Source organism: Larus michahellis, chromosome 13, assembly GCF_964199755.1.
Source record: "Larus michahellis chromosome 13, bLarMic1.1, whole genome shotgun sequence".
In the NCBI taxonomy this organism is placed as follows: domain Eukaryota; kingdom Metazoa; phylum Chordata; class Aves; order Charadriiformes; family Laridae; genus Larus; species Larus michahellis.
Genome location: NC_133908.1, coordinates 17123960 through 17237643, shown reverse-complemented (window position 1 = coordinate 17237643; position 113684 = coordinate 17123960). Strand labels below are relative to the sequence as shown.

Here is a 113684-nt window from a genome sequence, read left to right as displayed (position 1 = left end):
GCCGCGGCCCGTACGGTTCCCTCCCGCCCTTCCTCAGGGCTGGGGCGGCGGTGCCGGGCGTGATGCCCCCCTCAGAGCTGCGAGGCTCCCGCCGTGGGTGAGGGGAAAGGCAAGGGGCTCCGCGGCGCCGCCCCGCCCCCTGGCTGTGGCCCTTGGTGGGCACTGAAGGCCGGGAGCAGACCCGCTCCTCCTGCCTGCCGGCCCGCGGCCTGGCCACAGGGGAGCAGGGGCAGTTGTGGCCTTTGACAGTCATGGTCCCCAGCTGGGTGCAGAAGCGCCAGGGCAGCCACCACGTCTCAGTGACCCCTGTGAACAAGGGACCCGTGAAGACTTAAAACCAGAAGGCAGATTAAAACAATTCCAAATATATTACAATTTAAAACCTTGTTATTTTTACTTAACCTCATACATTTTTAATACATTAAACTGGGAATTACCAAAACTGGGTTAGGTGTCCAAAGGAATCGTAGGCATGACTGCTGGACACCTTGGTTCCGACCGGCGCGCAATCGCAGGCTGCAGCCATGGGGACGCCTTTGCCGTGTGTGGGGGACCTGAAGGTCCGCAGCTGGACTGAGGAAACCCAGTCCCTGAACAGCCCACTGAACAGGTGGGAGGAGGTGCTGGGACTGAGGTGCTGCCAAAGCCCTACCGCCCAGGAAATCTAGGATCTCTAGCTCTCCCCGGAGGACTCACGATTGGGGTTAGGCACCAAGGTCTGTTCTCTCGAAAGCAAGCAAAAGTGGAGCTGAGGTGGAGACAACTTTTCTTTACATGGTCTCAAAAGCCATTTGAGTGTGTGAGCCGATGCAGGCAGGATGCAGCAACAACCATAAAACCACGGATCAAAGACGAAGAACAAATTTAATCGTGATACCTCATGGATCGGGGAATCTCTGAAGCAGCACCCTAGCAGGGACACGCAAGCAGGGGACACAGGCACCGTGGAGCAAGAGAGAGTCCTTATTAGCAAGAGAGTCCTTGTTAGTGAGAGTGAGAGCGCACAGACTCCCTGTTCTCGGCCGTATTTCAAGGGTTCAAGCAGGCATAGTTTTCCCACTGTGATTTGATCACTGTGCTTTGGGCAGGATTCTTAAGCAGCTAGATAAGGTGTTCCTGAGTCCATCACAGACTTACGTTATCTAAGTGCAGATGTTCTACTAGCAAGCACATAAGACTGAACAACAATTAGTGTAATATATGTTTCCCAGCACCCCAGGTGCGAGTCACTTGAGCATATTTACAACCCTCCTCACCGATCTTCCATTACTTTCCCACAAGTAGCATCTACTCCATAGGTTTGTTAGTAGCAGCTTGTTTACAGTGGGTTAGCTATATCAATTTTTAAATGAGGGCAAGGCAACAGTGCTGCAGAGGCAGGACCATTGGTGGGATGTCAGGACATGATCTGTAACCAGCCCATTTTGGTATAATGAACTTGTTTCGTGTTTTCCTTTGTCAACTGCTCTCCTTCACAGTTACTTTATGGATGCTAATTATTTATAGCCTGAGCTCCAATTGCTAGCTTTGGCTTTCTAATGTATAGCTAACTAGCTTTGTTTTAAAAAAACGAGCCACAGACTTTCATCATTTATTTCACAAATGAAGTAGGACCTCTTAAGTAATGTACATCATTATAGGATATATATTTTTTTATAATTTATATTTTAAAGAAAATTGTGACAGAGGAAAGAAACAACAGTTCTGTCTCTGAGATATTTTTATTAGCAAGAATTACAAATGCACGAAAACCACTGGGTACTGTGTGCAGTCACTCTCAGTAGTCTGCCACTAAACTGCTGACACGAACGAGAGAGATCACTGGCAAGGAAATCAAGGCTCTTTTAAAGTATAATTAAAATTAAAGGTCTGTTATATTTCTTCAATCCAGTGTTAATAATATAATGCTTCATGCCCACTCCCAGCTGGCCAGATCCTAATTACAACATTCCATAATTTCTGTAGTAAAAAAAGCATCTCACTTTATGTTAAAGTGCTTTGCCACACTTTTGTCTCCTGATGTCTTTCTCATTTGTACCTTCTTTAAGCTGCTCTGTGTTTAAATATCTCTTCTTTTTAACACCTGGCTTTGCTGCTGACAAGGGTTAGTTTCTTCGCAAGCATGATCGGTTCTAAGAGCTAGCTGATAGCGTTTGAAATTTTGACACAATCAAAAAAGTGGGAAAAGCATTTTGCCATCGTTTCTCAGCAACTAGCTGAGCTTCTGTAGCTAAAGAAACTGACCTCTGTACAGTCAGCCACGTGCATGGATGTTTTAACTGCGTCTTTTAACCGTGTTTTCTATATTTAGTTTGGGATCTCTCAATGGAGAGGCACTACTGGCCTTATTTAAGGTATTTCTCCTACAGTCTATAGTCTATTAAAAGGAAATGTAGGGGGTCTCAAGTCTCTAATTGCTTGCTGTGCTAGTACCCTTCTGACTAGCTAACTGCTACTCTCTTTCTCCTTTACAAAAGGCAGAGCTACAGCACTTAGCAGGTGAGAAGGGTGTAATCCCTAGCAATCCTTTAACAATGCAAGTGGAAAAGCTCCTGGTAAGTGTTTATTTTTTCAGAAGTTGCTGTCCTCCAGATGTTTGGTTTTCTGGCTCCTTCTATGGGTGGCAGCCTGGTGCTCTTTTTCAGTATTTGAGAACTGCCCTAAGAAGTGCTGCATTTTTGCCTTGGAGGGGCTGTTATTTACATGGAAAAATGTTATATGTATTGTGCATGTTCCTAGTCGTCTTCTCACAGAATCAGCCAACGAAGTGCCACTGGAAAAGCAATGTGCATTTCTCTTAAGTGTTCCTCTTGGAGTCTTGGAACTGAACAACATCAGTTCAAATTATCGTTTAACTACAAAAGTGTTCCATTTGCAAATGTTTGGCCACTTTACTATTTTGATTAAAAAAAAAAGGCACTAGCACATATTCTGGCCTATATGAGAGAGCATCCACGTACTGACAGCGGGAGACCTGCCTGAGTGTGAACAAGTAAAGCTCCAGGTTGCCGCTGACAACTACAAACTGCCATAGGTCTGATGTGCGTGGCACAGCACTGAACACAGAATGCTTGATCCGCATCTGTTCCCAGCTGTATGCTAACTGGCACTGTCTGAGTGTCACCGTTTTGCCTAACAGATAAACGCAAACCTTACAAATGCTGTATCAGTGGTCACAGCATGAAGATGTGGTGCAGCAAAGACAGAGCATCACGACAACTCCAGAAGTTCTGATTTTGTCTCTCACAGAGAAAATTGACATTTCGTGCATCTCAAGGCCCTCACTGACTGCCCTATTTCTTCAGGATCCAGTTTGAAATTGTACGCCCTGTTTTTCGAACCACACCCTCGCTCCTTGGACTTCTTTCCAGCTTGTCTCCTGGAGACGGCGCAGCCCTCCCCTTTCCTCCCATCTGTCTCCTCTCTTCTTCCAACAGGCTCCTCACTGCTGAGTCAAGAACTGTCTCCTCTCCTCGTCTTCCATCCAGAACTGACTCCTTGCGCATGTCCTGCAATCATTCTCCATTTTAGTGCAAACTTCCATTCAAATAATGTTCTTCTCCTGTGGAATTCAGTTCTCCTTTTCCCATCTGTTCTTCTTACTGAATGCACAACTCTGGGTCATATGAAGCAGTCTGAGGCTCTGGATGAGTTTCTTCTGTGGTTTTTCTAAGTCATTGCACAAGCTCCTGAGAGCAGACAGGTAAAAATTGTAAATGTAATGTTTTTGAAGAAATTACTTGAAATGTAAAGATTCTGTTGCAGAGTTGTTTAATATGTAACTGTTTAATGTTTAAATTCCCTCTAGTTCATTCTCTGGCAGGAGAATATTGTTGTACACATAGCATTTAAAGGAAATCGCCTGTTATGGTGGATTTAACTCCTGACATGTTTTTGATAAAGGTCACTTTATGAATTTAGTTTGGTCTGTGAAACCCCATCCTGCATTCCCTGTGCATGGGAAGCTCTGCTGGAGATGATAGATTCTGATAGCGTTTAATGTCAAAATGAACAGAAGTGTCTAGAGGCAGTAGCAGTGCAGGCTGCAGGTCTTTAGATTCCCCACAGAGCTAATGCCATGATACGTAGTTTACTTGTAACTTGCAAACAATATGCCTGTCTTTCCTCCCAGAAGCCTTTCCATTTAAAGAAGCCATTTCTGTTTGTGCAGTGCGCTGACATTCATGTTCTGTGTGCATTCATATAGTCGTTTGCTTCTTCTGTGGACACTGGTGTTCTCCGAGGTTTGCAGCACAGATGCTGAATTACTTTCACAGCAATATATTAGCTGAAATTGCAACTCTTCCAGACCAACCTTGGAAAAACAGAGGTCTACTGGTCAGTGACGCAAAGCCGAATAAAAGGCATGGGAGTCAACGTTTGTCTTCAAAATCATGACAGATGGGTCAGGGCTGCTTGCTACGTCAGCCTTTTTAGAAGCTGAATTCCTCCAGAATGTTTTCTCTGGCAGTTCATCCGTCAAGTGGATAGAGGGTGAACCTGTGCTTTGAAAACAGAACTAATGGAAAGAAATGAGATAGCTAATATAAATCAAGTGTGCACCTATTGCTAATTTCACTAGTTGTGGAATGTAAGGAAACCAAGCTACGCTTATAAATAGACCATGTAAAATCTTAGCCTAAATGGTCTGAATGGTTAGATACCATTTAGGAGCATAACTAGTAAGTGTGCATAAATAGCATGCAAGAATAAAAGGCTGTAAAGGACCTGAAGTGGTCTTCAGTCTCCTCGTTATTTCTTCTGTCCTATGGCAAGACTGAATGAACCAATGTTTTCTAGTTGCAGATTAACAGGGTGATTTGGGAAATGCTGAATATATTGACTGTTAGGGCCTTTTAGTTATTTCCTTTGAAATAGACCCTTGACAGGAAAACCTCAGTGCTCATTTTCTTAACATTATTATACTATCCAGGAAATAGAATAAAGCCAAGAAGAGCGGAAACCCCGTTAGGTTTTAAAGTGTAGTAATAAACCATGCAGATGGTAAACAGACTTTTAATTTTCTATAGGGCCTTTACAATATATTTCCCCTTCTCTTAATCCTGGAAAGAAGCACTCTCTAAATTCACAAGCCATGAATTCCCCCCATCCCCAGAAGGAGACAAGTCTTTTATGATTATGCTTTCCCTATGTTTGCCCATTTCCTTTTCCCCACCATAGTAAGTTTTAAGACCATTGGCCAAATTCATCCGTGTGTGATGAGAGGAATAAGCTCAAAGATAGTAGATTTCTGCAAGTTTCATGAAAATAGGCAGCCAGAGAGTGGAGAGAGACTTTTATTTAGAAGGAATGGCTGAAGCAGGGGTTCAGCCCTTATTAGCAAATCTATGAAGCAGTCAACCCAAATCATGGGAAAAAAAAATATTTGACCAAGGCCTACACCTTCTTGAATTAGTTGTTTTGTTCATTAAGTATTTTTGTTTCCTTTCTTTATGCCCAAATTCCTGCTTTTGTCTGAATCTGTACCTCTATCGGCATTAACTTTAAAGATAGGTTCAGAAATCCCCTCTTTAAAACACCATTATTTCCTGAACTGTGTTCTCCCCTTCAAAACCAGGTTTTTATTAGACTATGTAATGCTATTTTGTGTAACACACAGGCCCTAGGTTTAGTTTGGTTGTTTTTTGGTTTTGGGGGGTTTTTTTGTCAGCTTGTAGGATTTCAGGAAGCTGAAGATAAAAGTCACCCTAATTTTCTTACGCACCCTTGGCTCCCTCTCTCTTGACTTGTTTGTGGAACAGGTTTTAATGGAAGTTCTCTGCATTTCATGTTTCTTAATAACATATATAACCTGAATGTAACAGACTGGCTGTTCTGGAACTTCAGTCTTAACTGGAATTTTCAAGGCATAAACACAGCACAAAGGTGTTTCCTGGAGAGGTTCAACAACCATGCATGTTTGCTACCTTTTAGATTTTTGAGAAAATAACAAGCAAGACGGCTGAGCTAGCATAAAATGTAGGTAAGCACAGGCTTACATTCTCAAAGTCCTCGTAACGAAATGTCAAAAAATTCCTACCAATGCTAGCAGAAGCACTATATAAGCACTTCTGCTACCCTGTCACTAGAATGAGTTTAAATGATGCAAGATTAAGACAGCTGTGCCCCTTTATGCCAGTACTTGCAGTGTAATTGATCCTACTTGTATGAGGGATGTTAAATAAAGGGAGAAAACCTCTTGTGCAGAGGCAGCCTTAACAAGCACCAGAGGGAATTTACAATCCTAGCCTTTTAGAGTATAGGTAATCTGTTTGGAAATACCTGTCTTTTAGAAAGATCTTCGTGACTTTAAAGAGTATTTGGTACTTCCTACTTTTCTAAAGGCCTGAGACGTGCCCTGCAAGATAAAAATGTGACATCAATTTTTGGCAAACTGTGCTGTTCCAGATACGTAGAGTGTCCTCAGCAAACACAAAAATGAAAGGGAAGCATACAATGTGCAAGTTAAACCGTTTATTTAGCATTTTGTCGTTGCATTTCTTTGCAGATTTTTGGTTCTCATCATGGAAAAATGAGATCTAATAAAGTATTAATTTCAAAAAGAATGTGTGGAGGTCCAGTTACGCAGAAGCTTTTAGTTGCCTCCCTCTTTCTGCACCACGCAATATTGCATTCAGGAAGCAAAGGAATGATTTCTAGTCCCAGTGTCAGAGTTTTCCCTCTTCCATCCTAACTCTCCACAAGTCATTTGCTCCCACTCAACCAGAGCCTAGTGTAAACATATTTAAAATTCTGGATCAAGTAAGGCTCTGTAGCCAGAGCACATCAGATGTGGCTTGTCTTTGTGTGTTTCTATCCATTTCTATTTCATGAAGACTGAAACATAACTGTTAAGAATAATGAGCAGCTTTTCTTCTGTTTCTTTGGTTATGCTGGAAGAGGAGAACTAAAGAACTGAAAGAAATAAGTTTAGTGTTGAGAAATAACCACTTTCATGGGCCTTCCCAAAGGTCCTTAAGTATCTGCATGTTTCTCTTGTAGTTTAGAATGTGACACAGACAGCACATGATGTGTTGCCTGATGCAAGAACTATGTTCAGTTAATGCACATTGCCAAGTTTGCGTCTGCAAACAGAAGCTTGATTTGCTATGTCTGGGCTGAGACTGATCATACTCATTCGCAAAGCAAGCAAACAAACGGCTGCATAAATGTCTGGTAGAATACAGGAAACTGTCTTGAGCTTTTTGATCAATTATTCCAAAACAAAGATAGTAAAGTATAGGCCATAGCATTAAACCACAGCCTGAATCCGTCCTCATTTGTAATGTAAACATTTTGGAATGGTCTGTCACTTCCCAGTCCACCCACTCTTGTCAAAAAATGATGCAGTTGGATTTGCTGGTGGTACCAAGAGTCTGTTAAGCGATCGGCATGGTCCCTCTGGTTAGTCAGGGCTTCCTGATTTATTTCACTGGTGTGTTAGCTCCTCAGCTGTTGGATTACGAAGCAACAAGGCAGCATTTATTATACTGCTTATCTCAGATATCGCTTCCTCTCTATTCATCTCCATTCATAGTTACATATGACATGCAGTATTATTTTCAGCTATATTTGGCTTGCATGTAATCCAACTTTCCAGCTCCTCGCTGTATTATGTAAATGCGACAGCAGGGAGAAGCAGCCTCGTGTCCCTTTGTGCCAGGAGGATATGCTGAACATCAACGTGGACATGTTCCTGAAGACCAAACTGTTTTCTGGAAGTCTGCTCCCAGATTTCATAACCCATCTGTTTTCTGTAGAATGCAGTTATTTAAAGCAACAAAGTTCACTTCAGAGACATTGTACAGTGGCTGCTGTTTATGTTGATATTTCTGATGAGGCTCAATATTGTCTATTTTCCATTATATCTCAACACTGCCTTTAATAGCCTCTTTCCACCAGATTTACGTATTATCCCTCCCGGCTGTTCACACACAGACTTCCCTTCATATGGCAATCTTCCAGTCACTCCATACTACAGACAGAGGTACTAAAACAGCAAAGCAGTCGATAAGAGTCAAAATAAAGCTATGTTATGTTTTACTACATGGCCTACAGATGACTGAACAATTAAAGAACAGAGCATTCGAGACTGTCATCGGAAGTTCTCTTCCTTTTCTTATGACTGCTCATTTTAAGTACTTCCCGGCAGGTAGGTAACAAGGTTGTAGAGGCTTAACAAGTGTCTCTTCAAATGTTATCTAATTCCATTATTTAGCACTAACCCAAGGAAGGATAAGTCAGAATTAATGATTCTCTGAAATACCAGATGAAAATTGTTCTTACAGAACTGGCTTGATAACCCTGACACTTGAGACACCTGGATAAGCAGAGACATTCCCTGGAGATCCACACAATACACCTACATGTGCCTAACTGCAAAGGTACAAGGAAGCTTAATGGTTTTAATGTGACCCTCAACATAAATATGTGCCTATTTCTTAAGTACATTCTTCAATTAAGACTCTTAACTTCTTGGCTTTTAATGTACCCAAACCCCACTGCTCTGTCATTGCCCCAAGCGACTGGTGTCCAGTGATAGCAGCAACGTGCTGCTGTGTCCCTTGGCGAAGAGATGCATTGATTGTGTTCTTTGTCTTACCTGGCTTGGGCACAGGGGAAGCCCTCTGGCTCCCGGCGCACCGTGTGTCAGCTTGAGTGGGGAATGAGGCCTCCATATTGCATTTCAAACACTGATTAGTAAAGCAGGCAATTGAAAAAAGTGTTTATTTAGCTTAAGGAGATTGTGGAAAGGGAAATGGCTCCAAAAATTCAAAGCTAGAAATGCTAGAGCAGTCAGGTACATCAGATTCCTAAGAACGAGCGTCCTTCCCACCACCTTCAGCTGCAAGGGTGACAGTCCGAGCACACCATCTTTCTCACACACTGCGCCAGACAAGCAGCTGAAATGCAACTCAACAAAAAAACATTCAAAAGGGTCAAGAACAAGGATTCAGGCAATAAAACAAACACCTGGAGATGGAAAAAAATCCTTCACCATTTTTCCTCCCACATTTTGGAATCATTGTGCCAGGAAATTATTAAATCACACAAATTTCAATAATGAACGCATTACTTGGATGGCACAGGAAATTGCTGAAGGATATGCCTAAGGAAAATAAAAACTTTTCAAAGTCAGTAGTGATGAAAGATCAGATGGAGGAGCTGGACTACAACTTATACGGACTTCTGCAAACAGTACTGGTATGGGAGGATATTCCCCTGATTAAATACAAGTGAGCATTAAGAGGAAGTGCGTGCATAAAAAGCAGAGGAATCTCTGTTTAATATTTTCTGCTGTAATTCAGCACAGAGGTCCCCGTGATATTTTTGCTCAACTGGGAAGACTCTGCCACCTAATTAGAAGAGGGAGAAAGCATACCCGCTAAAGCACTTCTGTATCTAGAAGGCCGTTTTTACGTCTTTTTGAGAACAAGGCTCCTTTTGCTGTGCCACAAATGCCAGTTCGTAGCACACTAGAGCTGTTTTCTGGCTTAACAAGGTTGGTGCATTGATAACAGGATCCCGACAAGATAGTTTTCTCACCTGCACTTTGCTTAATGTTGCAGTTCAGTTTTAGTTCCTTAGATCTCGCTAAACACATACCAACAAAAATTAACCTATCACCAAATTATTCCAACTGTGTCATTTAGGAAAGAACATCCTTCTCTCCATATCGTGATACAGTACGTTCTAGTTAATATTTTCTATCATCTGGCTCAGCACAACTGAACACGGAGTACATGGAGGAGAGGCGAGAGGTGGCAGCCGGCAGACTGGCCGCGGCAGAGCAGGCTGCAGCATCATCCCTGACGGTGCTCGCGTTGCCATTCGGAGCACTCGTGGCGAGGTGGGGAGAATCCCAAAGGCGGGGACTGAGGACTAGCACCCACAAATGCTGCTAGCTCCTATCTATACTATATTACTGCATGCAGCTTTGGGAATAAAAATAAATGCCATAAATGTCAACAGTCTATAACACAGCAATGTACGATGAAGCAGATAAAATGACTCGCAGGTCTCCCCTGCAGTGTTGTTAACAGCTTCAGTATTTTCAGGGCAGAAGGCTGCAGAACGTTGAATCTGGAATTGTCGCAGTCTCCATAAAATTCCTGCCTTTTAAGAGTTCTTGGCTTTCCACAAAAGTCCAGTTACAAGTCCTTGGACATTCAGTCCTGGTCATCCTGCATGCATTACTGCAGTGGGAAAAATACAGGCTGATGCTGCCGCTCCCTTGCAAAGCTTTCTCCACGGGCATGTGGAGGCAATCGGGTTTTAGCCTTTGCTTTCTTACATGACAATTCTGTAACCTTACTATTTACATCATACCGCTGGATTTCTTGGCTGCCTCTCTGCCCTGACTTCAATCAAAGGAGGAAGGAACATTCTGTCATCATCATCCAAGAGGACCAGTGGGCAGAGATGTAAACAGATTGGCCAATCCAGACACAAGGCAATGGTGAAAATAAGGCAATAAAGTTAAGACTATAAAGACCTGACATTCCAAGTGTTAGTATGCAGTAACTTAGTACTGGCATTACTGTGGATCTTACTGGAAGCCATGAGCAGAGCGCATCACTCCCCTTTTCAGTTGCTTCACCCAAGGGAATTCCTGCAGGAATTTTTGTCAAAGGCCCCCCAAACACGCTAGCCAGCGTAAACACCATCCAGCCAACAAACATGACATGGAAAGAAACACTGGGGTTGCACAGAAATTCTAAGAGAAATCTGGGGATCAAAACTTAGGGCAAGCAAGTCAGATTTTAGTAGAACTCAGAACTACATAATCTGAACTCAATTAGGACTGACAAATTAATGCACTTACGAGAGCATATTGAAGAAAAGCTCCTCTGTTAACTATTTCTTTCCCATACGATGAAGAGTGGGTGAATTTAAAGGAAAAGCAAGGAAGAAATTGGGAAAGACATAGGAAATTGTGCAGAGAGACAAAGCAAACTGATTAATAACTTGATTTAATGTAGAGAGAGACGAGAGGTCAGGAATAAACAGCCTAGACTTTACCTATTTTACAAAATATGTTAACGGCAGTAAGAAATTTTCTTGAGTAAAACCAAAGGAAAATAATTCAACTGTATAATTTTCCTCAACAGCTCTAACATGCCTGTTCTTAAATTTATAAACCTTTTGGGCAATCTCCCACTCTCTAGGGCTGTCAGCACCCGACATACACATTCAAACTGTAGCGTTTTCTTTCTGCACTAGCTAAGGGTTAATACATACAGTATGGCCTTGGTGGCACGCTTCATTCTCTCGCTGCCCTAGCTGACCCTGAAGGCTGCGAGACACTGGAGCTGGGCAAAGGCTGCTTCTTCCAAGCAACAAATTCTAACGGCTTTTCAGAGGGCTGATCTGCAGGCAGAGCTCGCTGCTGGCAAATGACTGCTATCCATTAACAGAAAGAACAGATTTACAATTAACGTGGAGGGAAAAAGAAGGATCATCTGAAACAAAGATGTCAAGGAGGTCTGTCGTTTTCCCTGAAATTTCCACAGCTCAAGCTGAAAGCCCATTTTCTAGAAGGTTCTGCCTCACCAACAGCAAAGTCACAGTCCATCTAGACTTTTTATAGCCGAGGCAGGGCTCCAAAGTCACTGTATTTAGAAAACCCTGCCTGGCATTCAGGGATCTTCCCGATTCAGCAGTCTGTCTGCTCTGGGGGCACCTCCCAGCTTTCTTTCAAGTGAGCCCTGCTGAGCCTCCGGTCCTGGCCCCAATGCAGTTGTTCCTCATATTTTCCCATTTCAGGAACATGTAATATATTTATTTGGAAGCAAACCAACCAACCAGCCACCTACCAAAACAAAAAATTGCAGATCTCCCTCCTAAAATCAAACCTCTTTTCAGAAGCAGGGAAAAGGGAGAGAGGCTGGCAGGAGCACGGGGGCCCTGCTCTGCCAGGTTTTACATACTTGAACCAGCAACTTTTACCTCTCCTTCCCTCTTCCGCTTCCCAGAAAGGCAGGGACTGACTTGTATCAAGGAAGTCCTTGAGAAAACACAAAAGAGTTGAAGTGCCTGACCAGCCATAAACAAGCAGACCGGTGGGAAATACTTACCCATCTAAGACTCAGAAACCCATTCACCATGCAACCAGAGCCAGGTAACAATATTCCTAGCGGAGTCCTAGCAGAGATCCTGGATCCACTGCACTGCTCCATTCTCTGACAAATTCCACTGTGCTCTTCGCCCTATTTTGATTTTTCTATACGCAACAACAAAGTGCAGAGATGGAACAGCTCTCAGTTCCCATTTGTTGAAGAACTCCTAGCACAAAGGCAGCAAAACAAAGTTATCTGAATCTTAAAAAAACCCTGTCAATCTCTCTCTAGCATATTCAGTTTCCCTTTTCAGAGCTTCTGTAATACCACTTCTGAATCTCTGCTTTATGGTATCAAACAAAATGAAACTCTACTACAAAAAAAAAAAATTCAGAAGCCAAGTTCCTCCCTTCATATACAGATAAGAACCTAACTGAGGGTCGGGATGTTCTGAAGTTTTCTGCCGTCACCCAGTTTGGGACCACAAGGGAGTACTACATACCTGTTGGTTTTAAGTTTTCAAGATGGTATTTTTTTTTTTGCCTTATGCCTGTTCTGCCTGCTTTGTTCACACATACAGCCAGTCTATGCTATTCCTGATAATACTAAGCGCTATAGCAAGATTACTTTTCAAGCAACATCTTGAATTATTTTATCAGCACAATTTAGAGTTTTGCAAAAAGAAATGACTGTTTGCATTGCTCTCTTAGGATCTAGCAGAATCTACTCAAGAGTCAAGTAGAAATGCAATACCTCTTTTTATTCTCAGAAAAGAAAACTCACCAGCTGCAAACTTATCTCCATTCTGGCACAAACTTTACAGAGTAGGTCCAGCATTTTAACAGATCTTATTGTGGGAAAGATGTGTCAATTAAATTGTAATCAAAGAATTTTGGGAAATAAATGCAAAAACTCTCCATTAACAATAAGCACCTTTATTGACCCTCTTACCATTCAACATTCATTTCATTCAGTCTCCTAAATCGCTGAACTACAGTCCAGTTTAGCATTAGAATAAAAGAAAAAGATGTGTCCCATTTGATTGGTATAAAACATGTTATGCCACAGTGGCATAGAATTAAAGTACTGTTTAAAAAGCCATAGACACAGATAATCACTACCTGTGATTCTGAGAATTAAGCCCCATATATTTCAAATTCAAAATGAACACATATCCTCCATATGATGTTATGCTTATAAAAATGCCTACAAAAATCTGTTTGTTCAGAAGGCTGAGTGGTTGGAAAGTATCTTCTATTTCACCATTTAACAAATGACATCACTTCACAAAAACTACGAGGCAGCAAAATATTTCAGATAAATTCCACACATTAAAAAAAAACCAACCTGACACAATATAGTGTCCCAACAATTTCAGTAGGCCAATAGAGTTCAGCACAGCAACAAATCTTTGTAGTACACACTAAAATTCAGCTATGCATCATGTGTTACAAATATTTAATTCAATGCTCAGGAGGTTTAAAAATCAAATACACCTAGGAATCTAGTAGTCAGATACTGGTTATTCACACTTTTTTTTTTTCCTTGCTGCTTTTAGAGTGTCTTCTCATATCTATGTTATGAAGGGTATGCTACTTCCCAGCGTTTAAAAACCTCTTCAAAATTTATTAGCAAACTTTTTAAGAAGCAAGAAAAATCACCTTCTAGAAAGAAGACTTCAATACTTTTTTATTAAACTTCTACTCAAGCCAACAGGAATAAAACTAACTAGAGTTATTTTGCTGCAAGGACACCAGTTTCTTTGCTAACATGAGTATTTATGCAAAATGATTTAACTTATCAAAGTATGCTTCAGTGCAAATTAAATTTCTTCTGAAAGTCCTATACCCTACACAAGGTTCAATGAAGAAATAAAGCTCTAGCTCAGGAAACAGTAAGAAAAGCTACTGAAGCAAGTCCTTCATAACACATGCAAAATGACATTCCCTGGAAAGGCAAAAATCATGTGGGTTTTTTCCCTTTAAATTTCCCCTTTCTGCAGGATGGAAAGGTATTCTAACACGCAAAAAAAAAAATCACCACTGTTACAAAAGTGTTGTGTCCTCATGTCAGTTAGACTTCAGTTATCAGCATAAAGCATCTCTATGAAAGCTGAGAAAGGGAATTCAGTTTGTAGCAGAAATTCATTTATACCCATGCACAATCTTTTTTTTCTTCCCCCCCCACAAAAGAAATCCAATGTGGGAAGTGATTCTTTAGAACAAGGCCATTAAAAAAACCAAACCAAAAACAATAAATAGAGCAGGAAAGCCTAAGCAAAGACATATGTTACTGAGACAGCAAATGGGATTGTTAGAGGAGATGAGAAGTTAGACCTCTGCATAACATCCACGTGGCTGGGATCCTGGTTTTCTAGTCTGCCTGGATCATGAGGTTCTCAAAGCAGAAAGAGGGATTTATTTTTTTTATTCCTCTTCCCTGTGTGTGTTTTTAAGGGCAAAGATATCAAGGATATAGTAAACATTTGATTAGGCAAATACAACTAAACAGTTGACCAAAAACTTGAGTTTCTTTTGTGAAATAGTTTAGGCTAAAAAAATGGAATAGCTTACATCAGAAAGGCAACACACTTCATGCTTAAATCAACAAATTTTTTTGTTTAGATTCGAGCTCTACATTTATTACATGTAACACAACTAGATCCTCCAGCTACATTTTTCCTCCATTAGCCATAACTTAGTGGAGAAAGCCTCAGCATACACCCTAGTTACCAGAGTCTTACTTTGGAAAAAATTTAGCTGTGAAATAGCTGCATACAGGTGAAGGCAGCCTTCACACTAAAAGAAGTATTATTAATTACTATGCATTTTTTGGTATTCTGTTCTGGAGAGAATTTATACATCCTTTCTAAGATGAAAGTGTTTCTGTTAGCCAGCATTGGGATAAGAAAAAAATACAAGTCTTCTCACCCTTTTTATTAAAAAGAGAAAGTCAAATAAGAAACTAAACCAGGTATAATTAAAATTTCAATCTTCCTTCGTTAAGGTACTTAACATTTTGAAAACTAATGATTGCATCATTTAGTAAATAAATGTATCAACTATCTTGAGACATCAAATCATATCATTCATAAATATTCTAACAGTAAGAGAGAATTAGTCATGGTACACACCCAAAAAGTTAGATGATACATTGATATTAATAAGGTTTTTATGGTTCCAGATGAGCGTAAGTGGCACAAAGTGAAAATTAAACAGCAATTAAAGGTACTCAATAGCTCTTGCCTGCAAAACGTGGTTTGTTGTTTTTTTTTTTTTTTTTTTTTTTTTTTTTTTAGGGACTGACATCAATGACATCAGTAATGTAAGGGGAAACAGAGGCTCACCTTAAAGTTAATTCACAACTCTACTTTGGTAGTAATCCCAGCAATACTTTTTTTCCATAATACTATGTCCAAGAAGCATCTTTTTAGCGCTTTATTCGTCTACACGTGAACTTTCAGGAGACACGGTAAAACAGGAAAGGCTCAAGTTTTCTTTTATCTGCTTAACAACTGGGTGCACTTTGTAGCAAGTGAGCTCAACCTAACAAATCCCTTGGAAAAAAGGGGAGGGTATGAATGTGGTGTTCAAGAAGGATACAGGCTCGATAGCCCTAAACACCAAGGTCTTCCTTTAATTCACAAGATAATGTGGCACCAGCTCAAAAAAGTAACTCTCTCTTCTTAGCCACTGACTGTCATTTGTGGTAGCGAGTGTTGCAATACCGACACAGGTCCCTTGACCCCTCCAAACTGAAATAACTTACTTGTTTTCAAGACAGACAGCAAGCTCTCACTGTCATGTCCTCAGGCTGGAACAGAATTATTTTATCTACAGTGATACTTACAACAGAATAAAACAAATTGGAAGGCCCAACTTGTATCTGGAAGACTCAAAAAACGTTTCTGAGCTTCTCTTCATTTGCAGGAACTTTTCATACCTGCTAAGCCAATACAGAAGTATGTGAACCATAGCCGAGTTTCTTAAAAACAGTCATATTAGCTAGGAAAACAGCATCTGCTCAATCCCTAAGCACATTTGAAAGAAATGTTAAACTAAAGAATGATCTCCTATGATCTGTTTGTGCAATATTAGACCGTGAAATGGAAACTATTTTTCAAATAACCACCTAACTGAATAAGCTGAGAAAGAGCAGAAAATAAAAAAAAAAAAAACACAGATGGTGACAATTTCTACAAAAGAATCTTTAAGAGCACATATGTTTAAGTCCTGATTTTGTTACACAAACTTTTTGGGTCACTGTCAATCAATATTTCTTGCAGAACATAAGATACCTTTAGAAATCTTTACTGAAAATAAAGGTGATGGCATTTAGTGATCTAAACATAAAAGATGTTAGATCTTTTAGATGGTTCCACCATCTAAAAAAAGTCATCACAGGAAAGGTAACACGCACAGAATATTATCATTACTGCATGACACCCTTGATACTTTACAACTTCCATAAAACAGTTTGTTCCTTAAGCCCCAGAAATGCCAGAGAACAGTCACTTTGAATTATTTTTACAGCTGGAAATTGGCATTTTTTCATAATTTAAAATAGCTGTAGGTAAACAGAATTAGTAACGTTCATTCTGAACAAAGCAGCACATTCTGTTCCCCTGCCCCCTCCCCAAAACAGAGGCAAAGTGCAGTTACTTTTCTCATCACAGCTCCCAGGCCAAGGACACCAAAGCTTTGTAGATTGCAAATTCCTCCACACACATGACGCACAGTTATACAATTGAGCAGGGTATCCAGCACAAAAGCATTTACCAATTGCTGGGAGTTTTCACTCAACATGCATTTTTCCTGTGTACGTTAAGAAGGAATTTAAGGTATTATGCTGCATTTAAGATTATGCAATTTTAATGACAACAAAATCAATAACATATCAGAAAAAAAGAGAAACAGATATTGTCCAAGATATTTTTTTTTTTTTTTTTTTTTAAGAGATCAGTTAAGACACCCAGGAAGAAGTGATGCTGGACAAAATCTAAAAGTTCTTTAAAGTTGTCGGACTTTTTTATCAGTGCTTTTAATATTGACGTCCAGTGTCTCTACTTTTTTTGTTAGGCGATCCAGCATATCATCTTGCTCATCTATTTCTGTCTGCAGACCAAGAGCTAGGTTTTTCAGACGACTCAACCCAGAAGACATCTCATCTGTCAATGAAGAGAGGCACCATAAGTAAAGCAGTATAAAGCATACTGTTTAAATGGACACTATCAGGATTCCCTCTTCTCCAAAAATGTTTGAGTGTGTTAGTTACAACTGCTCAAGTCTGAGTGTTCTTAAACAGTGGAAGCACTGATACTTTAACACTTCTACTACATTACTACCAGAAATAATCACTTCTTTCTTTTTTCCATTACAAGTTAACTACAAATGTTTAAAACCAAATTTGATCTTTACAAAATGACATACTCTGTAATGTATTTTTTTTAAATGTGTTTTATAGAAAATTGGGTACATCTTTTCTCACCTCAGTATACACAACATGCTCACTACCTCAACGGTTTTTCTTTAAACTTCATGCAGATACCGTCAATACACTGAAGATTTAAGCAGCAAGTTATTCAACATAGGTGGAAAAATCCCATTTTCTGATTTTCTAATTTGGCTACAAGGAAACTATTTTATTGCATGATTGATCAGTATAAATGATTCTGAAGCTAGTAAGTTTTGCACGGCTTAGGAGTAGAACAACTGTGCTTCCACTAATTCTTAATGCTTCATTATTTCTCTTTGATCTGTCCCTTTCTGATTTCTTTCCAATCTCTTCTTTCTAGGTCAGCTAAACACTGACACATGTAAGGGAAGAGGCACTTTGTATATATGCTACAGAACAAGGAAGAGAAAGTCAGCTGAATGGTTTTGGGAAGTAATAAAAGAAATGCAGCAAATTCACAAATTAAATATTTAATGCCTTTTGATTCTTTTATTTTCTGCAGAACATGTTTATTTCAAAAGCTGCGCACAGTTGCAAATCCTTTGGATCCAAACTGATGTACAATTTAATATCAGAGTTTAACAGCCAGGTCGGTAAGCTGAATGCATCTTTCAGTGTAAGTGGTAAGCTTTAGAAAGAGAGTAGTAAGTATCCATACCGGTATAATCTGGATGTCAATGTGAAGCAGTATTTCCTTATTAATATTACTAGTACCTGCCTAATAAGATTTTTCAGAATGGATGGATAAATCTGCTTGTCCCAGTGATATTCCACTCAATTTACAGGATGATTCAAAGAAACATTTTCACATCCCGAGTGCAAGTGTTATGGGATACTTCAGCGCCATTTCCTCACTCAAATGACAGAGATTTGCTAGCATATTCACATTTGGTAACAGTGTTCTTCCTAGTGTCACTATATGATCTACGAGCACTTGTGCTTTTGGTCTGGATTTTTTTTCCCCCTGGTTTCTTTACTCAGGGACAGTTCAAAATCTAACTATTTCAAAAGCATAAGCACGTTACAGAACAGTGGAAGTATTGATGCTAGTAGCAGATCAGTTTCCACAGTAGATTGAATACTATTCCAGGCATCCTAGCCTGTTTGTTTCCAACTGATTTAGTATGAGATGCATTTCTAACGCAGATTTGTTATTAATATTTGCAAGTAGTTGACCCACAGATATCCAACAGCATTCTACCATTCAAATAACATATGCTTCAATCAAACTCTGGATTCTGACATGTAGATAGTTTTGAAATGCAGAATACAAACCAATGATTTTTTTTATTATTATTATCAAATTTCACATGTGAACTAAATGAAAAAGTGTTTGTTGGCAATGCATTACTTAGTAATTTTCTCTGGCTTAAGAGACAAAAATCGAAAATGGTATTACATCTAACAGCTTCAATTTTTGCACTCACCTAAGTTGTTATCAATTTTCTGGTGGTAAGCTCGCAGGTGTTGGTTCTTTGGATAGGAATCCCTTTGCACTGAAGAAACTAACTCTGCTTTGCTGAAATCATTGTCTGTCAAGAGTATGAAATGCAGAATATTATATAATTAAAAAGCTAGCAAGAAGAGTCTTTAGTATTTTAGAAGGGCTATTAAAAATTAATCTGACCACAGCTGCCATGTAATCACATAACCTGTTGGCAGGAGTATAAAAACTAGTCCAACACCACTATCTATAGGGCACCCCTCAAGATGAACAGTTAATTAAGCCACAATTATTCTCTTTTGGGCTGCCTTTTGTAGTTCTACTAGGTAGTTAAAAGAAAAAAGGAAAAAAAAAAAACCCAACAAAACCCAGCCACTCAACCAACAAAGCAGGCCAGTTGGTAACTTCTACCAGCAGTTACTGTTCCCCAGGTCAAGCCACCAGTTAGTTATTTCTGCCCTCTATTGGACAGACTTTTAATATTATGTGGAGTGGAATGGAGATTAACATTACCAAAAAACATTTAGCTACTTAGAGAACTACAACTATAAAGACACCCTGCTGCTTTTTCACTCCTACTAAACTACATAATTGAAACTCACTTTAAGAAGGAACAGTTACTTTGTACATAAAAGTCACACAGAAGTTAATGCACTGGGAGAAGGTACGCTGTACAGAGAACATACGCTGTATGCTTCCTTGCGTGAATCAAGTAATGACACCAGTATGATTATACTCCATGTTTGAAATAACAAGGAAAGCATATCTGAAAACTATGACAAATGATGCTTAAAAAGGATAAGCTCTGAATGTATAAGTTAACATTTTGGCAAACATAGGACAAGGCTGCCCTCACATTGTGTGGGTTCTTGGCTATAGTCTCCTCTGTGCAAACATAAGCACTGTACGCTTTTAAACTCTTTAGTGGATATAACATAAATCCGCCACAGGAAGGGCTAAATAAAAGCTGTATCCAAGTGAAAAAAAAAAATAATCATGTCTTCAGTATAAAGAGTTTTAGGGGAAACAATTCCCTAGAATTCAAAGACATGAACACTGGGATACAAATCTCCAGACGTTAAGCAGCAACATAAATCAGCAGTTGGGCAGGCTGAAGGGTCTCTGCCTTCGCCGCTGTGCAAGTTCACCCCGTGATGATGACAGACATTCAGTGTGAAACAAAGTTAACAAACCTGAGTTATCCAGCTTCCTTAAATTTGGATGACTCTCCTGGTATTTTGACTCTTGCTCTTTACTAGACATCATTGCTTCTTTTAATCTAGTAATAAAGAGAAAAAAAAGAAAACATTCCTATGGACCACAGGCCTCATTCTGAATCTGTTAAACAAGAACAGGTGACAAATTTATAGAAGACAACCAAATTTGTTAGACCTGATCCAAAATGCTCCTTTAAAATGAGCTATTAGCATTTGCCTTCAGTGAAAGTGGAGCCGGTTGCTTTAGTGCTGAAAACAGTGTATGGAAACTTTGATATCAAAACCAAAACTGTATCTTCCATCTTGGAGACAACCTGTTCCTTTCCTCTAGTGGAGGATGGAGGGGGAAGGGAAAGAATAAATCAGTCCATGCAGCATTACCAGGCTTTACATAAATCTCTCAGCTGAAGAAAGGCAAGTACTGTAAACCACAGTAATTTCACAGCAATTAATTTTTATCTACAGCTTGTAATAGAAGGTAGAAAAATACACATAATATTTAACTGGAAGCATGTCAATGCTACAAATCAGGATTTCCTGATAAGATTGAAGTAAGCATGGTAATTCAGAAGACTCCGAAGAATTATTTGTGTGATTTTGTGTAATTGTTGGAATTAATTTCCCACAAATACAAAGTCATTCTTACCACCTCAAATATAAATAAAAATATTTTTTCTCAGAGTTAAAGGGAAAAGGGAGCTAGACACCATCTCAGGAGTTTACTTGAGAGAATCAACAGATCTTTTAAATTCTGATTTTCTGATGATGTTTCAGAGATGTTGTGGGAGATAAGTCCCAAGTAAAACATTTATGTTACTTACCTACTGTTAGCATAATATTCAGGGGTTCCATTCTGCTCTGGCTTGCTCTCTGGAGGTTTGGCTTTGAAGTAGTTTACCAAGCCCCCCCAAACACTCTTAATGCTATTTATGTGCCTTTGACTAGTCTTCAAGTCCTGGTCCATTTTATCTACCATCTGTTCTGTGCGCTTCAGGGCCTCTCCTTGACGTACAAGCTCCTAACAGATATTGACAAAAAAAGAGAATATAGTAAAGCCAAGATAAACTGAAACATCAAACACATGACGCTCTAAAGAGAAATAACAGAGTTCCTTCAGCCGTGTAAATTATTTCTAAAGGCATACAGCTTTTTCACTCACACCTCTTCCTCCAGGGCACTTCAGTCAAGAGTTGCTAGTCAGCCATAGCACTAATCAGCTATAAAAACCTGATCACTACACAATGCCAGGTTCCTGACACCTACTACAAACAGCATCCAGGAATTTTCTGTATTGGCCTTTTGTCATGTTGACATTTGTATCTCTTCCTGATGGAACAAGCATGGCACCAGATGGGTGATGTAGTGAAAATGCAAAGGTTTATGGCACAGAAACGAGCAAGCAGAACTATTTCTAGTTGTAAATGACACCTTCATTGGGAACGGAAGCTACTTTCACATTACTGGGATGATCCTGATAATTTAGAAACAGAATAAACAAAGAAAATAAATGCAAATAGAATTTTTTCATACTGCAAGAATAATATTTTAGCAAATATTAACAGTGCAGTATTTAGAAATTTTGATATATACAGTTATGTTATTTTCTAATTCAGCAGCACAAACACAATTCCAAAGTAATCCAAAGATTAATTCTGTCAGAAAAGTTGCCTGCAGCTAACACTACTGCAAAACAAAGCACTTCTGTTCGTATTCTCTCTAAACGTTGGGGAATTCTAGCTGAATTTTTTTTTTTTTTTTTGCCCTCAATAAAGCAGCAAACAGATACAAGTTCTACTACGAGTCCCGTGTTAAGCCTAAATTCTTGATTCCTCATTTGTGTTTTTCTGGACAAACAAATCACGAGCCCGCAAGTCTGCAGATGTGCCACTGCGAATCCCCTTCAGCATAAGCACCTCCTGCAGCTTCGATGCTCTTGGGGTAACTGAGGCAATCGCATTACCAACATTCAAGGAAACACCCCATTAGCAAGTGACACAATGGACAAGACCTTTATGAGCGATGTCTCTGAGTATAAACTCTACTCTGAAACAAGGCCTGAAGAATGAAGGAAATGAATAATCAAGATGAAGCGAGCACATCACAAACAAGTAACAGGGCACGCTCTTCACTTAATCAAAAGAACTGCTGAAAACTTTTTAGTCAGATAAGAATAGGTACAAATGCCATTAATAAGACTTGGTCAGAATTGTCAAGAGCCGCTAAAAACACAGCCAAGTCCAACTCTCAGTATTATACAGAGAGCGTCTAACTGGCATTTTTTAATTCGAACTCTCTCCCCAGAAAATCAGTCCACAGTAACAGAGACGGATATGTCGTCTCTGAAGCATTGACTCTAAAAAGATGTTTCGGGAGACTTTCGGGGAGAAGAAAGGCAAACCAGCCTCCCAGCCGGCGGTTTCGGCCGGAGAGGCCCCGGCGGCCCTCCGCCGCCCGCGCGACCCACCTCGGACGCCGCGACCCCGACCCGCTCCGACTCGTAGAGGAGCGAGAGAGAGCGGGCGGTGCTGTCGGCGGCGGCGGCGGAGCGGCGCAGCACCTCCTGCTGTAGGTACCGCTGCCGCCCGCCGCTGGCCGCCTCCCCACCGCCCCGCACCACCGCCGCCGCCTCCTCGTCGTCGTCGTCCACGGCGAAAGGGTTGTAGCTCCTCGGGAGGGCCGACATGGTTGGCAGAGGAAGCGGCCGCAGCGAGCGCCCCAGGGAGGCGGCGCGCTCAGCCCCTCGCTCCTCACGGTAGCCTAGCCTGGCCTGGCCTAGCCTGGCCTAGCCTGGCCTAGCCTGGCCTAGCCTGGCCTGGCCTGGGCCGGGCCGGGCCCCCACCCCACTCCGCTCCTTCCGTCCACAGGCCGCCGCCGCGCGCCGGACGGAAGTACCGGGCGCTGCTGAGGAGAAACAGCTGCTGGGAAGGACCACTGCGAGGGGGGGGAAAGAGGGGTGGCCTAGGCGCGTCCACTTGTAGAGCGGGCCCGGGGGGGCGGGCGGCGCGGCAGTGCGGGGCGGGGCAGGGCAGGCGCCGGTAGTGAAGCTGCTACAGGCGCTGCCATCTTTGTGGTGTGGGTGTTGTTCCGTGAGGCCGCAGGAGGTGGCGGTATCGCGAGAGATCGGCCAGCCGTCGCGCGAGCGGCCCCCTGCAGTCCCGCACAACATGGCGGCCGCGGCGGTTGCGGCGGCGGCAGCGGCTGCGGCCACGGCGGCGGCGGCAGCGACCACCCCGGCGGCGGCGGCGGGTCCCTCGGCGGTCTCGGGGCGGGGGAGCAGCGCAGGCACGGCGCGCGGCTTCTACTTCAACACGGTGCTGTCCCTGGCGCGGTCGCTGGCGGTGCAGAGCCCGGCGCCGCTGGAGAAGGTGGGGAGAGGCTGCGCGCGCGAGGGGTGGCGGGGGTGTCGCGTGCGGGAGCCGCGTGTGCGCGGGGCGGGGGGCGTCACGCGAGCGCGGTCTGCGCGGAGGGTGGGCGCCGCGGCGGCGCTGGGGCCCGGCCCTGCCTGTGGGGAGTTGTCCCCGCCGCCTGGGAGTGAGGAGGCCGGTCGCGGTCCTCTGGGCGGGGGGGGGAGCGGCGTCGGGGCCGTTTCGCTGGGGCCCGTCGTGTCTGGGAAGCGGGTGGGTTTACGCCCCGACAGCGCCGTGGGAGGCCGTGCCCGGGGGATGCCGCCCTCCTCCCGTGGCACGGGGGCTGCCGGGCGCTCGCCCGGCCCGTCGCGGCCCGCGAATACCAGGGCGTCCGCAGAGCAGCCCCAGGAGCGCGGGCCCTCGCGGCGGCGGCGCGTCTCGCGGGGTGTGGAACAGGGTCTTGAAGGCGTCATTAGTCTCAGCCTAATTAGGGCTGGTTGCTTTACTCTATGCATCTGGTTAAATGCAAGTGATGCAGTCCGCTGAAGGTAAAAACTCCCGGCTTGAGACAAACCTCTGCTGGATGCGAAAGCGGAGCGCGGGTGGTTCGGCGGGGAGGGGAGGGGGGGCGCAGCCTGGGCTGCGGAGGCGGCTTCTCTGGGCACGAAGTGAATGAACTTCTGCATTACTCATGCAATAATGAAAGAAAAATGACTAAATTGTTGAAAAGCACAGCACTGCACTGATGAAAATTCTGGTGCGTGGCTTGTTCCTGGCCAGCTGTTGCAGACTTCATTTCTTAGTTCATTTCTTATTCTGGAAATGTAATATTGGTCTGACAGCCAACTGTGAATAATTTTTTTAAGCCTTGCTGTTCGTTCACTAATATTCTGGGGTGTAATATTCTGGGGTGGTGGGTTTTGTTTGTTTTGGGGTGGGTTTTTTTTTGTGGTTTGAGCGACTACAGTAGGAGTTAAATGATATTAGCAGTTGTCCTGGTTTGAGTTTCAGTGGCCAGTCCGGCCCCAACCATGGCAGCAGTTCATATCTAGCTAAAGTTATTCGCTCGTGTTATTGCAGCCATTAACCTGGTGTGGGACGCATGCATCAGAAGTTATTTTCCAAAGTTCATATTTCCTCTGCTTTATTTTATATTGAGCAAGAGGATTATTTGTCTTGTGTTCAGGCCTTGTAATTATGAGGTCTGGCAGTTTAAGGACCATAATCCTAAATTCTATTGAGCATCCAGTAAATTCTTCTAATACTCTAGGGAAATAGTTTCTTGGTTTAGAAGTTTCAAGGCGGGGTGTTTACAGAGTTATCTAAGTAGGAAGTAACTTGACGTGCAAACATAGGTCATTCAAACATAGGTATTTATTATGACAGTCATTTTTAGGTAATATTTATTAACGTCAAGGAGACTTATAGAAAGACAATGTGCTTGTTGCATTTTCCCTTCCCTAACAGTTTCATAGGAAAACAAAGCATTTGGGAGATTTGGTAGTTTCTTTAGATGTGTGGTCACTGGTTATGGAGTGAAGTAATAGGTAAGTAGTGTGAAAATAATGTTCTGGTAACTTAATCTGTTTATTTGAGCAAAAGTCTTACTCAGCTAGGTAACAGTTTATTCTTCAGTGGTGTATATGAGGAAGGCATTGGTGCAGCTGTAACCTACCTGTTTTTTGTTTACATGAATTTAGTAAATATACATGCCTGCTGCATATTTCTTGCACATCCAAAATGTCCAAAGAATTAGTGGAAGGAAGGCTTTGTTGTACCAGGGATGCAGGAATGAGCTCTGTAAATGTGATGCTCTGGAAAGTTTCAGAAATTCTCTTGAGATATGAAAAAACTGCCAACCAAACAGCTTGATCAAGTGTTGAAGAAAAGTTTTAGATCTACCTGTGTTGTGGTAAAAATGTTTGACATCTGCGTGATATTTTTCTGTCTTTTTCTAGTCTCTGTCATTCATCATTCTTTCCTAGCCCTTTGATGCTCTCATTAAGGTTGATGACTAAAAGAGGGTAGTGTGGCCATCTGTCTTCCAGGAGATGGTAAGACTACTGTCCACTTCAAACACAGGAGGTCTGAATGGGCTTTGAAAACCACAGCCTGCCGTCTCGTTTCTCTGCCGTGAAAATATTTACAATTGTATTAGCGCGCCGCAGGCCTGTTTCTTGGTGTGCTCTAGGGCATGGACCTGATGGCGAGCTCTGCTCTGTAAAGTGAAGCTGGGAGCTATTTGCATTGCTTTCCTGAAGTCTACTGGGGGATTTTGGAAAGACAATTTTAACACACGTACCGTTGTTCCCTTGGATTCTTTTGACACTTTCAGTCTTGTTCCACTGTTCTTTTGCTCTGCTGTTTTTCAGGTACAAAAACTCCTCTGTATGTGTCCAGTGGATTTCCATGGGATTTTCCAGTTAGATGAACGTCGCAGAGATGCTGTTATTGCTTTAGGAATCTTTCTAATTGAATCTGACCTTCAGGTATTTTTCCCACTTAGGCTAGCTCTATTTAACTTGAAAGATTTTGGATTAGTCAAATGTAGTTGTTCAGTGAATGAAAAGTTGGTATTTACTATCAAAATAAATAAAATTAAAGATCAGAGATAACAGATGGATGCAGGCAGGAGAGCAAAAGGAAATAAGGGCAGTACTGATGAGTGTGATAAGACAGTAGTCATGGCACTGCCACAGCCGAACTGCTGTCCCATTTTTCGGTCATCATAGCTTAAGGAGAGGAAGGAAAGGCTATTCAGGAGGGTTTGCTCAAATCATATGTGTCATCGCGTGTTCTTCCTCACATGCTTCTGAATGACAGGTATGTTCCAGCATACTCCCAAACATCAGGTTTGAAGTAGGCCTTTTCATGCCTGGCACTAGCCACGATAAAAAGACAAACAGTGCAGAGAGGCTACATCGTATGCTTACATCCCTTTTGGGCTGTCAGCCTGTTTATGACAAGCTGGTTCTCTTCCCTTCAAACTCTGGGCGTGGTACTCCTTTGTGTAGAGGAAAGGAAGGATATATGGAGTCTTAGGTCCAAAGTCATTAGACCTCACTTTAAGTCATTTAATGTTGCTAGGTTTGCATCAGACCCAAGTTTCCTCTTTAGTGTCTATTTACCATAATATAGCTGCCATGCATACTATTGTTGTCCTTTTTGCATTTTTAATGGTATGAAGTTTAAATAAGGCAGCTGTATTTATGTTTCTTAGCATTGTTATGATGTTTGAAAAGCCAGCAGTTAGTATTAATTAATCCAACTGTATGAGGAAGGAAAGTGATATCCTTTGATTTGCAGATTAGAAAGCTGAAGCGTTACACAGATGTGTGAAGTGACTTGTGCATAAGGCCATGGGATGGATCACGTGTACTGAATTGGGACTGGCACTGAATTTCTAGCTGCCTTAACATTATTTTGTGACCTTGCTGTAAACTAATAAATTGTTTGGGGTCCATTACTGTTCTAGAACTTTTTTTTCCAACTTTTATGGAGAATGAACTGTTGCCTAGAATTAAAAGATTGGATTTATATCACTGAATTGGTTTACTTTAATTTGCCTGTGTTTAAATAAATTTTGCAATATTCAAAAAGCCTGTGTAGTGATTACTAGAAGCGTGTTTTGTGTGTTGTTAATATGTAGTCTTTCCGTATCTCAAAAATAACGTGAGATGATGCAGTTCAGCTTTTCTTCTCCATTTTAAATAGAATATTTTCCTCTTCAGCACAAAGATCATGTGGTTCCTTACCTCCTCCGACTTCTGAAGGGTCTTCCCAAAGTCCAATGGATAGAAGAAAGCAATGCACGGAAAGGCAGAGGTGATGTTTGGGTTTTTTGATCATTCTTGTGGAATGACAGCCAGGAAATAGGAATAACAAAGGTTATTCAGGACATGGTACAAGGGGATGTGATAGGTCCTGCTAGGTTCTTAGCTCCTGACTCAACAGCCTTTCATATTGATTTTCTTTAGAAGCAAAGAGGAAGTTGAATAGCTCCCAGCTTTCATTATGGACTGCTTTGTGATAAATTGCACTTTCCAAACAATTCTATGCTCAATATATTTGGTTACTAAATTGGAGGCGATCATGTAGTAGTTAGAGCAGAAGAGCAGAACCCGAGATTTGTACGCTCTACTTTCAGCTTTGGTGCTTGGTTGCTATTTAAGCTACTTCATTTCTTGCTCCCTTAATACCTTTTAATATAAGAATACTTTTTTCACAAGGGTTCACAAGGGGTATTATAATATTTTTTTCAATTACTTGAAAGCCTGGAAGAGTTTTTAATTATTGAAGTTATTCTTTTAACATTTTATGCTGAAATTATGATGATTAGAGTGTACTTCTAAATTTTGTATGTAATACTGTATTTTTCTACAGTCTATTTCAGAACATGACATGGAAATCCCTTATGTCTTCTTGCTTGATTATTATTTGTTCTTTCTGCATTGATTCTCTCTAACAATGTCTAACTGGCCTATTTTCTGTCTGTTACTTTGCAGGCTTGCTTCCAGTTGCAGAAAACTTCAGCTTCTGCTTGGTAACGTTGTTATCAGACGTTGCTTACAGAGATGCATTTCTCAGAGAGCAGGTAAAGTTTATTTTAAGTTTGTGCTGATGTAGTACCCGATTCTCCAGTGTTGCAGTACTGACAAATGTCTAGAGAAAAGTACACCACAGCTGCTTTCTTTCTTGCAAAAGGATTGATTGCTTTAACATCTGTACTGTTGCATTATTTCACTTGTACTAATTACTAATCAGGTACCTGGAAGATATTCATAAGTCTGCTGTTACTTCCAAGCGTCAAAGGATGCCCCTCGCTAAGGCCAGAGTTTTAGACTTCAGGTTTTGATACTGAAATTAGGACTGCTGCAGTTTTATTCTGCTAGTAAACACCATCTGACTGCAGACTTTACGGAAGAAGCTGTGTAAGCTGAGTGAGGGCAATATACTTTTTTAGTCACATAGTATTAAGAAATTTTGTTTACAGAGGTGCTTACAGTAATATTTGCAGGTTTCATTGGTGTTGTAGTGATCTAGTGTAAGAAAATAATATCTCTTTAACAAAAGGTTGGGGTTTTTTATGTCTGTTTTGATTACTTCAGATTTTGGATGCAATTCTGCAAGTAATGCAGTTCCTGTTGGGAATGTGCCAGACTCCACAAATGCATGATAAAGGTACTATTAAAATAACTCTTTATATTGTTGCTATACTTGTAACTCCCATCCTCTGAACTTCTCTTGTGTTTTCTAATTATCAGGATTAAGCCTGAAAAGTGAGCAGCTTTTTCTTTTGAGTTCTCTTAGCACATATTTATTCGTTTGTTGCTGACTGGTAAATACAGAAGCAACTGTATTAATTTGCAGTACCTTCATGGTTTTTCCTCTATTTGCACAAATAAGTCTTTCAAAGCACATTAGGCTGAAACAGTTTAGTAAAGTGGTAGCAAAACCGTGAAGAGGAAGTTCTGAGTTATTGTTAATATACTGTTATATGTGTTTTTCTTCTCCAGAATATTTATGCAAGTATGCAGTACCCTGCCTGATAGGAATTTCTCGAGCCTTTGGTCGCTACAGCAATTCAGAGGAGGCTCTCCTTTCAAAGCTTTTTCCAAAAATTCCCCCACATTCCCTGAGAGTTCCAGAAGAGCTTGAAGGAATTCGCCGGCGATCCTTTAATGATTTCAGATCAATTCTTCCCAGTTCTCTACTCACTGTTTGCCAAGAAGGAACACTAAAGAGAAAGGCTAGCAGTGTGTCTAGCATCTCGCAGGTTTGTATGACTTGCTCTGTGTTGGAGTCAGCGCTTAGATGATCTTGTGGTCTTGGTGGAGTTAAGACCACTGGATATGAACGCAGTCTATTAACACATTATTTGACCAGATACAGAAATCTTTATTTTGGTTCTGCAGCTGAGTTTCAAAATAATTTTGTAGTTCCTGAGTTACAGAAGAATCAGTGTCAGTTAAACCAGTAACTGTACTAGTAAGTCTTTACAAGGAACAATTGGCAAATCCTGTTCCTTGTGTTATTGTTGTGAAAAAGCATTGTATTGTATATCTGTGAATTTGGGAAGCTGGCACTTAATGGCTAAAGTTTTTCGAAGTGCTGAGGATACGTGAGCTCACACTGATTTCACCAGGAGCTATGGATGTTCGTTGTCTTAGGGGAAGAATGGATTCAGATATCCTGATTTTGAAACCACAGATTGTTATTAGCAATGTTTCATACAGTACAGGAGTCATCATTCTGGTATCTTCCCTTTAGTCAAAAGCACTGAACTAGCCTTTTTTAACTTCCCATTTTTGGTTGGAATTGAGCTGTTAAACGTGACAATATGTAGTTCCTGTTAGTTTTCCTTGAAGCTGTGTTTCGTTATAAAGTGTATGAACCATTCTCTGGAAGGTTTTTCAAGTTTTATAAACAGTTTTTAGATTATGGCTTTTGTGTGATGTTTCAGGTTAGTCCCGAACGTGGAATTCCCCCTCCCAGCTCTCCTGGAGGATCTGCAATTCATTATTTCGAAGGTAAATTATTTTGCAAAGGAACAGGGTATAATTTGGGGGGTTTGTTGCTATTTATAAAAAATTGAAAACCAAAATAATTTTGACCCTTTTCACTGCCCTCTAGAATGCTTATAGTAATTCTCTGATACATGCCTCTGGAGACACTCAAAACCCGCCTGGACGCATTCCTGTGTAACCTGCTCTAGATGACCCAGCTCTGGCAGGGGGTTGGACTAGATGATCTCCAGAGGTCCCTTCCAACCCTATGATTCTATGATGCCTGCTAGGATTCTGAAAAGTTTTGAGCTATAAAGACAGTAGGAAATTATTAACACCAATGGTTTCCAGGCTCAGTTGTTTCTGGCAGGCTTCTGAGAGACATGATTTCTTTGCTGCTAGGCTATGCCTGGTACTGAAGAGCTTAATTCAACTAGGCCAAAAATATTTCAGGAGATTAGGCTGAGTAACTTTGAGAAACAAATGTTAATATTGTGTTTCACTAGACAACTACATTGTTGGACTAGGGTCTGGAATTTTGAGACTTTTTTTTGGCACATTATATAATCTCAAACAACTGCTCCATTTGAAGAAAACGTGATGTGAGTCATTGTGTAAGACCTAGTAATTTGTTGATGCGAGAAATAATAAAGGAGGCACTGAAGTCAAGTGCTCACTGATGTGTATTAATTACTGTATCATAATGTCAATAATGTGAAAAATTTTCATGAACTAATATACAAACTCTTAACCACTGAGGTGTAGTAGAACTCTAGCTGTAAGTTCTATGTCAAAGCAAGTCTTAAAAATAAACTCTTTCATGGATCAAGTGTGGAGAACAAGCTCTGCATCCAAGGTGTTTTGGTGTCTCTGGTTTTGTCTGTCGCGTTGAGGTTTTTAACAGTTTGGGCATTCTCTGTTTCTGGGTCATTCTCCTCTCTTGAGCCCTTGCTTTAATTTCTTCCACATTACTGTTCTTTTTCCTTCACATTACTATTTGTAGAGGCATCTGTCTTTCTCAGTCACATCATGGGATTTCAGGGTAATTCAAATATCATTCTTAAGTTGCCAAGTAGAAAGAGACCTGTTTGTCTTCTGCCTACCCTGTTGAACTAACCTATACTTCTTCAATTTTATAGTCTTCATGTTTTGAATTTAAAAAAAAAATAAAAAATCTGCCGGTTAGAGAGAGGCTATAGTTGTAGAACAAAAATAATCTTAACTAGAGCTATAGGTGGGTAGTAGATAACTTTGTAAAAATTTTGGAATAATTTTAATTGTTTCTATAGCAGAATTATGATTATTCTAATCACGATTTTATTTTCAATACTAACTTCTGCCAGGTATTTCAGATACAGGCAGCCCTTGTATTATTTCTGATAATGTAGTTTGTCAAAGTCTTAGTTGCTGAAGAAGATGAGTGATGACCTTGTTTCTATTCTGGCCAAGGTTAATGGTTTAGAACACTGGACTGAAAATATTTTTTTTTGTTGTTGTCAGTAAACAGTGTTGCTTGAAAGCCTATTAGTCACAGGAACATGACTTTAGCACAGGCAGCTGAGTACTTTAAAAAGGAGGAGATGTAATTTCTAAAGTGGAAACAGTGCCAAAAGCAGTATGCTTAGCAAGTTGTTGGTGTAATGGAGTACTTGAATCTGAAAAATAATTTGATTTCTCTTTGCCTTCAAACTGCAGTAGTGAATTGGTGCCTCTTCTAAGATGAAAGCTGTGCCATGGGTTCATTTGATCTAATATAGGGGAAAACCTTGCAAGATAGTTTTGTCTTAATCTGTTCTTTGCACCTCTATGCTTTTGAACAAAATGGCATTTACAGATGTTTTCAGATAAATGTACACCAGTAGTATGGGAAGACTTCTTGTCAGCAGTGTCTCTGACATGAATACGAGTCATTTAAATTAATTTTTACATTAATGGACAAGCGTATTTTTTTTAACATAGTTTTCTGTCTTGATTTACTAGTAGATTAGCTGAAACGCACCTCTTGATAGCCTGCAAGTTAAAGACTGTACCTGTGTTGGAAATAACTCATTAGTAGTGACTAAATATTACCATTAAACAGAGTTTACATAGCCTCTCTCCCCCCCAAATTTCTATTATTTTTTTCTGATCAGGTTCATATCTTCCTGATGGGAGCGCACTGGATCCTGATTATTACTTCTCCACTATCAGCTCCAGCTTTTCAGTTTCTCCTCTCTTCAATGGCATTAACAATAAAGAGTTTAACATCCCACTGGAAATGCTTCGTCAGCTGTTGAACATGGTATGTGGTGGGTTCTCGTGAAGATGGCAGTGAGATTACATTCTATTCGTGGTAGAAATAGATGCAGTTTAAGCTTTTGGAATTGCAAATAAAAAGACAGTGTTTGCGTCTCAAGATTTATGTGATGTTATTTTTATGGCATTTAATGTCATGCTTCAATAGTATTCCTAAAAAGCTCTCATATGAACGATGAAGAATTTTCTGTGCATGGGCAAAATTATATTGTCTTCCTACCGAGAGTAATCAACAGGAAACATCCTTTTTTAAATTTTTTTTTTTTCCTCTATAGGTAAAACAGATTGTTGGGGATTCTCTGCTAAAGACCTTAGATGCAGTTGTAGCTGAAGTGTCAGAGGTATGTTTTTAAATTCGTTTTCTGACTTCTATGACTCAAGCCATTCAAGCCATTTCTAATGACTTGAATGACTTTCTCTAATGACTTTTTTTAACAACACTGTTAGAGAGAACATATATGTACTCTTCAAATTGAAAGAGTGACTGTGTCTTATGCACCGTCTATACTTTTGATAAAAGTAGAGGGGGAAAGCTGTGAGGTTACTTCTGGTACCTGCTTTAAATGCTAGTTTACATTGCAGAGGAGAACAATTATGTGACTGGAATAAAAAGATTTGTTTAGCCATACAATGGAAAATACTTGATTTTGAATCTAGCAGGTTGCTTCTTTTCTCTTTCAGATGGGTGCTAATACAGAGCTCTATTATAAAACTTTCAGTGACCCTCTTTATCTTGCTCAATTTAAAATGCTGAGAGACACATTATACTATATGAAAGGTATAGTATTTGTATTTTTTTAAATTTATCCTTCGTTATGGTTAGGATCAAAAGCATTGATTATGGGACTGGAGCACCTCCCTTATGAGGAAAGACTGAAAGAGCTGGGACTCTTTAGCCTGGAGAAGAGAAGGTTGAGGGGGGACCTGATTAATGTTTACAAGTATCTTAAGGGTGGGTTTAAGGAGGACGGAGCCAGGCTCTTTTCAATGGTTCCCAGTGACAGGACAAGGGGCAATGGGCACAAGCTAGAACATAGGAAGTTCCGTCCAAATACACGGAAAAACTTCTTTACAGTGAGGGTGACAGAGCACTGGAACAGGCTGCCCAGGGAGGTTGTGGAGTCCCCTTCTCTGGAGATTTTCAAGACCCGCCTGGATGCAGCCCTGAGGGATGTGCTTTAGGTAAGCCTGCTCTAGCAGGGGAGTTGGACTAGATGATCTCTAGAGGTCCCTTCCAACTCTGAAGATTCCGTGATTCCGTGATTGTCTGCATTGTATGGAGTGCTTGAACATAGGGGTTTGCATTTTCACTGGGAGGAATACAGAGAAATTGTCTGAGCAGCCAGGGATCGGGTTAGGAAAGCAAAAGCCCAGACAGAGTTAAATCTGGCCAGGGTACATCAAGGGCAACAAGAAAAGCTTCTGTAGGTAAGTCAGTCACAAAAGGAAGACTAGGGAAAATACGGGCCCTCTCAGGAAGGAAATGGGAGACCTGGTCACCTGGCACATGGACAAGGCTGAGGTACTGAACGAATTTTTTGCCTCGGTCTTTACTGGCAACGGCTCTAACCACACTGCCCAAGTCCCAGAAGACAAAGGCTGGACAAAGGGAGAATGAGGATCTGCCCGCTGTAGGATAAGACCAGGTTTGAGATCATATGAGGAACCTGGAGGAGCACAAGTCCATGGGACCTGGTGAGATTCATTAGCGGGTCCTGAGGGAACTGGTGGATGAAGTTGCTAAGCCAATATCCGTCATATTTGAGAAGTTGTGGAAGTCTGGTGAAGTTCCCACTGACTGGAAAACGGGAAACATAACCCCTATTTTAAAAAGCAAAAAAAAAAAAAAAAGGAAGACCCAGGGAACTACAGGCTGGTCAGTCTCATGTCTGTGTTCAGGAAGATCATGGAGCAGATCCTCCTGAAAACTCTGCTAAGGCACATGGAAAATAAGGAGGTGATTGGTGACAGCCAGCATGGCTTCCTTAAGGGCAAATTGTGCCTTACAAATTTGGTGGCCTTCTACAATGGTGTTACAGCAGTGGTGGATAAGGGGAGAGCAACGGACATCATCTGCCTGGACTTGTGCAAGGCATTTGACACTGTCCTGCACAACATCCTTGTCTCTAAATGGGAGAACCACTCAGTGGATGAGGAATTGGCTGGATGGCTGCATTCAAAGAGTTGCAGTCAATGGCTCGATGTCCAAGTGGTGAGCAGTGACGAGTCGGTACTGGGACCAGAGGTGTTTAACATCTTTGTTGGTGAGATGGACAGTGGGACTGAGTGCACCCAGTTGAATTTGCTGATGACACCAAGCTGTGTGGTGCGGTTGGCACACTGGAGGGGAGGGATGCCATCCAGAGGGACCTTGACAGGCTTGAGAAGTGGGCCTGTGTGAACCTCATGAAGTTCAACAAGGCCAAGTGCAGGGTCCTGCACAGGGGTTGGGGCAATCCCAAGGTGAATGGATGGACAGCAGCCCTGAGCACAAGATGTTGGGGGTGTTGGTGGATGAGAAGCTCAACATGAGCTAGCAATGTGCGCTGGCAGCCCAGAAAGCCAACTGCATCTTGGGCTGCATCCCCAGCAGCATGGCCAGCAGGGCGAGGGAGGGGATTCTGCACCTTTACTTTGCTCTGTGAGACACCACACCCCCCCTAGTGCTGCCCCCAGCTCTGGGGGCACCAACATCAGAAGGACACGGACCTGTTGGAGTGTGTCCAGAGGAGGCCATGGAGATGCAGCGAGGGGTGAAGGACAGGCTGAGAGTCTCTGCTGTGAGGACAGGCTGAGAGAGTTGGGGGTGTTCAGCCTGGAGAAGAGAAGGTTCCAGGGAGACCTTTATAGTGTTCTTTACTTAAAGGGGGCCTACAGGAAAGATGGGGATGGGACTTTTGATCAGGGAGTGGAGTGATAGGGTGAGGGGTTAACAGTTTTAAACTGAGATGGGAGATTTAGACTAGGTATTAGAAAGAAATTCTTTATTCTGAGGGTGGTGAGGCACCGAAACAGGCTGCCCAGAGAAGCTGTGGCTGCCCCATCCCTGGAGGGGTTCAAGGCCAGGCTGGATGGGGGTTTGAGCAACCTGGTCTGGTGGGAGGTGTCCCTGCCCAGGGCAGGGGGTTGGAACTAGATGATCTTTAAGGTCCCTTCCAACTTGATCCATTCTGTGATTTCCGGGAACTCCACATATGCTGTAAAATTTGTATTTTGGAATGTTTCCGTATAAAAAAGGTGCTATGGAAATAGAAAAAAAATATTTTGAGCACCAATAAAAGGATTAATAGACATATTTCAATTGTCTGCATACTGGTGGCCTTTGCTATGAAATTTATCTTTTAGGTAGGGCATAAAGTTTATGAAATCTGTAACATAGCAATGAATTTTATATATGCTGTCCTTTTGATACACTGACTCCCATCATTCGAGTATGCTGTTTCCTTTTATTTCTTTAGACCTTCCCAACTCATTTGTGAAGGAAATCCATGATTTTGTGCTAGAGCAATTCAACAGCAGTCAATCAGAACTTCAGAAAATTCTTCATGATGTGGATCGACTGCATAATGAACTGAGTCCTTTAAAACTGCGTTGTCAGGCTAATGCTGCCTGTGTGGATCTCATGGTGTGGGCTGTGAAAGATGAGCAAGGTGAAGAAAGCTCCTCAGTGTCTGGAATGTCTGTGTTTTTTTTTTTCTTTTAAGTTGTGGAAAAACTTGTAAGTTATTTAAGAGTAGATAATGCTCAGAGAAACATAAAATAAATTCCAGTGGAATACTCTTTGCTATTAGAATACAAGAGTAAAACTTCCATCAAAAAGTTGTCAAATTAGTTGGCTAGGTAGTTAGACGTCTTCATAGAAATGGAAACAGAAACATCCTATTGGCTTATCTACAAGAGATGATATAATTGCTGCATTACAGGCAGCTGCTTATTTTCTAGTTTATTTTATGTTTTTAGTTATTGCTTTTAGTGTCTTAAATGTTTCTCAGTCATTCTTTTAAAGAAAATGTTTTTACTTCATTGTTAACAGGATTGGGAAGCTCTCTCTCATTTTTTCTCAGTTTTCTTTCTTCTTGTATAATTCTTACACATCCTCTGAGTCCGTGAAGGGATTTTTTCCTTTGGACCTTGCAATACTTAATTTCTGACAAATGCGAAGTACGCTCAAAATCAACTTTTAGTTCTGTAATTCTTTTAATCATGGTGTTTGACATTGGTGCAGATACTAAGTTTCCAAAACTGTTTTTGCAGAAGCAGCACTAAACCCCTTTGAGTAATTGTAGTATGAGAAGAGTGAAGATGATATATTTTCTGTGTTGTTTCAGAAATTCCAGTAAGCATTGGGTTGTGCGTGGCCTAATAACAAATCTGATAAACATAAATTTTTCTGTTTGATTTTTTCGGTTAAGGTGCAGAAAACCTGTGCATCAAGTTATCGGAGAAGCTGCAGTCAAAAACCTCAAGCAAAGTCATCATCGCTCACTTGCCACTGCTAATTTGCTGTTTGCAGGTCTGTCTTTACAGTATTTGACATTACTATATCAGTAAGTGAGAGTTTGGGGAGTTTCACAGTTTGCTAGAAGAACACTTTTTATCTGCTGTTTGTATTATTTTTCCATCAATGTATTCTACGTTTGGATTTTAGAGGTCTCGTGTGGAAACTAGAACTGCAGTAGAGTAGTGCTTTCAGAATTTTCTTAGCTCAACTGCTTGTTGAAGAATAATATTCATGAGGGTTTTTTAACCAGTATTTAGCTTCTGAAATATTTAGCTTCTTTCTCCATTATATAAACAATTAATACTGTTACTGGCAGATCACTGAGCTTTAAGACTGAGGCTTAGTTATTGTAATTTTTATGTCATCTTATTGTACACTTACGCATAGTCTTACAAATACGGTGTTTTCCACCACATAGTAAATAATCAGGATTCTCTAAATGTTGGAACTTGTCCAGTAACTTTATTTTTAGAGAGTGCAGGTCATTTTATGTAACTCCCTATGAAATCACCCAGGAAGAAAACAGCAAGGCTTGATTGGCATGCAGCACTCTAGGATAACCTAAAAGAATCAGAAACTTGAAATGTCTAAACCTTCTGCTAAAAATTGAATCTCTTAGAACTATGTATGGTTTGTGTTGGTTTGTGGTTTTTTTTGTATTGACCTGAAGTTGCAAGCTTACAGTTGGCTATGTTCCTTTTTTTTTTTTTATTGTTTTTTTAGGGGCTAGGTCGTTTGTGTGAGAGGTTCCCTGTTGTGGTTCATTCTGTCAATCCATCCTTGAGAGATTTTCTTGTGATACCGTCCCCAGTGCTTGTGAAACTTTACAAGTATCATAGCCAGTATCACACAGGTAAACGAAAAAAGGCCATGTTCCAAAGGATATGCGAGTGATTGTTTTCCAACTTGTATGGCTTTTTGATGCGTTTGAATATTTTGTGGTGATACAGCTGTAGGGGGAAATGGAGATGCATTTATGATAGTTTTAAATTTCTTGTTCTTTGGAGCTGAAGAGGATGAATGATTGCAAATCAAATTGTGTATCTAAGGGCAAGCAGTATATAGAACTACATTTTATCCTAGCAGCAATATTGCTGTGCCTCTTCTGTTGAAACCAAGATAATCTTATCTCAAGCGTCTTTGTCCTTAGTGAAATCACTGACAACTGTAGTGTGATACTGCAGTACTAAGGGTTGTATTGTGCGTGCCAACATATTCATTCAAGTCATAGCAGTTTGCTTAGGGCTTTGTCCACATGGGCCTTCAGAAACCTCCAAGGACGGAGATTCTACAGCCTGAGACAGTGCATAATTAATCTCATAGTGTGGTGGGAAAATAATCACATATCCAGTTGGAACCTTCCTTGTTTCAAGTTACGGCTGTTGTGTCTCGTTCTCCCACGAAGCCTGCTTCTGTCTTCTCAGTAACCTGTTTTACACTTTGGAAGGCAACTGTTGTGTTTACCCAAAGCTGCTGCTTCTCCAGGCTGAACAAGGTCATGTTCCTCGGACTCTCCTTACAGGCCCTATGCTCCAGCCCTGTGACCATCTTGGTGGCATTTGGCAGGTTTTTTGTTGTTGTTTTTAAATTGTAATATCAAATTATGATTTCCAAAAATAAAATGTTACATTTAAATCACTTGCTAATGCAAAAGCAGTATCATAACGCTAACGAAAAACAGGTAACAGAACAGAAATTGACTAAATTTAGGAATAATTATTTAGGAATAGGTAAATGCAGTAATACCTTGCATAGCTAGTGACAACACATGTACTTCTGGAATTCTTCAGCACAACTCTCCGAGCTGTAAATAGGCTGTTTTGCCCTCACTGGGTATTGCTCTGCCCGTATGCTCTTATCTTGCGGATAAAAAGCTATTTCAAATGTTTTTGGTTTCCATACTCTGTGTTCTTAGTAGGTGGTAATGACATCAAGATTAGCGTAACCAACGAGCATTCAGAGTCTACGCTAAATGTGATGCCTGGCAAGAAAAGTCAACCATCCATGTATGAGCAGCTGCGTGACATTGCCATAGACAACATCTGCAGGTAAGAGAGAGACTTGCACCACGTTGGAATACGTCTCCCTAGCAGAAGAGTATTATGGCCATTTAGAAGGTGCTGCTCTGTGCTGCTATAAAGGCTTTTTGCCTTTTTTGATCGTGACTTCATTTTTCTTCAGACATCTCTTGGGTTCTGTCTATGTCCTAATTGTAAAATAATTCAGTCTCATTGTTTTGCTTTCCACATGCATAGTTCATGCTAGTCATCATTTTGATACTCAGCAGGGTTTTTATCTTCTGCTTAGATTATCATGTGGAGTGAGCCTCCTGTAACAGGAGGATTGTCACGCCCTCAAATGTGGGCAGTGTAGTGGTTATTCTTCCCTTTTAGACAGCTACTGAGAGCTGTAGGGAAGACAAATATTGGTGACTGGAGACGAGGGATTGAATTTTCTAAAGCAGTGCATTCTGAATTTACCTTATTGCCTATCCCCAGTCTTTACTGTTGATGGAGAAAGCAGCACTAGAAACTCAGCTCATTTTTTTAAAAATACATCTGCAGCATTCCTAGGCAGTCAGTTCTTATACTTCAGTATAAACATTTTTCCCTTACGCCTGGTGTGTATTTACAGTAGTAAAAAGTGAAATGTTTAATTCGTACTTTTTTTCTTTTCCCCCCCGTCCTCTGGCTGTTCATTGTTATTCCAGGTGCTTGAAAGCTGGCTTGACTATAGATTCAGTGATTGTTGAGGCCTTTCTTGCCAGTTTATCTAACCGTCTGTACATCTCTCAAGAGAGTGATAAGTAAGTTGTTAGTCATCAAACCAATTTTTCCTTCACTCAGTAAACCTGAAGCTTATTCTAAGATATAACTATGGTCAACATTGTTTTAGAATTAAGTGTCTCTGAGGTTAGTGAGCTCGTATGGAGGGTCAAAATCTTCCCATGCAAATTATTGCAGAGCTGAGCCCTTGTTTTCATGCTGAGATGTACGGATTCATTTTTATCTGATTGAATCAGCAAATCTTTGGTGAGTATTAGCCATTTTTGAGTCCTGGATTGAGTGATACTCTCTCTGCTGTATCCTTCAGGCTTCAGGTGTCTTTTATGGCTAGACAGAGCTTGTCACTTAAGGCATTTGACTTGCTTCACTTTTAAGAGACTCACCAACCAAGAAACTTCCAAGGGGAAATCCTATAGTGGCTGGTCTGACTGTCATGTCTTAATGTTTTGCAGATCACTTTTACCTCTTTTCATTGTTGTTTCTAGAGCAGTTTGTTCATGGATTAGTGTGGGTTTCTTGAATACTGTGTTTGTGGGTTTTTTCTGTTTTTTATTTTGAAAACCAGCTTGTGCGAGTATATCTCTAATGTTAATATTTGGAGTAGATGGGTATATAGATTGGCAATATTAAAGCTGTTAGTGATGTTTAAATTTAGTATATGAACTGTTTCTTACATGAAATGTAACCATGCTTGGAGGTCTTGATAGTTGGTGAACAGTTATATGTATGGTTTTGGGGTTTTTTTTGTTTGTTTTTTGTAACAGGGAAGCTCATTTGATTCCTGACCACACAATTCGTGCTCTAGGGCACATTGCAGTGGCGCTGAGGGACACCCCAAAAATGATGGAACCCATCCTACAGATCTTACAGCAGAAGTTTTGCCAGCCACCTTCTCATCTTGATGTACTCATCATTGATCAGCTAGGCTGCTTGGTCATCACTGGAAACGTAAGGAAAGAACAGGCCAAGAGAGTGCCAGTTTATGATCCCTTTCCTTTAGTTAAAAGGAAATGTAGTTTAGAAACTGCATTTGCAGATTTTTAAGATTTTTCTTTTCTTCACCACAGGTATGTGCTTGTACAATCCTCATGTCTCTGTGCCATCAGAAAACAAAAGCTGTCCCTGTCAAGAACATTAGTCCTCACAGAAAATAATTGAAGTTTTTTCTTTTAAAAACAAACTATAAAAAACACCAAACACAGTGTTTTCAAAAGTTAAGAAGTTCATAAACACTTGGTCTATGTCCCAAATAGGTGCACAGTATCTTTTTTTTTTGTATCAGTAATCAACTTTCAAAGTCTTGTAGCTCCGTACATTTAAAAGTATAGTTTGCCTTATTCAGTCATACAGGGATTAACTGACTTACCTTTTCTGAAAGTAATTTTTGCCTCTGAGCGAGCAATTAATTGCCAGAACTCGGAAGTCTGAAAAAAAGTTTTCCATCAGGAAGGTGGAGCTAAAGAACTTAACAAATTCTGTAAAATTTGAGCAGTTAAAAACACTAGTGAGAGCACTTCCACTGTGTGCTTTGTGGAAGCTGAAGTCGTTCCTCAGGCTGTGACTAGATACTTATCTGAAAAACTTTGTAATGCTTAGCGTATTTTACAGGGTTGCTCTTTAGAGAGATTGTATTCAATAAGCTCTACTTAGTGATTTGTTTTGGTTGTTTTTTTTTTTACAGCAATATATTTACCAGGAGGTGTGGAATCTGTTTCAGCAAATCAGTGTTAAAGCAAGCTCAGTTGTTTACTCTGCTACAAAAGACTATAAGGATCATGGATACAGGTAACACTTAGCCGTGTCCCTTAAATGCATGAACACTGTATCAAATAACCTTTATGCTACATCAGGGATTTTCACTTTTTCCTGCTAAAGGTTTTATAATAAGGCTATAAGTAGTACTGTTTTTTTTTTCCTTTGATGTTAAAAAGTAATATATTAGTTTAAAAAATAGTAGTACTTCATAATGTAGAGATTCTAGAAATGTGTTTTACTACGCATAATATCGATTTCTTTTTTTTTTTTTTCCTTTGTAAGGAGTTAATGTTTGTAAATTATAATTGACATTGAGGACTTACGTTATCTGTACCTAGAGTAATTAATGTCTTAGCCTAGAAAAGCTAATGAAGTTCCATTGGGTGTTGTGTGTGTTTTGTTTTGGGGGTTTGTGTTTTTGTTGTTTTTTTTTTAAATGTGGTCTCAGTACTTGTTAGGGATTAAATGCAAACCATTAGCAATTTGATTCTTAGTATGTAAGTATGCATTGTAGTCCCTGTTATAATTAAAGATTATCACTAACTTTGTTGATAGTTGGGGTAGGCTGGATATCTTTTAAGGTAGTATGTGAGTAACTGAGAGGACCGTTCCTGTCAGTATGTTTAAACATATTGTCTGACCCAGCCCAATCTCAGCTTTAATAACTGATACTAGTTCTGATTCTTGTGCTCAAGAGCTTTCCCAATCCAGAAACGGAGATCTTTGCTGCTTTTTGTCTGTAGCCATGTCTGCTACAGAAAAGTCATTTCCTTTTGGCCATGACAGCATCATAAATGAAATGGCTTCCAGAGGCAAAGCATACAAATAGTTTTTCACTTAAACACTGATTGCATTTCAATTATCAGTAAAGTGATGTGCTATTCATAAAAAAACATAACCACCTCCCCTCCCCGCCCACCCCCCAAAAAAAACCACCTCTGAGTGAAAAAAACGCCAGCAGCCTTGTTGCAAGAGTTCATAGAATCATTTGGGTTGGAAGGGACAAGTAAAAGTCATCTAGTCCAACCCCCCTGTCATAAGCAGGGACATTTTCAACTAGACCAGGTTGCTCAGAGCCCCGTCCAACCTGGCCTGGGATGTTTCCAGGGATGGGGCATCTGCCACCCCTCTGGGTAACCTGGCCCAGTGTCTCACCACCCTCAGCATAAAACATTTCTTCCTTATATCTAGTCTAAATCTTCCCTCTTTTAGTTTAAAACGACTAATCCTTGTCCTGTTGCAGCAGGCCCTACTAAAAAGTTTGTCCCCATCTTTCCTGTAGGTCCCCTTTAGGTACTTGGAAGGGGCTCTGAGGTCTCCCTTCTCCAGGCTGAACACCTCCCAACTGTCTCAGCCTGTCCTCACAGCAGAGGGGCACCAGCATGTCTGTGGCCACCTCTGGCCTCGCTCCAACAGGCCCATGTCCTTCTGATGTTGGTGCCCCCAGAACTGGAGGCAGCACTGCAGGGGGGGTTCTCTCAAGAGCAGAGTAGAGGTGCAGAATCCCCTCCCTCGCCCTGCTGGCCACACTGCTGGGGATGCGGCCTAGGGTGTGGTTGGCTTTCTGGGCTGCCAGCACACATTGACGGTTCATGTCCAGCTTTTCACCCACTGGTACCCCCAAGTCCTTCTTGGCAGGGCTACCCTCCATCCCTTCCATCCCCCAGCCAGTATGGATACCAGGGATTGCCCCAACCCCTGTGCAGGACCCTGCACTTTGCCTTGTTGAACACCATGAGGTTCACACCGTTCCACTTCTCAGTCCTGTCAAGGTCCCTCTGGATGGTATCTTGTCCCTCCGGTAGGTCAGCCACGCCACTCAGCTTGGTGTTGTCCACAAACTTGCTGAGGGCACACTTGATCTCACTGTCAATGTCATTGATGAAGATAACTGAACAGTATCGGTCCCAATACGGACCCCTATCTCTCAGCATTATGAAGAAAGCACTGAAAATATAAAATTTTGAGGAACTGCTTGTTCATAACCGTTCTTTCTTCTCAGACACTGTTCTTTAGCAGTCATTAATGCCCTAGCTAACATCGCTGCTAACATTCAAGGAGAACACCTTGTGGATGAACTACTGATGAACTTGCTGGAACTGTTTGTTCAGCTTGGGCTAGAAGGAAAGAGAGCTAGTGAGAGAGCAAGTGAAAAAGGACCAGCACTAAAGGTCAGATATTCACTGTTTTTTAATTTTATTCAGCTGTGCATTTATATGGATGGCACTACTAAACATACTCTTCTGTATGTTTTTTAACCAAAACGACACCTTTACACACACACAATAAAAAATCACCCTTTGTTAAACCTAAGAATGTTTTCTGGTCATGGAATATGAATGCAGGTCCATAATCCCTTTCAAACACCTAACTAATCTGTGTATAGTATCTGAGATAAAGCACTGGTATATTCATCTGAGCCTGATTTTGTCTGAGACTGAGTAAACTGTTTGGAGTCCTAGAGGCAAAGCTGTAAAGAGGAACGCTGACTACTTAACGGCTCTTACTAATTCTTAAAGTGTCTTTAGATTGTGACAGAATTCTAATTTTAGCGGTGTTATAGGATTATAGGAAAACTTAGGTTGGAAGGGACCTCAGGAAGTCATCTAGTCGAACCTTGCTGTTTTCTTCCTGGGTGATTTCATAGGGAGTTACATAAAATGACCTGCACTCTCTAAAAGTTACTGGACAAATTCCAACATTTAGAGAATCCTGATTATTTACTATGTGGTGGAAAACACCACATTTGTAAGACTATGCGTAAGTGCACAATAAGATGACATAAAAATTACAATAACTTTTTTTTTTTTTAACTTTCCCCAGGATCCAAGTTGATGCAGGCCTATCTGTCTAGGCTTATAAGGGAAACAGTGCAGTGAAATGAAAAATACAGATTTAATTAAAATCTGATGATTTTTAGGGTTGCTTTATTTGGAGAGCAAGTTTATTCAAAAAGCTTGCCTAAGAAAGATGAGACTTGTCTCTTAGATGAATTTGTATGGTAGGAATACTTTGCAGAAGAGTCTATTTGAGTGGTTTTGCTTTAAAATAGAGTTTTTTTTAAATGCAATGTTCAATTGCGATTTGTAAAATTTAACACATACTGCCCTTTAAAAGTTTATGAGGAGGTTTGGAAGATGAATGTCTCTAAATGCTAACTGAATTTTTGCAGGAGCAGTTTATACGCAGTTACTTCAGAATTCTCTGCTTTTCTTCGTATGTGAAGACTTTCACCTCGCTTCATATTAGCTTTTCTCCCCATTCCAATTAAGTATCCAGAGTACTCGATGTGCCTTCTATTTAAGAAGAAGCAAACAAAAATCTCAGCCTTTCCCACAATACCTTCTTCTCATCTTTGCTCTAAAATATACTCATGGACAAGCTGTTAACCTTGACTTTTGTTCTTGAGGTGTATATTAGTGTTTGAAAAGCAAAATGTAGTTGCTTTCTACTCAGAAAAAATGAGAGCCTTAGGCCAGTTATGTTCCTCCCTGGTGTTCAAATGCTGTAACCTCTTGGCATCCATGCACTGCCTTAGGGTAACTTGTAAAAATTCAGGGTGTTTGATAGTGATTTTATATACAAAAAATACAGTTGCCTGCTTTAATAATTCAAATGTGTTCATACTGGAAAATTAAGGTTTTCTTGGAGATGTGGTTTGACAGATGTTCCCTGCTTTTTAGGGCAGATAGGTAACACTTCCTTTTCAAATAGGTACATTTTCCTAGTAGTGAGGGGAACAATGTGTTTTTTGGTTTTTAACCTCTTTTTCACCCCTCCTGTGCATGCTATATTTTAATAGTACCAAGTTCTTTCTTTGTCCTTTTATGGGATGGGTGAGCTCTTGGTAAATCCCTCTGAAATGAATCTGTTTGCTTTGAACATAGACTGCATTTCATCAGGGATGCCAACTCTTCTTTTAAAAGGGAACTAGGACATGTCTAGAATCTGCTTTTCATGAAGTTTATGGTGGAAAATTTCTCCCCATAGGTTTCATAGATTCTTTTAACCACAGATAATCAAGCTGAAATGGTGAAAAATGTATTGTAAATGTTGCTCTAAAATGACACTTCTAAATTAGTTTCCACCTTCCTCCTTTCAGGGCCATTTTCCCACTGTTTCAGTTTTGGAATCACTATGGGAGACAGACTGCTCCAGTGACTTAAAGCTGCCTGCAAACAGAAAAATGTGTGATTTATTTAACATGGATTTGAGCTAGGAGGCAGTGTTTCTTTATTGTGAAGATACTGATAGCAGTTTTCACTAGAACACTTTTTACTCAGTGTAAAGTGAAAATTATGAAAGGTATTCAGACGGGGTTATTTCATTTTCAAGAAGAGTTAAAGTAGGTAAAACGCTGCACGTGCTGTGCTCCCAAACAAAAGCAAATTTTTTCTTTGATAGTTGTCAGATAGTTTGCCTGTGACCTCTGCTTCTCAGCGTACCTTTTCATGGACTTAAATTTGCTCATTAACCATTAGAATGCTTCTGTGGCTTATTTGTTCTGTTTTAAACTAGATCTTTCAACCATGCAAATGTGGCTTCTGTGAGGGTCTCTGTACCTGGTCTCTCTTGCAGTTGTTGGATGTCAGAGTAGACATGGTATCAATGAATATTTCCCCCTCTTTAGCTCAAGGCATAATATCTGACTTCCAAATATAGAATACTGTGCTGAAAGGGGCGAACATTCTTTCTATGAGGGACATCCCACCTGAAACACGTTGTTGAAAGACTCCTGGGTGTCCCAGTCCTTTGGATTTCTGGGGTACTCTCTTGGCCAACTTGTGCGCATCTATGCTAGATACAGAGCTGTAATGGGCAATGTATGCTGTGATTTGCATTGACAGTAGGAATCTTTGCTGCTTGAAATATGTCCTCTAGCTGGTATTTTAGAAATGCTTTTGTAGATGTTGCGATAAATTCCTTTTTCTTTTCCAGGCCTCCAGTAGTGCAGGGAATCTGGGTGTGCTTATTCCTGTTATTGCTGTGGTGAGTATCCAATGGTTGGGTTGTTGCAAACAGAATAATTTTCTCACATATGCCAAATGTAGGTGCTATTTCATGGTAAATGGTTTGATTAACAACTAGTGCAGAAGTCAGCATCCAAGAGAAATATAGTAGTATTGTAAAATGATATTTCTTGCGCTAAGAGGGGGGAAAATATTTGTTTAATAATGACATATCTCTTAAAAATAATTAATCTTTTGTGACTGAGAGTTAGATTGTTGCTAATCATGAATTCGAGAGATTCATGAGCTAAATAATACCACAGCGGATGTTTCTTTGAATAGTGTTTGGTGTGCAATTTAATAAACAGCACGTATGTGTGGCCTAAGGAGAAGAGTGAAAAACAAATGTTAATAGAAACAGAGTTAAAAATAAATCTTAGTTTGGCAGCACAGTGAATCCTGCTTCTTAAAAGGAAAAAAAAAAATCATTTAGAAAGGAGGGAGGAAGGGGAGGAAGTGTCTTGTGTCTTCTGAAACTAGAATTGGCTGTCGTGCTTGAAAGCATTTTAGGAAAAGTGCAAGGACACTGAGGTCCATTCCAGACTCATTTATTTTGATGTATATCTGTGTTTGGTCTCGGATGACAACCTTTTCTGGGAGGAAAAGATATTTTTTTTTAACAAAGTATAACTAAACCAGGACACTAATTCAGTCAAAAATTCAGTGCAACCATTCTAGATCTCCAGCGGAAAATTTGGTATGTCCAAGCTGGGTTTCCAAGTCAGTAGGACTAGTTGCCTAACTGCTGCAGCTTCTACAAAAAATGTCTAAAAGATCCATAGACAAACTTAAACTTACTGGAGAACAAAAAACCATCATGTCAGTTTCTCCCCTCCTGAAGCTGAATTCTTCTGTGGAACTTTTCCTGCACAGCTAGTGGGACAGAAGGGGAAAATGTATTACATACTTGCAGTAGGCATGCCTGCTTGCAAGTTGCTCATACTGCACATCTATTAACAAGCAGAAAAAAAATCATTCATTTCATACTCTGCCCTCACAAACCTCTTTACTGAAGCTTTTCAAAGAGAAGAGCCTAAAATTAGCACTGGTTAAAGATCAAAGAACTGTTCGTTTCCTCCCCCTGTCTCTTCCAGCAGTTTCCATCATAAGTTACTCCGTAATTCACCAGCGATCACAGGGGCCAGACCCTGGCTTTACAGAAATGTGTTTATAAGTGTCTTGGATGGCTGTTATTCAATAGGTGCTCAGTTTTTGCATGAACTAGCTAGTCCTGTCTTGAGAGATATGGTCTAGTGGGTAGTGTCTTTCATCTGTCAGTAGTGCCAGCACTGATTTCAGTGAAAGCAAGATCATTCCTTGCATATTGAGAAAAGATTAGTGCCTATTAGAGGCTTAATGTAAAAGTTATGAAAATACTTTTCTGTTTCAGATTTTTATTGATGATATATTTGTTCTGAATAGCTGGTGATAACTGCATTTTTCTTAACCAGTGTGACCTTTAAATGGAGTCAGATAGTGCCAGAATCTGAAGCAAGAGTTAATGGTTACATTATGGTTGTTGAAGCAAATATTTGACTTTCTTGCACAATGTATGAAGATCATGAGTTTTGAGCAGTAGCTGATTTGCTTTTCTACTTGAGCTCTTTCCCTTGAATAATTACCGTTACTTAGGTCTCAAAACCCCTGCATTTCAGGTGCTCCAGCTCATTTAATCGTTGATAAACTAATTAAATCCAGGGCCTGAATATTTAGTCTTTTGAATATGCTTGTCTTCTTGAATGTAGATGAAACAATAAAACATTTCTCTGAATGTTAGTGATTTGTTGTGAACCTTCAGTATTGAAAACTCTCCCCCACGTGGTGGGCTTACAAGGAAGCACAATGTGAGACAGGACTAGAGAAACACCTGAGCTTCCTGTTCGATATCAGCTTTTCATCATCCTTCGTCATCTAATACTGATATTTCACTGGCTGTCATGTTAAAAAGTTTTGTGTGGGGGGCAAAAAAACGTAGTAGATGCAAAATTAGAAATGGCAGTATGTAAAAGCCAAATGAAATCAAGAAGTTAAACTTAATACTGGAAAACACCTTTTTAAGAGAATTCAGAATCCTTAAAATAATTTGTCAGTTTTTAGCTTAATTTGCATATTTTTGCTAACATAAGACAAATTTTTACTATGAATGTATTTAGAAGGATACAATATTTGATACAGCAAATAATAATAAAAATACCCTCAGTAGATTGTGAGGCACATTTTTTTTAAAAGGTATGATGCAAAGGAAAGTATGCAAAGGTGAGTATTTTCATTGGCTTTAATAATTTGAACGTAAGATGCAACTCTATTCCTTCTATGGGGTAGGTAGTAATATACTACAGAGTGCAGGTAAATTTTCACTTTTTCAAATGTGAAAAAGACTTTTGTACAGCATTCATGTTGTTACCAGAATGATTCAGAAAGTTTATAGTCTTAAGGTTGACTCGAAAGGTGTTGTCTGTTGAATCAAGTATGGAGAGTGTATTTGAATTATTCACAAATGTTGTGATTGCTATAAATCACACTATTTTGCAGAGAGGATTAGGTGATATTGAGGCCATGAAAAGAGCATTTTACTATCTGCTTTCACTCTAAAAGGTATTCTAAGACTCTTTATATAATTTACCTGGTTGGCCTAATTCTAATACCATCTGTACTTGTGAAGATGAGAGAACTGTATTAAAACCATACAAGTTAGGTTGGGGAAAAGTAGTGGATCCATTAGTGTTTCATTCCTCTTATTTGGTACACTGGTCCATAAGTTCGTGGTGAATGTTAAAGTCTGCTGAATGTTAAATGACGCAAGCAAGTGAAAGGATGTAGACACCTACTCTTTTTCAAGTTAGATTATCTAAAATACCTAGGACAGACTTCGGCTTCTAAGACTGGTCAGGTATTCAGGGTTTCCTTATTCCTATTTATTATAAATAGGCATCCTAGCACAAATTTAGAGCTAAACTTCAAGAATCTATACAGTCTAAATATTTTATTGATTACATTTTATACACTGAAGTAGAACACAAAGCATACGTTACTTTGTGATTATTTTTTTAATACACTTGCATCGATACATGGCACTAACCATTTTAAATTGCAGTCAAATCATCGAGTGCTGTGAGTCCTTTCATGTGAAACTACCTGTAGGTAATATATTTTCTTTTGATACCAGTGGCTTTTGTATTAGCTAATACGACAATAAAATTTCCTTTATGATAACTGGTATATTAATGTGTAATTATACATCCCTTGTATAACAGCGTGTTGGAGGTCTTCGCTGCTTTTAAGACTTGGCTGGGTTGACAACTCGACCCATGAACAGAAGGCAGCTGGTACGATGTTCATAGATCATAAACAAAAAGGGGCGGTCGACAACAAAGCGAATCTGAGTAGAGAGAGGCATGAACCCGACATTGGTTACTGCTCCAGCCTCTGTGCCCTCCTCATTCACAGTTATTGTGCCTTGATGATTGAACTGTTTAAACAAACAAAAAAGGGAAAACAAACAAAAAAGAAATTGAGGATCTTGAATGTATACTCAAATGATGTGCTCACAGCCTTCCCCCCCCTCCATGGGGCCTCACACGGCTCCCTGCTAACACTCTTGCTGGTAACTCCTGTGCAGCTGCGATCCTTTGGTTTGTGAATTAGCCTGTTCCTGACTGACCGCAACGCTTTTAGTGCCTTTGATATCTGATTAATCATTTTCCCCATTATATGAATAGACAAGACCCACGTCCTTCCTATGTCCTCAAGGGAAGATGAGAAATACTGTTATTTTAGATTACTGTGTAATTATTTTAACGGTGTTGCCATGTTTTCAGGTGATATAATCTAATCAGAAAGGAAGTGAAAAGAGGAGTAAATACCCTGTCAATGATGATTTTCTCATCCGATATGCCAGAGTAGTTGCCTTTTTCATTGAACAGTTCTTCTATTCCCATGGGTGTCAGATAACCAATCAAGTTATAACTCTTCTCCAGCTTAAATTTAGGCAGAACCACTTCTCTTGTCCTAGAAAAAATGAAAATAAAAATGAAAAATCATTGAGGCACGACTGCTATGCTTTACATATCTGTTGTGGTTTGGTTTTTTTTCTGTCTTCATCAAGCGGGACACAGAAATATACAGGACTGTTTACTGTACTTTTACTTTCAGAACTTGTGCATCATTACTTTTAAGCTCTGTTTTAAAAAATGAATGCCCCACCAAAACTTTTAGTTTGTCAATTTAATATTTCACTTATGATTTACATTATTTATGTGTGTAAGTTGTATAGCTTTGAGCAGTTCAGTATGTGGTTGGTTATGCTTGTAATAAATGTTGAACGGTCAGATTTTTCTGGAGTACTAAATTGGAGATTGTCACTTACTGTATACAGTAGAAATAGGTTGGCTTCCTGAATAGCACATCAAATCAACTCTTTTTATCTTTTTATCAAGTCTGAAGACAGATACCACCCAGTCTGTCATCTTGCACAAGGGATGCTCTATAATTTCTTCTGTCCCATAATTGTGATGTCCATTGTGGATTACTGAATGTATGCCTTTGCACGATAGATATGTTGAAATGCATAGTGCATACAGGCTGCTTTCGATATCATAGAGATTGTTCTGCATAAATAACCTGTTATTATCATACTCCTGTTTTTCCTCCTTGTTGTAACCTTTATCAGTAAGAAACTTTTCTTTAAATCTACAACATTAAATACTTAATCGAAAGAATTTTGGAACTCCAGTAGAATTTTCCAACTCAATCATCCTTGATTTCTTGATGGCATTTAAATTTTGAGACACCACTGGTCTTTATTTTTGACTCAATAAATCCATCTTTTTGGTGGTTTTGTTTAGGTTTAATGTTATAATCAGAATAACCTGGTCTAGTGGAAGGTGTCCCTGGCCATGGCAGGGGTGTTGGGACTAGATGATCTTTAAGGTCCCTTCCAACCCAAACCATTCTATGATTCTATGAAAATACAGTATGTTATCTTCTGTGCTCTTTACTTACCCTTGCCAGTCTCATCAAGAAAATACATTAAGACTTTAACAGTATGTACTTTGCAGCACATACCTGTTAGTCATGCTCTTCTGCCATTTTTCCACCACTTGTGGTGTTATTTGCTTTTCTAGCGCTTTCATGCCAGAGAGTTTGTGTGGAAGTACAATCAGCATGCTGATGTTCCCCACAAATGGGAGCTGGATCACACCGCAATCTAGGTCGGGGTCTGCGGCAGCTAGGAAGTTCCCTTTAGTCTGCATCATAGGAACCTTTATTGTTTGCTTCTCGTTCAGTCGGAAACTCCTCTTCGTTGTCATTTCCACTGGAAATTTATTCTCCCAAGTTCCTGTTAATACAATGTAGAAGACAGATAAAAAAACACAAGATCCGTGTTTAATAAAATATTCCCAGAATAACAGTTTACATTAAGTTTTCATTGGTATGAATTGGAAATTACTGGAGGAGATTGTTGATTTCAAATAAGCCTGAATAAGAATCCCAGAATGGTTTAGGTTGGAAGACAAGCTTTAAGGGGACTAAGAAATTCCTGGCTTGCTTTCTAACTTAACGTTTGTCTGATTTGAATGTTCTGAATTACAAAAGCAGGTCAGCACAAACTGGTGATTTGAAAGGGCTTGGTGTGTATTTTTTTCTCTACAAGGAACCTAGATTTTACAAAGTTCAAACAGGCAAAATATTTGACAGGGTTTGCACATAGCGAAGCAACCGACACAGCTTTTTCTGAGAGATCTGATACTTGAAACCAGGCTGTTAAAAGCACCAGAAACATCAAGCTAAGTAATGGCTGTTTTCGTTTTGCATATAAGGTATTATGCTGAAGGCATTACCTTGACTTAGTTCATTCAAGTTAGTTAACTTCCTGTGTTAAGACATCTGGAAGAGTTTGGGTATTGACTGCTTAATTCTGTGACCCAGTTGTATGTGATTTCAGCACACCTACGCGAGCCTGTCACTAACAGGTTTGTGCCTAAAGAATACATTTCAACGTATTTTGCAGCACAGAAAACTTTGACATCAGGGTTTGAATCTTTTTATGTGAAGATTCTTTGGGTATCCCAAATATTTATTGACTGTGTAAAAGAAGGCGCTTTTCTTTAAGCGGTCTTCCTATTGATCTCTTCAGAAATGAGGGGCTCTAGAAAAAAGATTATTTTTTTCGTAATGGGCAGACAAAGCTAGAATTTTATAGTGGAGATAGGATTACTGGTATTTCCTGTTAAAACTCTGGATTTTATGTGACTGTTGGCATGCAAGTACCTGGGGAGTGTGGCTGTAACTGTGTGGAAAGACTACAAATTTAACCTTAATCAGTAACCTTTTTTTAAAAGGTTGCAAGTGATTCTGAGATCCTTAATCTGACTTTGCCACATTGACTGTGAAGTAACAAAAAAAGCCTTAAGTCCAACTTTAATGCTCATAGTTTCTTCATACATCAGGCTGATGGGGAGCAGTTTGAGAAGTGATCAGACTGCGGTTAATATTCTGAAGGGAATGGGATATAAAATGGATTATGCTGTTCCCAAACAAATTGTCTCACTTCTCAGGAAAAAACCAACATCTGTCTGTTCTTCAAGGAGCAGAACTCACAGGTGTAGGATTCAAACTAGCTAAAGACGGGAAGTTGCTGTGGGTCAGGGGAGCTTCAGCAGCACTGTCGTTACCTGAGGAATGGGAGACATTTATCAGTTCTTCCTGGAAAAAGAGGAGCTGAGGAACTTTTTTCTTGAATTCACTTTTGCAGATGTGTTTGTCTTGGGGTAAAATACACTGTTCTCCAGCAGGAGCCATGTGGTTTTCTGGGATCAGCTGAAACCAGTTGGTACTTTGACTTCTGTGACTTCCTGTTTTGAACCTTCCCACCAAGATGTCTTATTGGATCCATCTGTGGTGGCAGATGATGTTGTCTCCAGTGATTGACTTATCTCTTGCATTTGTGACTAGAATCTCATAGAACCTCAATTTTGTATCTGTCAAAATTTGTCAGTTATCAAAAGCTGCCGTGATCTACCATGACTAAAGTAACCATCTCCTACTTGATAGGAAGCTCAAAAATGATTGTTCAGACCTCTGCAGAATGGAGGGTAGATCTCAGTTGGAGGTAGACTGGACACCTATGCAAGATAAAACTTGCTTCTTACCAACGTGAATAGTTTCCAATAGTTTCTTGATGGTATTTAACATAAAAGGAACTTGAGACTTCATGGTGTTTGGCAAGTATCCCATTACTCAGTATTGCTTGTACTGAGCATCTCTGTGTACCTGAGAATACTCATACGTTTCTTAGCTCTGAGGGCTTAACAGAGCTTGTCTGCAATGGTACAGACAGTGTGAATATTGTAAATGGAAAGATGTGGACAGAAGTTAGCATGTCTAGAAGGACTGGTGGGGAAACTAGGAAATCCAGGAGCAGAACTTGCTTTGTAAAAGTTCAGTTCCATTCAAAATAGAAATACCAGGAGACTGTCACTATAAGACGAAAGAATGGGAGATAGCAATATAGTCTTCAGCAGACAGCACCAAGACAATTTGGACTAACAGGACTCCATGGGGAGAAGAAAAAGCCAAAAGTATTTTTGGTCGTGATGACTAAGATATCCAGTACTAAAGCTGTTTAATTTTTGGTGGTGTTTTTGTTATTTTGAGGTAGCACAAGTATTTATAACTTCAGAGTAAAACAAAAAGGTATTTAATATTTGACCAAATTGTGAAAAAAATAATTTATCTGTTTCACTTTGCATAGCCCTTTTCTTAGGGTGGTCTGAAGGTCATTAAAGCCATCTATTTAATATGATATGATCACCAGAGATGTACTTAAAGATACAAGTAGGTCCCTTTTGGATGGTGCTTCAGAATAGGGGATTAGTGACTGCTTCAGGTCTTTTAAAAGAGACAAGTGGCATTATTGAAGGAAGTAATGCTTTGCAAGTGCGTGGGGAAAGGTACGTTTCATGAACTTACAGGAATGTTGTTCCTAGAAGTTCCTATAATCACATGCTGAGAAGGCAGATATAAGAGAGCCCTTGAGCATTTGTTTCCTGGAATCAGGGACATAATCAGAAGAAAGAAACTCCTTTATAACTTATGGAAAGGAGTATGTTGTACTTCTGGACACTGTTGCCCTTTTGTGCTAATCTGCCTTTCCTTATCAGTGTTTTAAGCCACCTTCATCTGATTTTCATCTTAATCAGTCAGTAACAGATTTCCTTTTTTTCCTTAGTTCCTCTTTCATTGGCAACTCCCACCTTTTGCTCATTTAATATAATTTTAAATGTCTGTTGAAAGATTAACAAACTTTCAACCTGAGGCAGATAACCAATTTTGAAAATCTCACCACAGACTCTTAGTTTAAATGTAAAGAAATTGAAAATAAGTATTTATACCAAGAATATATTGTAAAGTCTTTACTTCAAGCCTCTTTAACTGTTCAGCCTGTGGTAGTGATACAGTAGGAGCCTGTATCAGCAGACAGTTCATGCTGAATTAGCTGAAATACTCCAAATAGTGAATGTGTTTGTTTTTTAGCTTTAGAACACCACTGTGGTGGTTCTTCTCTTCAGTCCCCTGTGTAGGCTTGTCGACAAGGATCATGCTCTGATCGTATAAAAAATACATACTTTAAGCTGAAATTCTTTATAGTCATTCCTATGAATCTTGAATATTTCAGAAATGTTAAGTGTTTTCACTGAAATCATCCTGTACCATTTCAATGAAGCCAGTAACTTGAAGCAGGACCGAATGTGACTAATAACTTGCACACGAAGTAATACTTCTCCATCTAAGACTGCCACAAAGCTTATGCTTTCTAAGGCTATTCTGCATTCATGTGTTGGTTTTTAGTCTCACTTTTAGACTATAAGGTTTTGGATGGAATAAGCATTTGCTGTATTTGTGCTACAGAAACATGCAAAAAATGGACTAATAGAGATTCTTCTTAATGAGGGAGTGGATGGGGTTTTTTGAACTGTAGACTAAATTTAAGTTCAGTCTGGAGTTTGTAATGAATTATGCAGTGAATTGCAAACTGAGAAAATCCCTAGCTAAGACTGAAATAACAGATTCTTACCTTTAAAATAAAGACAGTTAAGAATCATCATCAGTGTTGTAGGGTTTACATTCACAAGAGCTTCCTTTATTAATCCTTTGGTCAGCTTCAAGATGCGTTCATTGGTTTTAGTTATGAAGTTAGGATCTGAAAAATCAGCTGGTTGGGCGTCAGCAAAGTAGTATGTTTTCATGTTGTTTCGGAAATCGTTCAGAATAGAAAAGTCCTTTTGAATATAAAGGTCATTGACAGACCTCAGTGTATAACCAAAATTGCGCCTGAATAGCCGATGAGTGAGTTTGCGGAAGAGATTATGAATAGTCATGAGCTCATATTTGGTGCTGGCATTAATGAAGTCTTGAAAGCCAAGAACAGATAACACTTCCTGATGAGTCTGACCCTTCAGACCCAGAGAAATCATAGCCATTGCAGTGGAAATGCCAACAGGAGCCATGAGAATATTCTCTGAAGAGTTGGCTTTGTCCGCCACACTGCGGTAAAGGTTGAAGCCAAAGTTTGCATTGAGGATGTTGAGTCGCTGGATTCTAGTTTTGCCTTGGAATAGTTCAAGAATATTTCCTTGCTGAATTTCAGAAACCATGTATGGGCCAGCATCAATAATGTCACTGTAGTCATCTTCACCCAATATCTTGTCGAGGTCTAGATAGTCCTCTTCCTCCTCCTCTTCAGGAATCAAGTCATTTGTGATAGTGTTTTCTCTGTGGAACTCGGGTGGTAAGTTTGGCATATCATAAGTCCCATTTTCACGTGGCTGTGCATCTTTAAGGCTTTCAAAATGCTCAGTGAAGTCCTTGACTCCACAAAATGTGGAGGTGATGACGAGAGTGAGGGCAAGCAAATGAAATAGGAGCTTCATTCTGACAGGTCAAAACCTGGAAGGCAACGTAACACAGTTGAGAGAGCGTAGGGTAATTGAATTTTAGTTATCTATTCTGTAATTTTAGGTCCATGCCGAATTCTGTCACAGCAGAAGGTCTATAGCTACCTTATTTGACAGCATATTTTTTTTTAGTGGAACAGAGCTTAATTGGATGGATACATCTGTTTTACTGGTAATTGGTTTGCTTACATAATGCCTTCAGCCTGCCAAAGAATTGGTTGACCTCCTCCCATGGAAATCGGTCATTATTGGTGTATTTTTTCAGTAACAAACTCATTACCTAAAATATGTGGGACTCTTTATTTATAAACCTGTAACACTTAACATATGTACTGTGTTACTAGCGTATGCTAAAAATATGACGTGAAGAAAAGTTTGAAGATTCGAGCTTGGTAGGAGGAGGGACTAGGCATCCACTAAAGGACCATACCAGAAGGCTGAGATGTACTGAAGAACTTGAAAAACATACATTCTGTAGCTACAACAAAAAGTTGGAGTTTAATGGGAGTATTTATGGAAGAGCAAAGATGAAATTTGTTGGAATAAAGGAGATCTAGGGATTTAGCAATAAACCTGGAGAAAGATAGGCTTTTGCAATAAATACCATCAGTGGTACTGCACTGTTAAAACAAAAATCTTATTACAATGTTGATTAAAATGTTTTTTAAATTAGCAAATAGTCCAAAGATCTGTTCTGTAGAAATAAAATAGACAGATATACATACCTGTTCGTCTGTGAATAAAACCAATGCTTGAAGGAAAATATTTTCAAACATGATGTAGCAGGACTGAAGTAAGTGAGCGAACAGTTTAATTTTGCAAACTCTCCCCCTGAACTAATTAGCCTGAAATCCTAAAAGCATTTAAGGTGATTATCCCATACAAAAAATGACTACTTTTGCAACAGTGAAGGATCCACAGAAGGTGCTTTTTAAATGGTTTTTGCACTGTGACTGAAGGATTTGAGTCAGTCTTTTTTTATTGTTTCTTCATAAATTCATTGCTTTTTTCTCCTGCCTCCTGAAGTCAAGCCCTTAGGGCTGAGATACTCTGTCCAGTAACCATTGATAAATGTTTTCTGCATTTGGCAAAGAGGAATTTGCTGTCTGTAGTCCCCAACTTTACAGTCTTGTCTTCACCAAAGTTTAATTATCATTCAGATGCACTTACACATGTGGAACATTCCCCTGCTCTGCAATATGTGTCTCTTCGGTCAGATCAGCCCGAAATAAGAGATGTAAATGAAGCTTACCTTTAAGCCACTGTACAGTACAGAAGGGATGTGTTGAATAGCTCAAGTAAGGAGAATGCTGAGGTTTAAATCTGAACTTTGACGCTAGTTTTTTGTGTATCTCCCAAAGTAAACATTCTCTAAACCAAACACTGCTAAACTTACTTCGTCAGCCAAAATCCCTCCCTTGCCTAGTGATCTCTGCTGAATTGTATGTTGTTTGTTGAACTACTTTTATGGCTTTGCAGGTACTTGTTCGCTTTTGAGGAAGATCTTTCAGCAAAAATTGGTCTGTATGTAAAGTTTCAAGGTCAAACATGCACATAAACTTCACTGTTTATGGCAAGTAAAAGCCGTGTCGCTCGTATTTTGTGGGGGGCGTTTTACTGCAGATGAAGTTGGGGCCGCTGTTGTTGTGATGGTTAGGCTTCTTTAGTCACTGTTATACTGGTGCGGACATTTGCGTTACACAGGCAACTTTCTATCATAGTGCCATTTACCAGTTTAAACTCAGATTAATTTGGGATTAATCCCTCAATCCCTCAGATAATCGAGGGATTGTTTTCTTTTTCTTTTTATTTTTTTTAATTGAACAGTCTGCCTTATGATTTACAAATATATCCAAAGTTGGCTTTATATAATGTTTCACTGGAATACTGTTGGCTTTCATACCTCAAGGGAATTATTGTACAGTTAGGTAAAATCTCTTCAAGTTAGAAACATTTTCTTAATAAAGTTTACAGTAATAACATACAGTCATATTGAATAAAGCTTGTGGTTTAATGGACCTTTTTATTTTACTTTTTAAACACTGCCTGTGCTTCTAATGCTATTTAGGATAACAGACTATGAACTTTGTTATATGCAATTTTATATAAACGTATATCATAACCATTCTGTGATCATATTGGCTGGGAGTATAAACTGTGCTCCTCCAGTGGCAGCAGCTGCTGTGCAAAAAGTATCAGAGAATTTTAATAAATGTCTTGAAAATAATGCTCTTTTACTTGCTTGTTTAGATAGTAAATTCCCCAGAACTGATGTCATGGTGTGCGTGGGTGCAAGCAATGAAAGATCCCCAATTGGTGCCTCAGTGTATTTCCACAAAGCCAATAAACAATAGCAACCAGAAGTATGTTTGACTGATATTTATTTGGGTTTGAGTTCCTTTGCACTGAAGCAAAGCTGCATGGCATTGTCTTCAGCACAGTTTAAAGGATCATGTGGTCGCTTCCTCTCTGCGGTTGATAGTATATTAATATTATGTATTCCCTTCAGAGGTTACTGTATCAGCATGTTATTATTCCTGTGTAAAACAGAGGAAATTCTTACTTCAGGCATCTCAGATGTTAACATTTAAGATATTCTAAAAGCATGTAATTTTCTTCGGTACAACAAGAGCAATGCAATGCTAGTTTTCATAGGTGACAAAGAATATTACCTTTGTAAATCATGGTAAAGAAGGTACGTTAATTGATTCCTTCGCATGGAATTAAGTTACTGGAACTCCCACCATCTTCTGATGTTAATTTTTATTTCTTTGATAGCTCACTAGACGCTTGCCACCCATCAAGGAGGCCAAGCCCAGGTTGCAAAAGCTATTCCGTGACTTCTGGTTGTATTCAGTGCTGATGGGATTTGCTGTGGAAGGATCAGGTAGTGTAAATTCTAAGACAGCAACATTGCTGCTCACATTTAAACTCTTAACGAATGTAAGGGTAACTGTATGCAAACTGTTCACAGTAGGCTGAAGAAAAATTGCAGGCATAAAATACTACAAAGTAAACAGCTTACACGACACTTCTCTGGTAGGATTTCCTTATATCTCTGCTCTGTTTTGCTCTGATATTCAGCACAGTGCAATTTGTTATTGTACTTAATACAGCGGTTAGTCTTAGTTAAGTATGAGTTTTGGCAGGTACGGTCCTGAAATGGAAGATCAGGCACGTGGGGTACAGTGGTAATTGGGTAGATACTTCTTATCCATTGAGAAACTTCACTTGGAACTACCTAAACATGTTTGTTATGTTTGGAACATGCATCACTTGTGTTGAGTGTTTGTGCTTAAGTGCAGGAAAAACTGGCCCTAGGAAGTAGTACAAAGCTTGGCAATGCTAGTTAACTTTGAATCTTAATATTGTTCCACCCCACCTTTCTCTTTGTTCTTGTGCTCTAGGTCTCTGGCCAGAAGAATGGTATGAAGGTGTATGTGAAATTGCCACCAAGTCTCCATTACTCACGTTTCCCAGCAAAGAACCACTTCGATCTGTTCTTCAGTACAATTCTGCCATGAAGAATGATACTGTGACTTCTGTAAGAATTAATTTCTTCTATTATCTTCTTCCAGAATGTCTGTCAGTGTTAAATGATACAGTAACCATGATTTATTGAAATAGCACAATACCCGTTCAACCTGCCTCCTTTTAGTGAAAAACAGCTTTTTTACACTACTGTTATGACAACACTGTACATAAATTACTTGGTTTTAGTTTTATTGAGTGTTAATACAAGTGTTTAGGGTGACAGCTACACTATTTTGATTAGGTGTAGAAACCAAGACCGTGGAGATGGAAGCCTTTTAATAGTTTTTCATCTCTTTTGTATCAGACAGACAAAACTTGCACTGTTTAGAAAAAACAAAACGAGAACCTTTGGGAGGAAGCAACACATTCAATCTTTCAAAGAAATTTTAAGTGAGCTTTTGCCCTTTTTATCCTCTGGCTTCGTACTGGTATGCTTCTCTCTCCCTAGTATTTGCAGGATAGATTTTGCCTGAGGACTATTTGTAGTAGCAGTGTAAAGTGGACTGAAGAGTTGCAGTTCATGAAATGTCTTTGTCTCCTCCCAAATAATACAGAAATCTGCATTGTTCCTAGATACTTAGTTTTGCGACATTAGAGCAGCACAACAGACCCATGAAGCTTAAGAAGCTGGACAAAATTGATGTTGATCAAAACTACATGCATTTAGCGTAGGAATTGTATTTCTTCATTGGTATAACTGCATGGAAATTAGCAGTTATTTCAGCACGGAGCTTGACTCGAGTATTTAATTCTGTTTAATTCTGTATTTAAAGAATCGTAACTTGCTGGGTCGAAGCAGGTTGATCTTAGTGTGCAGACAGAGGCATCCCTGCATATTGTTTGCAAAGGTTAAAAAGTAAAAAGAGTAATAGCTGAAAGCAAATGTTTTCAGAACACAAACTACTCCCACTTCAGATAACTTCATGTATTCATCTCTAGGCTGAATTAAATGAATTGCGGAGTACCATAATAAATCTCTTGGATCCTCCTCCAGAAGTGTCAGCATTGATCAATAAGTTGGACTTTGCCATGTCTACCTATCTTCTTTCTGTTTACCGCCTAGAGTATATGAGGTATATATATATTTATATACACACTTTTTTCACTGATGAATTAAAAAAAAATAAATTAAAAACTGTGTATGTTTGAGTCAGATTTGCCAGGCACTAAGATAAGTGAGAATCAGTATTTTGAGTCACGTTAGCTCTACTGAAGATTCCGAAACTGGGATTTCATCTCTGCAAAAATATCTGCAGGGTACATAAAAAGGATGGAATAATATAGTAGAGCTCCCAAAATGGAATCTGCTCTATACGAGAACTAACAGAAGATGGACCAAAAGGTTCTTTAAAGGAATGTCTTGCAAGCGTAATGTATCCTTTGCACAGAGTCTTGTGCTCTGAAGGACAGCATAGATGCGTGCCTGTTCTTTGAAATTAGTGTAATGTAGGAGCTGAGAAAATTTTTTGTAGCGTACTTTCCCCCCCTCAGCAGTTTGTATTAGGCTGTACTAATCAAACATGCGGAATTCACAGACTATTTTTTTTTCATTTAAAAGTGTATTTATTACTGCTATTCAAAGAAACGTGTAGCTGAAAGCTGAGGTGGTGGTCAAGCAGTGAGGAAAATAGGAAGAAAATTCTCCGTCACATTTTTACTTTGATAATAGCTGACAATAGGGACAACCATTTCCAGAAACATCTTGGCTGTATTTTAGAAACAATTTTTTAATAAGTGATATTTCTATCATATGCAACTTCAACAGATGCAAAGCCTATAGAAGTGCCAAAGATTATACTGTGTTTATATGTTTGTGGTGACTGTGTAAGTGCTGAGGTGTGGAAGTTATTCTCTCAGTGGCAAACAAGCATTTTAAGATCTGAGCCCTATTAGTTGAATGTAGAAACAAATAGCAATATCACCCTTACTAGAGACTTGCAATCATCATGAAATGAACAATTACTGTATGTGTGCGGTGTGTACTGTAATGTTGAAGTGCATAAATTTGTGTTGAAGATGTTTAAAAGAAAAGCGGGGAAAAAAAAAAAGCTAAACCAAAAAAACCCAGAACAACCCAACCCACAAAATTCTTCTTTTCCTAGGGTGTTGCGTTCAACTGACCAAGATCGCTTCCAAGTCATGTTTTGCTATTTTGAGGATAAAGCAATTCAAAAAGACAAATCTGGTAAGATTACCTGTCTGGGTTATTTTGCAACTTGAGACGCTAAGAAGTTACCTCCAGGCATGCAAAACTAAAACAAATGAAGCAACTATGTAACAAAATAAATCACGTTTACTGGATTTCTGTTGCTTTATTCTTCTCAAGAATGCTGGTTTTATTTTGAAACAGCTTAGTTCAGTGATGGCTGAGTAAACTTAAACACTTTTAAACTGTTAAACATGGTTTATAAAGCAGACATAATACTGATAATCAAACTTGTCACTTCTCTCAATTCCTCAGGCATGATGCAATGTGTGATAGCTGTTGCTGATAAGGTGTTTGAAGCTTTCCTGGCAATGATGGCTGATAAAGTAGGTTACATGGAAACTAAAATTTTAAATTTGTATAAATGTTCTCATTTCAGTTTATGAAAGTGTGCTTGTCTCTTTCCTTAAAAGCTTCATGCTTCTCTTTGGCATGCTTTTTAGCCTAAAACTAAGGAGAATGAAGAAGAGCTGGAGAGACACGCTCAGTTCTTGCTGGTGAATTTCAACCATATTCACAAGAGGATCAGGAGAGTTGCAGACAAATACTTATCTGGTCTCGTAGACAAGTGAGTATAGATTTAATTTTCCTGTTCTCTTTTCACATTGACTTACGCAGTTGATGACAACAGTCAAGTGAATTTCTTGGCTGGTACTTCTGCTGAAACATCTTAAAAAATAACATTCTGTGGTATTTTTAACCTGGGCTCTGAAATCCCTTATGCTTAAATGTCTGCTTGGTATTCCTGTGGATGGAGCAAAGCAAAATGCCCATGAAATAAATGCAGTCTCAACTTAGCTCTACTTAACTTGCTCTTAGACGGCTTTTGACTGTATTGAGCTTGGCTGTTGTGTGACTTCTGTTGAGTATGAGCTACGTAGTGGAGCTCTTTGAGCAGCTTCATTTCTTGAGAAAATAATTGCCTTCCTTAGCTCTCCATGGTTATTGTGTTTCTGAATCTTGTCTTGCTCTAGATTTCCTCACTTGCTGTGGAGTGGAACTGTGTTGAAAACTATGCTAGATATTCTGCAGACACTCTCCCTGTCTCTTAGTGCAGTAAGTTCCTTTTTTAGTAATGCTATTAAGGAAATAAAGTATATGTTCCCATTTTTCTTTTTATTTTGTAGAACTTTATTTTTGTAGAACTGAATTTTTTTACTTTGTTTTGCCTTTATTTGGTATTTATTTAGGTTCTTAATTTGCTTTTGCTTTCATTACTAAGATTAATAAAATCTCATTTTTAATTTCTGAGAAATAAGGAGTGCATGTGTACATCTATTCCATTGGTAGTAAAACTAGTACTAGAAAGCTGGTGTCAAACATGGTTCAGAAAGTCAAATTTAGCATCAAGAGTAAGACACAGGATTACCAGTTATGGGTTGTAACTGTTGAACTGTCTCATTTGAAATAAAAATTTGATGGTGTTTTTTTAAGGGTTTGTCTTCTTTTTATGAATTATGGTTGTCATACTATGTTTTTTTCTTGTCTGTGTATGTGTATCCATATTCCTTGGATTTATTATATATTTGTATTTTTGAAGATGGAAATGCTTTAGAGAGTTCTATTTTTCTACTAAATGTTGAGGAGAGGGCTTTGGATTTTTAAAATTATACTGAAAACCAAACTAGAATAAAAGTGTTTCTTACATCTGTTCAGATTGACTTTGAGAGCGAATATTTGAGTAAAAGTTTGGTGAATCAGAATTTCTTTTTGGAGAGAGTCGTGCCTGTAGTCTTCAGGTTAAGTGATGATGAATTTTATCTTATTGAGAATTAGTAATTAATTGGTTTTGTTCAGGACATTCATAAGGACCAACCATACTATGACATTCCTGATGCTCCATATAGAATAACTGTCCCTGACACACATGAAGCCAGAGAGGTAGGTGGTCCTCCTTGATTTATCAAGCAACAAAATAATGCCTGATTATTTTTTTTTTTTTTTTATGCCGAGGCAATAAATTAGTGATCTACTGTGAATGGTCCTTTTTTTTTTTTTTTTTTAAATACTTCCCTAGGTAAGGTTTTTCTCATACCATATGACACTTGATATTCATGTTTTTCTGAATCTCATTGTCTTACTTGACTTGCAACATGACGGTTCTTTGCTTACCAAGGGTACACTTAATAGTTACAGAAACTTTTACCAGTATCATGTTGCTGCAGCCTGTCTTACTCTCTGTGTTACTTATTACACCATTAAAACCAGTGACTCTTATTAAATGTCCTGTATTATTACTGATTATATTGGTGCTTTCTCTAGAGTATAGTCAAGGATTTTGCTGCGCGCTGTGGGATGATTCTGCAAGAAGCAATGAAATGGGCTCCCTCAGTTACAAAATCTCATCTACAGGTAATGAACCTGCTTCTGTGAAAGAATTTGATCTTCATGGATCTTCAAAATGAGAATTATCTGATGTTTTTTATTTTTTTGAGGCTATCCAAGCATCGTTTTAAATTTTTCTGTTGCTCTAAGATCTCCTTTATAGCATTGGCGGAGAATAATTAGAATTTTTTTATTTGATGTGAATTTTGATGTAGTCTGAACCTGTGTATCTTGAAAGTAATGGTTTTGTAAACAGTTGATCACCCTGGATTTACTTCATAAGTCAGAATTTCATATAATAGAATGCTGTGCCTAGCAAAGTTTGTTTAATGCTGGTGCATTAGCTGAAAATATCAGCTGGACTGAAACGTATGATTAGGATGTAAAACTTGTTTCTTGTTTCCCTCTTGGGAGGATGTTTTTTCTGTCTTTGTTGTGTGTTTTTTTTAAATACAGAGAAACACGACTAATATCTGAGAACACTATAAACTACAGACTGTAATTTGAACAAGGGTGTAGTAAACGCTCACATGTGGCAGAGTTCAGTGGAAAGCTGTCACAAGACCACAGGCAAAGACTACAAAAGACGATTTATGATGTGCTAATAACATAAATGAAATACCCTTTATGTAAACAAAAAGTCTTACTACAGTAAAATGCAGGACTCTGTTCATCCTTGAATAATTGAAGAAACTGTGTAGTCCAGGTTAGAGTAGTATTCTGTCTAGAGGTGCCTAACTTAATGCTGATAAAGAATTTCTAGGGAGGCTCAAGATCTTGGGCACTGCAACTATACCTAAAGTTTATATTTCCTTCCCGAAAAAAACTTCAAGGGATTCTATCCTCATGTAAAAGGATAAGTAATTATAGTCCCTTCTTTCATGGAGTCCAAAGCATTTCCTTTTGTAAGGTTCTTTTTGTGCACAGTGATTCTTTTTAAAGAAGACCTCAGCCTTCAAGTATCTATCTTGATTGCTTTATCCTTTTACCAAATGGAACGAGTCTCACTCTTTACGTGTTTAGGAGAACATTCAGAGTTTCTTATTGCCAGGAGAGCAATACCTAAAAGGCAGTAGAGACAGTCCATTTATTGTCAGGTATGTGTGTAATTGAGTGTTCTGGTATTTTGCAATGATGCAACACTTGCTTATGAGTTGCCTTGTTTTGAAAAACACAGTAGTTTTCCAACAAACACTTTTTTTTCGTTGGGTTTCTGTTTGTGTTTTTTTGTTGGTTTTTTTTTGACAGGAGTACCTAAACAAACATCAGAACTGGGTATCAGGTTTGTCCCAGCACACGGGGCTGGCTATGGCTACAGAAAGCGTTTTGCACTTTGCCGGCTACAACAGGCAGAACACCACTCTGGGCGTGAGTATTGGGCACGATTCTTGTTTGTTTGTTTGTGTAGCGGTGTTGTGAGTTGGGATGGACTGGCCAGTAAAATCTTATGACACTCACTGTAGCCACATAACACAGATTTTCTAAATCACCTTTGTCGTAGCACTTGAACGTTACTCAGAAAGATATGTTAGTTATTTCCATCTCAAATCAAGGTATCTTCCAATCATGTTGTTCTGTAAAATACTGAAAAGTAAAATGATAGCAAGCAAGAAGATAAAACTATTTCTAATGCTGTTTAAGAGTTTTCTGTAGTTTATTTTTAATGATTTGAAAATGGTATCTTTGTGTAAGACTGAAATGAGCTGCTTTCTAGAATAGTAACGTAGCGTCAGGTGACACCCATTTGCTCTGAGTTTTACGGAAGTTCACTCAAAACATATATGCAGTTTTTTACAGTTCCTTTTTTCTCATTTGTGGTTGTAATTTCTGATCTCCTGAAGAAACATCCAGTAGAACCTGTTGTATCATCAGCCAGCTTGTTTTCCAGCAGCAGTTCTGAAACTGCCTCCGTGCCCAGCTTTAGCAGGATTTCCTTTTGGTTCTCTGTTACAGTTGTCATTCTAGACAGCGCTAGTCACTAAATATAAATAGGATAAAGAACTCCCAGGACTCAGGAGTGCAGTCACATAGTTCCCTAAAGGGGCAAGGTGGAAAAACTTGATAGAATAAAGACTATGCTGGAAGAAACCAGAAACTACAACTGGGAAGGAAATAAGAGATACAATTTTCTCATTTTCTTAATATGTTAATGGTATTTGTATTGATTTGCATGTCAGTCAAGTGACAAAAGCTCTTTCAGAAAGCTTTTGGTTTACTGGCAGTTTGGTTTTCCTCCTGCTTTATTCCCAGGGATTGGACATTGCTAATGCAAAGATGATAGTGCACAAATTTTATATCCAATACATGTAATAAGAATAGTTCTCAAAAGTTTATCCATTGCTGAGCCAAGCATGCTGTTAGCAGTACTGAAGCAAAGCACTGCAGGAGTGTTGAATTTTTGATGGTTTTGCTGGCCTTGTATTTTAGTCTTAAATCCCCCTCCCCCCCAAAAAAACCAGAACAACACATTTTACAGTATAAAGAATATTTCTCTTTTTTTTGTATGTGTTTGAGGAGAAACCCCTGAGTCACAAATTCGTGAGTGCTTCTGCAAAGGGAAACATGGATGACTAGCGTACTTTCTAAAGACAGGAACAAAATACTCTCTCTGCATTACTCTCAGTGCAGCAAGCTGTTGTATGGAGAGGGCAGAACCAAAATCACTTCTACTCTTCTGTCTTCTTCCTTACCTGTTCATGAAAAGAAAAGGGAGCAGCAGTCCCAGAGATTCTACCCTTTTTATGCTTTTTTTGGTCTTTCAAAAAGTATATACAAATATGTATTTATTTTGCACTGTATACATATAATTGATGCACAAGTTCTTTATTTCATTTTTATCGGTCTAGGTACTGTTGTACCTAATAGTCATGATACTGTTTTCTTTAATAGTATGAAGAAAACTAAAATTAAAACTTCTGTGAATGTATAAATAGGAAAAAAGACAAGAGCTTGGATATGAACGGTATAAACAGGTTATGTGGTCTGGTCATAGGCAACCCAGCTAACTGAAAGACCAACTTGTGTGAAGAAGGACTACTCCAACTTCATGGCTTCTCTCAACTTGCGCAACCGCTATGCAGGGGAGGTAAGTACAGGATTTCTCTTAAGTGTGGAGTGTCCATGAGCTCTGGCATGGCTTTTCAGGGAATGATGTCCCTTACAATGCAAACTATTGTATGCACAGTATTTTGTGCGTAAGCACAAAACCACAGACTCTAAAGTTAAATTCCTTCAAGATAAAGGGTATAATTTTCCTAGGTTATTAAACAGATCATTTTGCTGTTGGTCTTGGAGAAAGTTCTTAGATTGCAGATAAAGGCTGAAAGATTTAGCAAAGTAGCAACAAAAGATGTCTCTGTGAAGTTCCTTAATCAGCACATGACCAATATCAAGCTAGATTCCTAAAAATACTGTTGAAAAACCCATTATATTTTACAGGTTTCTGGAATGATTCAGTTCTCAAATGCTACAGGACGAACATCTGACCTGAATAAACTGATGGTCAAAGAGCTGAATGATGCTCTTGAATCAGGCCATACTGAATTCTACACCCAGGCCATGTTTAAGTTGACTGCACTGCTAATAAGCAGCAAAGGTAATGAAAAACAAATGGAGTTCTGCTTTCTGGCTGTGAATGCTGAGAGTAATAATCTACAAAAACTATCTGAATACAAGCCCAGTATGCATCGACTTGAGGCAAAACTGTGTTTTGAGTGTTTTCAGTTAGGCTTATATTGGGGGAAAAGCCTTCATAAACTAGAAGCTGTTTATTAGGAATTGATTATTACATACTGTGCGCACCAATTTCATGCTGGTGTGAAAAGCATTTATTTATTCTGTTGGAGAAATCTGAGTGAATGTTTGTTTTCAGACTGTGACCCCCAGCTCCTTCATCATCTGTGTTGGGGACCCCTGCGAATGTTCAATGAACATGGCATGGAAACAGCAATTGCTTGCTGGGAGTGGCTGCTTGCTGCCAAGAATGGAATAGAAGTGCCGGTAGGAACCGATTTAGCAACTCTTTCTGTGTCCCTGCAAAGGGGGTAAGAGAGAAGATTTTGAGAGATTGACAGCTATTGTGAATCTGTGTCAAGTAAGGATGTTAAATGCATGGCTAATCGCTTTAGCCTGCCAGGAAGTCTCTGTTCATGTGTTGTTGGAAGTCTGAGCACTCTCACAAAGTGGACTGTGGGAAACGGATCTTTCTCAGCAGCAGGAATTACGTAGTAAAGGAAATCTGTTAGGATCTCAGCTGTACAATTTACTTTGCTGCTGAGACGCCTGAGCTGCTCGTGACTCAGATTCTAAATAACACAGTTTATAGAATGGTGCTTTAAAACAAACAGAAATCAATGTCCCTGCTCATCAGTCAGAGCCTCTGGTATCTGGCATTGCACCCTTGCATAAAAAAAAATAGGCTTGCAAGTGTCTTGATCCTGTAACAGGCTAGACCAGCTGTGTTTTGTGAGGTGGGGATGAATCTAATAGAAATAAAACAACTCAGCATGGTGTAGTGACAGCCCACACTCAGCTGAGGAAGCTGCCTCTGGTAATTGCTCCAGTTAGTGAGTGCAGTGTGTTTCACTTCCTGGAAAAAAATTATCAATCTAAATATACTTAGGTCAGTTTTCATGCTTATTTCAGCATTTAACTTCTTAAGCATCGGTTTCAGTTTTCTCTTAAGCTTTTGGGAAACTTCTTTCTGTCTTGTTGAGGAGATCAGATAAGCACCCTTTCATGCAGGGCTTCCTTTCTACCAGAGGATGCTGCTCTCTAGAGCAGGTTCAGCAAAAGTGAATTATGTGCCATCTTTATGTTGTGTGCTTCATCAGCTGCGCGTGGTCATGGGCCAAACTGTGTCCTGCAGTACGTGAGAGCCTGGCACACTCTTTTCTCTGCTGTCCTGGTGTTGGAGAGAGTAACCTTTAGTAGAACGAGAGGATGAAAGGCACCTGGTGATCTAACTGTTCAGTCTCCTCAACAAAGCAGAGCTCTTGTCTGCTCTTGCCCTTAATTTTTTCTTACTTGCTGAACTTCTGGGGGAGTCTTTCTTCCCTTCGTAATTCAGGAGGTGAAAGAAACATTTTATTTCAGGTGTGATGTATAGACCTGTCTCTGCGTCTCTGTTAACACTGCAGTGAATTTCAGTTGATGTACTAGATTCTTGTGTGCACTATGGAGAAAGATTGTTCTTCCCATATAACAAGATGCTCTTGAAACAAGAAGTACTGTTAGCTTCCTCTTTGCAGTTCATGCGGGAAATGGCAGGAGCCTGGCAAATGACAGTGGAGCAGAAAGTTGGCCTATTTTCTGCTGAGCAGAAAGAAGCAGATCCATTAGCAGCCTCAGAAGAGAGCCAACCAAGGCCTTGTCCGCCAGAGGTGACTCCACATTACATCTGGATAGAGGTGTGTATTTCTGCTGAATGTCCTGCCTATGGTGGTGTTGCAGTGATGCTGTGATTAAGCTACTCTGCACTACTTGTTCTCACGATTCAGAAAGGGAGTGGAGTCATGATGGTAGTCCTTCTGCCTCAAAGCCAGGAGACATGCTCTTTTTAGATGAGCATAATAATCGAGGGGAAGAAAGGTGCTTGAAACAGAAAAGACTGGGTTGTTTTGAGATGAAAAAAGGGCAAAGGAACCACGGCACGTCTTTCTCTCTTTCTCAGTTTTTGGTGCAGAGATTTGAAATAGCCAAATACTGCAGTTCTGACCAAATAGAGATCTTCTCCAGCCTGCTCCAGCGGTCTCTTTCGTTGAACATTGGAGGGGCGAAAGGCAGTTTGAATCGGCATGTGGCAGCAATTGGACCCCGATTTAAGTGAGTAGTGGTTTGTTGTTTTTTTTTCCTTGGTGGAAGAAATCAGGTTATAGAAGGGTGGGAGGAAGAAACTAAACATGAAATGTATAACTTCTCCTTGGCTTCAAGCGGTGAAAATTCCTTTAAAAGCCTGGAATTGTGTAGAGTCTGAGCTGTGTTTTCAAAGTAGAGGTAGCTAACTCTACCTTGAAAGTAATTTTTAGTGCTTCAGAAGACTTCATGGGATAATTTCATATAGTGAGTTGCCCACATTGTGAATCCGGTTAGTGTATCAGTTGGGGATAATTTTGCTCCATTAATTGTTTTCACTTTTTGTGACTTGAAGGCTTGAACTTCCTGTGGTTCAGTAGTTACAGCTTTAGGAACAGACTGACAATAATGAAAACAGTTTGCTAAGAGCTGTGAAACAGACACTTTTCAATGAGTTGAACTGAGTTACAGCTATAGCTGTGGTTTGTATAGTGTTGCATTGGTCACCATTTTGGGAATGCCAAAATTTTCGTTCTTTATTTTGCTTATTAGGTTACTCACTCTGGGGTTGTCTTTGCTGCATGCTGATGTGGTTCCAAATGCAACTATTCGAAACGTTTTGAGAGAAAAGATTTATTCAACTGCCTTTGATTATTTCAGGTACTTTTTTATTTGCAACTATTCACTGGCAGCGTGTGTGTGATTTCCTGAACCTTCTGTGATACTTCAAAGCAGCAGCTGTCTTTCTCTTCTAGTGATTTAACTTCTTCCTTTCCTTTTTCACCCATTTTAACAGGAACTTTTCTTTTCCTTGTGCTTTTGTGTAGTTCATAAACCATCTCAGAAAGGCTTAGATATAAGTTTCAGTTATTATGTTAGGTTTATAAAGTAGTACCTTCAGGATCGTTTCTGTTCTTTTCTGTCTTTCCTTATTTTGGTGTTTATTCAATGCTCAAAACTGTATGTACATTTATAAGATTTAAAGAATTGCTGTTACAGAGTGTGTGGCTGAAAATGTAGTTTCGCTGTTTTGAAAATACACCCACACTGAATCTGATTTCAACGTTTGACATGGGCACAACAGAAAAGAACATAATTGATAGGAATGTCTGAATGTGAGGTGGTCAGTCAGTCATAATACTAAATTTCAGATGAATCCAAGATGCTGACAGACTGCTGCTTAATTTTCACTTGTAGTAAGAAGATTGTACTCTTCAGTCAGACAGAATAAAGCAATGAGGATAAAACGTAGTGATGTGTACTCTCATCCTTGTAGATTCTGGTCAGAATAAGAAATATGACTTGATTAGATTTGTGTGGGTTTTGTTTTTTTCTAATACATTCAACATCACATTATTTGTGTGATTTCTTTAAGTTGTCCCTCGAAGTTCCCTACGCAAGGGGAAAAGAGGCTTCGTGAGGATATCAGCATATTGATCAAGTTTTGGACAGCGATGTTCTCAGACAAGAAGTATCTGACAGCCAGCCAACTCGTGCCGCCTGGTGAGTTCCTTTGTGTGCCGTTTCAAAAGCTTGTTGTTTCTTTGATTGTGTTCTACGTCAGATCTGTGCTCTGTTGTTAGATAATCAAGACACCAGGAGCAACCTGGATATCAACGTTGGATCTCGGCAACAGGCTACACAAGGGTGGATAAATACTTACCCGTTGTCCAGTGGCATGTCAACCATATCTAAAAAATCAGGTATTTTTTTGATGGTAACCACCTAAAATTGCAGACAACTTTATAGCATATTTTATATGTGGATATTACTTGAAGTCAATATTTACCTTTAATATTGGCTGTTGTTCTTCTGGTGGGGTATTTAATTACCAGCGCCAAACTTTAGAGAGGGGGCGGAAAAAGTCTCACTGGTAGCAAGCAGCAGACTTCTGAAATTAGCTGGGTTTTTTTGATAGAATGTTCAGTTCTCTAGTGCAGAAGAAGTAAGACTGAAAATCAAGATGTATTGAAATCCTGTAGGAAAACTGCTTTGTTTGTGCAAACATGCCCCTAGTGCTTTCTGGGGGCAGCAGAGTGACATTAGATTGTGGACTGTGTTTTTGTACAGTTATAAACTATGTGCTCTTTCTTTTTAGTAGGCTGTTGTGTTTCTAAAGTGAATGCAGTACTTGCTAAATTGATATCTCTGTAGCCTGTTGTACTCCATGTGTTCAGAGAACAATGGTACAATGAGTAGCTGCAGTGCTGACTTTCTGAAGTCACTCTTACCTAAATTTACAAGTGTTCTATGGTTATTCTGTTCTTGTGTATTAATGTTGCCAGGTGTGGACAGTTTGAAAGCACCATTTAACATACTGAACAAAAGCCACTGAAAACTATTTTTATCCTTTTCTCAAGGAATGTCTAAGAAGACTAACAGAGGTACGCAGCTACACAAGTACTACATGAAGCGAAGAACACTGCTGCTGTCGTTGCTGGTGGGTCATCAGAAGAACGGGGAAACTGTATGAATTTCTAAGACCCTGTTGTTGTTGCAGGATACATAAACTAAAGTATGAAATTTGGGAGTGTTTTTTTTCTTCTTCCAGAAAACACTTCTCTCTCTTTTTTCCCCCCCCCCGTTTCCCTCAGGCTACTGAGATTGAACGCTTAATCACATGGTACAATCCACTGTCTTCCCCTGAGCTAGAGTTGGATCAGACTGGAGAGAGCAGTGTAGCAAACTGGAGGTCTAAGTATATCAGTCTTAGTGAGAAGCAATGGAAGGATAATGTAAATCTGGCTTGGAGCATTTCTCCTCATCTTGCTGTACAGCTGCCTACCAGGTGAGATATTTCAACAGAGAACGGGTGTAATTACTGCTGCCTTGGAGTTGGGCGAGTACTTACACTGTAAGTACTGATGGCACTCGCTCTTGTTTACAGCCCCCTTGCATACTTTCATACCTGGTTGAGACCTTTGAAATTAAAATAACTATATTACTTAATATACTCATTTGGCTCAGGCTCTAGCAGAGTCCAGCTTCCTTTCCTGCCACCCATTCTTCACTAACACTTAGATGGTGTTTTGTTCAGAAGAAATCATGCTTGGTTCTCAATAGCATTTAATCCATTAGCAGGCACAGCATTTAAACAGTGCTAAAGTAGCTTTGGATGAAGTGTTCTAGCTATATATTGGCTTGCACTTTAATAAGTATTATAGGAGAATTAGCATAGTCGGCTCCAGAAGGGAAAGGAAATTCTTTCCCCCTTACAACAGTGATAGTTTTTGCCAAGCAGAGTTCTGCACGCTGGTTTCTGTAGAATCCCAGACAGTATATTTCAGCCAAGAATCTAAAAGCGGGCTAAAATACTAGTGGTTTATACAAAAGCATTGGGTGAGGACTGGTTGTTCCTGACAGCATATTGGTCCCTCAGTGTGCATTATTTCATAGTTGGACTCTTTGTTTATTAAGCATATGCTTTTCTGCCTTTTGCTGTCCTCATCCTCACATAAATAGAAGAGGCCGTCAAAAATTTCTAATGGTTTTGTATTCCTGGTTATACTTAGATTTAAGAACACTGAAGCTATTGGAACAGAAGTGACCCGTCTGGTTCGGTTGGATCCAGGAGCTGTTAGTGATGTTCCTGAAGCAATAAAGGTACTTGTGAATAGTTATACTGTTACAGGGCCCCAGTGTGCCCGTTTTATTCAGATATATTGGAAAATACAGTCTTTAGTTAACACAGTATGATCTAGTGGAACTCAATTATAGCATTACTGTCTGATATGTATTACTTAGACGTTATTGAGTGCTATAAAATCCTAATGTGTCTGACCTTCTTTTTCAGTACCTGGTTACCTGGCATACAATTGACGCTGATGCACCTGAGCTCAGTCATGTTCTGTGCTGGGCACCAACAGATCCACCGACTGGCCTTTCCTATTTTTCAAGCATGTATCCACCTCATCCTCTAACAGCTCAATATGGTGTTAAAGTCCTACGATCTTTTCCTCCGGTGAGTTCCAAGGGACCCTTAACACTGCAAGTAAAGTAATGTCCCTAGTCATTATGGCCACAGGCTTCATTTTAATACCATGGAGAGGCATGTATGATAAATGGGCACATCACATTGCAGAATGTGAATAGATTGGGATGAAAAGTTAAAGTTATTTGTCCCACATAACACTCGTGTACTGGCAACTTTTTTGTCGTAAATCACGCTAAGCTGAATTCTTCAGATTGCTCTTCTCAAATCATTCCTTTCGAATCTTCTCTCAGTGGAAAGGTGTTTCTTCTAAAGCAGCAGAAGGCTGGATTTTTAGCACTTGTCAGACTTATAGGAGGAGTGTAAAAGACACGATTATTAATGATATTTTTTAAGGGAGTAACAGGACAGAAAAATACTTTGATTTGAGGAGGTGGCATATATGTAGTTTAAAGTAAAGAGGCAGTGGAATTTTGTTCATCAGCTAACCGAAGGGAGCTTTTCTTTGTGCATGTGACCTGTCTTTCTTTCCGACCACAAAAACAATAACAGTAAAAACCCTGCCATCTTTTCTCTTTCAGGATGCCATTTTATTCTACATTCCACAGATTGTTCAGGCACTTCGGTATGACAAGGTGAGGATGTGAAACAGCTGTGTATGAACAAAACAGATTTTTAAAGCGGCTTTTACGCTTAAAACTGCAAATCAGACAAAATTTCAGCTTAAACCAATGCTGCTTAATACTGTCCTATATCTAATACATAGTGGAAAAATTATTGTCTCTAGAGGCTGGCTTGCTTTGGATACACCTCTCTTATGCACAGGTAAACTTGAGATACCAGAGGTTATGTAGCTCATCTGTCAGGAAAGAGAATTTTTTTTATGGGAAACCCCAGCTGAGGACTCTTACCTGAATAAAGCTTTTGAAGGTCTGCATGAGACAAGCAGTAGTGAAATTAAATCACTATCCTTAATCATTTTGCTGTGGAGTTAACCAGAGAAGACATCTAGGGGTGTCGTATGCTCCATCATGTATATGAAATTGGATCTTAGCTTCATCTTGCAGGAGCCAGAAGTAAGGCTTGATGACAAAGTTCAGAGTTCATTAATGTGAGATCGTTGTTATCTGCCCATAAGGTATGTGAGCTCTGGTCAGTGCTTTCTTTTCAGGTGAAGACATCCCTAGTCAGTAGTGTAGGTAACTGTATTTAGTTATTATTTGAGAACTTTGCATAGATAAGTGTCCTGTGCAATGCAGAGCATGAACATCAGACGTCTTGTCTGATAATATCAGTCAAACATATAAACCTCTACAGACTACAGAAGTAGCCGCAAGTAGAGGAAAGAGAATGCAACTTCTGGAATTAATAGGATTCCCTTGTACACTTAAACTTCCTTTGTAAGTTTGTTCTTACTTTCTAGAATTTCTGAGGAACAGTGCCAGCACGTGCAGTTCTTGCCACTAAAGTGCGCAGTCTGTATGGTGCTGTCTAGATTTCTGGCATTACAGGAGCATTTGGTTACGCCAAGCAAGACCAGTGTCTCTATTCCACTGTGCCTTGTACAGAAACTAGAAAATGCCCTAAACTCAAAGAGATTTGAAATCCAAGTAGAACAGATAGAAAATGACACAGAAGCGGAAAGAAGGTTGGTTAGAATAATGGAATAGGTCAATAATAAAAGTTGAAAACAGTTTAGGTCAATTCGCTACCTGTTAAAATACATTGTCATTTTCAAAGGTCTTATTGGCAATGTGAATGAGAGTGCAGAGGTCTTCTTTCCATTCGTTAAATATTTTTGAGTTTAAAGAATAGCTGTTAGAAGCAGTAATAATCGAGTCTGCTAGAGTTGTAATCATCTTTGATACTTACTGGGCTGGATATGGTTGCAGATGGGTTATGTTAGAGAATACATCCTGTGGGCAGCTGCCAAATCCCAGCTCCTGGCTCACCAGTTCATCTGGAACATGAAAACTAATATCTACCTGGATGAAGAAGGACACCAAAAAGATCGTGAGTGCTTTAAAATATAATCTAGCCTGACTCCTTTCTTTGTCTCAGTTGAGACTAAATCTCCTTCCTGCTTCTCTCGTGGCAGGAGGAATCCTTTTAGCTAGGAACTTCTCTTTTATCTGTAGAGGTAGGGCCCATTCTGTATAAGCGTTCTACCTGATAGAATGCTTCAAAAGACGTGTGACAATATTTGCATCAGTACCTTTTCTGAATGCTATCTGGGGGTGTCTCTTTCCATCACCCATATCATTTAGCTTTCTGAAATAAGCCACTGGCACAAAAGCTTCCTTTTTCACATGCAGCTGACATTGGGGAACTTCTGGAGCAGCTAGTAGAGGAAATAACTGGCTCATTATCTGGCCCAGCCAAGGAATTCTACCAACGGGAATTTGATTTCTTTAATAAAATCACCAATGTTTCAGCCATTATCAAGTAAGTATTGTAATTCAGAAATTGCAATCTTTGGGGCTTACTGTTCTGTTAATTACCAGCATCCTGATTAAGAGGCTAAGTTGTTTTCAGGGGTATTGGGATAGTGTTGAAAACAGAATTAATTACTTACATGATAAGAAATGGATTATTTTTTTTCTTAAATGTAATTTAAGAGTTGTAGTAGGATGGAAAGGCTGATTTTACTTTGACTTTTAGACATAATTCATACCTGCCCTGATCTCAGTGCTTAAACTCTGAGCTAGCAGTCTGTCTGAAACAACTATAACTTTTTATTCTGGAAGTAGATAATTAGGCATTTGAACTTTAGTTTTTAATCTGATTTTATCAAATACATTGTGGTTGGTAATAGTGGAATGAGGTTCCACAGAAAAGTAATGGAATTGGTAAAGCAATCGGTCCTCCTGTCCTAGTTGAAATCCCATCAGTCTAGTTATCACATTGCATCATGCATTGGCTTTTTGTATATGTTACCAATGTCCTCCTCAAAAAGTAAGCAGAGATTGGTTCAGGCAGGAAAAACAGCACTTCTCTGTTTAGGTCTACCAAATTGACTGTCATTTTCTTGCATATTATAACTTGCTATCAATATTTGTGTGGAGTTTTGAAATAAACAAACAGACTAAAAACACACCACAAACCTAAAAAACCTCATGCATAGATAAATGGGTTACCTTCTGCTGAAACTCCCATTTAATTGTCATTTCTCTTTGCAAAGAGATTTCATTGTGCAGTGTAATACAAAGACGATTGTTCTTTTTGCATATGTAAGTCTTCTTCCTTCAATCATAAATTGTGGCTATGGAGAAAGATTTGGTGTCATACACACGGGATTGTTGATCTCCTAAAACTGCAAGTCCTGCTCATAGAGAGATTGTCACTGTTCACTGTAAAGACTGCAGTAAGATACGTAATTTAACGTTTATAAAGCTTGCCAGTGGATGGCAGCAGCTCAGCACACAAGCTCTAAGTCTGTAAGTGTGGTTTCATTGCATATTTTTAACACATTCTCTGGTGTATAAAAGTATTTGAAAGTCATATAAAATGTATTTCCTGGAACATAGCTCCTTTAAAATGAAGCTTTGGAAATCACCAGTTATAAGGGCATCAGGCTTACATCACAGAAACAATAAAATATTAGGTGCCTTCTATGTGCATGTTAAAATGTTTTCACCCAGTAGGATGAGTTAAAGAGGGGGCATTAGGATCTGAATATCTTGATATTTAGAATAAAATCAATCCACTGTTTGTTAATGTGAAGTCATAATTACGTGACTGATAATAATTGTGCTTTGAAAGCATTGCATTTTGCACCCTAGCCTTAAAATGAATCTGGTTTTTGTGCATCTCCAATGTAAAGACAACATAGAGGAGATGCTGTTTGCTTTGTAGATGGCATAAATGAATAAATGTATCATCTGTGATGATTTCATTATCCTACGTGTTATGTTGCTGCTTCAGTAATCTGCTGTACTCCCTAAAACTAGAGCATAAGTAATACCTTTCAGTTGCATGCTGCTACTTCAGGTGAGCACGCAGCTGTGTGACTGACTTCAATAGATGGCTAACACAAGTGCCTGTGCAAATTGGGTAATTGTACGTACCAATCGTTAACCGTGTTACCAATTATTCAGTTGACACCTGCATTCATGCTAAGTGTGTGAACAAATTAGCCGTGTAATTGCATAGGCATTTTGCCGGCTTGTCCTTTTCTAGTTAGCGATGTTTTTATTCTAGAATAAGTTCCACAAGGGAAAATTGTATTGGTATAACTAAAGAGGGGCTTACAAAGGTATAATTATCCTCAAATTCTGTATAAGGAAGAGCCTTCATATATTCCATTCACATCTCTTATGCTGTTTGCATTTGTCAACAACCTGTATGTCAAATCAGTGTTAAATCTACAAAGAAAAGACTGTAACGTTCATTAAAATAGAAAATGTTCTGGTTGGGTACTGAGCCTGCAAGTTCCCTAGAAGTGGTGCAAGTAAGAGATCTTTGTCATTAGAGGAAGAAACGTTTTTAGTGAAGGTTGTATAAGTTTGAAACAAATTTGAGGCTAGTACATAGAGTAATGTATAGTATGCAGGTAAATAAAATATCATTCGTCTTTCTAGGCCATTCCCTAAAGGAGATGAAAGAAAAAAAGCTTGTTTGAGTGCGCTATCTGAGGTGAAAGTGCAGCCTGGTAAGAAGTGATTTAATCCTATAATATAGTGGGCTTTTTGTGTTGAATATGAGTACTGAATATTCTGCAAGCAAACCTTAAAATCTCTGCAAGTGGCAGCTCTCCATTTTGGTGGTGGCTGTTTTTCTGTCACAGTTGGATTGTTTCTCTCTAGAAACATTATTTTTACCCACCCAGTAATTTCTATATGGTGCATCAAAACTTGCCCAAGAGCAAGTTACATAACGCACACCATGAATCAAAGCAGAAATATATGTCTGAAGAGGGAAAATAAATAAGTTCTTTTTCTTTGGACCACCCTCTTCTCAAAAAAGATGAGGCGCTTTTGAGAAGTCATGTTATCTCAAGAGTGGAGCACATCCAGTTTGTTTCATTCTCCTTTTTCTTCCATCAGGCATTCCCCTTGAAATGTCATTGAAGGCCCTTTCAAACCTTGAACATATGTTTTCCCAATCTGAATCTTCTCTTTAAAATGGAATTTGATTACAGCTTTTCCTGCTCTCTGTCTAACAGGTCTCCATTCTCCTACCATGTGTTGGTTGCTAAGGGCCCTTCCTAGTGCACTGGGACATGCTGCCACATCTTATTAGGGACTATCGTAAGAGAAGTTCTGTCTGTACATTTCTGTGGTACAGATTCTGCAGTGTTAGTTCAAAACTGTATTGTATTTGTTTCTACCAGTCACTCACTAATGCAAAGGATATACTGCATCCTTCGTGGCTCACAGACTGTAATCTCCAGTTTATCTCTAACATTTTATTTAATTCAAAACCGTGTGCTGAAGTTATAGATGCTAAACATCAGAATTTCTCCAGCTTGCGTTGTCGCACTAGCCAGTGGATTTGTTCTTAGCTCTCTGCTCCATTTTGCAGGCTGTTACTTGCCCAGCAATCCTGAAGCTATCGTTCTGGACATTGATTACAAATCAGGAACTCCTATGCAGAGGTACCATGCACTTGTTATTCTCCCATTAAGTTAATTCATGATATTAAGTGGGTTTTTTTCTAGAAATTCTTGTTTTGCTAACTTGCGCTCATCATTATCTTTGTTTTTATCACAATTCAGTGCAGCAAAAGCACCCTACCTGGCCAAATTTAAAGTGAAGCGATGTGGAGTTAGTGAGCTTGAAAAAGAAGGTTAGTAACTGCGTCTTAATCATTGACACCACTAATTAAGTGTCAGCAATTCCTTTAAACTTTCCTGCTTTTAGTGACCTGTACTACTGTAGTAAAATTATTTACATGTTGAACTTTATCTGCAATGGTTCAGCTCAGAAATGAAACTGCATCAAAGGAAGAGAGAAGAAAATTTTGAAAACTTAAATCCATTGTTTTTGCAATTTTTTCTAAAGTCCCAGGAAGCAAGCCACATAGTACCTTGAAGAAATTTTAACATATAAGTTGGTTGCCTTTCTGTTTTTTAGACTGTAGCAAACTCCAGATTTTGGCAGTTTTTTCTCATAATAAATTTTGTGGGGTACTTTAGCTGGCTAGCTTAATGCAATTCAGGCAAAAATCAGGTAAATCATGAACAATATTTTGATATGTTCCAGTAGACAAAAGGAACCATCTTATGGTATTCACCTTGCAAGGCAGAAATATCTATAGTGCACCTACAGTGAAATGTTGTGTGTTTGACTGCAGATAAAGTTGCTAATTAAAGTCTGTGTCTGGGTTTTGCTTTGTACTCTTCTTGCAGGTCTGCGTTGTCGTTCTGATTCCATAGATGAAAGTGCAGAAGAAGGGGTGGACAGTAAGAAAATCTGTTGGCAGGCAGCTATCTTTAAAGTGGGCGATGACTGCAGACAGGTACAAAGCTATCAATCAGGCTTTGCAGTTGTAGAAGACAGATTTGTAGGTGAAAATATGTAAGAAGAAAATAATTTTAGTATAGAAATATTTTTCTTTGGAACTTTTAGAATCTCCACTTTTTATGGACTGAGGGAGAGAACTGTGTTGTACCACTACAGAAATTCTGGTGTCGAAACAAAGGCCATCCTTTCAAGACAGTTTGCATGACTTAAAATTCTTTTTCGGAGTTTATTTTTCGATTGAACTATTGGTAATATAGCAGTAACTTCCAAGGTCATATCCTGTACATTGAAGTTTGATTGTTTTTGATTAAGAGGGAATGCTAGCTATTATCCCTAAGAGTTATTAGGAGCCCTCTTACCAAAGAGTGATGGAAAAGTTTGTTCTTCATAGGTCAGTAGTTGTATCTTCGATGTTGCTTACTACTCACTTAAATAGCATTTATTTTTTCCCTCTTTGATGTCCCCCAGAGCCACAGTGTGTGCACAAGCACACATCTGCAGACCTGCTGGGGTAACTTGGTGTTCACTTCAGAGTTCCTCGGTGTATTTTTGTAATCTGACTTACGATCCATAACCCCTGTAATGCTTGTGCAATTTTTTTTCTTGTATAACAGGACATGTTAGCTTTACAAATCATCGATCTCTTCAAGAACATATTTCAGCTGGTAGGCCTGGATCTTTTTGTGTTTCCATACAGAGTGGTGGCCACAGCTCCTGGGGTAAGTGGGCAATTAACTGTACTGCTGTAGAAAATAGTTCCTAGATAAAAAAGAGTTTCTCTTCCACTGCACATAAAAATTCCATACTGCAAGGAAATACTCCCCACATCACTTACGCCAAATATTTGGAGTACCAGCGACAGAAAGAGTCTTTGCTGCCCTGCTTTCTGCTTTTCTAAAGCTTTTGACTCTGAATTTTTGCTGCTTGTGATTATTCATGTTTGTTGTTTGATTTTTGGGACTACATCATGCAAGTCAGTGGAAAGTCACAGAGCTCGTCTTATGTTGTGTGGAAGTCCTAAAAAACTGGATATACGCTTTTTTATGAATAAACTAGAAATTCTGTATTCAGTGATTGATAGGCGTCCCCACATTTCCCAGGGGACCTGTATAACTGCCAAAAGCCATGAGCAAAATATATGTTGGGAGCGTGCTTTACAGACCTGTTTCTGCTCTTCCCCTTCAGTGTGGTGTTATTGAATGCATTCCTGACTGCACATCCCGTGACCAGCTGGGCAGGCAGACAGACTTTGGGATGTATGATTACTTTACAAGGCAATATGGAGATGAGTCTACCCTTGCATTCCAGAAGGTAAAATATCAGTTGGCAAGCACAGCAAAATCTCAACTGAGACATTCTAGCTCTAAGAAATAATGACAAATAATTGCATAATGACTGCCATAATGCTGCATCTGGTTTCTGATGTTGATAATCCATTTTTAGCTATGAGTGAGTTAGCTAAAGAAGTTACTGCAGCTGTAGATCTATAGAGAATATCATTGAACATTGCTTCAAACTACTCGTGAATGGAAAAAACAAAAAAACTTTGTTCAGCTGTATCTGCTCCTGGGATGGGTCAGCTACTAAATTCTCTAAGTTCTCTGATTTGTTTTAACTTCTTGTTTGTACAGGCTCGCTATAATTTCATCCGCAGTATGGCGGCATATAGTCTTCTCCTGTTTCTGCTCCAGATTAAAGACAGGCATAATGGCAACATCATGCTGGACAAAAAGGGACACATCATTCATATTGGTCAGTCATATCCACATTCAAATTTCAGTAGTTACCTTTTCCTTCCCCTGTAAAGTATTGCTCCTAGAAGACAGTAAGCCATTTCCCTTTTGAGATCAATGCATATACTGATTTCACGCTTTGTAAATATACATGGGATTTTTTCATGCCTGTTCAGTATTGTATCTGTGCTGGCTGCTTCTGTGTAAATTTGGCTTCGCAAAGTTTTGCCAGCTTCAGGAATCCGTACACACATATGTATGGGTTATGCATATATACATACTTATGCATGCATACATACATATATACATGTGTGTATATATAAGTACATAAATGTATCTTTGAGTTTCTTTCATCACTGTCTGAGGATGAATTAGATTTGACAAGTAAATTTATAAAATTGTGTGAGGCTGTAACCTCTGCTTTAGCTTTGCCTTTCTGGAACTGCACAGATGTTTCAGCAAGGAGTTTTTATATGAGGTAATCATTCTTAAATCTAGTCTAATGTCATGGTGATGATTCTTTTGTTGGTGTTCTTACAGTTCACCAAAGCTTTTTTCCAGTTGGAATTGAAATGTTGGTAGAAAAACTAGATATTAATATGCAAAATCCAACTCTCCTTTCTTCCGTAAGCTTTAACAGCACACAGTTAATCAGCAAAGTTTATGAGGCACCTTATCTTTTGTGCACAGATTTTGGATTCATGTTTGAAAGCTCACCTGGTGGAAATCTGGGCTGGGAGCCTGACATTAAGCTGACTGATGAGATGGTGATGATAATGGGAGGAAAAATGGAGGCAACTCCATTCAAATGGTTTATGGAGATGTGTGTTAGAGGCTATCTGGCAGTCAGGTAAGGTGTTCTTAACTGCTCAAAAGTGGAAGTGCTTGCATGCCTAAAACCAAATGAGAAGATAAATGACTTGTCTGTAAGGGGTCTGAGTCTGTCAGACTGTCCTGGTACATCTTGCAAACTTTGAAACAATTTAATAGTCCTGCAATTTTACAGCCTAACTTTGTGGGGTTTCTTTCTGTTCTTATATTATATTGAAAAGTTTACATATTCAATGCATAAATATGATGTTACACATTTTTCTTTCTATTCAATTTACAAATGTGTTGTTACACACATTTCCTTACACAATTTAGTATGCCGTAAGAAAATGCAGGAGAATCAAAATCTTTCCAGTTTTCCCAAATAGGACAATCACATTAATCACCATTTCAGGTAGAGTTACTTAGGTAGGAGATGTGAAAAAGTGCTACAATTTTCTGTTATAAAATATGCAGGGGTTTTGGTAGCTCAGCTCTTCAGCTGTGATTGCCAGCCAGTCACCGTAAAGATCTGCAACTTTATCTTGCACCACACCAAGCAAACAAGGTTTGCTTTAACATGCAGGAGCACTAATAAATCTACATGAAGAGGATGTTGCATGTGGGCAGGAGGAGGACAGGACTCCGAGGAGTGCTGAAAGAGTTGGCAGACGTGCTCGCCAAGCCACTTTCCATTATCTACCTGAAGTCATGGCTAACTGGGGAGGTTCCAATGGACCGGAGGGTAGCAAATGTAACACCCATCTACAAAAAAGGCAGAAAGGAGGATCCAGGAAACTATAGGCCTGTCAGGCTGACCTCAGTAGCAGGGAAGGTCGTGGAGCAGATCATCTTGAGTGCCATTACAGGTCATATGATGGACAAGCAGGGGATCAGGCCTAGTCAGCATGGGTTTAGGAAAGGCAGGTCCTGCCTGACGAACCTGATCTCCTTCTATGACAAGATGACCCGATTATTGGACGAGGGAAAGGCTGTGGACATTGTCTACCTAGACTGTCGAAAAGCATTTGACACTGTCCCCCATAGAATTCTCATGGAAAAACTGGCGGCTCATGGCCTGGATGAGCATACGATCTGCTGGCTCAAGCACTGGCTGGATGGGCGATCCCAAAGAGTGGTGGTCAATGGAGTTAAATCCAACTGGCGGCCGGTCACAAGTGGTGTCCCTCAGGGCTCGGTGTTGGGACCATTTCTGTTTAACATCTTTATTGATGACCTTGGTAAGGACATAGAGCGTATCATCAGCAAGTTTGCAGATGACGCGAAGCTAAGCGGGAGTGTTGATCTACATGAGGATAGGGAGGCTCTACGGAGAGACTTGGGTAGATTGGACGATGGGCCACTGCTAACAGTATGAGCTTCAACAAGGCCAAGTGCCGGGTCCTGCACTTGGGCCACAACAACCCCACGCATCGCTCCAGGCTTGGGGAAGTGTGGCTGGAGAGCTGCCTGGCAGAAAAGGACCTGGGGGTTCTAATTGACAAGTGGCTGAACACGAGCCAGCAGTGTGCCCAGGTGGCCAAGAGGGCCAATGGCATCCTGGCTTGTATTAGAAATAGTGTGAGCAGCAGAAGGAGGGAGGTGATTGTCCCCCTGTACTCAGCACTGGTGAGGCCACACCTGGAGTATTGTGTCCAGTTCTGGCACCTCAATACGAGAGAGATCTCGAGGTGCTGGAGCGAGTGCAGAGGAGGGCAATGAAGCCGGTGAAGGGCCTGGAGAATCAATCTTATGAGGAGCGATGGAAGGAGCTGTGACTGTTTAGTTTGAGGAAGAGGAGGCTGAGGGGAGACCTCATCACTCTCTACAACTACTTGAAAGGCTATTGTAGAGAGAGAGGTTGGTGCTGGTCTCTTCTCCCAGGTAATTAGCGATAGAACAAGAGGGAATGGGTTCAAGCTGCAGCAGGGTAGGTTTAGGCTGGACATTAGGAAAAAGTTCTTCATGGAAAGAGTGGTCAGACACTGGAATAGGCTGCCCAGGGAGGTGGTGGAGTCACCATCCCTGGATGTGTTTAAGACTCGTTCAGATGAGGTGTTAAGGGATATGGTGTAAGGGAGAACTTTGTAGAGTGGGGTTGATGGTTGGACTCGATGATCCCAAGGGTCTTTTCCAACCTAAATGATTCTATGATTCTATGACAGTACAGTAGAGTCTAGGTAAAAGCTAATTCTATCATGAGTATAAAGTATTATTGATGTTACCTTACAGAATCAAAGTTTCTTCAGCTAGTAGCCCCAGAAGGGGCTGTCTTGGAGTCAAGATCAACTCGGTTCCTTGAGGGGGACCAGTCTGGAGAAAGTTTTGTGTCAAGACAAAAATGTCACCCAAGTAGTAGAGTAATAGCTTGATAGCTAATAAATGTTCTAAGTGGGAGGAGAGGAAGGAGAAGGGAAGCTGGGCTGATGTAGCAAAGAATTACATGGAGTAATTAGGATTAGAAGATAATCTTTTACTGTGGTATTGCTGATTTCAGCCTCTTGTACTGTTCTGATGCACTGATTCACCTTTCTGATACCAAAGAAATTGTGTTTACTAAAGCACTGCGTTGTATAATCCTCCTTGAGACTGTTCATTTTACAGCATTCTGAGTATCTTGTAGTCAGTGACAGATTGCAAGCAATGGCGTAGCTCCACCAGCAAATGTAAGAGGATTATATGTGTTGATTTAATTACAGAAAAAGGTGTGATCCAGCTTGTTTAACTCCTCAGCTTGCGTCCTTTACCTACTATGGATGTAGAAGTTTGAGCGCCGTAACCTTCTTGTCCTCTTTTTCTCTAGGCCTTACATGGATGCTGTAGTCTCACTGGTTACGTTAATGTTGGATACAGGGCTGCCCTGTTTCCGAGGGCAGACAATCAAGCTGTTGAAGTAAGTCAGCATATGTATGAACTGGAAAATGTTCATACGTTCTTCACAGAATGTATACTGTCATAACTTGTGCAGTGAGTATAACTGTCGTGCTACTCAAATATCTTAAATGTCTTAATGTTGTAAAAATGGTAACTTTTATTCATAGAATATCTCAGAAAGTAGGAATTCCAGAGGCCTTTTTGTAGAATTAAGTTCAAGTTGTTCAATGATTGTGCAAGTACGTGTATTATCTTTAAGTTCATAGGACTAACAAATAGGCTGTAAGATCTGCTGTAATTGAGAGGTAATGTGTTGCAGAGTCTTATGTCCTCTGAAATGGTGTTGGGCTCTGAAGAACAGCATCTTAAAAACTTGTTTTACAGATAATGCAGTACTGAATGGCACTATGTTGTAATACCCAATAGCTTAGGCAAATACAAATTCTAATATGACACTTTAAACAGCCCTTCAGGCTTATGCCTCCAGAGATAGCTCCAGAATGAGCAGAGTTAACTCAGCATTTCCTGCATATAACTTCCTTCAACTTCTTAAAGATAAGCATATACATAAAGTATGATAGCTGGAGTTCAAGGGCACTACTAGCTACAAAGATATTTTAAAAGCAGCAACTGCCTAAAAGAGGGATCTGCTGTTCCTAGAGTTACCATTAGACTGCCAAAAGCTCACAGCCTCAGTCTTCGCTACAAGACTAATGGCTAGTGCTTATTAAAACATGACATAATTTGCATGAGGTACGCAAGAAATAAGTATTTGCAGCAAGTGAAATCAACACCTGTCTAAGCTTATACGAAGGCACGTTTGTGTTGTGCTCAAAGGAAACCTCACTAATTTTACTCTTGCTTTTTGTGATTTTCTGCATATAGACACAGGTTCAGTCCCAACATGACTGAACGGGAGGCTGCAACTTTCATCATCAAGATCATCCAGAATTGTTTCCTCAGCAACAGGTTTGGCATCTGTGCATGTCTTCTCCCTATAGCTGAAGGAAGGTCATCAAGCTTTGGGCAGATCTGAAAAGTAGAGTTTTATCAGTCAGCTACCAAACATTTTTGAGTTGTTGATATTTAGATGATGCAGGATAGCAGCTTTGCTTCTGAACATGCTGCATCTCCTCCCTTTTACGTTGGGAAGGAAGGCCTAAGCCCACGCTGGTCAAATAGCAGGGCTGGCTAGTCTAAAGAAGGAAAGATTTTCTGTCTGGAAATGACACTCTGTGATTTCCACAGAGTGAATCGTTGGCCCAAGAGTCAAGCATTGTGGCTCCTATGTTAGAGCCTGGCCAACTGTGCCATTAGGGTTATATGTCTAGTTGTGGTGTCTCCTTTTATATAGGGTAGGGTCACCTCTATGAATAAAGGGATAAATAGTGAAGAATGGTATTGAATGGCAAGAGGCATAGCATGCCTTCTGATCAGAATGAAGGGAGATTGATTTTTGCAAGGAGAAATTTTCTTAAACAACAATATGCATGGTCCATTGGTCTGAGTAAGAATGAAGCTGAAACAGGACTACAGTGACTTTTCAAAATCTTTTTTTATAATTGCTTGTAGGCATTAAGTTGCCTGAATATCCTCCTGAAATTCAAAGCTGTTATTCTGTGCAAAAGTGTATTTGACTCTTCTCTAGAAATGAGTTCTAATCTTTCTACTAATTTTTTTCTTCATGACTTGATACTACATTAAAATATTAATCATTTTGCTAGACCACATTACTTATTGTATAATATTGGCTAGGGGAAATGCCTCAAATAGAGAACGCTGGCAGCATGGTTTTTGAGTGTCTTTGTAGTTGCGCCATGTTTATTTGTCATCTACTTGAATAGATAGCATACTGAATGGAATAATCAGTTCTATCAAGTAATTAGCAATTTAAAAATCAACTTAATCACCAGCTAGCCAATCAACTGTAGGTTTTTCCCTTCAAGTATACAAATAATTCGGTATCTTGTGCAAAACTTTTTAAAGGAAATTACATGTAAAAGTAATTTTATTACATTTAATACTTTAAATACAACAAATTTAATACTTACACATCTTAAGTGCATGTTTTATTGTTATCCCAGATAATACAGATTTTGTGGGATATATTGGAGAGGCTAAGACAAACTTGTGTAGTTCCATATGGGGTCAGCTTGTGACCAGCAAGGCTCCCTGGTTCAGATACAGCCCTGCTAGAACTGAATTGGATTTTCTAGTGGGTTCTGGTGCATCTGCTCAGAGTCTTAGATTAATATTGGAGGTTATGAAGGCAGTCACACTGCTGTTTGAATGTTCAGAGCCAGCTTAGTTCCGATAAGCTTGAGCTTCTCTACCTGTGGCATGGTTAGTCTGTGACCTGAATAAGCTCTGCCCATGGATAATCGATTTGTCTGTAACAAGGCTTAGATGTGTTTGTTCAGTCACTCATCAGAGATGCTGCTATTAATGCTGTTATTTCCTCTGCACTTTTATTTTCATTATTAGTATTCTCCTTAATTAAGATTCCTTTTATTTCCACATAATCCTGTCTCCATGTGGCCTTGACGATCTTGCTTCATTCATTATGTGTTTCCTTCTCCTAAAACTGCCAATGCAATGTGAGGTGCTTCTGGCTTACCCAAACACAGGATCCACGCTGCTGTTGCCACACTGAGAAGGATGGAAATACTTTTTTTTACCTAGTTTAAACAAGAGCAGGATGTTTTGTGCTGTGCAAAACAGTAACTGGCCTTCACAATGCCTTCAAAGCGTGTAGGGCTAGTTTTGATTAGCAGCTAATTTCCTTCACCCATGTTTTGTTTCTTTGTGATCTTGATGTTTGTTTCTGTGACAATGGGTGCAATGTTTTTTTAAACTTTTACTTACTTCTGGCTTTGCTTTTTTTCTCCAGGAGCAGGACATATGACATGATCCAGTACTACCAGAATGACATCCCATACTGAGAGAAACTAGAGATGCTCTGCCGAAGCGAAACATGCGACCCCGTGCCCTCACTCCAAACCTGTAATAAATAGGAGATGCTCAGTCACACCTCGCTATCTTCCATGTTTTGTGTATGTGTGTGTACATGTGGGTACACGTTTCGTGGACATTGCAACAATCAGTCTGATTCATTCCTTTCTCACAGGTTGTATCTATTTCTGTTTTTCCCTGTATTTCTGGAGTTGGGCTGCAATCACAACAAAAATTGTACTATGATTATGAATGTGTGAAAGATGCCAAGCTTGTGGAGTCTGATAGTTTTTCATGCAATACAAGGATTTTATAATACTTTTAAAAAGTAAAAAAACAATACAAACCTTTCCTGCACAATCCCACAAAACACTGTGGAAGGGAAGCAAAAATGTTGACTTGTTCCTGTTCTACTGTAGAAAAAGCCTGATAATCATCCAAGGTGGTGATGTCCTGTGTAGCTGTGTTGATACTTTGCACGGTATGTGGTCCCTGCTACGTGGTCAGTATTTCATGTGTACATGAAGAATGTATTTTTTTCCTTTTATGTGTTTTAAAAGAAGAGACTCTACTGAAGATATATTTGATCTATAAAATGCAATAAAAGACCTTAGACTTCGTGTCTGTTCCAGATCTTTTGCTATGTGCTGAGTTTTAGTTTATATACCACATCATTCTGCACAGTTGCGTACTGTTCATTTCATATTGTGACCTTTCTTTATCCTGGAGAAATCCGATTTCTTCTTCAGCTTCTCATCCATCTTAAGTGACCTTTTTTTTTAATCATAAATGCAATGTTTTGCACAAGAGTGATGTACTGAGGAGCTAAACTGTAGGACCGAGGTGAAGCTGCGCGCAGCGTAGCCCTACCTTGGCTGGACACACCGTTCCTTTTCTACACCCCTGTCATTCTTGAGCGTGCTCTGGGAAGTGAGACAGTGCCCTCTCGAGGGGTTGTTCTCCCCAGACGCCCCGTCCGGGCCCGCTCTCCCAAGGGGCTGCCGGGGCTGGGCCGCGCCGGTCGCGGCGGGGGGCGCCCGGGGAAGGGGCCGGGCGGCGCTGCCTCCCGCGGCGGGGATGGGCGGCCCAGGGCCTCCGCGGCTGCGGCGGAGCGCGGCGTCGGGGCACGCTCGAGCCTGAGGCCTATCTCTGAGGAGAAGCCGTGCCCTGAGGGGCTCGCCCTGAGGAGAAGCCGTGCCCTGAGGGGCTCAACCCAGAGGGGAGCCAGCTTTGAGGAGAAGCCATGCCCTGAGAAGCTCAGCCCCGAGCAGAAGCCATGCCTTGAGGGGGCCCAGCCCTGAGGGGAAGCCGTGCCTTGACGGGGGCCATCTCTGAGCACAAGCCATGCCCTGAGGAGGGCTCAGCCCTGAGCAGAAGGCATGCCTCGAGGGGGGGCAGTCCTGAGGAGAAGCCGCGCCCTGAGGGGCTCAACCCAGCGGGGGCCCAGGCCTGAGGAGAAGCGGCGCCTCGAGGGGGCTCGATCCGGAAGGCGGCCCAGCCCTGAGGAGCGCTCAACGCTACGCAACGGAGGTGTCGTGAGGGAGATGCAGCCCTGAGGCGGGGCTGCGCTGTGGAGAGGATGGGAGCGCCCAGACCCGAGGAGCAGGTTGTTCGCACCAGGGTTCCGGCCTCTAAGGGGTGGCCCCGAGGGGAAGGGCCCTGGGCCGTGGTTGCCCAGCCCGGGCTCCTGGGATTACCCGGGAGCGGGGCCCTGGCGGCAGGGCGGGCCTGTGTGTGTGAGGGGACACTTGGGTGCCTGCCCTGCAGGGCCGGTGGTGTGGCTGCGCCCACGTATTTCCCTTGGTAGTGTAACCTTTTGAGCACCTTTGAGTCAGCACTGAAATCTCCCTGGGTGAGTTTTTGCTTTGGTGAGGGAGCTCCCAGCGTGTCCCCTTGGACCAGGGCAGCTGGAGCTGCTTAGGGGAGCAGCCAGCCAAAAGCTGGGCTGGCTAAGGAGGTCCCTGCCAGAGAAGGCAGCGGAGGGGGTGGCAGAGAGCTGTGCTGCTGTGCTCACAGCTCAGGGGGACAGGGGCAGGAGAGGGGGCAGCGAGGGCAGCATGCTTTGTCTCTGCCTGTGAGGTGGAGGGCTACGCCCTTTCCAACGGAGGGGCTGCAGCCAGCCTGTTTCATTCAAAAATGGCTCAGGCTTTTGCCACAGGTACTAAAATGGGTCTTGTGCTAATGTTGGTTGGCTGTGTGGTGAGTGGCTCACAGCAAGGTGGGCTCTGAGCCCCTCTTCGCATCAGCAAAATGGGGAGATGCCACTGGCTTTCTGAAAACGTTCGGATGTTCACTGGGGAGAAGTAGTGTGCAAGAACTGCTTTTATTATTGATTTAATTCAGCTTTATCATACAAGCAACTGGGACATGGAGTAATTTCTGTGCTGTGTGGCTGCAGCTAGTTGTAACTATTCAAGCTCCATAGGAAAAGGAGCTGATTGACGCTACAAGTGTGAAATACTTCCTTACGAGTTTCCTGTAATGGGGAGTGGGTGGAGTGATGAGATGTGAAGGCTTCTTCTCTTCACAGAGGAGGTGGTGAGTTGTTCTATTATTTTTCCAATTCAAGTTAATGCTTATGTGCATGTATTTTCCTTTCTTGCACCTCGAAATCACTGTGTAAAGTGGAACCACAAATGAGTGTCTCGAGCAGTGTCTCAGCAGTTCTCTTCTTCTATGAGTAGAAGATCAATTAAGAGCTAGCATAAATGCAGATGGCATAAGAAATTGCTCTCTTGAATGAGTATAGGATAAATGAATGCTATTAGGTATAAACTTCCTAACAAAGCTTGTAGTATGGTTAGAAATATCTGGGGCTAGAAGTGACTATCAGCTGGTGAATAATAATAATATTTGGAATAATAAATTGATCTCTGCTAATGCTGTACTTCAGAAAGTCACTCCCTGTTGCAAATCTCAACCCACATAGCAATTTCTGTGTGCTCTAGCACATGTAGAATTTGCTTGAGTACAATTAAAGCTATCCAGGGTTTTGTATCAGGAAGCGAATGAGTTTGAGTGCTCTTTATCATGCTCATTTATTTCGTGGACTTCAGTTGGGTTGTCTGGAGAGCTGACATGTCTTAGTTTCTTCTGCCAAATTTGTCCAGAGAAATGAAAGCAGTTGGAGCCAATTGCATGTAGAGGTCAACTGGAGTTATCACAAGAAAAAGCTGGTTTGCAGTATGCTCTTAAAAGCTATAAGATGACTGCATTTGAGTTATCTTGGTTGTGTCATTTCTTCTGCTATGAAGCTGCGGAAATGTTGTGAATGTGTTAAAACTCCATGTTAGTAGGAATGACGAGCTCTTGTGACTTGTTTTCTCACTGTGGTTTCTGGTGACGGTGTGTGCCAAGGCTCACCTGCTGACGTGCAGATTTAATTTTCACAAGTTGACTGTGCCTCCTTCCCCACCCTTCAGGGTTCCTGCCTGCAGCACAGAGATGGAAAAAACTCCCCTATAATTGAGCATCCATTGAGATACAGAGGGGATGAGGCGGTTTACATTTAATCATGCAAGGCAGTACCCTAAAGATGATTCTTCCTAAATGGGATGTGTTCTGTATCTTCCTCCAGGGAGACTGAGGAGGTGAGAAGATTAAGATGCTGCAGAATACTGCAAGCATTTCAGAGATACTGAGATACAGTTGGAGACAGCACCTTTGTCCTCCCACCAGGAAAGTGTACGTCCTTTACGTAAGGAGGCTGGCAGGACTTTCAGAAGTTGTTCAGGTAATTAAGAACAGATAGAATCAATAACTTACATGAAGGTATTCTGAAGGTTTTTGTCCCTGAAGGTTATGCCAGAATATGTCCTGATGTTTCCACAGTCCTGGGAGAAAAGAGGCATCAAAAAGATGGGGAAAAATGCTGTTTAAAAAAAAAAAAAAAAAGCTTTATCTAAGAAAAGATGCTGGTATGGTTTCTCCAGGTCATGGTGAGAGACAGACTTCCCTGTCTGTCCCCACTGCAGTTCTTCCTGTGTTGGCTGTGCATATAAAGAGCCCTTAAGAAAGGAGCAAAATTTATAGTGGTTCATTTGCATCTGATGCATCCAGGGTTCAGTGCTACTGGTAACTTGATCAGCTCTATTCAAATGCTAATCTCATTATGTGCGTTAGAGACTGAAGTGCAGCAATCCACCTCCATTAGCGCCATGTGCCTGTGTGATGTTCTGGCTGGTGCTCAGGGTTGTGGTACCCCCTGCGGACACCCAGCACATGCTGCACAGCATCAGGGTTGATATGGGCGGAGAATGGGAACTCGGTGGAGGAGCCAACGAAGTGAGTGAACGTGGGAAGGGGAGCTAGAGTCTTCTTTGGAAAATGCTGGGGAGCGGGGAAGGGATTGTGGCCAACAAAAAAGTTTACAGTAGATTTTCTTTTTCCTTTTCACTGTAAATATGCCCATCCTTTCCCCTTGTTTCAACATGAACACTGTCCAAAAAAAAAAAGCAGCTCCCAAATGAGCATGATTAATAATTGTTTGACATTATGAAAAGTATTGTGTCTGTGCTGTTTGGTGTTAAGACATGGCATTTTCGCTTGTCCCATGTAACAAGGACTAAAATCTGCTGCGCAGCACGTGGCACACCCAAAGACAGCATGCACAGGGGTTATTTCTAGGTAAAGGCTTTCTGACAGAGCCTTGTTACTGAAAGCACATTGAAATAACGTTTGGAGGCGCTCATGCGGTATCCAGGCCTGATGTGAAGGAGGCCTACCCCAGGCTGTTACCTACAGTATGTCAGTGGTACGTTGGTTTGTTTGAGGTTTTTTGTGCCTCATCTGCTTTTGTAAGGCTTCTGCATTTGTGAGGTCACAGGATTTATCATCCTGAAGAAGCAAGATTTGTAAGGTGACATAGTGTATTTATTAGATAAGCTACTTAGCTGGCAAAAGCAGATGAGCTCTGATACGTGCAGTCCCGCCGTCAGCTGGCTTATTAAATAGCACAGCCACCTTCAAAAGGACTGCTTTTCTGATAGATCGTTGCAACTGCAGCAGCCCTGTTACTAGAGCTTTGTAGTTCTAGATGACGTCTTTGTTTCTGGTACAATATCAGTTGCCTAATAGCAATAGTTATAGTGTTTCTGTGAGTCTTGCTGTTCTAACACATCCCTCTCCAGGGTCAGTGCTGCCATGGTTAGCCTCAGTGCTTACTTAGCAGCAGCAAACTGCGAACATGCTTGTGTTAAGGTTTATGAACGTCATGTGTGGCCCTGCTGCCTGCCTGGGGAGAGCAGAACAGGGAGGATGACCGATAAGCAGTCGCAGTAGTCGTGCAGACGGACAACAATGGCTGGCAATTCACTGAAGGGAGAATGCATTCAGGTATCTCGTCCTAAGGGAAGCATGGCAGCCAAAAGGGGAAGGGAATGGGGAGTGATTGTTGGGAGCACGGTGTAAATGCCCACACAAGGACTATGTTACATACCCTGACATCCTCACACACGCACACCTTTGGGAATTAAAAAACTCTTACTGATGACAGATACAGAGGTAGGAATGTGTCTTGATTGTTCCTAAGGAAGTTGTGTCAGCTTTGGAGTGACAAGTCTGGCAAAACAAATTGTGTGGTGTCGTGGGAGGGGAAAAAACATCTGAATTGTAGCAAATCTAGGAGACGGTCCCAGCTGTGTCTATTGATTAGGAGTGCACATGTGGGGTGGTAGCTTTGATCCTGACCTAAGCTGGGGAGAGTTGTGGAATTCCATCATCGTAGAGGTATAGGAGTGATACCTCATGGAGAGGTGTATGCCTCTGGCTAACAGAAAGATCAAATGTATTGCTATCAGGTAGTTCTCTTCACCGGTACAAGACTTGTTGAGTTGTATTTTGACTGCCGCATCTAAGCTTTTTTAAGATGTTTGCTGTCAGGATGCAGATGAAGACTGTATGTGTGCATCTTCACATGCACACATGCAAACCATTTCCTAGCTGAGAACTTCACGTTACTCTTTGGAGCACAGACCTAGCAGCTTCGCAGTACCCAGCCTCATTGCACAGAGAATCCTGTACGTATTGCAAAACTGTTTCTTGTGCAGGACAGTGCTGTGCCTGCGTAGTAGCTGATTGTACATGAGTGAGTGATCTAATAAAGCTACTTATGGGTGTTGTGCTTAAAAGAACTTTATTAACCTGAGTGAGTAACACATTGCAGGAATACATTATGTTCTGGCACTGAGAGTCAGAAACTTGAACCTTAGTGACAGGCCTGGCTGCCTGTACCAGCTTGAACAGAAAGAGTATTGGTAAGGGTAGGGTAAAGATTCTCGGACCTGTGAGGATAACTGACTAAACAGTTTTGCCAAATACTAGAGGTTGTTAGTTAATTGGATCGTCTAGAATATCTGATCTCTTAACCACCTAGATAGAAACTGTTTCTGTGCAGTTTTCAGGGGTGCCTGGAGGATCCCAGCAGTGCCAGCGCAAGGGGCGTCTGCTGCCTTTTCTGCCCTGGATGCCAGATGAGAAGAACTGGGCGAGAGCTTTGTGAGGTGTGGGAGATGAGCTGAGGTACAGTTGCCCCAGAAAACAGACCTGAAAATCAGTTGTCTATGCAGCCCTGGTACATGACAGTGCTTTCCAAACCATCTGCCTTTAGAGTTCTGGCAGTTTGGGCTGGACCCTGAGCTCGGGTCTCAGCTCTAGCACGGGGCCTCTGAGCTGCATGTCAGGCTGCATGGTGCTGACTGCTGTCTATCCTTAACCGAGATCCCGATAATTTTCTCAGCCTCGTTATCTGCAGCCTCGCAGCTGTGTGGGCTAGGCGGCAGAGGGCACTCCGAAACAACCGATGGTGCCTGGGACACATGGACCGAGCAATTGAGGAGAACAAATCTGCCTTTCATGTAAGGCGAGCAAGTCTGGTAGGGAAAACCTTCCTGTGACCTTTAGTTGTGACAGATCTGTCACGGCAAGCACTGACTGGTAGAGCAGGACAGCTAGTGAGTACCTGAATATCAGATATGAAATTGCTCAAGAGCCTGGCAGTTTGAATTCTGGTGTATTCTGCTGGGGAAGTTTTTGACCTTCCAAGGGACATAAAGAGAATGTATTTTGCTGACTCTGCATTGTTGTCTCAGGTGAAGCCTTTAAATATATGGTTCTCCTCTGTTATAGCAAGCGTGCAGAAATCCGTAGTGCATTTACCAAAAAACCCAGAGGTTTGTTGTGGACAGTGCAGTAATTGGATGTGTTGGATGAACAGCAGCTGTATTCGGCTCCAGAGGTCGCTACATTTCTGTGGTTCTGTGCATGTATGTTTTTGGAAAGCTGCTTTGGGCTAGAAAGTACTCTATATGCAGGCTCTGATGTAAATTGTTCATTATTTTAAGGTTCATGAGTAATTACTAAAAAATAAAAACCTCCCCATATAACAGTAGTTTAACATTCTGTCTTACCTTTGAGCAAATCGCCTTTGGAGGAGACATAGTAGGTAGATGGCACTGTGAAGTCTTTAAGCTGCACAGAATAACCAGAACACAGGTGGTAGGATGGGGGAAGAAAAAAGGTCCAAGAGAAGAAAACATTTTGAATCGGAGCAGCTATAAACAGCTCATTGATTATGAATAATTCCTGTGGTCATTTTGAGTGCAGGCAAGTAGTAGTTAATAGTCTTCCCCATGCTGTCTGTGACAAAGGTAGGGTCAGGTGTTTGGAATCCTCTGTTATGAGGATAGCCTTGGTGCATGCTGTTACCAGGCTTAAAAAGCACTGTCTAGGGATGGATCCTAACAGAAACCTGGGCTCCAAAAAGTGCTTTCTCCCTCTTACCCCACATGTGAATTGGGATTTGAATTTCAATGTTTTCAGCATCAAGCTTGGCCTTTAGGCTGCAACCCCAGACAACAAAGAAAGAAGCAAGTCCAGCTACAGCTGTGGTTGTGTCACAGATCAGAACTCAAACAGAGGGGCAAACAAATATACAGTAATTTCAAGCTCGTTAGCTTGCAGACAGGATGACTAGATCAGAGGGAGGGATTAAGCTCTAGGTAAGACAAACCTGCCAAGGAAACACTTGAGCTGGATCCATGATGAAACCTCAGAAAGACCTCAGGAACCTGAAAACCCAGTTGGTTTCCAGGACAATGCTTAAATTAGTTTTTTTCCCTGCCTCTCTGCTGACACGGTTATCCTTCTTCCAATTTGAGGAGAGTTTTATTTCCGTTGAGGTGTAGCTCTAATCAGCTTGTGGGACAAGTGACTCAGTGCAGTGCCTGAGGCTATGGGAACAGGGCTGATGGTAACTGAGTTCCTACCCATCAGCTGAGCCTGGAAAACCAGTCCTGTTTGTGTTCCTGCTCTGTCCCAGCTGAAAGGTAAAACTCCTAAGCTTTAAATCTCACTGAAGGTTCCTTAAAACTAGAACAGGCTTAAGAGCAGGTACATCAGTTCCCAGCTTCACTGAGGAGCAGGAATTCAGGTTGCCATAACCCTGTTGCATGGGATATATGGTGGGCCAGATCCCTTTAGAAATGCTTGATGTGAGACATAGGGAGCTTGATTTCTTGCAGAATTGTGCTCTGACTTTGGGAGCTGCTTTGGCTGCTTAATGCTTAGGGAACTTGAACACAGTAGGATGTAAATTTGGAATCCAGAAACCAGCTGCAATTTCTTGAGAACTGAGCTCATCTGTGAGCTGCAAGGGAGCTCTCAAAGTACAAATAGAAATTGGAGTCCTTTTTCCTCTGATATCTATTACTAGGATTTTTGAACATTATAGGTAACAGTCTAGGAGAAACTGGCATTTCAGCAGATGTCACTTTTGTGCTGATAATGACTCTTGAATGTAAAACTTGTTTACAACTGAGCCTGCTGCTGATTGCTGTCCCTCAAAGTTATTGTGGTTTGCCCTTTTCGCAGGAGATCATACCTACTAATTGTGCAGAAGTGATAGGAAAAGCAAAGCTTGCCCTTCGCTTTATTAGGGAGCCTTTCCAAAAACTCTCCTCGAGGTGCAAATGGCTTTTGCTGAAACGGGTGTTCTGCCTCTCAAAACGTTGGTGCGTTTTGGGAGAAAGTTATTCACTGGACCTGCAATTGCACTACACTGGGTGGGGATGTTTGGGCAGTGGAGATGGGTAGTGTGCGTGCCCATACAGGCTGTCACCGCTAGATGACACCATGACTCTGGCAACGAGGTCCAAGATGACCCCCTAAAACCAGGCGCTTTTTGCCTCTTTTGGAGGGTTTGTTACCAACCCAGAACATGGTCTGGATTTGGAAACCTTTCAGTGAACTGGGGTCAAGTTTCCCCCAAATGCAGGCTGAGGTTTGAGCAGAATGGGCTCAGTTCCAGGTGACAGGGTGGGATTTATGATTTGGGGTGGAAACCATCAGAACATTTGACTTGCAACCAGGCTGATCTTGGCTGTGGTTATGCTTGGAGGGTCTGTGTGTATTGAAACAAAATCTCAGGCCAAGGTTCAGGGAATATGAGTCTGCCTGAGCCAAAACCAGAAGGGGTTTGCACGACCCTGCTGTGAACTGCTCTAAGAAGGTTTCACATGACTTCATTGCTCACCCAAGGTGGGTCCAGGCGCGAACCCAGAAGCAGTATCCAAATGTGGTCAGCAGTAGCCCCGCTTCCCTTTTAACCCGTTGTCACTGTGGGTGGCAGGTAACTAAACCCTTGGCAGGGAGTCAGCGAGTGCACCTTGCCAGGCTGCTTCCACACCTAGCTTAACAGCTCACCATAGCCTAACGGTGGCTCAGCCGCCACAGGGGCAGCCTTGTCGCCAGGAGCACTTTGCTTTCTGATCAATTGGCTGACTGGTTATCCACCAGCAGAACGTATCTGTTTCTTCTGAGTGTCTTTTCGAGCTCTTGCTCTTTAAATTGCACAGGGTCTAGCAGGTACAACTCTGCAACTTGCTGTTACTGTTACTTGCTACTTGCTACTGTTACTTGCTGCTACTTTCTCTTTTTTTAGCAGAGGAAATTCTTAGTTATTCCCTAGCCTGATAAAGCTTCTTTCTCCTGTAATTACTGTGTATGTACACCTACTCAAGTCACCCTTACATTGCTTTTTTTATCCCTTTCAACGAGGCTCAGAGGATGTTCACATGAACCATATTAATAAACCAACCCGCATGTCTTCTACTCTTGCAAAGGGTATTTCTGCATCATGAAGTTTGGCAACTATCATGTAATTATGTGGCTCCAAGGACAGATTCAGGGAGTTGAAAATCTAAGAGATGTTTGTACAATGCTCTGTTGCCACCTTTGAAATTCATGTCTTTCCACTACCATCTCGGGGACAATCCTCACATACAAACTGGTTAAATACCTTGTAGCAAGGAGTCAGCACAGAGTGACGGGATTCACCTAATGAGCACAGTGTGTATAAGCTGTCCCCAGGTACCTGTTGTCCTTGTGTCCCACACTAGTTGTGGCCTAGAGGGATCCCAGCAGTTTGAGAGACAGGTCCTTTTGGTAACACTGTGACTCTCAATAGTGCTTGGAGATTTGGATTTTATTTTGGCAAACTTGTAGTGCATGGGAGTTTCCTGAGTTATTAACTTCATACATTGATATTTTCATAGGATGCTCAGATGGCTAACTAAAACTAGGTGTATTAATACGGTTATCTTATGTTAATTTGTTGTTATGTGTGTAGAAAACTCTTTAAAAATAACATTAATAAAAGCTTCACTGCTATTGTAAGGTTAAACATCACAGAAAACCCCAGGACAAATGTTTTGGTTTATTGTTTGTTTTTGTAGACAGACAGTGGTGTGCTTACCTTGAATCATCCCAAAACTTTGCTCTGGTTGGAATATGTTTTTTGTGGAAGTCAGCTTTTATGTAAGGCCAGAATGTATATTTCTGGTGCTTGACAATACTATGTCTTGCTATATTCACTGATGCAGTCTCAGAATTCTAAAGGATTAGTTTTACAAAAACTCTGCTCATAGCCCATCATGGAACAGCAGTATCACTATTCCTATTTTTAATTAACATCTAAATGAATTTACCAGCATACAACGTTTGAGTCTGTAGCTCTCCAGAAAACCCCGAGAGCCTTTTTGAAATACACGTATGCTTGTTACCTTGCAAGGCTGCAACGCTATAGCTGATTTTAATACGAGATTGCATATTTTTATCCACAGTTTAGAAACTTCATTCTTATGACCCTTTAGATGATCAGGCATTGTTTGGTGGGAGAGATAGGACTCTAGGCAGGAGAAATAAGAGGAAAACTGTGATAGTTCAGCCCAACATACTCTGCCACAAATGTGTAAAACTGACACCAGGACAGATCAGGGGAGGCAACAGATATGGGTAGGTAATTGAAGTAAAACAAATGTGTACTCATGGCCCAGAATGCCAGTTGTAGTATGGATGTGTTGTCTGAATCAGGTTGTTCCTGTCCAAGTCTGGAACTGCAGGAATGGTATTCAGGTTGTGTTCACTGAATTATCATAAGGAGAAGAAAGTAGGAGCTTAGTCTCATGTGATGCTTCTCCTGGCAGTGTCAGGTAACTTTCTCCCCTGATAAGCCTTCAAAATTCATTGTAAATTTTTTTTGTGTGTGTGTTGAAAGCTTTTATTGCTTAAAGAAATTTGCTACTTTCCAAGCAGTATGTTGTATTGCAGAGATTTCTTGCTGTGTCCAAAGACATAAGATACAGCTATATCCAGCACTATATTGTCAAAACTTATGCTACTCTTAATGTTTTCATGAAGTCCCATGTAAGCTGTTGTTCCAAAGGGCCAATATGCTACAGACACGACTACTTTCCTTCACCTGCAAAGTACCTCTGGAACAGATGTGTGAGGGAGCTGAGTGGAGCTGCTACAAGCACCCTCCAGGGCTTTGTGCAGCTCTGACTGCTCCAGAATTAATGGGCCATGATCTCTGTGAATGTTGAGAACATTCTGTAGGCATTCCTTCTAGCCCTTAACCTTTCTTCCTCCACTGCCATGTGCAGAGTATGAATGGGGAAAAGAATAATTCCTGTATCTCTTAGCCCCCCCTGCCCCTGATCTGACAGGCTTAGCATATTCAAGGTAGCTTTCCCCAGCGGTGGAGGATTGACAGCCTTCAGCACAGACACTGGAGTGGAAACTCCAAAGCTCTGTGCTGGGAGCACTGTACACCTTGAACTATGAAGAACCTTACACCTTGCAGGAAACAGCAATGTTACTGAAATGTCACCAGTGCTTGTAAATATGGATTTCTGATTTATTCTGTGACTGACTTTAGCTTAGGGGCCTGGATACCTTCTGAAAAGCCAACTCTCTTGCAGAATGCCTGGAAGGCTGTTTGGGACTGTTTAACAGGATGAAATGTCACTCCAGCAAGCCCCTTTGGTGCAGATTTCTATAATGCTTGTAGCTTTCTGCTTGTCTGGGGGTAGGGAATCTCCTGCCTGAGAACAGATACTCTACAAGTTAGTGCTTGCTGCCTGCTTGCTTTCTGCATGCTGATGTGATAGGGAAGCAAGCGAGGAAGCTGATAGAGAGTCAAGAGAACTGTTGGGCTCCTAGCGTTGCTCCTGTTTGTTGGGCCTGCTGAGACCTCAGTGGGGAAGGATTTTCATCTTCTCCTTTACAGCTGTGAAAACAGAGGCCTAAACAGATTGGCATCAATGATGCAGACTCCCATGTGCCCAGCTCTAGCCCAAGAGCAGCTGGTGCCCATCGCGGAGAGATTTCAAAGCTGAAGAGCTTAAGCAGTGCACTGAAGCTCTCCCTAAAAGTGAAGCAAAAGGCTGGGGGTGCATTCAGTGGGGCCCCAACCGGTGAGTTGTCAGTATGTCATGGCAGTGTCAGACAGACTCCCTGCTTCTTCAGGGGATGAGAGCATAACTGCAGGGAATGAAGAAATAGGCACAACTTCTTGCTGGAAGTCCTGCCTTTACAAAAGGATCTCCAGCAAAAGCTGTCACTCTCACATTTGGTTTTTCTTTCTCTCTCATTCTTCCATCTCCCTTTCTGGCCGTTTGTGTTGCTTGCCTGTTTGTTTGTTGGCTCAGTGGCTGCTGAATTATTTACCAGCCTGACTGAATTAAGCAGCAGCGAAAGCAGGCGAGTGAATCCCACCTGAGACTCTTCCGGGGAGAGGCGGGGTGGAGAAGTGGGGGGTGTGTGTGGGAGTGTTGATACGTAGTGCTTAATTAAATGTACCAGCCCATTCCAGGCAAAATCTTGTGGGAGGAGAAACACCTCTATTGGCCTGAGACACGGATGAAGCAAGCCGAGCGCATGGCTGATGCACCAGCTCAGGTGGCAGCGTGCCCCATGTCCAAGCTGAGTGAGGGCGCAGCTGCTGGGAGTTACTTTCAGCCCTTGCAAGTGTCATGACAGCCCTGCCACATCCCAGTGTGCTGACAAGCGGCCATTCCCCTCCACCACACCAGTTGCGTTGTCTGTGATGGTTGGTGTGCTGTGGTGGGTTATTTGGGTTAATAAGCGCATTGTACATTATTAGAAGCTGAATTGGCAATTATGCTAATTGTTGTGTCTCCCAAAGTGCCACAGTTACTGAGAATGTTTAAAAGGACAGGGGTTCTTGTACCACACACTAAATCAGAGCTGCGTATCTGGACACCAAAGGACCTCTCTTTACTAACTGGTGGTTCACTGGGTGTTTGGTGTAAGGAAATGTCTCCTTGTTGGCATATCCCTACCAGCAAGAATGTCCAAGCTTAGCACACAGTCCTTAGCTCATGCCGGTCCTCTCCTGTCTGTGTGTGTCTCAGATGTAAAGTCTTACAGATGAGGAAAATGAGACGTAGATCACTCTGCGATATATCCAGTCTGGTTACTCTCTCCCTAGAGCACGCATGCTCCAGTGTGGTTGCCTTCTCCAAGACAGTGCTCCCTACCCTGTGGTGGACACAGCCTTGTGACTCTGGAATGTGCCCTCATTGCAATTCTTCAGACTGTAGCAGTTGGTTGAGATGTCAGAGATGTTCCCAGGCTCTGTTCTCCTTCCCATCATGCTCTGCCTGTGCTGAAAAGCAGCAGTCTTCAGGTCACTATTTGCTAAGGTACAGAAGCAGATTCTGATTTGGCAGTTTGGGCTGCTCTCCAGGTTGCGTCGCTTTGTCATGTGATTGATTGTTACTGTCATGCCACTGTAGTAATGCCATCCTGGCTCTTCCTACTATGTAGGTTTCCCAGTAAAGATAACCCAGGGATGCCTTTGTGCCCTAAAGCTAGCTTTGGAACATTTTTTCTGTGTACTGAGCAGTTGCAAACTATGAAGCAGTGTGGGGATTGAGAAAGGTTGTCATCCTTGCTTCCATGCGCTCACACGAAATGCTCACCAAGACTACTGTTGGCTTCAGTGAGAGAAGAACTGAGGCTGAGAAATGGGGAATACCACTGTGTGCTCTGAGTCATCCATAATGCTGATCTGAAAGGTGCCTATTCAGAGCAATATAGTACCAGTGTCTGGGCTGCACAACATTTCCAAAAGGCTGATTGGATTATCTGGTGGTTAATGTGTGCTGAGCTCCATGCTGGTTGCAATGTCTCCAGTAAACTCCTTAGGCATAGCTCTAAGGAGTTACATGCTCATGCAGTATAGCTATAAACTGGGTATGAGTTCAGACTGCAGAATTTATGAGGCCTAACCAAGGAACTGATGCACCTTTTAAATCTATAGACTGTGTCTGTCATATTGTCTTTTCCCTGAAAGAGTTTTCATCTCACCTGGTTTAGCCAGGCAAGCCAACAGCATCCTAGCCTGTATCAGGAATAGTGTGGTGAGCCGGACTAGGGAAGTGATCATCCCCCTGTACTTGGCACTGGTGAGGCCCCACCTCGAGTACTGCGTTCAGTTTTGGGCCCCTCGCAACAAGAGGGACATTGAGGTGTTGGAGCGTGTCCAGAGAAGGGCTACAAAGCTGGTGAGGGGTCTGGAGGACAAACCTTATGAACGACTGAGGGAGCTGGGGTTGTTTAGCCTGGAGAAGAGGAGGCTGAGGGGAGACCTTATCACCCTCTACAACTACCTGAAAGGAGGTGGTAGAGAGATGGGGGCTGACCTCTTCTCCCTGGTGACAAGTGATAGGACGAGGGGAAATGGGTTCAAGTTACGTCAGGGGAGGTTTAGATTAGATATTAGGAGACATTTTTTCACTGAAAGGGTTATTAAACATTGGAATAGGCTGCCCAGGGAGGTGGTGGATTCACCATCCCTGGAGGTGTTTAAAAAAAGGGTAGATGGGGCACTGAGGGACATGGTTTAGAAGTGGCTCTTGTCAGGGTAGGCTAAAGGTTGGACTCGATGATCTTAAAGGTCCCTTCCAACCTCAACAATTCTATGATTCTATGATCCATCCACTAAGCTACTTGTGAACCTGGGAGTGCTTTAGTGTCACATGTACAGTACAGAGCATTTTTGTCTTAGGCCAACTGATTGAGAACTAGTCTGTGTCAGCCCTTTCTTTCACATATGGATACACATGCTTGAGTATATTAGGAGAAACTTAACCCCTCCAATCAGCCTGCTTGCACTGCTGTCTCCTAGACTTCTGACTTCTTAAGGCATCTCTTCCCCTCCAGCATGTGGCATGTCAGAAAAGGCAGCCGATGCAGAGTAGTCGTCATTGTCTATAGCATCAGTTAGCCACGTGAGGTAAAATACTGTCTCCAGAAGGTGGATAAAGAGGGAGCTGGAAATGGCAGGACGTGAGAAGAGCACTGTGCGATCAAAAGCACATGCTTCATGAATTTATCATGAACTGACTCTGTGTGACTCTTGCTACATAAATCAACTGATAACTCACCATGTAAAAGATCATATACAACAATTCACCATTCACCATTTCCTTCCCATTTCTGCTGTATCCCTCTTTCGAAGTTCATTGTACAATCAGTGTGAATGTGCTCATGCACACTGCTCTGTTGCAGAGATGTGTATGTGGCACGTCAAGGTAATGGATTTTTCTTGAATAACCTATGCAAGTACTGTCATGTTTTGCATCAACAGTAAGTGATTTTGTATTGCATAAAGCAAGGAGTTTAAAAGAGTTGATGACCCTTTCTGGCTTTATTCCAGATGGTGGTCATGTGTCTGGGTTACTGCCCAACCTTTTCCAATAAGTTAATTCCTACTCTTAGAATTGTAATGGCTGCATTGAGCTGTGCTCCCCTCCATAATGATTACTGTCAGAAAAGAAAAAGTGCTTTTTCACTGCACTCCAGCATTCCTCCTCATGCCTTGCCAGCATTTTGTGCAGGTGCCTACACTTTGCACTTGCTGTGAAAACTGAGGCATCAGGTCCAAAACTCTGGTCGGCGTGAGCTTACATGTCACATTCTAAGGCTCTGCAGCAACATTCAAGTCAACCGGTTCTATATTGTCTTTGTCTCTACAGCTGAATTAATGTATTTCCTTAATAAGAATCTTGGATCATCAGCAGACATTGTCTAGCTAGATTTCAGCAAAGTACTTTGTAAGGTATCTCATGGGAATATTGTATTCTCAGAGAAATTGGGATTAGCACATGTCTTGTACAGTAGAAGAGGGGCTAACGATGGGAGACTGCACAGGAAGAAAAGTCATAAGGGTGGAATTCTGTCAGCACAATGTTAATGTATTTACGAATGTTAATTCCACTACTTATGTACAGATTTACTGGACAATATTAGGATTCTGCAGAAGCATTTGTATGTACAACGTATCAGAGGAGCTAAGGGCCCCTCTTCCTTTGCCTTTGTACCCATCGAATGGTACTTGCCTGCTCCAGTCTCTGCAAGAGGAAATGACCCTTTCTGGTGCTGCCATCCCCTGCTGTGTTTCAGAGAGATTTACTGCTCTCTGCTCACTGACTGTACTCGGGGAGCTGGTATAAAAGCAAATATCTAAGGGTTGCATACATCAGCAAAACTTGTTCTCCCTGATTACGCAAGTTAGGCTAGGGATGGACTTTTTGTCAAAGGAAGGCTTGTAAGTCTGGATGGCTTCCTTGGACAAGGTCAGAATTTTGTCCTAAGTCTGCTCCTGTCCACATGTCTGAGCTTGGAAGGGGAAGGGGATGGCCCTACCTAGCGTGTCAAAGGAGAGACAATATTCCTGGCTGATACCAATACCAATGTCAAAGGGACATCTTATTTCTATGGCATGTATAACCAAGCAGACAGCTGTACGTGAGCATCAGGGTCATCCTGCCTCAGACTCATAATACTTTGTGCAGCTGCCACTGCTGTACAATGACAAAGCAAAGGTCATTTCCCCGCTTGGCAGACTTGGCAGGGAGATTGTGGAAGAGATGCACTGGAGGGAGCGGGTACTTGGGCGGAATGACTGAGGGAGTCCCAGATAGTACAAGAGGGAGAGATTCAGAGATGACAAGAGAGAAGAGATCACATGGGACTGGAAGAGAGGAAGGAAGGTATCTGAAATAAAATGAAAACAAAGGGTGAAGTACTGTGGGAGGATACAGACAGGGACTTACCTTAGCAGCAGTCTGGAGATGATGTTTTTCTTCTTTTTTGTTTTTCTTTGCCAACCTCTATCCTTTGTCATCTTTCCCACATAAATATCTTAATCAGCTGCCCACGTGTCAAGTCGGTCCAGCACGTATTCTGCCCTGATCAACTCTCAGCGACTGGTTGATGTGTGCTGTCTCTTTTTGTCGGGATGCTCCTCTCCCTTTTCCATTTTCCCATGTGGGAATTTGATACCAAGAACAAGCCTTCAGATCTGTCCCACCAGCAGGAGGCGATGTGTTAACGAGTGAAGTGAAGTGAAGTGAAGGGAGCCATCCATGCCTATCACTTCGGAGCCGTTTCCTCTCCCACTCATGGATGTTCGCTAAAGAGGCGTTTTGGTTTAACTATAGTTTATTGGATTATGTGATTATGGCATTTGAATTCTTTATTAGATCTTTTCTATCTTGGTCCCTGGGGTTGGGAGGGACTTGTTTTCTGGCCTTTGATGTCTTTGAAAAGTCAAGCTATTTGTATCACAGCTCCTTTGCTTTGATTCTTTGACTCCTTCTCTGGGGACCGTTCTGATGTGCAGAGCTCAGCTTTGCGTGCGTCTGTTGCATGGGATGTCTTTGTGGTTTGTTTTTGTACACAGCACGAATCAACCCTCCTGCTTCCATCTTTGCAAATTGTCATGAAAGCAGGCGGTTGCTGACCAGTTCTTTTGGAAAACTTGTGTTTGCTGAAAGCTATACAGAAAATTGGGTATTTTATGAGAAACACAGTACCTTTGCTTGGAGGGGATGGGTGGCGTTGCAGAGTGGCATTGCAGCAATGCTCCAATTTCCACTCAGCCCCTTTCTCCTGTGTCTAGAAAAACATCTTATAATTATAGTTCACTTATCAAAATAATATTCCTCATGTTCTGCTGTATCTACTCTTTCCTGATGATTTTGACTGAGGTACCAGGAGAGGATTCCTCCTAACCCCGTAGTGGGAAGTGAGAAGCTTCTGCTCCTGTGCTTCACCACAAAGCAGCACCCTGTGAGCAGAATATCAGAGAAGGGAAATCTGCTTAGCCTGCTAGGAAAGGTCGGGCCCAGCCTGGTAAACCCTGCCAAGAAGGGTCAGTGTGGTGAACCAACTTACCCGTCATTTGTCACCTGTCAGTGCTGAGCACGACGCGCTTAATAGCATGGTAGTGGAAAGGACAAAGGGGATTTCAGATGGGGAGAAGCGAGGTAAGCCATAATTAACTATAACGCTGAGGGAAAAACTCCATCTTGGAGCTGCTGAATTTCTTTTGTGAGCTCAGATGTTTTCACATGTGCTCCTAACACACAGCACAGCCCCATCCGTACACCCTAACATCCCTCCATTGTTGCATTCTCCACAGTGTGTCATATCAGGAAATGGAACGAAATAAAAGGGTGACTGAAGCTTTGTGGACACAGGCAATGAATGCAGTACAAAGATTTGTGAGGCTGAGTGTTCCTGCAGATCGAGAGCGCAGGCTCAGTCTGAGGTGTTGTCTGAGGGAGCAGAGAGGAGTCTCCCATGCTTATGTTAATTCTGGAATTAATCTCCCCACCCAGCATAGGTGAAAAAGGGGCTCATTGGCCCCAAGGAGGACAGTGTTGTTGTTAATCGTCACCCCAGCAACAAGAAACAAGGGCTGTGTCGTCCGTTCTGTTCCGTCGTTATCCCCCCCCCCCCCCCGGCCCCTTCCTTTCCCTTTAGGATGAGCTAACGCCTGTATCTCTAGTGGCTGGTTTGTGTATAACCTTTGCTGCATGGACTGTTACTGCCACATTCTGGCTTTGCCCAACACTGAGAACATGCATCGTTTCTGCTTTTGTTCCCGAGTAGCTTCCAGCCAGTGCCACGTCCCTGTATAACGTACTCGAATGTACTCCATGGCACAGGCTGCTTCAGCATTGAAGCATATGCTAGTTGGAAACAAGGAATTCCGTGACCTCTTTTTCTCCCAAGGCATAGTTTGGAGATGGCTATGAAAGGGCTGCCAGTGCCCAAGCAGTGATTTGGTTCCCACATCCTGCCGGTCACATGTGAGAGCTCCTCTTGTTTTGCATGGTGACAACGAGCAGAGCAGGCTGTGAACACTGAGCCTGCGTTCTACCTCACCCCCCATACTTGTAGCCTAAGTGGGCCTAAACTATTTTTAAAGGAAAGCTTTCAAGTGTCGTTAACAACAAAGTCATAATGGCAGCCTCTGACGCAGCTGGAAAACATCTGCAAACACTTGGAACAGGTAACAGTTTGATGAGGGCAAAGTTGTATCAGACTGCACACAGCTCTTGGGGATTAAAAGCCTTAGCTGGTGGGGTTAGCAGGACCTCTGGTATGGCTTGGAAGCACACTGCGTTCAGGAAGTACTGGTAAATCATGGCAGCTCCTTGCTTCTGGAGAGTGTCAGGATGTAGGATACCAAACAAAAAGATAATTTACCTGATAAATGTAGCCCTACTCCTTATGGAATTTTCTTCTTGAATTTGCTCATTATTCAGAAGTTGTTGAATTTATTGGCCATTTTGAATGGTGGGGAGTGAGCTTTTTGGGTTGTCATAGGCTGTCTTTTGAACAGCTGCCTACACTTGGTCACTGTGGTCACTGTTTGTGGTTAAATGACTCATGTTTTACATTCCTTAACCTTGAAAATAGTTATGGTGCAGATTTTACTGGGATTAGTTTTGTTGTTCTGTTTCTGTAAAGATTTAGACAAGTGGCTTTCTGCTGATGCAGACAATCATGGGAAGCATTTTTGAAGCTTCATTATTTGCAGCAATTATGGCAAGAGCACAGCAATGACAAAAAGAGTGATTCCCATAGCCAAATAAATATTCATGATGCTTCTATTGCTACATTTGCTTTGAGGAATGTATGTGTGGTCAGGATGTCATGATTTTTTATGTTCCTGCTATTTTGGCTTGAGATCTGTGTGGCGATAGGGAGACCATGTGGTGTGAGGACCACGTCGTGTTGTGAATATAGCAAAAAGACACTGTTGTGTTCTGTGTCCTCTCTACCTACCACCTCAGGATTACTGCTGTCTCGACAACTTTTTTTTTTTTTTTTTAAATCATTTTAGTTGAAATGACAGGTGAAGTAGATTTGGAGATCTAGGTATTTTTCTCATTGTTGCAGAGCCATTAAACAGCACTGCACTTGCCCCATAGGTGATGCTATTATTTTTTATGTCAAGAAAGCCAGGGGTCATCTTTTTTTTTTCCTCTCCTAATAAGGCACACTTCTCACTTGAAGCAGGCACACTGAGACCAAGGAGCACCTCCTAAATACAGAAAAAGATAGCAGAGCCGCAGTGCTCCAGCTGTCACTCATGGTGTCCTCTGGACTTGTGTGGTGCTGTTTGGCAGAGCAGTCCAAACTGCTGCTACATAAGGTGCCCAATACAAGGACTCTGGTTTTATGGGCCTCTCATTCTAATTTTATCAGATACGCTTTATGCAGAGTAAATAATGTCAAAAGATCATCTCTCTTACATTCCTCTTCCTCATCATCTCCTTTTTAAAATTCACTGTAAGTACCTGGTCATACTTTAAGAAACTGCTTTGTGTCTCACTGTATCCATCATCGTGGACTAATCCATGAGAAGGCTTGTCTGTGGGTTGTCCAGCTGACCTCAATTTGAGCATTCTTGGGAGTGGAGCAAGGAGGCGTGTGTCTATTAGCAAAACAGGGGAATACCAGGCTTCAAAACGTCATCTGTGCGCCACGCGTATCTGCATAAATTATATTGGGAAGGAGCAGGATTCTTTGTCAAAAGCACTGGGACAGCCTCTAGGCTATATAAAATTATGCAGATATGAGGGCATATTAACAAATGTGGAAGTTAATTCATTAACATTATTCTCTTCCCCTAAAGAAAACACTAGCATTACAGTCAAATTAGAGGCAAACATTATCTTCCAGATTCATCTGTGCTAGTAAAAGATGTTACCATCACCAGCTGATGTAACTCTGCGCTGGTCACTGGAAGAGCCCCAGGCAAAGTTGAGTGTCTGTCTTAAGCAGTTTCAATTGTTGTCCACGGCAAACCTGTTGTCTCTGCCTGAACAAAATTAGGGAGTGCTCAGAAGAAGTGTTCCTTTGGAAAATTGGTGGAAACACAGCCTCTATAAGGACAGAAGAGATGGGAGGAGTAAGCGAGCAGCTGTGGGGGGATAAGCACTGGTTCTGGGTGATGATGACTGGCCGTGTCCTTAAACACCCTTGTACCACTGGAGTGATAGCAGAAAACTGTCTGCATGTAGACACATCTTTTGTTGTTGCTTATAAAGGAAAGTTTCAGCAAATCTTAGATGACTTCTTTACCTGTCATAAAGAAACAGACTAGGGTAGGTACCACTTTTGTATACCTTCTAAGGTGCCTGCCCAAGACTATGTGAAGTCAGTAGCAGACCTAGAAACAGAACATAGAAGTCCTGGCTTTTTATCTATCTTTGCTAACCATTAGATGATACTTCCTCCAGATGTTTCAATAAGGGGTGCTATAAAGAGTTCTTGATGTTGCTGTTGCAATTTCTCATTTCCAAAGTGCTGCCTGCCTTTGTGTTTTTAATATCACTGCTTTGAAGCACCACAGCTAGAAGTGACAGCGCCAGGAATAATAATAACAATAATAATCTGCATAGCATAACAGGCATTTTACCAGCATGTAGGAAGACAAAGGTCTCTGTGTGTTTTGTATTAGCACACTGAAAAAATCTTAGTGGGTCTATCTGGAATGCACAGGTGAGAACCTTAACCCCTCATATGCTGAGAAGAAAATCGTATGCTGACCTGAGAGCTGAATTAAATGAAGAAGAGGGCACATGAGCTTCATTCCTGTGGCAGTGGTAGGTTTTTCTGGACCATATGCCTTTACAGCCTTGCTCAAGCTTATGTGTTTAATATCCATGTGACACCAGAGTCATTAATTTACAAGTATTTTTCCAGTTTCTTCAGCCACATTTAATTATTTTTTACCATAGACCAGAAAAGACAGAGGAAAGGCAAAAGCTAACACAAAGCTTAAAATTCTTTTTTCCGCTGCAAATTCCATCCTTATTTCTGCCATGGCCTACGTTAAAAACCCAAACAATAAAACATACAACTGTGACATAGGGGAATTGTCCAAAAAGGATGGTGTCTGAAGGTTTATGATTGGGTTTTATATTCCCCCTGTCTACAGAGCAGCACTTCCTGAATGTTTCTGTGGTGGGAAAAGCATCCCAGCCATTTCCCCTTGTGGATGATGGTGTAATTAGAGCTGTAAAGAAAGAACCCATGACACTAAAAGGCTATAAGTGCTGCAGATTTAGGACAACAGGTTTCTATGGAAACTGAAGTGAAAATAGGACCTTAAATGGGTGAATAACAATAATATAGAGTTCTCAGTTTGTATCAGTCTGTAAGTTGCACTAAAATACTGCCTACCTTTCTGGCAGTTATTTGCATAACCACTTCTATGGTGCTCTCAATGAAACCTTGCCCCCTTAAATTTCTATACAGAAACATTCTTTCCTTAAGAAAGAAAGATGAGGAATTTCCAGTGGATGGCATGCACCCATTTATAGATGTTATCAAAATAATTTGAGCTTAGTATAGGGAAATATGCAACATAATAAGTTGTGGCATCCATTGTGATCACTAGTACTACTGCGTTGGAGTCCCTGGTAGTAGCTGAAAATTTTCCTGCATCAGATGGAATATGAAGTTGTCTTATATTCTGGTTCAGTGATGGTGCACTGGAAAGACGGGGCAATGCCAATGATACCTTTGCGATACCTCTGTGTAATTCACTGCATGCTGTACTTGCCAGTTCTTGATAGCTAATTGTCTCATGAAATCCAATGCTTTGCAGTCTAAGACTAGTTCTTGTGTCTTCAGTGGGAGATCCTTTCCGTTGGCTCTCCAGTTTTTGAGGAAATTTGGAACAGTCTCTTACTGGCAGCAAGCGCCTTTTCAGGATTTTCAGTAGAATATGGTGTCTTGCATTGGCTGTGCCATGCTTTAAGCAACATCTGAAAATGCCATCGCTAGAAATGCTCCAGGGAAGAACAAAAGGAGACTTTGCATTCTTTGCACTGTTTTGTTTTTTTTTTTTCTTGTTGAGCATTTAACAACAGTGGAAGAAATGAAACTGCAGCACAGGAAAGATTAAACTGCTGGTGACAGAAATACCCATATGGTCCTGTTTGTTTCTGTAGAAACAGCCATGCAAACTTTGTAGTAATAAATATACTAACTCAGGGGTATTTAAGAAAAAACTATTGTAGATTATAGACTTCTCTGCAACTAACCTGTATAGGCTAAATATATAGCAATATATATGTGGAATTATTACTAAAATCAGTGGCAAACAAACTGGGACACATCTGTGCAGTAACTGACCCTAAGAGTTTATCATCCCCCGGGGCACTCTGAATGGTTCATGTTCTCTACAGCCTGAAACATGAATTAATTTTGCAAGCAGTGGGCTGAAAGTCATGTAAGCTGCAGTTTAACTTTTTGCAAACTGTCCCGGAACAAAAGACAGCCTCATAACATGCTGGCTCTCTTTCCCTGTCTGCATTGGTACAAAACCAATGTTCAAAATAGGAACCACTTTAACCAGTCTGTTGCCAGTCATTGAATGTGAGTCAAGATCCTGATTTGTGGGAGTGGGGTCTACAGCAACACCATGCATCCAAATGCCAATAATTTCTGGTCTGAAGCTTGTGTCCTACCATTTGAGTTTTAGTTAAATAATACAGGCTTCCCTGACTCTCCAGCTTTATGTTGCCATAAATGAGAGAGAAACTGCTTCTCTGTGTGTGTATCCGGAATCTCTCATTGCATGGCAAGCCAGGCAGATTCATGATCCTGACTGCTCTGCTTGTGCAGGCTCAGGGCATCATCCAGATGCTGAGGCGCTGGCTCCAGACAGCCTCCCCACAGAATAAATGCTGTTAAATTTTTGATCTGATTGGCAGCCCTGGGAATTCAATTCAAGTCCCTGTGGAGAGGCAGGAGAGCGTCTCTTTCTCTGTGGCTATTGTAATGAAAATGAATAAATCCTTCTCCCTCCCCCCCATCCTCAGGTTGTCACTGGCCTGGATTAATTTTGTGTACATTTTTCATATTCCTTCCCTAGCATCTTCTTGAGGAGGGGATTGCCTAATTTTCTGTTTGTGTTCAAAGCAGAGCCAAGCAACCAGCTAGGTGTGAATCTAGGAAGGGAAGACAAGAGACCTGGCTGAAGCCTCTCCAGCCTGATGGCTATGTGAATACTTGGTGCCTTGGTTGCGGTGGCCCGGCAAAGAGAGAGGCTTATCAG

At 40.9% G+C, this 113684-nt stretch overlaps 3 protein-coding genes across 5 annotated transcripts; 1 reads left to right on the top strand and 2 right to left on the bottom strand.

The window, feature by feature from the left end:
- Window positions 1-14979: 14979 nt before the first annotated feature.
- On the bottom strand, window positions 14980-23262 carry SNAP29 (synaptosome associated protein 29). The gene is made up of 5 exons (XM_074606504.1): window positions 22639-23262; window positions 20996-21192; window positions 20151-20236; window positions 18941-19045; window positions 14980-17226 (listed from the first exon to the last, which is right to left on the bottom strand). The coding sequence occupies exons 1-5, from the start codon at window positions 22855-22857 to the stop codon at window positions 17069-17071; spliced, it is 765 nt and encodes a 254-aa protein (XP_074462605.1). The 5' UTR covers window positions 22858-23262; the 3' UTR covers window positions 14980-17068.
- Window positions 23213-89584, top strand: PI4KA (phosphatidylinositol 4-kinase alpha). Of its 3 annotated transcripts, none has more exons than XM_074606501.1 (55): window positions 23213-23539; window positions 25894-26010; window positions 27253-27346; window positions 28027-28115; window positions 28630-28702; window positions 29038-29297; window positions 29985-30051; window positions 32160-32308; window positions 32598-32663; window positions 33004-33100; window positions 35781-35972; window positions 36735-36835; window positions 37547-37676; window positions 38742-38871; window positions 39534-39629; window positions 40374-40557; window positions 41291-41394; window positions 43367-43535; window positions 46303-46353; window positions 59108-59216; window positions 59737-59873; window positions 60803-60936; window positions 61966-62048; window positions 62325-62395; window positions 62513-62637; window positions 63044-63125; window positions 63867-63950; window positions 64332-64421; window positions 65643-65762; window positions 67387-67479; window positions 67833-67989; window positions 68266-68393; window positions 69644-69802; window positions 70066-70217; window positions 70740-70847; window positions 71563-71690; window positions 71771-71890; window positions 72548-72627; window positions 72782-72975; window positions 73700-73790; window positions 73981-74148; window positions 74700-74753; window positions 76011-76131; window positions 76434-76563; window positions 78699-78769; window positions 79642-79714; window positions 79835-79905; window positions 80468-80577; window positions 81197-81301; window positions 81768-81893; window positions 82214-82334; window positions 83006-83165; window positions 85929-86018; window positions 86885-86968; window positions 88890-89584. In XM_074606501.1, the coding sequence occupies exons 1-55, from the start codon at window positions 23339-23341 to the stop codon at window positions 88939-88941; spliced, it is 6351 nt and encodes a 2116-aa protein (XP_074462602.1). In that variant the 5' UTR covers window positions 23213-23338; the 3' UTR covers window positions 88942-89584. The 3 variants fall into 3 exon arrangements, with proteins under 3 accessions (XP_074462602.1, XP_074462601.1, XP_074462603.1); XM_074606500.1 differs by having other exon boundaries at window positions 38739-38871; XM_074606502.1 differs by lacking the exon at window positions 39534-39629 and having other exon boundaries at window positions 38739-38871.
- SERPIND1 (serpin family D member 1) lies at window positions 49342-57735 on the bottom strand. The gene is made up of 5 exons (XM_074606503.1): window positions 57582-57735; window positions 55450-56321; window positions 51438-51711; window positions 50237-50381; window positions 49342-49842 (listed from the first exon to the last, which is right to left on the bottom strand). Exons 2-5 carry the CDS (start codon window positions 56303-56305, stop codon window positions 49651-49653), a joined length of 1467 nt encoding a protein of 488 aa, XP_074462604.1. The 5' UTR covers window positions 56306-56321; window positions 57582-57735; the 3' UTR covers window positions 49342-49650.
- Window positions 89585-113684: the final 24100 nt, after the last annotated feature.

What these genes read in the sequence shown, in the direction of transcription:
- SNAP29 (XM_074606504.1), bottom strand. Translation starts at nt 22,857, where the DNA reads ATGTCGGCCCTCCCGAGGAGCTACAACCCTTTCGCCGTGGACGACGAC. An exon ending in TCGGGGTCGCGGCGTCCGAG is followed by an intron (nt 21,193 to 22,638) that starts GTGGGTCGCGCG and finishes AATATCTGTTAG; the next exon opens with GAGCTTGTACGTCAAGGAGA. An exon ending in AAGGAAGCTGGATAACTCAG is followed by an intron (nt 19,046 to 20,150) that starts GTTTGTTAACTT and finishes TACTCTTGACAG; the next exon opens with ACAATGATTTCAGCAAAGCA.
- SERPIND1 (XM_074606503.1), bottom strand. Translation starts at nt 56,305, where the DNA reads ATGAAGCTCCTATTTCATTTGCTTGCCCTCACTCTCGTCATCACCTCC. An exon ending in CAGAAGAGCATGACTAACAG is followed by an intron (nt 50,382 to 51,437) that starts GTATGTGCTGCA and finishes CATTTTTTCTAG; the next exon opens with GACAAGAGAAGTGGTTCTGC. An exon ending in AGAAAATCATCATTGACAGG is followed by an intron (nt 49,843 to 50,236) that starts GTATTTACTCCT and finishes TTGTTTAAACAG; the next exon opens with TTCAATCATCAAGGCACAAT.
- PI4KA (XM_074606500.1), top strand. Translation starts at nt 23,339, where the DNA reads ATGGCGGCCGCGGCGGTTGCGGCGGCGGCAGCGGCTGCGGCCACGGCG. An exon ending in CAATGCACGGAAAGGCAGAG is followed by an intron (nt 27,347 to 28,026) that starts GTGATGTTTGGG and finishes GTTACTTTGCAG; the next exon opens with GCTTGCTTCCAGTTGCAGAA. An exon ending in AGAATGGAATAGAAGTGCCG is followed by an intron (nt 68,394 to 69,643) that starts GTAGGAACCGAT and finishes TCCTCTTTGCAG; the next exon opens with TTCATGCGGGAAATGGCAGG.